General features: G+C 37.3%; 1 protein-coding gene, 2 long non-coding RNA genes and 1 pseudogene across 11 annotated transcripts; 2 read left to right on the top strand and 2 right to left on the bottom strand.

The window, feature by feature from the left end:
- Positions 1–33,986: 33,986 nt before the first annotated feature.
- LOC140620181 (uncharacterized) lies at positions 33,987–90,555 on the bottom strand. 3 transcript variants are annotated; one of them, XR_012019935.1, is made up of 6 exons: positions 86,791–90,555; positions 50,057–50,134; positions 45,382–45,532; positions 40,333–40,406; positions 39,857–39,888; positions 33,987–34,855 (listed from the first exon to the last, which is right to left on the bottom strand). It is a non-coding gene; the product is annotated as an uncharacterized lncRNA (long non-coding RNA). The 3 variants fall into 3 exon arrangements; XR_012019933.1 differs by lacking the exon at positions 86,791–90,555 and adding an exon at positions 83,434–85,292; XR_012019934.1 differs by lacking the exons at positions 39,857–39,888; positions 40,333–40,406; positions 86,791–90,555 and adding an exon at positions 83,434–85,219.
- On the top strand, positions 40,613–45,548 carry LOC140620180 (uncharacterized; annotated as a pseudogene).
- A 2,758-nt stretch (positions 90,556–93,313) lies between the features above and the next one.
- Positions 93,314–105,867, bottom strand: LOC140620182 (uncharacterized). Its single transcript, XR_012019936.1, has 2 exons — positions 104,969–105,867; positions 93,314–99,378 (listed from the first exon to the last, which is right to left on the bottom strand). It is a non-coding gene; the product is annotated as an uncharacterized lncRNA (long non-coding RNA).
- LRRCC1 (leucine rich repeat and coiled-coil centrosomal protein 1) lies at positions 105,328–143,709 on the top strand. Of its 7 annotated transcripts, XM_072804051.1 has the most exons (20): positions 105,600–105,787; positions 108,407–108,612; positions 108,916–108,981; positions 112,763–112,930; positions 114,859–115,034; positions 115,128–115,334; positions 123,623–123,819; positions 124,097–124,244; positions 126,395–126,543; positions 128,722–128,926; positions 130,336–130,475; positions 132,662–132,863; positions 133,255–133,440; positions 134,237–134,411; positions 135,478–135,641; positions 139,179–139,387; positions 139,500–139,637; positions 140,977–141,112; positions 141,896–141,956; positions 142,830–143,029. In XM_072804051.1, exons 1-19 carry the CDS (start codon positions 105,699–105,701, stop codon positions 141,923–141,925), a joined length of 2,991 nt encoding a protein of 996 aa, XP_072660152.1. In that variant the 5' UTR covers positions 105,600–105,698; the 3' UTR covers positions 141,926–141,956; positions 142,830–143,029. The 7 variants fall into 7 exon arrangements, with proteins under 7 accessions (XP_072660155.1, XP_072660154.1, XP_072660156.1 ...); XM_072804053.1 differs by lacking the exon at positions 141,896–141,956 and having other exon boundaries at positions 105,481–105,787; positions 142,830–143,709; XM_072804050.1 differs by lacking the exons at positions 105,600–105,787; positions 141,896–141,956 and adding an exon at positions 105,984–106,810 and having other exon boundaries at positions 142,830–143,709.
- The last annotated feature ends 470 nt before the right edge of the window (positions 143,710–144,179 follow it).

Below are 144,179 nucleotides of genomic sequence, written 5' to 3'. Positions count from 1 at the left end.
CACAATATTTATTCTTCCAATCCATGAGCATGGAATGTTTTCTCATCTCTTTGTGTCTTCCTCAATTCCTTTCATAAATGTTCTGTAGTTATTTGGGTACAGATCCTTTACCTTTTTGGTTAGGTTTATTCCTAGGTATCTTATGGTTTTGGGTGCAATTGTAAATTTGCAATTTCTTAATTTCTCTTTCTTCAGTCTCAGTGTATAGAAATGCAACTGATTTCTGTGTGTTGATTTTGTATCCTGTCACATTGCTGAACTGCTGTATAAGTTCTAACAATTTGGGGTGGAGTCTTTTAGGTTCTCTATATACAGTATCATGTTATCTGTGAAGAGTGAGAGTTTGACTTCTCATTTGCCAAATCAAATGCCCTTTCTTTTTGTTGTCCAGTTGCTGAGGCTAGGACTTCTAGTACCATGTTGAACAACAGTGGTGAGAGTGGGCATCCCTGTCATTCTCAATGGGGGAACACTGGGAGCCTTTCCCCTAAGATCAAGGATCTTAGGGGAAAGATCAGGGATCTTAGGGGAAAGGCTCCCAGTGTTTCCCCATTGAAAATGATATTCACTGTGGGCTTTTCGGATTTGGCTTTTATGATATTGAGGTTTGTTCCCTCTATCCCTACACTTTGAAGAGTTTTAATCAGGAAAGCATGCTATATTTTGTCAAATGCTTTCTCTGCATCTATTGAAAGGATCATATGGTTCTTGTCTTTTCTTTTATTAATGTGATCTATCACATTGATTGATTTATGAATGTTGAACCACCCTTGCATCCTAGGGATAAGTCCAACGTGGTCATGGGGAATAATCATCTTATAATGTACTACTGGATCCTATTGGCTAATATCTTGGTGAGTATTTTGGCATCCATGTTCCTCAGTGATATTGGTCTGTAATTCTCCTTTTTGATGGGGTTTTTGTCTGTTTTTTTGTTTGTTTGTTTGTTTGTTTGTTTTTGTTTTTGGGGTTTCTTTTTTTAGTTTTTTACTTTTAATTTTTAAAATTTTTTATTGGAGTTCAATTTGCCCACATTTAGCATAACACCCAGTGCTCATCCTGCCAAAAGCCCCTGCTCAGTGCCGATCACCCAGTTTTTGTCTGGTTTTGGAATCAAGGTAATGCTGGCCCCATATAAATAGTTTGTACATTTTCTTTCCATTTTTATCTTTTGAAACAACTTCAGTAGAATAGGTATTATTTCTTCCTTAAATTTTTGGTAGAATTCCCCTGGGAAGCCATCTTTCCCTGGACTTCTGTCTTCTATGTCACTTACTCTCTCTTCTGCCTCATTTACCCTAGCTGTGAGAGCATACAGTTTAGACTGCATCTCAGTTAGAGTATTTTTAATTTTGGCCTGATTAGATCTCATTTCTGCAGTGAGAGATTCTCTAGAGTCTTTTATGCTTTTTTTTTCAAGTCCAATTATAACTTTATAATTATAATCCTGAATTCTATCCCCAACATTTTACTTACGTCCATATCCATTAAATCTGTAGCAGAGTATTACCTCTGTTTTTTTCTTTTGGGATGAATTCTTCCTTCTAGTCATTTCATTCCCTGCAGAATGGTTGTGTAACTGAGTGGAATCAAAAAGATCAACCACAACTCAAGCAAAATACACATTAGACAATTCCAAAGAGGTGAGGAACCAAAAAATAAAAGAAAAAAGACAAAGAGAAAGAGAAAGAAAAACAAATTTTAAAAAGAGTGAGGAGAGAATATTATCTCACAGAATGGACCAAGATGGTGATCCACTTGGTTCTGAGTGTATTTTGGTCTGTATGATAGAAGGTACTAAACTCCAAAATTGAAAAAAAAAAAAAGCAAAACTTATATATATACAAAAGTAAAATTGAATACAGTGAAAGGAAGCCAAAAATGACGAATATATTTATAACACGTAATTGTAAAATATGAAAGTCAAAAAAGGAAAAAACTTAAAAATGAAGAGTTGATAAAATATCATAGTTAAGATGGGAAAAAAGAAAGAATATTGGAAAATTTTAACCTGAAAGATAAAGGAATCATAATTTAAAAAAACAAACAAACAAACAAACAAACAAACACCCTCAAGTTCTATATACTATTTTCCTCTAGTCCTGGAGTTTTCCAGTGCTGTTTGGTCAGTAAACTTGCTGTTTCCCTGTTGTTCCAGCTCGTCTTCTGGGGGAGGGCCTGCTGCACTGATTCTCAGGTGCCTGTGCCTGGGTGGAGATGCCCCACCCCTTGCCAGGTGGCCAGGGTCAGTGTAAGCAGTTTGCCATGTGAAGCCTTTGTTCCTGGAAGCTGTGCCTCTCTTGAGAGTGAAAGGTAAAAACAAAAGTGGCCACGCTCAGACCTCCAGCCCTGGAGCCAGGAGATCCTGGCATGTGCCAAACTGCAGACTTCTATAGTGCCCACTCACTCAGATCCTCCTTGGAGGCAGAGGGGAGATGGGGAACATTGATTTGTGCAATGTGGAGGGTGCGAGCAGGGAGAGGCTTTGCCTACCTGTGCATGCACCCACTCTGCCCCTCCCAGAGGAAGGGGTAGAGCTTCTGACTGGCATGGCCCAGGGCCATGGCATGGAGAGCATTCACCCAGTAGAGTGTCTCCCAGAAGAAAGCAGAGGGTTGCTGGGTTCCAGTCCTTTGCAGGGACCCAGCACCGAGAGCAGTCACCCAATCTATCCCCCATTTTCAGTTTATTGCACAACGAGCTGAGCCTTCTCCTGGGCTCACTGACTTAAACTCACTTCCTGCTCTAATGTTTCTCCTCTCTGCACTCCTACTTTGCAAGAAGTGATCACTCTTGAATTTGTAGAGTCCCAGCCATTCTTTCTTTACATCTCAGGTTGAATTCATAGGCATTCAGGATGGTTTAAAAGTTATCTAGCTAAATTTGGGGGACCAGATGAAAGCAGACCCCTACTCTTCTGCCATCATGCATCAATCCGATAATCCATTTCTTCCCCAAACCACAATAGCCTCTCCTCCTACTCTCCTTGATGTGGTCTCTTCTCTCCCTCTAGTTGTGCGGTTTGTTCTTCAGTCGTCAGGTCAACTTATTGGGTATTCAGAATGATTTGATAGCTATCTAGCTTTGCTTGAGGGAAGAGGCAAGCCTAGGGCCCTCTTACTATGCCACCATCTTAGCCCCCGCCCCCTTCTATTTCTTGTCTTTTTGATACTAGAATCACTAGATTCTGACCGGTGTGATCTGGCTCCTGTCTCCTCTCCTCTCAATTGCATTCAATCAACAACATTTGTTAGGTATTAATTATGTGTCAGACATTTTACCAGAGTATTTGAATGCAGCTAAGTCAAAAACACAATAGCCCTTTTCTCCTGAAGCTTACAGATATTAATCAAATTATCACATTAATGCAGAATTAGGCATTCACTGAAACTTTCAGAGGCACAGCCCACTAGGTGCAGGGTCTTTTCCACCAGATGCTTCCAGCTCAGTAAACCTACAGTGATGCAGTTCTCCTTGGACTAATTCAATGATCAGTTGGCCTTTCAAAAATATGAATTATCCTAATCATGTAGAAACATCCATTTCTTTTTTTTTAAGATTTTATTCATTTATTCATGAGAGACAGAGAGAGGAAGACACATAGGCAGAGGGAGAAGCAGGCTGCCCACAGGGAGCCTGATGCAGGATTCAATCCCAGGACCCCAGGATCATGACCTGAGCCAAAGGGAGACATTCAACCACTAAGCCACTCAGGCACCCTGAAACATCCACTTCTAAAGAGATAATTTTTTTTGGTGTTAATAATAATTTTTTAAATTTTATTTTAGAAAAACATTTCTGACTGGGATGCCTGGATGGCTCAGTGGTTGAGCGCCTGACTTTGGCTCAGGTCATGATCCTGGCATCCTATGATCGAGTCCTGCATCAGACTCCCCACGAGGATCCTGCCTCTCCCTCTGCCTATGTCTCTGTCTCTTGCTCTGTGTCTCTCATGAACAAATAAAATAAAATCTTTTATTTGAAAAAAGCATTTCTTACTACACACTCAAGCTTTTGATGAATTACTTAAAACTTTGAGGGGTTTGTAAATAGAGAATAGTATCTTATTAATGCTAGTCTATGAATATACATTTATTATTTGAAAACTGGCAGAGAATTATGACCCTTATCTACCTCAATTGCTTTGAAGCATTCACAGAAATTTAATCTGTTAATAACTGAGCTTGGGAAAATAATAATTTACACTTAGCAAATGCACTATTTCAGTGTCACAGGTGAGACAAAGAGCGACTGAGGAGCTCATTAATCATGGCTTTCCTCTTACTGATTACAGAAAAACAAGAAACTCAGTTCAGTTCTGCTAAAATAGAATTAAAGAAATTCTTTTACAACAACACATAATCCTTGAATTTCCTGAAAGAACATCTTTGAGTCATGACTGAAGTCAAGTATGATTCCCTCCAGGAGTTTTCTTTAAATAATTTTATTAGTAAACTAGGGTAAACAATATTTTAACAAGGAGATTGTACAATGATCTTCACAGGTAATGTTTCTATGAATATACCATTTTGGCTTAGATGAAAGCAAGCAAATAAAAAGATGAATTACTTCATCTAATTCTCTCCCACAAAAGAATTTAAATAACATCACTTAAATTACCAATATGTACTGCTTTCATAAATCCATATACAAAACAAAAGCAGAAAGAATAATAGTTTGAAAGAACTTGTATTTATCTTATTAATACACAGTGGTAAAAATTTTTTACAGTATATGTGTGATATTATAATAAAGTTGTGTGACTCTTTTTTAAGATATTAGAACTTGTATTTCCAAATAAGTGTTAGCCTTTCTCAAACCTTTTGGAAATAAGGTGGAATAAAAATGTACAAATGAAAAGTGAATGACGTTGCCAGCTCACCATACACAATCTTATAACACTTCTATTGTTCAAGCTGTTTCTATTCCCTTTTTAAAATTACTTTCAAAGTCTGTGACATATTCTTTTAAATGAATGTAATGATGACAAATGCTCATTTTTTGTTAGTCTTTTATTTTTTATTTTTGGAACAATAAAAAAGATATTTATTTCCAAGTCTAGTAAGTATTGGGAGTCTATGGAATTATATTTAGAAGTCTATTCATCACAAAGAAATCTTAACTTGAGAGCTAAAAAACCTGCAAGTCTTAAACAGAATGCCAGTCTAGACTTGACAGATATGGGGTTTGGTTTTCTGGGGGGAAGATTTTTTTCAGTGGGCTAAGAGTGGTGCAATGTGAAGGAGTGGGCATGTTAGCAGTACATTCTTTCCATTGTCTTCTATCTAAAGAGATAAAGCAAGAGAAGGGAAGAAGTAAAGATGGTGGAGAAGTAGGATGACCCTAAAATTGCCTTCTACCTTGAAAACAGCTAGATAAATATGAAATTTTTCTGAACAGCTAAGAAATCAGTCAGAAATCTTCAAAACAGAGCTGCATATCTACAAACAGAGAAAACCACCCATGAAGGTTGGAAGAATTCACCCCAAAAGAATGAGCAGAAACAAAGGCCAGAGATTTAAGCAATATGGCTATAAATAAGATGTCTGAACTAGAATTTAAAACAACAATTATAAGAATGCTATTCTGGCTTGAAAAAAGCATAGAAGACACTAGAGAAGCCCTTACTGCAGAGATAAAAGAGCTAAAATTTAGTCAGGCTGAAATTAAAAATGATATAACCAAGATGCAATCCCAAATGGATGCCATAACAATGAGGATGGATGAAACAGAGGAATGAATCTGTGATATACAAGATAAAATTATGGAAAATAATGAAGCTGAAAAGAATAAAACAAAGGTAGACTTATGGAATTAAGCAACTTACTAAAATGGAGTAACATTCATATCATAGGAGTCCCAGGAGATGAAGAGAAAGAAAAAGGGACAGAAAATTTATTTGAGCAAATTATAGCTGAAACCATCCCTAATCTGAGGAAGGACACAGACATCAAATTCCAAGAAATATAGAAAACTCCCATTAAATTCAACAAAAATCAGTCATCACCAAGGCATATCAGTCAAATTCACAAAATACACAGACAAGAAAAGAAGCTGAAAGCAATAAGGGGGGGGGGGGGGCGGGGAATGTCTTTACCTACAAGGGAAGCCAGATCAGGTTGATAGCAGATCTGTTCACAGAAATGTGGCAGGCCAGAAGAGAGGGGCATATTCAATGTGCTGAGTGGGAAAAATATGCAGCCAAGAATACTTTATCCAACAAGGCTGTCATTTAGAATAGAAGGAGAGGTGGGGGGGAAGGGGGACGAGGAATTGAATAGAAGGAGAGATAAAAGTTTCTCAGACAAACAAAAACTAAAGGAGTTCATAAACTAAACTAGCCCTGCAAGAAATATTAATGAAGAGTCTTTGAGTGGGGAAAAGCCTAAAAGCAACAAAAGACAGGAAAGAGAACATCAGCAAAAACACCAATTTTACAGGTAACACAATGGTACTAAATTCACATATTTCAATAAACACTCTGAATGTAAATGGACAAAATGGTCTAATCAAAACACATACTATATCAGAATGGATAAAAACCAAGATTCATCTATATGCTGCCTACCAAGAGACTCATTTTAAACCTAAGAACATCTGCAGATGGAAAGTGAGCAGATGGAGAACCATCTATCATGCTAATGGATGTCAAAAGAAAGCTGAAGTAGCCGTACTTATATCAGACAAACTAGATTTTACTTATTTTTTGAATATTTATTTATTTATTTTAGAGGGAGAACATGGAGGAGAGGGAAAGGATAAGAGAATCTTAAGCAGACACTGGGCTAAGTGGGGAGCCCAATGCAGGGCTTGATCTCATGACCCTGAAATCACAACCTGAGCAGAAACCAATAGTCAGACATTCAGCCAACTATGCCACCCAGGTGCCCCCAGACAAACTAGCTTTTAAAGCAAACACTGTAACAAGAGATGAAGATAGGCATTATATCATCATTAAGGGGACTACCCATCAAGAATATCTAACAGTTGAACATATTTATGCCCCCAACTTGGGAGCATCCAAATATATAAAACAAATTATTAACAAATATAAAGAAACTCATTGATAACAATACAATAATAGTAGGGGACTTTAATACCCCACTTACATCAATGGATCTAAGCAGAAAATCAATATGGAAATAATGGCTTTGAATGATACACTGGACCAGATGGAAGTAACAGATATACTTAGAACATTCTATCCTGGCCAACGGCCTGCAGAGCAACATGCCTAAGTTTTATTATGACTACTGCGACTCTCACTTCACCCATGACTCTCCATCTGTGAGGAAGACACACTGCAGTGGTAGGAAACACAAAGAGAATGTGAAAGACTACTATCAGAAATGGATGGAAAAGCAGGCTCAGAGCCTGATCAACAAACTTCTGCATTTCAACAAGGAAAGATACCTCCTACTCCATTCTCTGCTCTACCTCCTGCAGGGGCAATGATCCCACCTTCCCCCCCGCCCCAGTCTCCCGGGTCTTCCTCACCCTGGTATGATGCCAGCCCCCCTATGGGGGACCCTCCCATGATGCCAATGATGGGCCCTCCTCCTCTTGGGATGATGCCAGTGGGACCTGCTCCTGGAATGAGGCCACCTATGGGAGGCCACATGCCAATGATGCCTGGGCCTGCAATGATGAGACTTCCTGCCCATCCCATGATGGTGCCCACTCGGCCAGGAATGACTCAACCAGACAGATAAGGAGAGACAGGAACCTCTTTATATTCATTTTATATTACTTGTTCTACTTCACCAGGAGATCATGGTGCTGTGACTCTGGGTGTTTTTTAACAGAATGACAAGGAAGACTTGCTTCCCCTTCCTATCAAAGAGAAAATAGTTTTTGCAGGGGAGTAATGGGATCAAAAAAAGGGCAATTTTCATTTGTATTGTAAAATGTGAAAATAAAATTGTCAACTGTTCTGGTTAAAAAAAAAAAAAAGAAGAAGAACATTCTATCCTAAGGCAGCAGAATACACATTCTTTTCTAGAACACATGGGACATTCTCCAGAACAGATCACATACTATGTCACAAATCACCTCCCAACAAGTGCAGAAAGATCAAGATCATACTATGTGTATTTCCAACACAACACTATGAAATTGCAGTCAACCACAAGAAAAAAAATGGAAAGAACACAAATATATGGAGGCTAAAGAACATCCTACCAAAGAATGAATAGGTTAAGCAGGAGATTAAAGACAAAATAAAAAAAAAATGGAAACAAATGAAAATGAAAACTTGTCAGTCCAAAGCCTTTGGGATGCAACAAAAGTGGTCATAAGAGGGAAGTATATAGCAATACAGGCCTACCTCCAGAGGCAAGAAAAGTCTCAAATACACAACCTAACTGTACACCTAAAGGACCTAGAAAAGGAGCAACAAATAAGACCTAAAGTGGGCAGAAGGGAAATAATAAAGATTAGAACAGGAATAAACATATAAAACAAACAAAATAGTAGAACAGATCACAGAAACTAAGAGCTGTTTCTTTGAAAGGATTAATAAAATTGGTAAACCCCTAACCAGATTTACCAAAAATAAAAAAGAAAGAACTCAAATAAATAAAAACATGAACGAAAGTGGAGAGATCACAGAAATACAAATGATTATAAGAACATATTATGAAAAGTTATATGCCAACAAACTGGGCAATCTGGAAGAAATGAACAAATTCCTAGAAACTTACAAACAACCAACACTGAAACAGGAAGAAATAGAAAAATTTGAACAGACTCATACCCAGCAAAGCAATTGAATCGGTAATCAAAAATCTCCCCACAGACAAAAGGCCTGGGTGGGCTGGCTTCCCGGGACAATTCTACCAGACATTCAAAGAAGAGTTAATACCTATTCTTCTCAAACTGTTCCAAAAAGTACGAATGAAGGGAGAACATCCAAGCTCATTCTACAAGGCAATATTACCTTGATTCCAAAACCAAAGACTCCACTGAAAAGGAGAATTACAGGCCAATATTCCTGATGAACATGGATGCAAAAATTCTCAATAAAATACTGGCAAATCAAATTCAACAGTACATTAAAGAATTATTCACCACAATCAAGTGAAATTTATTCCTGGGCTGCCCAGCTGATACAATATTTGCAAGTCAATCAATGTGATAAACCGTGTTAATACAGTAAGAATAAGAACCATATGATCCTGCATTTGACAAAATACTATGGATAAAGACCCTCAACAAAGTAGGAATTGATGGAACCTACCTCAACATCAGAAGAGCCATAGTTGAAAGACCAACAGCTAATATCATCCTCAATCGGGAAAAACTGAGAGCTTTTCCCCTACAGTCAGGAATAAGACAAGGATGTCTACCCCACCATTACTATTTAACATAGTACTGGAAGTCTTAACCTCAGTAATCAGATGACAAAAAGAAATAAAAGGCATCCAAATTAGCAAGGTGAAACCAAACCTTCATTATTTGCAGATGACATGATACTCTATGTAGAAAACCAAAAGACTCTACCAAAAATTGCTGGAACTAATACCTGAATTCAGCAAAGTTGCATGTTATAAAACCAGACACATGAAAAAAATGCTCAGCATCACTCATCATCAGGGAAATACAAATCAAAACCACAATGATATACTTCCTCACACCAGTCAGAATGGCTAAAAATTAACAACTCAGGAAACAATGGATGTCCTTGAATATGCAGAGAAAGGAGAACCCTCTCGCAATATTGGTTGAAAGGCAAAGTTGTCCAGTCACTCTGGAAAACAATATGGAGTTTCCCGAAAATGTTAAGAATAGAATTACCCTACCATCCAGCAATTGCGCTACTAGATATTTACCCATAGGATACAAAAATACAGATTCAAAGGGATGCATGCACCCCAATGTTTGTAGCAATATTATCAACAATAGCCAAAGTATGGACAAAGAAAAGGTGGCATATACATATGACGGAATTTTATTCAGCCATCAAAAAGAATGAAATCTTGCCATTTGCAATGATATGGATGAAGCTAGAATGTATTATGCTAAGCAAGATGTCAGAGAAAGATGAATACCATATGATTTCACTTACATATGGAATTTAATAAAAAAATTTTAAGAAACAAAGCAGATTAACTATGGGAAGGGGGACGGGTAAACAAACCTTAAGAGACTCAAAGATAGAGAACAAACTCGGTGTTCATGGAGGGAAGTGGGAGAAGGGGATGGGCTAGTCATTAAATTCTACTCCTGGAACCGATATTGTGCTTTATGTTAACTAGAATTTGATAAAAAGTTAAAAAGAAAGAAAGAAAGAAAGAAAGAAAGAAAGAAAGAAAGAAAGAAAGAAAGAAAGAAAGAAAGAAAGAAAGAAAGAAAGGAAAGAAGGAAGGAAGGAAGGAAGGAAGGAAGGAAGGAAGGAAGGAAGGAAGGAAGGAAGGAAGGAAGGAAGGAAGGAAGGAAGGAAGGAAGAAAGAAAAGAAAGAAAGAGGAAAGAAAGAAAAGAAAGAACAAAAGCTATTCAAATATAGAGACACATCATATCTTGATTTCTATTGTCAGGATTATAAGTTAAAATGCAAATATTATTCCCATTCCCATTCACAATAATAACTCTGAAATAGAGGAACCAAATAGATTTTCTGAAAGCAGTCAAGGAGTTTCTCAATTGACTTTTTCTAAACTCATACAGCTAATACAATACCACAATTTTGGGGTAAATCTTCCCTAAGACAGTACCTATAATATTTTAAGGTAATTATGGAGAATGCAATAGCCAAGTGGAGAGAAACATAGCATCTTTTTTATAATTTATTTCATTTGCAAGTAAATCATTCATTCATTACAATTAGTAGTAGTTGTATTATACTGCACAGAAGCTGTCCACGTGAAACAGCCTAATGAAAATAGACTTTGCTTTCTTATTTTTTAAAAAATAGTGATATTATTTTGGCTTTTCATTCTATGTGGAATATTTCTGGGACCCAATATAAGATTTTTTTCTCATGTGAAGAATCTTCTTCATTCCTTTAAAAATAAACTATTGCATTAACTGCTCAGCTTCTCTCTGATTGGGTCAGTGCATAATAGCTCTAGAAAATGTTCTTTTCATTCAGTAGCATCAATGAATGGACCAGGATGTCGAATAACTTGAGATATAAATACACAAATTTAAGCAAAATAAAAATTTTAATGGCAAATGATAAAAATAAATGTAAATATATGAAAAAAGCAAGATGTAACTGAACTTCTCTGCCTCTAATATACTTCCACCCACTGAAACTTTTGCTGCCTGATAGTGCTTTAATTCAAATACTTTTTGATAGTGCTTTAATTCAAATACTTCTGTATAGGAGGTTGAATTTTTAGTTCACCCCGAGGTCTTCATAGAACAGAGAGAAGAAAAACAATCACCAAATTATTGTTATTCTATGCCAGCAAAATGACTCTCGTTACTATAGATTATGAAGAGGAAAAAATTAGACATGCTGATCATTTAACATTATCTTAACTAGTGTTGTTTTGTGATAGCACTTTCACCAGCCGCAACAGTAGTAATAACTACATTTCTTCACCATGTGCCAGACTCCATTCAGTGTTCTATACAAACATATGTCACATATATAACATCCTGTGAAGAGGAAACCACTATTATTCTCATTTTACAGATGAAAAAATTAAGGTGCAGAATGGTTGAATTATATTTATCAAACAAAATTTTTCATAAGAAAGATCATCTGTCACGCAAAGACAAAATTGCACTATATATGTATGAATAAAACAGATACACTCAAGGGGTGCCTACATGGCTCAGTCAGTCAAGTTATCAACTCTTGATTTTGGCTCAGGTTGGGATCTTAGGGTTGTGAGACTGAGCCCCATGTTGAGCTCTAAGCTGGGCCTGGAACTTGCTTGAGACTCTCTCTCTCTCCTCTGCCCTTACCCCTCTCTATAAATAAATAAACAAAACAGAAATATTTAATATAAACATCCCACCAGATTAACTCAGATTAACTGGACTACAGGCCCTATGCTCATCTGAAATCTTGCCATAGACAAAGCAATTCACTATTTCCAAGCAAACTTCAATTTACACTGGGAGATTATATACCCACATTGAATAATAATTTGAATGGACAAATACACATTAAGGAAGTATACTGTTTACATGTTAAAAGGATTAAGTACTTAAATAGAATTTTAATTAGGATACTTGAGAAAGAATAATTTTTACTGGCAGGAATTGAATAAATATATTTGTTGAAAACAAGGAAGGGATCACAGCCTGCCTTTTAATTAATTTACAACTCAAAAGACAAATTCTTGTGGGCCTTGATTGTATTATTTGTTGGAAGAATTGTTAGATGGTTCTAATTGATTGCATGTAACTCATTACTTTATAACATTCACCAATTACTGAATTCCTAATATTAAGAATTATTCACTCATTGTGTTTAAAATTGAGTTATGAGGTTAAAGCTGCATTGTTCAAGTGTTAAAAATTAATCCAAGTTGGGAATATTAAATGAGAGGTTGCATTGTAAAACCACAGAGCAGTAATATGTTGAATTTTTCATTTCTCTTGCAATAAATGTTTAGTTTTTTCACAAATGATAATATTGAGGTTATGAATAAATGGTACACAAAATAGACATAAAGCAACTAACTAATAATTTTAAGTGGTAGGTGTTAACTGCTGTTTTTGACAAAAATTTTTACTTTCCACAGGAATTCAAGAAGGAGGAAGATGATTCAAATCTGAAATATTTATAGAAGGATTCCTAGCAGACAGGGAAGGTGAGAGGAACATAATGAGCAATCATTAAGCACTGGTGAGAAGAGAGGAATCTGGATCACAAATCATAATGGAAAAACACAAAAGTTTTTTGCATGCACATACAGCTTAAAAACATTGTTTTTTTTAATGATCAAGCATTATCCCTAATCTATAATTATCACTAACCTATCATTAGTCAAAAATTTTGCTTTTATACTGGACTGATAGGAAAGAGCAATTGTATTGTTGTATTATTAATTGAGGTTTATGTTACACATAGATTTAGTAAAGAGCATGCTGATTATTCCTATTATGTGTTTTGTGGTTACTATGTCTTACCCTAAAGTCTCATTTCATTTCTTTTTTTTTAAGGATTTTATTTATTTATTTTAGAGAGCAGAGAGCCCTACACAGGGCTAGATCCCAGGACCCCAGGATCATGACCTGAGATTAAGGCACGCGCTTAACCAATGGAGCCACCCAGGAGATGCCCCCATTTCTTTTTATAATCATATAATTTTGGATCTTTATGTGTAAAATTCAAAAGTTATATCGGTTTTTGAGAAGAAATGGGAAAAATGTTAAATGCTCTTGTCATTTCTGGATTCTTTATGAAACTACATATATCATCTTTGAGTAAGTAGCTATAATTTTTTAACTTGATTTTTTAGGGTCTTTTTGAGCAGAGTAAGTAATTTTGCAAAAATAGACATGAGTGGGAACAGAACGATTTGCCAAATAAAATTTAATATTTTTGACCATTTACAGAAAGTAATTTTAAATGAAACAGATTTTCATCCCATAAAGCCATTAATCATAGGAAAAGAAGCATAGAAGCAGAACAAGAAAAGGTGTTATAGATTAATTTCTGTATCACAAGAAGCTACAGGGAATTTCAGAGTAAGTGTAAAATCACAATATTTTAAACAAAAGGCCCTTTTACATGTGCCTTAATTTCAAAAATGTCTTTGAAAGCTTTGGAAACTTCATTGTCATTGATTAATTGAATTGCAGAATTAAAGAGGTTATATGTTTTATAGATTTCCTTTTATGTACAATTTAAATCAGAGTTTCATTCATCAAACCTTATAAACAGATACAGCAAATAATTAAAGATCTGCTTCTCTTTTGTCTGAATTCTCATTGTTGCCCTCCATCTCTAAGCCAATGTTTAACTCTCTCCAAGCTCCACACATGATCCTTAGACAAGGGACCAGTCGGTGGGACTCCAGTCAGTGCATGCACTAGAAGGGACTTGTGATGTCCCCAGATGGAATGTCTGCAGGTGAAGGCACAAGTGCCATGGCAAGGATAGCCAAGGTAGCACCATGGGAAAGAATGCAGGGATGAAATCAGGGCTGGGAATAAAGAAACAGGTTGCCCAAGAGTTTCCCCGGTTTCTTAAGTTGTTAGATATGTTAACCATACAACCTGTCAACAAGAACAAAGCAAACATGCTACATTCAAGAAGACAGTGTGTGTGTATCTGTGTCTCTGTGCATCTTCTTAGTACATAATAGTAGAAATATGTGTATCTTGAGATATATAGATACATACACATATACAACTGTGTGCACATATACACACATATATGTATTTATACATACAATTTCTTTCATTGTTCCTAAAATAGAACATGGACTTATTATATCTACAAATTGTTTCTCCCTGGATAACTTTTTGAGATAAGCTGAAGAACTTATACTTGGGCATACCAATTTTCCCAACAAAAAAAGCAACAATCAAAGAAAAAGACTAATAGCAGAGTTCTTTCTCCCCAAATTTTATTTAAACTCAAGTTAGTTAACATATAGTGTAGTACTAGTTTCAGGAGTAGATTTAGTGATTCATCACTTACATATAACATCCACTGCTCATCACAAGTGACCTCCTTAATGCTCATGATCCATTCAGCCTATCCCCCCACCCTCTCCCTCTGGTAACCACCAATTTGTTCTCTAAAGCCAAGAGTCTCTTATGGTTTCCCTCCTTCTCTGTTTCTATCTTACTTTATTTTTCCTTCTCTTTCCCTATGCTAATCTGTTTTGTTTCTTAAATGCCACATAGGAGTGAAATTATATGGAACTTGTCTTTGACTGACTTATTTCACTTAGTATAATCACTCTACTTCCATCCATGTCATTGCAAATGACAAGATTTCATTCTTTTCAATGGCTAAATAATATTCCATTGTATATATGTATACCACCTTTACATTATCCATTTCAGTCAATGTACTTTTGGGCTCTTTCCATATTTGGCTATTGTTGATAATGCTGCTATAAACATTGGAGTGCATATGCCTCTTCAAATCTGTATTTTTGTATCCTTTGGGTAAATACCTAGTAGTGCAATTGCTGGATTGTAGAGTAATTCTATTTTGGGTTTTTTTTTTTAAGATTTTATTTATTTATTTGAGAGATAGTGGGTAAGAGAACACAAATAGGGTGAGGGGCCAAGGGGGAGGGAGAAAGAGAAGCACACTCCCCAATGAGTAGAGAGCCCACTGCAGGACTCAATCCTGGGACTCCAGGATCATGACCTAAACCGAAGGCAGCTTAAACAACTGAGTCACCCAGGTGCCCCTATTTTTAGTTTTTTAAGGAAAAAACAAAAAACAAAAAAGGGGGGGAACAGTCACTGTTTTCTAGAGTGGCTGTACCAGTTTGCATTCCCACCAACAATGCAAGAGGGTTCTCCTTTCTCTGCATCCTTATCAATATCTGTTGTTTATGTTGCTAATCTGGCCATTCTGACAAGTGTGAGGTAATATCTAATGGTAGTTTTGATTTGTATTTCCCTCATGATGAGTGATGCTGAGCATTTTTCATGTCTGTTGGCCATCTGAATGTCTTCTTTGGAAAAGTGTCTATTGATGTCTTCTGCCAATTTCTTAACTGGATTATTTGTTTATTGTATGTTGAGTTTGATAAGTATTTTAGATTTTGTATACTACCCTTTATCAGATATGTCATGTGCAAATATCTTCTTTCATTCTGTCAGAAGCCTTTTTGTTTTGGTGATTGTATCCTTCGCTGTGCAGAACCTTTATCTTGATGGAGACCCAATAGTTCATTTTTGCTTTTGCTTCCCTTGTTTCAGGAGATGTGTCTAGTAAGAGTTGCTATAGCCAAAGTCAAAGAGGCTGCTGCCTGTGTTCTCCTCTAGCAGTTTGATGGTTTCCTTCTCACATGTAGGTCTGTCTTTCATCCACGTTGCATTTATTTTTCTATACAGTGTAAAAAAAGTGATTCAGTTTAATTCTTTCACATGTCACTGTCCAGTTTTCCCAACACCATTTGTGGAAGAGACTCTTTTTTCCATTGGATAGTCTTTCCTGCTTTGTTGAAGATTAGTTGGCCATTATAGTCATACGTCCATTTCTGTGTTCTCTGTTCTGTTCCATTATCTATATGCCTGTCTTTGTGCCGGTACCTTACTGTCTTGATGACTACAGCTTGGTAATACAGCTTGAAGTCCAAAATTGTGATGCCTCTGACTTTGCTTTTGCTTTTTCAACATTACTTTGGCTATTTGGGGTCTTTTTATGGTTCCATACAAATTTCAGATTTGTTTGTTCTAGCTCTGTGACAAATGCTGGTGGTATTTTGATAGGAATTGCACTGAATGTGTAGATTACTTTGGGTAGTATAGACATTTTAACAGTATTTGTTCTTCCAATCCATGAGCATGGGATGTTCTTCTATTGCTTTGTGTCATCTTCAATATCTTTCATACGTATTCTATAGTTTTCATTTTACCTCTTTGGTTACGTTTATTCTAGGTATCGTTTGGGTTTTGGTGCAATTGTAAATGGGATAATTCCTTGATTTCTCTTTCTGCTACTGCATTATTGGTGTATAGAATTGCAACAGATTTCTGTATCTTGATTTTATATCCTGTGACTTTACTGAATTCAATGGTAGAGTTTTAAAAAGAACTTCAGCATAAAATTATCTCCTATAGAAATATAGAATTATTTTTATGTGTGGAAGAATTTATGATATGATTTAAAAACCATCTGGAATTCTAAACTGAATGCATCATGGAAGTATGGTGGTATTCTCATCTCTTTTTTTTTTCAAAAAATATAATATTAATTTTCTGCTATTACTTTGGATCATAAAAAAAGAACACCTGATTTTTTTCAAATGGAATGATGCATGCAAATAATTGGCAATATTTACCTATTTCTTTTTTCTTTGTATTGAACTTTGTTTCAATGTTCTGAAATTTCTGAAACATTAACTCTCAATCAGAAATGCATATGATGTATATGTTTAAAATATTTTGGAAAATGAGAGAGAAGGAAGTGAATAAGCAAAAGAGAATGGCAGGATGTTGATAGCTATTAAGCTGAGGGATGAGTATATGGGAGTTTATTGCGTGATTCTCTCAGCTTTTGTGTGTTTGGAAATCTCCAAAATAATTTTTTTAATCTGGTAAAGATTTTTTCATTAAATGGTTTCCACTTAAAACTACAGATTTCAAAACCTAACAATAACCACAAAACAAATGATCCACAAACATTTTTCCTTCCAATTTTTACACTACACTGTCATCATTTGTCTATTTTATACTATTAAACTTGAATGGTCATTTGAGAGACACATTTCTGAGGTCACTCTTCTGATTTAGCTTACTGGCTAGAGATCTGCAAGATTGTCTCTTACCATCTCCTGCAGCCTTCCTGACAAGACTTTGAAGATACACACAACAACACATACATGAATTTACATGAAAATGTCTCAATATCAGAGCCATTATCTGCTTCCAAGAATTTGAGTCCTCTTTCAGTTTCTTAGCAAGATGGGCATTCTCCCCTTAAGCCAAGTAAACTTGTAAGCAACATGAGAAAAATAAAACCAAATTCAAAGACAGAACCAGCTCTGCTTTGTCCTGGATGGTTCAGGATGGTAACTTATGCAGTGAAGCAAGTCATTGCCATTGGTGGACATTCTTGCTGCCACCAGCCACTTTGCAGACACAGCCTCAGTGGTAAAGCCCATATTGTCTCCTGGTGAACTAACTATGCTTGAGCTGTTATGGTGTTATTTAGCAGACTTCACTATAGTTGACCATTTGATTGGACCAGAGGTAAGCACTATGCTTGATCTTAGAATATTAGTCTCCATGGAGCCCATGGTAATGGCTTATTCTAAATTTAAAGATACTCTGAAAGAATGGATAGTAGATTTTGTAGGTTAGCTAAATTGGTAACATAATGTAATCCAAAATTTATCCCATGAGCAAAAGCATATCAGAACTTGGCTCCAAAATTTTGTCACAATTTGAAAAGAAAGTTGGCATAAAGCATTTTAGTCAGCTTTCTGAAAACAACTGTTGATTCTCTTGACAATCTCCTCATATCTTGTCAGGTTCTAGAATGGCTTGGTGGAATGTATTTGCTAACACCAACAATCAGTGCTGTAAAAAGTATGTAAATCAGAACAATATTCCTTAAAGTGCCAGCTTATAAATGCAACAAAAACAAGGCATCTACAATCAGATTTATCAATATTAATTCACAATGTCCCAAGGTATCAGTGTGACTCACATAGTGTTTGTATGCCTTCAGTTTTCCACAGGGAGATATTAATAGTGATACCACATTCACGGACATTTTCCCAAGACTCAGGCTTTTTCCATCTCAGCAGCCTCCTTCTCAGACTTCTCAACAACCTAGTTCCTGATTCCACTAATTTTCTCTTTTTCCAGTCACAGATCCCTTATATATATTTTTAATGCCCAGAGTTTTTAATGTTTGCATGAAATTATCACATTCAGTTTTTGTATAATTATAACATGGTATATAGATCAAAGAAGATGACAGCACTATTTCATTCTGCAGTTTACTAACAATTCTTTGAGTATTGTCTTTGGTTTGGAGCCACACACTTAAAAATGAACATTTTTTTAAATGAAGGATATACTGTGAAAATCCATTATAATGACAAAGTGACCCAGAATCACATTACATAAGTAGCAACTGGAAAGAAAAAAAAAAGAGGAGAAGGGGGATAAAGGACCAGAAAATGAGAAGATTTGGGCTGTAGTTAAGAAAAGGATAGAAAAGGGAGCAATGGGGTGGAAATAACAGATATAGATTTGGACTCAATTGAAAGAAAGAAGTAACAAGATCTGTTAAAATAAAATGTGATGCCCCAGGAGACAAGCATATTCCATCACTGAAGGTGTTTAAGAAAAAATGAGATAAGCATCTGTCTGGAAAACTTCATACTATTTGTCTGAATGACTTCTAAAGTCTCTTCCAGTTGTAAAAGCCTCTAAGCTTTTCTTCCATTCTGAAATTACTAAATAGAATTCTCTACTGTGAACAGGACTGGCCGTGGGCTTCTTTTATAACAGTAGTGACGAAACATCAGTCCCTCCAAATCTTAATGTTCTCCAAACATTAAAAATGTTGCTAGAACATTTTATGTAGGTTTTACTTATTGTTTGTTAAAATCTCAAAAAAAAGAGACATTTTTAACTCAAAGTAGTTGAATGCTTATTATTTTCCCATGTTAATAAGCTCTTCAATAAAGTATGTTTCTAACATATTAAAACATTTCCATCCTCTGGTATATAGTCTTAACATATTTCATAGGAATGAACTACCAATTGCATATTTAATTCCAAGGAAAGAGGAGGGTTAATTTGTGCCAGTGTTCTTTTAGGCTACTCTTACAGCCTTGATGAAGAGCATGATGGTTAAGAACACCATCTTTAGCACTGAACAGATGTGGGTCCTTTTTCAGGCTGTCCCAATGACTTAACTATGCATACCTCTGCCAGCCAACCTTCCTGTCTGAGTCTCTGTTTCTTCATCTGTGAATATAGATACCATCACTGCCTATCTGTATTATTATTGTAAATTAAGTAACACGTGCAAAGTATCTATCATAGTATGTGACATATAGTGATCATTCAATAAATATGAGCTGCTGTTATTGCTTCTGCTGTCAAGAAAATTCTGTCATTACAGCAACATGGATGGACCTTGAGAGCATTATGCTACATGAAATAAGGCAGATGGAGAAAGACAAATGCTGTATGATCTCACTTATAGATGGACTCTAAAAAAAAAACCAACTCATGGAAACAGAGAACAGATGGGTAGTTGCCCAAGGGGGTGAGGGCAGGGACCAGGGGCAAACGGATGAAGGTTGTCAAAAGTACAAACTTGGGGCAGCTTGGGTGGCTCAGCAGTTTAGCGCTGCCTTCAGCCCAGGGCCTGATCCTGGAGACCAGGGATCGAGTCCCACATCGGGCTCCCTACATGGAGCCTGCTCCTCCCTCTGCCTTTGTCTTTGCCTTTCTCTCTCTCTGTGTCTCTCATGAAAAAATAAATAAAATCTTTAAAAAACAAAACAAACAAAAAAGTACATACTTATAAATAAGTCCTGGGGATATAACTATAGTTAATATTACTGTACAGTATATTTGCTAGTTGCATCTTGTCAGTTCAAATGAAAAAATGAACACTAAAGGTCATATTTCCCCCAGGTGTGGCTGGACCAGCCAAGGAATGTATAGGAATGTAACCCTAGTAGCTTGCAAGTAGTTAATCAGCACTACTCTAAAGATATGATCACCAGATGTACCTAATGAAATCTTTAACATAGCGAATAATTATATTTTTCAGATTTCAAGTTTCTTAAGATGGAGAGGACCTCTGGGGAACCGGACAAAGTGGCACCAGAGCACCTGCTAGCATTAATCATGGGTCTCCAATCAACGGTGTCCACCCTCTCAGGTGAACACTGCCCTAAATTTTTGCCCTTTAAAACCCTCACTTGCAAGCCATTGGGGAGTTCAGGACTTTAAAGGATTAGCTCCCCATTCTCCTGGGTAGTGCCACACCAATAAATAGCTTGTCTCTCTTCATTGCAAAAGCTTGCTATCCATTTTTATTGGCTTGCTGTGAATCAGGTGGACAAACTCTCATTTGGTGAAGCTACACTAAGAGAACCTGTCTTAAGAGTTCTCATCACACACAAAAGAATTGTAAGTCTGAGAGGTGATAAATGTTAATTATACATACTGTAATCATTTTGCAAACATATACCTATGTCAAATCATTATGTTGCATAATACAATGTTATATGTCATTTATATCTCAATAAAACTGGAAAAAATATCATGGCTAATTTTCAGACATTGAAATAACAACTAGAAGGAGGGAGAGGAAGAAGAGGAGAAATAGAAGTAAGAGGGGCAGAAGAAAATTTATCTTATCCCACATAATAAATCAAAAGGAAAATTTACATGATAACCCAATGCTAATGACTTGACTTCATATTTTAATAGCTCCTTCACTCTCCTTGTAACATGAGTATTTTTTACAGAAATAGCTAAAGTTTTTTAAGCTTTTGGTTGAAACAAACCAACAAAAAGACCTAAACTAACTCATTAAGTTTTATGCTGTTAGTATTATTTTTCAATTCAGTAACTATATTTTCCTGTTCATTGAGTCATGGACCAACATATAAAAATATTCATGGAAGACAGTACTCAGACCAAAAACACAGTGTGTAAAAGCTCACGCAAAACATTTGTAAAACTCTAAAATCAATTGTGAATCCTAAAAACTCTTTTAGTTTGTTCAAAGAGAGAGAAAAACTAAGAATATAGCATCATTACTTTCAAGTAAAAACGTAGGATGTATTTAAAAATTACTCTCACAAGTCTCAGGAAGATAGTTCAATAGATCTGTGAAGAAATACAGGGGACTCCGTGGCCATGGATGACAGCACAGCACAGTTAGGGGCCTGGGTCTTGGACATGGAAAGGCCTTGGTCAAATTCCACCTCCACCACTTTCTAGGCTGCATAAAATTGGGCAAGTCGTCAACATTTCTTATTCTTAGATTTATTTTCTATAAAATGAGGGTAACAATAGCCCCTGTCTGCTAGAATTCTGATAATGCATAAGTGCTTAGCAAAGTACCTGTCCATGGCAATTATTCACTAATAAGATTACCAAAATTAAGGTCTCTTAAGCAAGATAGATGGCCACTCTACTGGCTTATTCCAGGATAAGCAAGAAACAATTCCTATTTCAAAAGAGCTTTACTGAGGATTCCTAGGAAGTTTCCATGATCTGACGGTCCATAAAGCAAAGCAGAGGGAAAAGAAACCTCTAGAGAAAAATTGCCTCTAGCACAAAAACGCCTAGTTCCAGCTCTGCATTTTATTAACACATTGGGAGAAATTTGAAGTAATCTGGTAACATAGTTCTTAAAATGGGATTTTTCTCACATCATTTCAATAGTACCTTTCAACACTCAAGTAAACATATCCATTTGGAACCTAGTCTACCACAAAGAGCAAATCAGGAGGGAACATAGTTTTTTCGTGTTGTCAATCCAAGTCATCACATGAGAATATGTCAGTAATAATCAAAAGGTACCATGAATATAAAAATTATCATTTTAGAGACAGTTATTTGAACAGTTTCATGCTATTTGTCAGAATCAGAAATTGATTCTTCCAGAAAACTAGAGAATAAAATAAACGAGCTCCCTTCACAGTTGATGATGTGGAATGGGGAAAGAGAGGTGCAATTTGTTCATTAAACACATTGAAACTTAAAAACTTTGCAAAAATGTTATAAATAAATGTTTCAGAGCATGAAGTGGTTTTTATTAAAAAGTCATTCTTTCAGCCAAGTACTTGATCTTTTAGTTCTACTTTTTTTGTTCTTTCAATCTTTAGGCTTACAAGTCCTAGCCCACAGTAAATACATTTCAGTAAAGAAATGATAACCTTAGACACCAAGTACCACAATTTTTAATTTAGTTATTGTAAAATGGCACAGAAAACTAAGTGGCATATTCAGAACCATACAGGCTTAGAAAAGGAGGGAAAAGAGATAGTCATGCTAGGTTTGAATACTGACACCTTTTACTATCTATAACTCTGACATCCTAAGCTCTCTGAACTTTAGTTTCTTTTTGTCAATGGTGTATAGCAATAAATACTTGCAAAGTTGCTGTAAGATACACCAATACATAATAAGAGCCTAGTACTTTATAGGCTCTATTCATCATGACATCTACAAAGAAATCTCATATTCTCAAGGAGAATTTGCTGCTTAGAGCAAGCTTTGGAATTTTTGTTGTGGACTGCTCCAAGTGTCTTCCCAGTTACCAGGCTAAGGGAATGTTCTGCTTCCAACAGATACAGCTGGACATAACTGAATTTTTAATTCAGCATGGCCTGTCCCTATCAGGAAATTGAACTGCCCATGCAGGACTCCAGATCAGTTAGAATCATGCAGATGCCCACTGGGCAGGCAATACTGCCAATGAGAGCTGAAACCCAAATGCAAGGCTTGAGCAGGCGATGGGCCAGGTACTCAGAAAGAGCTCAGGGCCCCTGGCTCAGAAATGACAGACACTAGAAAAAACAAAATTGGCAAGGGCTCATCATAAGGGAGATGGGAGGAAGAGAAGTTCCATCTTTATCTGAAGCAGTCCTGAAACCTTTTATTCTAAAAATCCTAGGCAGATTTACGTGGATCCACGCTGTTTCTAGTACTGCTTTCCTTTAGTCAATAAACCTAATGCCACCAAATCTTTTAGCCTTTTTCATCAGGTGGAAGAATTTCCTGTAGTATTATCGAGGCTCCAACTGATTGTTTAGTTGCCTAAAAGTCCTGAAAGAGATCTTTCATCTTCTTGGCTAACAATAGTTTATGTTTTTATTACATTCTCTCTCCTAGCTCTGGATCAACTTTTCAGTCACCCCTCAGTCTAGAGGATATATATCATCATCTTTTACTTTCTAAAACTTCATTCTTACATCCCACCCCACTAGCTAATAGATGCTTTCCTTTCCCTGCAGCTGGTTATAATTAATAAATTATAAATTAGACACATCTCAGCTGTTTCCCTTTAGCAATGTCTTAGCGATGGCTCTCTGTAGGAGCTTGGCAAAAGGATTTCTTCAGAAACAGTTCCAAGCAAAAAATTTTGTAGTTATCAAGTAATAGAATCCAAATCTTCAAACTTGTCATTTTGGATAAAAGCTGAGGCTGTGAGGATGTTTGTCTAGGGACTCCTCTCAATTTAAAGAGCCAACACCTGGCATCAGAATCTAGCTCTTTTGAATCTTGGTTAATTTTTGCATTATACCACATGCTTCTCCTCTTAAAAGTTCAGTATAATTTAACGAAATGAAGAAATTTTTAATAGGATTGCATAGAAATTTGGAAAAAGATTATGTTGATTCCATCATCAAGGCTCAGATGAGAGAAATAAAGACAGCTAGACACAGGATTCATAAAGGTCGGTAAGAGGTGGGAAAAAGATAATTTGAGTCAATTCATTAAATCATGAAGCTGCATCTTTGATATACTTCCCCAAGAGAACACTTGTAAATGAGTCACCTAACATCTCCAATCATCGGATCACAAATCTCTATGTCAATAGGGGAAACTATTATCCCATACCTATCTGCAAGTACTAATTGCCTGATAATGACATTTACATAATGAGTCAATGAGACAGTGAAACAACAAAAAAATGTCACTTAAAAATGTGCTTAAGGAGGCACACAGTCCTCACAATGATAGTTTTACTCCCCTCACGACAAACTTTTTCACATCCTTTAAAGAATAATCCCCAGAGGTTTAATGAGCTGAGCTCTGTACAATGGGAATTATAGGAGATATAAGATTAGCATTATGAGACATGAGGCTAAAATTCTTTTTTTTTTTTTTTTTTAGGCTAAAATTCTTATTAGGGCTACAAAGTTTCACACATGTATAATAATTTAGGAACTGCATAAGTACTCTCTAAGTTCTAAAATGTGAGTTCAACAAAAAATTAAAAATAAATAAAAATTAAAATTAAAAAATGTGAGTTCAGATAATAAGTACCTCAATTGTCTGATGATGGAAATGAAATTATTCCATATTAAAAAGATGTCTGTGTCTTGTTATTACTATATTTAGTTATTGTATTAGTCAAGGTTCTCCAGAAAAAAAAAAAAAAAGAAGAATAGATACAATGACACTTATGGGTAGGGTGGGGGAGAAAGATTTATTTTAAGGAATTGGATCATGCACTTATAGGGGCTCATAAGCCTGAAATCCATAAACCAGACCATCAGGAAATTCAGAAAATGTGCTGTGGTTGATGCTGTGGTCCTGAGCTCAAATTCAGCTCAAGAGTCTTTATTCAATCTTTGATCTTTCTGAAAACTACCTTCATGACAACTTCTAAACTGGTGTTTAACTAAGCCAGTGGGAACCACAGCTTAGCCAAATTGACACATAAATTTAGCCATTACTGTTATAGACATCCTTATCATAATCAAGGAAATAAGTACTTGTAGGAAAATCACACTCATCATAGTATTTACCACAACATATGGCATTTTAAAATTCTTTGGCATTCCTCCCACTGAGAGATTGCAGGGAAATCTGTCTCTCTCTGTGGCCTGAGCTTCTCACAATACGATGGCTTCATTCAAAGAGAGAGTATCCCAAGAGGCAACTTCTGAGAAGCATTTCAAGATGCATTCAAGGAGGAAGCTACACGACATTTTATGACCTGAGCTCAGAGGTCTCATGGTGTCACTTTTCCATGTTCTACTGGTTGATGTGGTCACAAGCATTCCCCAACTCAAGAGAAGGGGACATAGACCCCATCCCTTTCTGAGAAGAGTGTTCAAGAATTTGGGGCTCATGTTTAAAAACTGCCACAATTAATTAATATTAATTGAGCTGCTACTATGTCCCAGGCTCTATGATGGGCTTTTATGCTTCACTTAATCCTCCAACTTTCCTGAAATGTGATTATTATACATAAGTAAACTGAAGCTGAGAAATATTAAAACTCTTCCCAAATTCACACAACTAAAATGTAGCAGAACCAAGATTCCAATTTGGCATTCTGACTCTAAATCACCACACATTTTGTATAATGCAATACTGCCTCCTATCTAGAAATACAGAGAAGTACGGGTCAGTGAGTTAAGCATCTGACTCTTGGGTTTTGGTGAGGGTCATAATCTCTAGGATCCCTGGATCAGGCTCTCAGCTCAGTGGGGAGTCTGCTTGGGATTCTTTCTATCTCCTTCTGCCTCTACCCTCCATCCTCTCTCTCTCTCTCCCCTCTCAAATAAATAATCTTAAAAAAAAAAAAAAAAAACAGAAGTAAAGAAAATCAAATTTAACCATAATTTTTTAAAAGATTTTATTTCATTGAGAGAGAGAGTATGTGAGCTGAAGGGAGAAGAGAGAACCTGAAGCAGACTCTGTGCTGGCACAGAGCCCAGTGCAGGTCTCTCTCCCATAACCATGAGATCATAGCCTGAGCTGAAACCAAAAGTCAGACACTCAACTAACTAACTACCCAACACTCCCATAATTTTTTTAAACTGCTACCCTTTTGTTTAGGTCTACTCAGCTTTCATTCATTCTTCTGAATACAGTGTTCTGAGGCAAATTTTAAAAAGTTTCCCATTTAAGCAGATACAGCCCCAATGTATCATGCCCTGGCAAGTGGAGCCCAGGCTAGATTTCAGTCCCTAGTCATCGCCTTGCAGGGCACCATCCTGAAATGCAAAAATATTCATGAAAAACTATGCAAGCTGACCTTGCCCACACCATTCCTCAGAGAGATGAATGAGGCAAACTCCTCCCTTTGCTCCAACTGGAACATGACCCGGGTCTGCCTAATGAGACTCAATTCCAGGGTTCTTACTCAAACTGTTAGAAAAGTAAATTATGTTATTTGCAGAGACACCCACCAATAAATAGCTTAAGACAAGAGTGGCTGGGAAATGCAAAACCTGAAGTAAAGCCACCACAGCAGAAAGCAGAATAAAAAGCTAAAGAATGTAACCCTGGATCCAGCCTTGCCTAAAAGCTAGACTTATCCCTGGACTCTGCAGATACTTGGGCTTAAAAACCACCCTCTTTTCTTTTTAGTTTTAAAGACCAGTTTCTGTTGAGTTTATGAGACAAAGTGTTCCAACTAATACATCTCCTTGGTCATGACTTCTTCATTTTCCTTATCTGTAAAAAAACCAAATAACCTTGAAAATCCTTTCTAGTTTTATATATATATATACCTTAGTTTCCTCGTTTTACAACTACAATGTAGGACAGAAGGGTTTTCAGCTCCCTTCCAAAGCTAATAGCTATGAATCTGTGATTTTGTATGGATTGTGGCAGAAAATGTCCTAGGAAATTATTTCTATCCAGATTACATCAGAGAATGCAGCAGGTTGAGAACAGCTCTGTAGCACTGCCACCTGGTGACTCTTTGGTTCAGCTATGCTTCACCTTTCTAATCAACAAGTAGAAACAAGTACAATTTCAAGATTTTGTGAAATAGTGTTCTAGGACTGAAACATATAAAGTTAAAATATATCATTACATTTCAAGCAACACTGATTATCAACTGGGCACAGGTCACCATAAAGATCATATGAAAATATCTGACACAGTCTCTGCTATCTCAGGATTTTAATTTCATGAGGACAATCATATAGTTCATACCAAAAGAAGGTAACAGAAGAAAGTAATAGAGGTAAATGATCAGAAGGCCACAGATGATGAAGGATTCCAAAGATATTAGAGGAATTTTAATTTTTATCATGAATTTTAAACATGAATGTTGAAAGTCTACAATGGGATACTATCACTATAGATAGAAGCATGGTCAGAAGGCAATACAGTGACTTATCACAGAAGATATTTAAGAAATAACTAGAAGACCACTTGGAAAGGAATACAGATGTGTTCAAGGGATGACTAGGACTAAGGGCTTAAAAAGGTAGTTATAAGTCATATTTCAGAAGCCTGAAAGTCAGTCTAAGGAAGCAGAGCATAGAATGAATTGAGGGTGAAACATGAGAAACAGGAATACAGGCAAGAACATGAGATAAATATGTCATGAGGACCTAACCTAGGGTGATAGTGGCAGGAAGACTGGATTAGAAAAAAAAATGCCAGAGCCATTTCTGAGTCAGACTCTACATGGTTTGACAATTGGTTAAATTTGCACTAGGAGAAAGGAATTCTTTAGGATGGACAAATGGAATCTCAAATTTTTTTTTAGCACAAATGGCCATAAAAACAGACATGCTGGGATACCTATGTGGCTCAATCGGTTAAGCATCCAGCTCTTTTTTTTTTTTTTTTCTATTGAAATTCAGTAGCACCCAGTGCCCATCCCACCAAGTTCCCACCTCAGTGTCTGTCACTCAGTCTTGATTTCAGCTCAGGTCATGGTATCAGGGATGTGAGATCAAGGCCCACATCAGACTCTGAGCTGGGTGTAAAGCTTCCTTATGAGTCTTTCTCTCCCTCTCCCTTTGATCCTCCTCTTATCCCTCTCTTAAAAAACAAAACAAAACAAAAAACCAGACATACTATTGAAAGAAACAGAGGACTCAGGAAGAAGAGCTTTTTCACGTGAAGAAAAAAAATATCCTAATCCTCTATTCAAACATGCTAAAGTTAGAGCTCAGAAGGATTTCTGGTAAAAGATGTCCAAGCTACGTAGAGTTAGGAATAAATGTTTCCGTCTCAAGAAAGGGTCTGGACATAAAAATGCAGGGTTTGGAGCCATCTTCGAAATAATTTAAACACATGATAATAGGTAAAATGCCATGAGTAGTTTGTATACAGAGAAGATTAAACACAATACACTGATGAACACCAACTTTTAGGAGATGGAAAGAAAAAAAAGAAATCAGTAGAGGCAGCAAAAGGAAAGAATCATAGCTAAAGGGAGTTTTAGGGTGGGGCAGTGTAAAGAAGCCAAGATAGAAAAGCATTTCAAGAAAATCAACAAGGGAAAATGCATCGGAGAATCGGAATGAGTAAAAAGATAAAAAATAACAAAGACTCTTTGTTGAACCACTTGGCAGTTAAGAGGATTGTTAAGAGAATCTTAAGAGAATTGTTCCGGTGAAATTCTGAGGACAAAAGCAAGAGAAAAAGTAATGAAGGAATTCAGAGATCCTAGCCTACTCTCAAGTAATCTGCTGTAAGAAGGAAGGAGAGAGACAAAAATGATAGCTAAGACGAAAAAGGCCAAGGGAAGTCTTTATGGATGGAGGGCAGAAACTTGGTGAAATGGAAACATTTAAAAAGATGAAAAGGAGGGATGCCTGGGTAGCTTAGTGTTTGAGCATCTGCCTTTGGCCCAGGGCATGATCCCATGGTCCCAAGATCGAGTGCCACATCAGGCTCCCTGCATGGAGCCTGCTTCTCCCTCTGCCTGTGTCTCTGCCTCTTTCTCTGTGTGTCTCATGAATAAATAAATGAATAAAAATAAAATAAAATAAAATAAAATGACAAAAAGGAGATGTCAGTTGGAAAGGCAAGATTCCAAAATGAAAGGCCAATAAATCAGGACACGGCTGTAGGTATCATATTTGTAAAGAAGGGAAAATAATTTTTCCTCATGTGGGAGTAAATTATCAGCAGATGGGAAAAACAAAAAATTATTTTATGGCAGAGAGAAGGTAAAGTCCCATAAGCTGTCCCTTAGGTTGTTATTCTTGATAAATAAGACAGGAATACGTAGGGCAACCAACTCATCTCAGTTTAGCCAGGACTCTTCCATTTTAACCCTGAAATGCTCCATTCCTCAGGAAATCCCTTGGTCCAGGGCACACCAGAATGGTTGATAACCATAATCAGGGGTCAATTGCTGATGTCATGTGGGTGTGGGTTCTTATCTCAGTGAGATTAAGGAAGAAATTTTAGAATAAGTTTATGAGGAAACCTGATAGTTCATCAAAGATGGATAAATAGCTGAATAAGAGTGATGGGCTATTTTATATCTTATTAGATGGCTGGAATTTGTAATGTCACTCAGTACAGTGTCATCTGCACAGGTTTGTGCTCAGCAGTAAGACAGGGAAACTGAAGGATTCCATAGAAACCTGCTTTCTGTTCCTTTTCCTGCTTCTATTTTTGCTAGGACCTGCACCTCTACTTTACGCATGCCTCAAAATCCAAATAGTGTAATCTTCCTTGTAAGGATCAAGGAGTTAGTGACTTCTTTAGAAGAGATAATATCTAAGGAAGGACCATGTGAGAATGACTGGATCATATTCATCATATTTCACACCACCAGAACTAGACATCTCTATGCCCAGACCTCCTGGCTCCAAGGAATAACACTTGGGCCCTTGTTTTTGTTCTAATCGGTTCCTTGATGCCTTACCAGGATCCTCAGTAAAAAACCCCAGACCCCAAACAAAGACAAGACCCCGGCCTTTCCTTCTTGAGTCTCCCAAGAGACTCCCAACACTCTATCTGGACCTGAACTCTCTCTATACCTTCAATAAACTCTGCTTTCACCTTTTGCCAGCTTGCATTTGATTTCTATCCTGCATGCAGTCAGGGACCCTGTTGGCAGGTCCTGTGGGAGCCCCTCTGGGTCCTGGGACCTGGCCTGCCAGCATCAGCAGCACAGGACTATGAATTCAGAAAGGAAGGAAAAAAGGAAAATGCAGTTTATGGAGTTTGTTTCAGCTAGTAGGAAACGTATGTAGATTGTTTTCAAATGTGGGGAAATGACAGTTTCTTTTGTATATAAGCTGGAAGATTTTATGAATTTTGCTAAGATTAATTTCTGGCTCTGATGATTTCTCATGTGATCCTCCTTACTACCTTCCTGCTGGTGTTGGGCACCAAAGGACACACTCACATGACAATATGACCTCCTAGCCCTACATCTTCATGTCTCGATGCTCAGTGAGTTGGTACAATGGATTGTATGTAGCATTCCCGGACGTTATTCAGAAACAGCTAGCAAAAATTTAACTATACAGAGAAGTGACTGTGAATCACATAATGCCACTAAAGTCAAATAAAAGAATCCCTAGCCATCTTCCCTGATACTTGATCAAAAACCTCCTGCAACCATCCCTACCACTCAACATGAGAAGTGTGATAAAAGTGAGTCAAAATGAAAAGAAACCATGTTCTAACCAATTGCAGTTAAAATATCTTCCTTTTACAAATTTTACAGAACCATATAACCTTCTAAATACATTGATAAGGGATCCCTGGGTGGCTCAGCGGTTTAGCGCCTGCCTTTGGCCCAGGGCGCGATCCTGGAGTCCCGCATCAGGCTCCTGGCATGGAGCCTGCTTCTCCCTCTGCCTGTATCTCTGTCTCTGTCTCTGTCTCTCTCTCTCTCTCTCTGTGTGTCTATCATGAATACATAAATAATATCTTTAAAAATAAATAAATATATACATTGATAAGTCCTCCTTCAGGTCCTCGAAAGGAGTTCATGCAACTGAGGGATGCTGAAACTTCATTAGCTTATCCACAAATCTACACCAGGTTTGCAGCCAATACTTGGATCGATGCTGCCCTACACACAAATATAGAACTTAAGTTAGGCCATATTAAAAGCACCATACTATGTCTTTACACATATTGTTGCCTCTGTCTCTGGAGACTTTTCCAGTGAAGAGCTTTCCAGGTGGAAGGAATAGCAAGTACAAAGGTCCTGAGGTAGAAATATGCTTGATAAATATGTGTCCAGTAGATTTTGTGTTCAAGGAATAGCAAAAAAGCCAACAGTGCTTGAGAAGAAGGAGAGGGGAGTAGAGTAGGACAACATGAAGCCAGAAGGCTGACCAGGCAGGTCTTGCAGCTCAGTAATAATACAAAGACCCTAACTTACTCTAAGTGAGTTTGGTTGCCAGGCACATTTTTCCCCAGAGGGCTTAAGTGAACCGACACAATTTTAAGGTTTCACTCTATTGAGAAGGACCTGTTGAATTCACAGTGGAGAATTAGCAAATATTGTAGCTTGTTTATCTTTGAGTTAAGGGTGATGATGGAATGTTATTTTAAAGCTGGCAGTGGAAAGATTTGTTTAGAAAAATAAAGCCCTCAGGACAATGGCCAAAATGGAGGAAGACAGGCATAGAACTGAATTGCTCCACATAATAGAGTTGGAGAAACATTGAGCCCTGGGGTCTGTGTGAGAAGGAGATTAATGGGTAGTGAGCCTTTTGGAAAGCCTGGAGCAGCCCGAGGCAAAAGGATGGAAGATTTAGGAACAAAATTTCCTGTAGTGGGGGAAGAAAAATACGAAATACTCAGTTTTGGATGTCCAACAGACTATTCCAAGATACAGGAAATCCTTGAGAAAATAAAAGATCTAATACATACAAATGCCTCCATGAGTAGTGTTTTGAGGAAAAGAAAGAAAAGAATGGTGACATGTTGGGGTTGACTTGAGTGGAGAGAAAAGATCAGTAAGAAAGGACAAGATATGAGGACCCAACAACTCAAGGAGTATAAATAGAAGCAAGAGAGGGCCCGAGAAAAACGTTCATGGGAAAGATGTTGGGTACCTCATCACAGCTGGAAGGATTCAAGACGTATTTTTAAAAATATTTTATTCGTTTATTTGAGAGAGAGTGAGCATGGGTGGGGGAAGGAGCAGAGGGAGGGGGAGAAGGAGACTCCCTGGTGAGCAGGGAGCCTGACTTGAGACACAGATCTCAATCCTACCAGAGAAGACAGAGACACTCAACCAACTGAGCCACCCAGGTGCCCCAAGGCATTACTATTTAAATAGTAAAAGAAGGGACACTTGGGTGGCTCAGTGGCTGAGTGTCTGCCTTTGGCTCAGGGTGTGATCCTGGAGTCCCGGATCGAGTCCCACCCTGGCTCCTTGCATGGAGCCTGTGTCTCCTCCCTCATCCTCTCTCTCTCTGCCTTTCTCTGTGTCTCTCATGAATAAATAAATAAAACTTTAAAAAATAAAAATAAAAAAATAATAAATAGTAAAAGAAGAGTAACTCTAACACTAGACTGGATAGAGGCAGGCAATAATCACATGTAAACCAGTGGGGTTACATTTGTATTCACAGTGTGCTGTGCATAATAATAAAGTATGGGAATGAATCAATCATTGTCAAAGAATAAAATTCACTTAAAAAATGAATTTTGGGGATCCCTGGGTGGCGCAGCGGTTTAGCTCCTGCCTTTGGCCCAGGGCTGATCCTGGAGACCCGGGATCGAATCCCACGTCGGGCTCCCGGTGCATGGAGCCTGCTTCTCCCTCTGCCTGTGTCTCTGCCTCTCTCTCTCTCTCTCTCTCTCACTGTGTGCCTATCATAAATAAAAAATAAAAAATTAAAAATTAAAAAAAAAAGAAATGAATTTTGAAATAGCTAACCATGATTTCTCACTGGGTAGTACTATTTATATTTTATATGTATGTATATGAGCTTTGGAGTTCCATTATGTTTTTGCTTTTCAAGCCAACATTTATTTTTAGCTCACTGTGTTCCAAATCCTGTGCTGTTTTATAAGAGCTCCATGACCTAGGTTTCATTACCATCCCACTTTATTTTTTTTTAATTTATTTTTTATTGGTGTTCAATTTACTAACATACAGAATAACCCCCAGTGCCCGTCACCCATTCACTCCCACCCCCCGCCCTCCTCCCCTTCTACCACCCCTAGTTCGTTTCCCAGAGTTAGCAGTCTTTACGTTCTGTCTCCCTTTCTGATATTTCCCACACATTTCTTCTCCCTTCCCTTCTATTCCCTTTCACTATTATTTATATTCCCCACATGAATGAGAACATATAATGTTTGTCCTTCTCCGACTGACTTACTTCACTCAGCATAATACCCTCCAGTTCCATCCACATTGAAGCAAATGGTGGGTATTTGTCATTTCTAACAGCTGAGTAATATTCCATTGTATACATAAACCACATCTTCTTTATCCATTCATCTTTCGTTGGACACCGAGGCTCCTTCCACAGTTTGGCTATTGTGGCCATTGCTGCTATAAACATCGGGGTGCAGGTGTCCCGGCGTTTCATTGCATTTGTATCTTTGGGGCAAATCCCCAACAGTGCAATTGCTGGGTCGTAGGGCAGGTCTATTTTTAACTCTTTGAGGAACCTCCACACAGTTTTCCAGAGTGGCTGCACCAGTTCACATTCCCACCAACAGTGTAAGAGGGTTCCCTTTTCTACACATCCTCTCCAAAATTTGTGGTTTCCTGCCTTGGCTTGTAGATGGGTGTTAATTTTTGTTAATTTTCCCCATTCTCACTGGTGTGAGGTGGGATCTCATGGTGGTTTTGATTTGTATTTCCCTGATGGCAAGTGATGCAGAGCATTTTCTCATATGCATGTTGGCCATGTCTATGTCTTCCTCTGTGAGATTTCTGTTCATGTCTTTTGCCCATTTCATGATTGGATTGTTTGTTTCTTTGGTGTTGAGTTTAAGAAGTTCTTTATAGATCTTGGAAACTAGCCCTTTATCTGATATGTCATTTGCAAATATCTTCTCCCATTCTGTAGGTTGTCTTTGAGTTTTGTTGACTGTATCCTTTGCTGTGCAAAAGCTTCTTATCTTGATGAAGTCCCAATAGTTCATTTTTGCTTTTGTTTCTTTTGCCTTCGTGGATGTATCTTGCAAGAAGTTACTATGGCCGAGTTCAAAAAGGGTGTTGCCTGTGTTCTTCTCTAGGATTTTGATGGAATCTTGTCTCACATTTAGATCTTTCATCCATTTTGAGTTTATCTTTGTGTATGGTGCAAGAGAGTGGTCTAGTTTCATTCTTCTGCATGTGGATGTCCAATTTTCCCAGCACCATTTATTGAAGAGACTGTCTTTCTTCCAATGGATAGTCTTTCCTCCTTTATCGAATATTAGTTGCCCATAAAGTTCAGGGTCCACTTCTGGATTCTCTATTCTGTTCCATTGATCTATGTGTCTGTTTTTGTGCCAGGACCACACTGTCTTGATGACCACAGCTTTGTAGTACAACCTGAAGTCTGGCATTGTGATGCCCCCCAGATATGGTTTTCTTTTTTAAAATTCCCCTGGCTATTCGGGGACCACCCCACTTTAAATATCAGAATACCAAGTCTCAGGTAAAGTAATTTGCTCAAGTTTGTACAACCAGTTGGAGGAGAGGGTAAGGGCAAAGCCAGGATTTAAATTCAGGATGAGGATTCCAGAGCCCATACCTTTAATTATGTTCCTGTCTTCTTTTGTTTCACATGTCATATATCTGTCATCGTGTTTCAGCTCATAAACATGCCATTAATTCAAAAAGTGGAGGAACTGAATCTATTTGGAGAAAAATCCATAAGAGATACTAAAATGCACAAGTGGAAGATATTCAAATCCAATGAAAAATTCACCAGTGTTTACATTAGAGAAAAACTAAATATTGTAATACAGAAGAGAAATGGACAAAGTAACCTCATTTCACAGAATTAAAAACAAGATGAAAGAAATCACACGGAATCATTACAGTTTGAATAAACGCATTTTCTAAACATTTGTTTGGAGCTCCATGTGTTCAATATAGCTATTTTACCAGTCTGACCCAGGCACCAATGCTATAGTTAGGATACTCTAGTGACAAAGAGAACTGGATATTGTACAATTCATGGTACAAATAAGAGGAGTTTTAACCAACATGTCTTGACCAAGGTTTTTTCTGTTTTTTGTTTTTTTTTTTTTTAAACTCTTACAGCTGCTTCCAAGATAAATTCAAAACGATGAGTCAGCCATCCTGTGCTTGTGGAAGACTCACAATCAAAGTATAACATGATTAGATAATAAGGAAAAGGACAGAAATCTCTTTCTGTCAGGAAGAGATTAAGCAAGAAGAGCCTTGAGATGCTGATAAGACTTAAACTTACATTACTTTTTTTTTTTTTTACTATAACTAGAAAACTCCATAGCTTATAAAGTGAGTGTGAAGAAGTAATGAGGGTTTTGCCCTTGAAATGCTTTCTTTTGGACAAAAAAAAATAAAATGAAAGTCGTTCCAGTTTTATGATATAATTGACTCTAGAAAGAAGGAATAAAAGATTATTGGAAATTAATGAGTGCCCAGTATCTTAGGTACTTTTGTAACTGCTTGCCCTCAGGGTTGTCAGCTTTCTTCTAAAAGCAAAGCTGTTCAAGCATCGTTTTCCTTTCATTACAAGCTCGTGCAACATAGCTACACTCACTGAGCACATGAGCCTGTCAAACACCAAGGAGACACTGGAAATTATTTGTCCGTTCATCTAACAAATATTGATTAGGCATCTACTATGAGGCAAGCATTGCCTTAGGATGTGGAATCCAAAATTATAAAGACACAGTTCCTGCCATTGCCTCACTCATGGTCCGGAAGGAGAGACAGACATGCAAGCAGTCAGAGCTGATACTTGACTAGTGTGCACCAAATGACCTTCCCACCTGTTTATAGCTAGGTTCCTTCTATTATGTAAGTACCTATGCCAAAGTGGCCATTAAATACTTTAAACAGCACCCCTGTAAGCAATTACAGTGTAATGTGGTATGTCCTATATTAAAAGCACATATAAAATGCCAAAGAAACGGAGAGAGAAGATATTTGTCACATCCGAGATCGAAATGGAAATGATAGTTAATAACTTCATATCCTCTGTGACACTCTCTCCAAACATACCAGCTCACAGTGATATTTACGAAGAAACATAGACCTTTAAGGTTGGAAGAGACCATAGAAATTAGCTTGATCAACCTCCTCATGAGAGAGAGAGAGAGAGAGAGAGAGAGAGAGAGAGAGAGTTGGAATTCCAAAATAGCTTCACTGACTTCCTGCCATCACCCAGTTAAGGTCACAGGTAGGATAAGAATTCAAGGCCCAAAACTCTCTGATCACTATCCCACAACTAGTCAATAACACACACTATTGTACTTACCTGAGCCCTGTTTGTTTTATGCTCATTGTCCTACCTTCAATGCCTTCCATCCACTTTCTTACCTAAAAACCAGTAACTTCTCCAGAAGAATGGCAACAAAGACAACACCAAAGCAGCTAGGCTAAGAGGCGTGAGGCCAAATCCCATTTCCGTGAGATTTAAAATAGACCATGGGTATAAAACTCCTTGAGACTCCTTGCCTTCAGACTCTCTGACTTCAGCCCATTCTCAAAGTGATCTTTCTATTATAGATTTAATCAAGTTATTCTTCTGCCTTAAAGGGGAAAAATAAACATCTAAACATACAGAATTCTTGCAACCTTAACTCAGTCTTCATCGTAATCTCATCTCCAAACGCTCCCCACAGTATTCTGCTCCACTGACATTGAACTACGTATTCTTATTTCCCAAATCTGCCATGGTCTCCTACAGCTCCACTTTGTGAATTTCTACTCCCTGGCGTGTCCTCTTCCCTCTAGACTCACCTCCTACTCATGGATTCATCTATCTCCCTAATTCATCCTTAAAGACCTTGCTTCAATGTTTGGCATTTTAAAACCTCGAAAGTATTCATATACTACTTTTATAATTAAAAGACTAAATAATATTGTACTCCAGAGAAAAAGTATGACCACATTAAATGTTAACTTTTCTGTTATAATTTCCTAACTCACCCTTGCTCATGTAATGGCATTTCTATGCTAACCAGGTAGCTGTACCCTCCTCTGTTATTAATATCATAGTAAGTTTATGTGTCTGCTTATGTGTCTGCCTCTACTCTGGGTCACTGAAACAGGAAAAGTGTCCTATATATCTCCACCATAAGCGTGCCGAAGAACTTAACTTACAAAGAATGAACAAAATGTGAGAGGCTACACGTTGAATTAGAGTTGCATCAGTTATTCACAGGCAACCCAGACCAGAGCACATGTTAGAGCTTTTCTCTTTCAGGTCAGGAAACAGACAAATGTCAGGAAACCCAGTTTAGGTTTCTATACAATACCCTCACAGTGATCCTCCTGTTCTGAAAACTGCCATGTGTCATGTTGTCTGACATACTGGAGAAAATCACTAGACTAGATTTGCTCCTAGAAACTGTTTTCTCAATTCCTTAAACCTCTTAACACGACATGCGCTTTTTTCATCTTTTTTTTTAAATATTTATTTATTTAGTTATTATAGACAGAGAGAGAGAGAGAGGCAGAGACACAGGAGGAGGGAGAAGCAGGCTCCATGCTGGGAGCCTGATGTGGGACTCGATCCCGGGACTCCAGGATCGAGCCCTGGGCCAAAGGCAGGCGCTAAACTGCTGAGCCACCCAGGGATCCCCTCATCTTCTTTAAAAAAATAAAAAAAATTAAGTCCACTTAGCCAATATATAGTACATCATTAGTTTTAAATGTAGAGTTCTATTATTCATTGGTTGCATATAATATCCAGTGCTCATCACATCATGTGCCCTCCTTAATGCCCATCACCCAGTTACCCCATCCCCAATCCCACCTCTTCTCCAGCAACCTTCAGTTTGTGTCCTATAGTTAGAGTCTCTCATGATTTGTCTCCCTCTCTGATTTCTTCCCAGATTTCTTTCCCTTTCCTTATAATCCTCTGCACTGTTTCTCATATTCCACATGAGTGAAACCATACAATTGTCTTTCTCTGATCAACTTATTTCACTCAGCATAATACCTCCAGTTCCATCCACATCGATGTAAATGGTATGATTTCATCCTTTTTGATGGTTGAGTAATATCTATCCATTCATCTGTTGTTAGATGTGCTTTTTAAAAGGAACCTCTAGGGTGGTTAATTTCACCCAGGCACTATGCACACTCTTTGAATGCATGATCCTTTGGAAAAATAATATTAGAGAAACTAATGACTTGATTCTTCTCCTTTTCAGGGAGGATAAATAAGATGTGGGTAGTATACTGCCCACTGAAAATTTTTAAAGAATATAATTATGATTGTCATATAAATATTAAATGAAGATGTCTCAAAGATATTGTTTGACTCATTAATTCTTGGGGAAAAAAAGGGCAGGGAGAGGAGATGGTAGATATATAGATGATAAACAGATAGATAGTAGATTGATATGGACAGAAATGTTGAAATAATAGATTTTTCTTAAAACATGAAAAATTGGTCAATACCAATAGGACAATAACTAACTACATCTGCATAGGACACAATTTGTCTTTCTATGGAAAATAATCATTCATTTAATCATTATCAATATTCTATACTTACAAAGTTGTAAAATAGCTTTCACTCTATAATATATAACCTGGAAGTGTGTGTTAGACAATGCTAATTTTCCATCGAAGACATCCAACAATCTTTTTGTCCATTTCCAAGTCTTTCACAATTTTTTCCTATACCTTTCTAATGCATTGATATATTATAGCACTAAAGTTTAGGAGCTAGTATTTTTTCTGCTTATCCTACTAAATATTCTGATTACTCTTCAACATTAACTTAAAACAATACAATCTACAAAGTAGAACGGTGTCTTCCAAATTATTTATTCATAAGATTTAATTGAGGGTACTTTTTAACATTCACATTTCCAGGTCGTCCCCTGGACAACCATTGAGTATATATGGAAAGGGACCTGAAATTAAGCATTTTTTAAAAGATTTTATTTATTTATTCATGAGAGAGAGAGGCAGAGACACAAGCGGAGGGAGAAGCAGGCTCCATGCAGGGAGCCCGACGTGGGACTCGATCCTAGATCTCCAGGATCAGGCCCTGGGTTGAAGACAGCACTAGGCTGCTGAGCCACCCGGGCTGCCCAAGCATTATTTAATATGCACCCTACATGATTTTTATGATCAGGTAAGTTGGGAAGTGTTTCATTAAAGCAAGGCTAAAACTAATCCTGTAACTAAATATAGTTTTGAGTACCCTTAAATTAATTAAACAATCATTAATTAAAGTTTTATTTAACTCAGGAGGTTTATCAAATCTTTTTTTAGATATGCCTAAATTTATGACCACTTACTATCTCCTAAATCACTTAAGTATTTTATGGAAATATAAATATTAATTGCATCTGAATTAATTGCATTAATTGCATCTTTTAACTTTCAAAGGTCCCTGTGCTCTCTCTATATTCTCCTCATTTTATATTGAATAGTGTAATACCATACTTTGAACTGCCAAAATTATAGCAAACTAATCAACAATCAATAAACTGAGGTTAGACCTAACTCTGGGTAATGAACAGGGGTAGTGGAAGGGAAGGTGGGTGGGGGGTTGGGGTGACTGGGTGATGGGCACTGAGGGGGGCACTTGGCAGGATGAGCACTGGGTGTTACGCTATTTGTTGGCAAATTGAACTTCAATAAAAAATTAAAAAAAAAAATAAACTGAGGTTAGTTACCTGGAATGCAGAGACAGTTGATCCACCAAATCCTAAAATATCATTAGATGTGAGGAGATGCAAAAATGAGATCATGAGTCAGAGTGATACCTGAATCTGAAGGGCAAAACCAGAAATTCACAAATGGCTAAGTGAAGAGGTTTTAAGAAACAAATATGGTAGGTCCACATATATTTCCAGCACAGTGGTTTTAAAAGAAACTATTCCCATAACGGGGGCTATATCTCATCCAGAGCACATCAGTATATTGAAATATTTTTATTCTATTAGTAAATGGTTATTATCCTAAATTCCTCATCCATTCCTCCTAGTCAACCCTGTATCCAAAACTGAAGGATAATATCCAACATGGCAGGGGAATCCCCCAAACCTTGCTCATATAAATATTAATGAAGCCCAATTGCCAACAAACTTTCTGATTGTTTTAAGCCCGCATCCCACCGTGGTTAAATACTGAGATTATTATTTCTACTCACAGGATGTCTCCACTGATATTTCATGGTGCTCTTAACCAGACTCTTAAAACTACCAAAAAGAAGTCCATTTTCTTCTAGAAAAAAAAAAAAAAAAAGAGTATTTGTCCTGTTATTCCAGCATTTGAATCTTTATGTCTTACTAACCTGAAAAGGGCAGTGAGGTCCTTATATACACATTGTGACTTTGAAATAATCCAGTGCACTAATTGGGGGCTTTTGTCAATTTTGTCAATTCTTAACTGAGAAATATTTTGCTACTTCTTCTTTACTAATTTCTGTGCAGCTTCCTTCTAAATACTTCTAAAAAGAACCAGAAAAAAATTAATGGACATCCATTTACCTGTAAGGGGTGATGGTAAGTGCTATTATACCTAATCATAGACCTAAATAAAACAGTATAATTTAAGAAAGAAAACTACTCTAGCACTCACTAGTACAACGTTTTTGTTGTTGTTGTTGTTTTCTTTTTTTCGCCCACTGTATAACTCTTAATTCCAATCTTCTCTGGGAACTCTATTATTAAAATAGCTGGGTTTTCTCTTTAAAACAATTCAAACAAAAATAAAACAATTCAAACAAATCCATTTACATACCAGCATATTTGTGTGGGGAATAAACTTAGTTTCTGGTACTAGATGTCTAGGAGCAAGTCTTGTTTCTTTCATTAGGACCTGGAAAAATCCATTTACAATCTTTGTCCTCAGTGTCCTCCCACGAAAATGAGTATTTGGACAATAACAGATCTTTCCAGTAGCAAAAAGCTCTCTTCAAAGAAAACATTGCACAAAAGTTCAACAGATAAGCACAACTTCTTCAGTTAAAGGGGAAGGATGGGCAGAGCGTTGCCATCTTGAACCTTCATCTACTTCCTAGGCAATCCTGAGATACTCTGAAGGAACTGCTTAAGATTCCACAAAACAGTGTGAAATCCACAAAAATATGATCACTAATATTCTTTCCAACTCTAAAAATTCGATGAAAATTCCTATAAGGTGTTCCTAATGCTTGGGGTTGTTCAATCAGACCACATGGAGGCTCAAAGGATAAAGGCTAAACTAATACAAACACACAGCAGAGGACAATATTATGTTACTTATAAAAGAAATGACCATTTCTGTAAAAAAAAAAAAAAAGAAAGAAAAGAAAAGACCAAAAGTAGGCAAACTTATGCCATTGTAACTCAGTATCAGTCCCTTCCCACCTCATGATATAATCCAAACCAAATATCAATTGAAGATAAAGTAAGAGCAGAAAAAATAAAATCATGATAATTAATATAGGTCATGTTGACTGTGACCATTTATCCAAGGTTCTCTCTCTCTCTTCGTGTGTGTATGTATATATATATATATATATATATATATATATATATATATATATCACATTATATATTCATACATTCATGCATACACATGCATACAATAAATACTAATACATTCCTACATATTTCTCTTCTAAAGTTTCCTTCGATTGTTTCATTTTGGGGACTTTTATGTCTTCTAGGTTAGATCCTCAAAGCCACTGCTTCTATACACTGATTTCAGTTATTTTGGGTGACCATTATCAACCCAGTGATTTGAACAACTTGAGAAAAGTTGGAAACTTTACAAGATGGAATCCATATTATACTGCACAAGGTAACAAAAGCTCTCTGTTAAAAATGTAAATTCAATCACATAATTAGTGTGCATAGAACACTTCACAGCTTCTCAACTCTCCTAGACTCATTATGAAATCCCAGACCTTTCATAATTTTCTTCTGTGGACCTTCCCAGCTTTACTTTGTCCTATTCTCCCCCTGCCCACTTCTGTACCTGAAGTGGCAGCTTGGTCATGCTCTGTGTTCTCCCCTGCTGTCACTGGGGCCTGAATTATGCCATTCCTCTACCTGGAAAACACATCTTTTCAGCCAACTGCTTAACAGTCTATTTATCCTTCAAAACAGCTTGAGCCTCATGTTCTCAGCAAAGCATTCCCTGACCCAGTCTAAGTTAGGAAACCTGATATATATTCCAAATAGCGTTTTATAGCTTTTCACAAAACTCTGAATACTTGAAATTGTTTAACATATCATTTGTGATTATTTATTTCATATCTGAATTTTTACTGCCAGTAAATTCCCTATAGATAAGGCCATGTCAATCTTACTTACCCCTATAGCCCCATTATTTCTCATAGTACTTGGCATTTGGCAAATATTTGACAAATATTTATTGATAACAAATAGCACTTAGAAAATTTACAAATTTCTGAATTCACTCCTTAATAACTAGCAGTGATTTTAAACACATTTTCTGGGCCACCTGGGTGGTTTAGTCAGTTAAGCATCTGCCTTCAGCTCAGGTCATGATCCCAGAGTCCCAGGAACCAGCCCTGCATCAAGCTCCCTGCTCAGTGGGGAGTCTGCTTCTCCCTCTGCCCCTCAACCTGCTCTTGCACTCTCTCTCTCTGTCCCAGTTTCTATCTCAAAAAAATAAATAAGATCTTTAAAAAAACCTCATTTTTTATAACTAAAAAATTTATTTTCTTTTGTTATCAAAGATTTTTATGATGCCTTCAAATTCTTGAACTACATGGAATGTTCTGAATATATATGCTTTTACAGAGCCATCTAGTGTCCATTTTATTTAGTGATGCTTAAAATGAAATAAGGCCAAAAGAAAAAAGAAAAAGCCCATAATATACTTAACAGTGAGAAATATATAATCTCCATCTGGCAGTAGCAATTTAATGCATCAACTGCACTTGAATAACTTTTTTTCTTCAGCTTCCTCTGTCTTTCACCTTATAGACATTATATTAGTCATTCTAGAATTTTGATAACTAAAACTGTGATGAGAGATCTCTGTTTCATGTGGTATATTGAAGAAATATGCTGCCACCTACCCCCTCCTAAAACCCCACTACAATAACAGGAGAAGAATAAGATATGCACAGACATTTAAGGATAAATAAAATAGGATAAGAAATTTCAGCAGATAAGAGACATAACAAAATTTTGGAAGTTAGAACAGAGAAGAATCAATAGTAACTCACACTGCCATTAGAGAAAGCTAAAAAAGCAAAGGAAAGGGATGCCTGGGTGGCTCATCCCTCCCAGGATGGTCAAAAAGGGAAATTTCAGGATTCCATTTGTGAAGAAAGCAACCAGTGTAAATTGGAGTGGAAGGACAGGGTCTCTAAGAAATATCAAAAAGAGGAAAAAAAGAAAAAGACACAAAGAAACAAAAAAAAAATGCTATTTAGGGGATCCCTGGGTGGCTCAGCAGTTTGGCACCTGCCTTCGGCATGATCCTGGAGACCCAGGATCGAGTCCCATGTCGGGCTCCCTGCATGGAGCCTGCTTCTCCCTCTGCATGTGTCTCTGCCTCTCTCTGTGTGTCTTTCATGAATAAATAAATAAAATCTTTTTAAAATGCTATTTAAATATATGGAGAAGATGAAATCGAATCTCTGCTAGAATATTTGGGGATGAATGTCATAGGTACACAAAAAATTTAGAGAAATTTTTAAAAGGCCAGAAAAAAAATATGAGCACAATAAATGGTCCAGCTGAGAATCATATTTAAAAGGTAATAATAGGGCCCCTGGGTGGCTCAGTGGTTGAGCATCTGCCTTCATTCAGCTCTGGGTGTGATCCCAGGGTCCTGTGATCAAGTGCTGCATCGGGCTCCCCGCAGAGACCCTGCTTCTTCCTCTACCTGTGTCTCTGCCTCTCTCTGTGTGTCTCTCATGAATAAATAAATAAAATCTTTTTTTAAAGGTAATAGTAATGTAAAAAAAAAAACTAAATATTGATTTAATCAGTTGTGACAGCTACACTCAGAAGATGGGAAGAGACATACATGGGAAAGAAGAAGTGGGTGCATATAAAGGAGCTAACTTCTTTCGCTAAATAGTTGGATATCTAAATTAAAATTTTCTAAAGGAACAATAAAATTATATCGTTTTAAATATAGAGACAAAGTCTGAGAAGAACAGAATGTGGTTTTCTCTGGGAGAAGGAATCAGGAGTGAATGGGACTGTGACTAAGGACAGATTTCTCTTAATTATGTCTTAACTTGTAATTTATGAGTGTATAGACAAAATTTTAATTAGTTCAATAAAAATAGGTATCTTATATATTTTTCTTTCTTTTCTTTTTTTCCCATTGTGCATTCCCTCGCTGAGCTGCATGAGACAATACATTTTCAAGTTCTATCTAAGATGCACCAGCATTGCGTGGAACCAGAGGGCCCCATGAGGGGTGACTGGGCTTCTGCAAGCGGGAGGAGGTGCAGGCCTGCCCCAGGCCCCTCAAGTCTGTGTGTCTGTCCCCAATACTCTGCAAGGCTAGAAAAGGAAGAAGAACCTGTCCAGAATCCCCGCAGGGCAAGGAAAAGAAGGGAAAATCTCAACATGGAAAAACTCTACAATGAAAATGAGGGAAAGCTGGAAATTGAGAGACAGCCAGAAGATGAAGGAGAGCCTGAAGAGGAAGGAAATCAGGGGAGGAAGAAAAGCTGGAAGTGGAGGGGAAGTCAGGGCATGAGGGAAAGCTCCAGAATAAGGGACAGCCAGATGACGAGGGGCAACCAGAAGATGAGGGAAAGCAGGAAAAGCAGGGCAAGTCTGAGAATGAGGGAAAAACCAGATGGTGAGGACAAGCCAGAATCATTGGCAAAGCCCGGGGGTGAGCGACCAGCTGCTGGAAAGTGCCCAGCTGAAGATTACATGCCCAGGAAAGAAAAGAAAACCGGATGGGGGGATGGACAATCTCCCCAAGGACCATCAGGAGGACTTACAGGAAAGGCACTTGAGCAGTGAGGAGATAATGAGAGAATATGGAGATATGTCAAAGGCTCAGGAAGAGCTAGGAAAAATAAAAAGAAAAGGGATGGTTTTCACTGGATGCAAAGAGATGTACAAGATCCGTTTGCCCCAAGGAGGCAATGGAGTGTCGGAGGAATGAGGGGCCAAGGTAGGGGCCAAACGGGTTTACATGATATCCCATATCCTTAATGCCTTTGGCCTTCAATTCTAACTTCTCTAATGAGAGTATTGCTGACCCTGCTTTCCGTGGCTGGCATTGGGCAGGCTGATCCTTCGCTTTAGGTGTCACTCTTGTTACCAGCAGCCTTTTGATCCAATTACAAGTGTTTTTGGTCTTTCAGGAGGGGATCTTTCACTCATGTGCATGGAAGAGATGTTCATGGTACACTGTAAAATAACAATAAAGAAAAAAGTTTTCAGAGCCACAAAAACAATAAATACAATACAATAAAATAAAATGTACCAGTGTTAATAGCCTCACTTGGTTTCATCCAGAACTCTTGATTACATGATACTGACAAGATTTTTTAATATTTTAAGACAAGCACAAAAGACCTTTCACCAGTTCTATAATTGTTTCCCATCAATGGTTACTTGAGGGTACTGGCCACTGCATTCCCTCTGTGGGGATGTTTTTGCAATAAGTGTGATAAGTTCTGCCGTGAGGGCTGATTTTACCTCTGAAAAGAGGTCATATTCTAGGCAAAAACAGTTGAACATATTGCCTGCACATCTCCTACCTTGTGTCTCCTCAACCAAAATATTGGGCTGCCTACCATTATAACCTGAGAAATATGCATTTCCAAGATTGGAGAGATCTTTCCTAGGACTAGACTCTTGTGGGCAAAATAAGACAAGCATAGGAACAGTTTTCATAAGGTTTTTGATAAGTGACAAACACAAGCAACCATGCCATTCTAAGGAGAAATCTGAACTCCCCAGGTCCTAGGACTGACTTGAAGAACAGATCTCATATTTCACATATGGTCACATAATCAAATGATTCTTAAAAGAGATCTAATTTCCGAGGAGGCAAAATTAATTTAGCATTTGAGAGCACAAACAAAGAGCAAATCATAGGTCAGACCCAAGGTGAATTTCATGCCACTACTGTGATCACAGATGCCCCCAAGCAGGAGATGCAGAAGCTCCATGGAGCATACTGTTTTTGAGTTGAGAGTCTTGGGCTATAGCAACGAAGGTTTCTTACACAGACCTTGGTAGAAATTCCACATCGTTGAGTTCCTAAAATACCACCAAAGCTTAATCAAGCAAAGTTAATTTATTACAATGTACTGCAGCACAATAGAATTTCACTTCATTTTTTATCAATCAAGCATACAAGGGGATCTCTAATTTGCTTCAAAGATCTCTAATTTGCTAATTTCTGATGCTAGCACCTCTCTCTCTCTCTCTTTCAAAAAACATACCGTGGGGAAAAATACTCTGGCCATATATTTGAATCTTTCTTAAATACATAGTTGACTAGGAAAAAGGGTCCTTTTTTATAGACTAGATATGCATACTGGTCACATAAAATTGGGGCAGACTGGGCAACCTTCTATGCTATATGAAATGCCAGGTAAGGTTCAGGAGCCCACACCGGACACATATTCTAGTCATCTCCTGCCAGCCAGTAAATGGTGAAATAACACCAATAGATACATAACATACCAGCAAAAATAATATCTTACAGTTTTTGAATTTTCCTCCTTCTTAAATACTTCTGCTTTTCTGGCTTTATATGTATTTTTAGGAAGATATGCAGAGGAGACATATCATTTAAAGTTAATTTTGAAACAAATTTCTCATCACTCTCAAACTCCTACATCAGTTTAGAAAGATAACTTGGTATTAATAGCAAATTGTTAAATATAAGTTTTCAGTTTGTCAAATGTAGCCAGTAAACTTGTGGGAATAAGAAAAAAATAGATGAGAGAGAAAGAATACAGAGATTCCAAACTTCCATCATTTCTTTTCACAGAGAATTCACTGAGACAATGCATAAATAAAGGTAAATTTCATTTCAAACAAAAATTATTATGTATTTTGTCCTTTAATGTGATAATTGATCCAAATATTTTCTCTCTAATCTTTCCAAAACAAGTTACTAAGTTAATTTGCTCGAATATTTATCAAAAGATAGAGATTTTTAGATTGTGTTCAATTAAATAGAGTTTAGAGAAAATTGGATATTTGGACCAATATCACTCAATGATTAGCTAAATATCAAGCCCTACAATGTAAATATAGATGTCAAAGGCAGATTAAATACCTTTAATAAACAAATGAACAAAATACCTTTTGGAAGGTGTGGGTGTGTGTGATATTTTTATTTTTATGAAGTTCACACAAAAAAGTTACAAGCATACTAAAACGTAATTCCCATATAGCCTTCAATCAGACTCACCAATTGTTAACACTGTATCACCTTTGTTTCATCATTCCTCTCAAAATATAATCATTTAAGAGCCTACTCATAGATAACTTGTCTCTTTACCTCTAAAGACTTGAAGTACAATTCCAAAGAATAAGGGCATTCCATAAACTGGTACAATTCACTTAACAAAATTAGGGAATCTAACATTGATACAATGCTGTTATATAATATGCAGCCACATTCAAATAACACTAATTGTCCCAGTAATATTCTTATGCCATTTTTTCCCAATCCAGGATCACACATTGCTTTGTCATGTGTCATTAGTGTGCTTAAATCTAAAAATTACCTCAAACTTTTTTTCATGGCATTGACATTTTTGAAAAGTGTGGTCACTTTTATACAATGTCCTTTAGTTTAGGTTTCTTAGAAGCTTCTTTGTGGTTAGAGTCAGGTCATGCCTTTTGGCAGGAATGACCAATAGCTATCAGTTATTGCAGTACTAGTTAGGTTAGTTTTGAAAACTTGGCTAAGATGGGATCCTTCTCCAATGTGGTCATTATTTTTCCTTTGAAACTAGTAAATAATTTCTAGGGAGAAATTTTGGAACTGTTTAAATACTGTTATAAAACTTTCACCCAAATTTTAGAAGCCATTGATTATTCTTTTTTTTTAATTGGAATTCAATTTGCCAACATATAGCATAACACCCAGTGCTCATCCCATCAAGTGCCCCCCTCAGTGCCTGTCACCCATTCACCACCACCACCCCCCTGCCCACCTCCCTTTCCACCACCCCTTGTTTGAGAGGATGTGGAGAAAGGGGAACCTTCTTGCACTGTTGACCATTGATTATTCTTATCTGAATCAATTACCATCATGGTGGCAAAATGATTTTTAATTTTATTATTTCTTCTGATTTTATTGACTAGCATTTTATTGTGTAGGATATTTAAGACTCTGGCGTAAGCCTAGATCCCTGTAATCAATTTCTCTCTCCAATGTGAAATAAAACAAAGAGATTTACCACTATTTGGGTTTAAATTTGATTTTATAGTAATTTTTTAATATTTTAAAAGCTCTTCCAAGATAAAGGTGAAGTCCACCAGGCATAATATTAGAAATGTATGAATCCAATATTTATTTAATGTTAAACATTAAATGCCAGCACTGTCCCTTTTTAACTTAGTTGCATTTCTTGTGTTAACTGAGTAACATGACTTGCTTTTTAAATATATATTAACCATAGTATTTCTGAAAAAACAAGAAAACTGAGTAAAATTATGTTTCATAGAATGAGCAATTATTAAAACTCAGAAGGGCTTAGGGGTACCAAATTCCCACATTTTACAGATGAGGAAACAAAGTTTTCAAATGGACAAGGTAATCACCAAAGGTCCCATCAATAAATAATAACAATACGGGCTGAGAGTAGAGATCCCCAGTCTTCTACATGCTTAATTATTTATAAGGTATGTTAATTAAGAAAAATAAAACTTCCTAACACAAAATAGTTATAAAATAAGCTTCCGTATTTCCCTTCAGATAGTTAATGGAAGGTCTTTTCAGAGCCAAATAAGAAAAAATTATAACTAATGACATTTAAAATTATTTTAAATTACAAAACGCAGAGCACTAAGCTCCCAAAAGCAATAGGATTTTTCTCCAGGAAGCAGGGCTTTTATTCAGTAACAGATGCTAGGATCTTTTTGTTTCCGAAAGAAGTATTGAAATACTTCTCAGTCAGTAAGAAAATCACGCCAAAAGGGCAGCCCAGGTGGCTCAGTGGTTTAGCCCACCTTCAGCCCAGGGCCTGATCCTGGAGACCCGGGATCAAGTCCCACATCCGGCTCCCTGCATGGAGCCTGCTTCTCCCTCTGCCTGTGTCTCTGTCTCTCTCTCTCTCTGTGTCTCTCATAAATAAATAAAATCTTAAAAAAAAAAAAAAAAGAAATAAAATCATGCCAACAGTTAGGGCTGTGCGCTTAGTGGTATCCAGGCTGTCTGCTTTCAATCATGCAGAGGACAGCTTTCTTAGCAGTGGAGCACACTGCTCCATTACCAGTCGGTCCTGAGGTTCTCTATCTTTAGATTCCCCCTACTGTCCTCTCAGCATGTGGTGCCTAAACAACTTTGTTGCCACCTGAGTTTATTACCCAGCTTTTCCATCCCTGGTATTCTAAGGTAAACCTTCTAAGACAGGATTTTGTTTGGTGATTTTGCAGGGATTTTGATTGAGACTTCAAGACACGGTTTCAATCTGTACGGGGATCGATGTCATCACTTTATTTTCTTAACTGGAATTGTGCTCAGTTACAGGAAGAAAGGAGTTTGGAGCAGGCTTGTGAATGTTCTCTGTGATGAGCTTTCTGATGCCTCTAAGAGTATGGAAGCTTCTGGCCAAGGACTCCTTGAATATGAACCTCTGAAGGTCTGGATTCATACAACAGGGAAATATATTTCCCCAAAATATAGTTTCCTTTCTTCGTTCCTACATTTTTTCAAAATATATATATTAAATGCTTACTTACCTGCCAGGTCCTCTTCTAGAAGTTGGAGATACATTAGAAAACAATCAGAAATGCCCTTGCCTTTATAGACCTTGTATTCTAATAGAATCATAGAAAAAGACAGAAAACAAATAAGTAAATATAGAATGTATCAGAGGATGATACTTACTATATATACAAACTGAGCAAGTTAAGGAAACAGTAACTGAACTAAGCATACCTAGTTAAGATGCTCCTCATGAATTTCCACTTGGATAAGTTGTGATTCTCTGTATCTGCCCACATGCCTCTCCTATGTAGGGGGCAATAGTGTTCCCTGTGATTTCAGTTCTCTGACAGCTAAAGACAGGGGTTGATTTTAAAGTTTGTTCAACTGTAAAAGCTGCTGTTAGGACAGAGTGAAGACTTCTAAGCTTTTTACATGCCACACCAGAAATCAAAAGTTTGGTGCAATACTTTAATTACCTTCTTCAGTTCCCTGGTTTGGGTATTAATTCATAATCCACAGTCTCTAACTGTTCCATTGAGCTGATTAAGTGACCCCAAAATGATCACCCTCTCCATCCTGCTATCAGTGCTATTTTACAGAGATTTTCTGTTTAGGTCTTTTCTCTGACAGGATGAAGGCACACAGGAACCTTAAGCCCAAGCTCACTGCTTCTACATCTCCCCAAAAGTTTCCAATCCCTGAGACCAGAACAGATACCATATGGATCCAAGTAAACTACATATTATCTTTCCTGGTTCCCCTTCCAACCCTACACATACCCCTGTCCTGACTTCTCTACTCCCTGTTTTTCTCATCACCATGTCTGGATTTGGCATCAGCAAGACAGAGAAATTTTGAAAAGGAACCACAATTCTTCCTGCATGCTGATCTCCAGCCATAGGTGTTTCCACTTTTGCAACTTTTATTGTCCAAACAAGATCATTCAGAGATGCCAGAGTTACAATGGTGAAAAAGATCCAGACTATGTCTCAATCATCTCTGTGACATGCATTGATTAACATAGCATAGTATCTAGCAAAAGGCAGATGTTCAAAAGACTGTGCCCTAATCAATAAGAAGCTGTAAATATAGGAAAAATAAATAATGTTGAAAAGATGAATCATGCCTCTGTAAGAGTACTGATAGGGGAAATGTAAAGCCCTAAACATGTATACTAAGTGACGCATTTGTCAAAATTGAATCTAGTTTGCAATGAACTACAAAGTGCTTTTAAAACACCTTAAGAGATGCTGATGCAGTCTCTCTATAATGCAGGTCATGATAATTAATATTACCAGATTACAAAACTAATATTTATGGATCCCTAATGTACACTAGTTACACTATTAGGTGCTTTTTAATAGTATTTGCCTTCTTATCTCATTTAATCTTATTGAAGAAAAAATAAGGTAGGGAATAAAATAGGGATTATCAGTTCCATTTTCAAAACAAAATCAATAAGTTAAGTCACATAGATTTGCTAGTAAGCGGCAGATGTGTATGTTCTTCTAACCAAGATCTGCAAAGAAGCGGCAAATATGTGATTCAGATCTTTGCACTTTTTATCATTCTATACAAACTTTCTTTTTTTAAAAGATTTATTTATTTATTTATTTATTTATTTATTTATTTATTTATTCATGACAGACATAGAGGGGGAGGAGGGCAAAGACACAGGCAGAGGGAGAAGCGGGTTCCATGCCGGGAGCCTGATGCGGGACTTGATTCCGGGATTCCAGGATCACAGCCTAGGCCAAAGGCAGGCCCTAAACCGCTGAGCCACCCAAGTATCCCCCTATACAAACTTTCTTAAATAATTATTTGGTTAGGAGTCAAAATTAATGAGGGTACATACCCATAGAAATAACCTGGTTTGGAATTTTTTTTTTTTAATCTCATTCTCAATTAGCTATGTCTAACTTGTTTAAGTGTGCATAGCTTTTTAAATACTTAACATGTAAAACACTTTAACTCTAGTATTAAGACCTCAGAAACTTTAGTTCAGTTAACTCAGTTAATTTTAGTTCAGTTAACTCAGTTAATTTTTTTATATTAGGTGCTGTAACAAAATATATTCGAGTACTAGAGAAGGAGAAAAGCAAAGTTTTTTTCTATAAGAAGATTGGCTGAAGCCTTTCAGAAACACAACAGATGAAAAATTGTGAATTCATGTTAGCCTTTAAAATTAAGTTTCAGATTTAAGAAAATGAAAATGAGAGGAAGTCCTCTGCTCCAAAGGGTAGTAGGATGTTTCCATGGAACAAATTTTTATTCAGTATCATCCGAGGTGCGGGAATATTAATTTCTCCTAGAGGGGTATTAAAGTGCTCCTCACTCAATGTGGGGGGTCTTCCTGTCTGGGCTCTCTGTGCCATAGTGTCTATGATGGCTGCTTTAGTCATGCAGAGCTCGGGACCAGTTTCCCTACAACTGGAGCACAGTACTATTTCCTCAAGAGATCTCTTAAATCCTTTACGACTTTCTTCTATCTGTGGATCCATCTGTTTAGTACCCCAGCAGGAAGTGCTGCACGTGGCTTGTTACTAGCAGGATACATTATACAGCCTTTCCATCCTGGATGTTTTATGAAATGTTCAGAAATTTTATGAAATGTTTAGAAATGTTTAGTTTGGGAAGTCTGAAAGCTTGAAGAGTGAAAGAGGTGACTTGGTTTCAGACTGTCAGTACAACTGTGAAAATGACAGTTATCTGCTTCATATCTCTAACTGGAATTGTGTTGTTGAGAAAAAGAAAAGAGAACTTAGCCAAGTTTGAAAAAGCTTTTGATGCTGAAGTTCCAGATTCCTCACAGATTGCAGAAGCCTTCTTACAAGGATTATATGCATATTCAGGCTTGGGAGTCCTTGTTGGAATAGCAGGAAAAATTAATTTTTAAATTATAAAAGCCAACACTCTACTATAAACATATAACACTCAAGCACCATAATCTAAGAAAGAAATACTACATTGTTTTCATATGATGTGTGTCTCTCTAGTACTTTATCAAATGAGTAGAAACACATTAAACCCTCTATGAATGTGGCCGTCATACTTCAGAAAACAGTATTTTCCAGATATTTACAATTAAAACAAGTAAACACGAAACCAGCCACTTAATGACCTCAGGACAATTGCACTGTTCTCATTGAACAAATATTTTAATAGTCTATATATTTCCTAATGATAACAGACTTTCATCAGGAGAAAATTTTTTAAAAGATTTATTTATCTGAGAGAGAGAGAGAGAAAGAGCACTCAAGGGGGCAGGGGCAAGGGTAGAGGGAGAGGGAGAGAGAAAACCAAGCAGACTCCACACTAGCTCTGAGTCAGATTCAGACTCATCATGGGGCTTGATCTCAAGACCCTGAGATCACAACCAGAGCCAAAACCAAGAGCTGGGCGCTTAACCAACAACCACCCAGGAGACCCCATCAGGGGAAAATTTTTAAATGCAGAAAATGTAAATTAAAGATGGCCTGTAACCATCTTGTATGTATGTACACACATAACGATCACACTACACAGGCACTCTAATAACTTTGTTTTATTTGAAGTGTTTAGTGAGAATTTACAAGCATTAACAAGTATAAATGGCTTTTAATGAATACACATTATTCCACCATAGGAAATTTGACCATTATTCAAACATTTTCCCATTGTTGGATCCCAGAGTTGTTTCCAGTTTTTCACTTTTAAATTTTAAACTTATTGTTGCAATAAGCATCCTACTATGTAAATCTTTGTGGATTTTCATGTTGCTTTATTAGAAATAAATATTTTTTGTATATTTTTTATTGGAGTTCCATTTGCCAACATATAGTATAACACCCAGTGCTCATCCCGTCAAGTGCCCCCCACAGTGCCTGTCACCCAGTCACCCCATCCCCCCCCCCGCCCACCTCCCCTTCCACTACCCCTTGTTCGTTTCCTATAGTTAGGAGTCTCTTATGTTAGAAAGAAATCTTGAAGTAGAATTACTAAGTGAAACATATAAATATTCAGAAATGAGTTAAGAAGTTGCCTTCCAGAAAGGCTCTATAAATCTATTAGTGTCAGTTACAATGACTACACTTGGCATCATCATGCTTTTTTCATTCTTTTGTCCCTTAGTCTGTAGAAATCAAAGCTCAGGATTATAATTCACTTTTTCCTTGACTACTAATGGGAAGGACGAATTTTTCAAATGTTCACGATGATTTATATTATTTCCTTTTAAGAAGACAGGAAAATATTTTTCCCAATCTGTTCTTTGTTTTCTTTTTTAAAAAAGATTTATTTATTTGACAGAGAGTAGGTATGCACATGAGCTGAGGGAGAGGCAGAAAGAATCTCCAGGAGACTCCCCACTAAGCAAAGTCTGAGGCAGAGCACAATCCCATGACCCTGAGATCAGGACCTGCGCCAAAATCAAGAGCCAGACACTCAAGTGAACTGAGCCACCCAGGTGCCCCTGTTTTGCTTTTTAATTTTGTTCATTAGACTTTTTTAAATCATAATTTTAATACTTATGGTATCACCCTACTGATCTTTTACTTTTTCATTGTTTTCATACTTGAAAAGTCTTTCTCCACTTCAAGATTTAGATTAATATATATCTTTGCTTCTTTTTCTAAATCTTTATGGTCTTATTTTTTACACTTTACTCTTCACTACATATGAATTACTTTGAGGGCATTATGTAGTATAAGTTAACAATATAACTTAGTATTTTCCAAATACTTAAACACCCGTGTCAGTTTTGGTGTTGGGAATATACACTCAGATTTAACCCAAGTTTTAACTAACCTACAGACTTATTCCAAGGAATAAAAAGAACAGGAGTGCCTCCACTCACATCTTAGACTAACGGATTCACTATTCCAGCCCTTCATTAACAGGCAGTTATAATTCTACCTGTTGACCATAGATAGGAAAAAGGTTCACTCCAGTTCTTCTGGCCTAGAGTTCAGGGTTTCTGAACTATTCTGTTCTCATCCAAGAGGCTCATGTTGAGTATCTCAGGGATACCCCACTGACACCCCAGAATTTAACACACACTATTGCTACTAGAATCAATAAATTACCCAGGACGTGGTAAATGAACATTCAACAAAAATGAGCTCTTTTGCAGAATCATTTCCTTTTCTTACTGTATGTCATATTGAAACCACTTTCAAACATTATATAATTATGTTTCATGACTGGTCTTCTTTTTTCTTTTTCAGGAGAACTAAAAAATCCTAGTGACAATATCTCCAAATGTGTAAATACTGACTGAACTCACCCTTGTGGCACCGATCTACATATTGGTTACTAGTTGCTACTTAGTAGTTCTGACTCCAAAGGAAATCATTTCTTCAGATATAGTGACATAGAACCAGAGGGAAGACATTTTGTCCCATTCTCCTGACTAATGGGAGTTTCTAATATACAGTGGCTCTTTTTGCGTACCTTCAGAGAATTATGATAAATTAGCTCATGTCTGGGTCAGTTATTTATTTACCTACTCAAAGATAAAAAGTTTAAAAGGTCAAACAATCTTTAATTTTGAACATATACTAAACGTAAAGTCTAGCAGCAGAAATATGGAAAGCATAAAGAATTAGAAAAGAAAAAAAGCAGAACAGAATAGATTAAGTTGATTAGAAAAGAATAGAAATTATGGGAATATTTTTCAAACTTCATTAGAATATACTCCTTAAGGACACAGTGGGTATTCTGGGTTAACATTTGGTCCTAGAAAATATAAGTCATATGCTTTGTTCCTAAGCATATCCTCAAAACCTACTGGGGACACAGAGCTTAACTATTTAACTTTTCTTATTACTGAATGTATAAAACCTTCTGCAATATATCTCCAAGCATATAATTTTAGTTTACTGTAAAAATCATTCAGATTTTCAAAATTTGTTTTAATTACTACCTCAAAGATAAAGAAACTGTATTTTTTTTGCCCTAAAGATAGGTAAATTGAAGAGCTTCGATCTCAATTAAACTTAACATACACACAGACACATTAATAAAGTATATACTTTTAAACTTTATATTTCCAGTTATCATCAGGCACTAAAAATAAAGGATAATTGGTAAAAGGCTCTCATTAAAAAGAAAAATAAGGTTTTACACTGTATGCAAGCTTGTTGCTCTCCCTTTGCAACTTTTCAATAACTAAGAATGTATTATTCACCCACCTCACACATTAGTGGTGATAATCAAGTGTGAAAATATATGTGAAGGTACTTTGGAACTCCTACAGCACACAAATATTCTGCTATGAAAAGAGCAATGGCTTAATGAAAACAGACATATATCTGAAATAAAATGACCAAATACCAAAAATTGCTTTCACACATTGCAACTTTATGAATTTCATGAGGATTTCTATTTTAATGTCAGCAGAATGGGGAGGAAAATTGTTGTTTTCATATTGCATAGGAAAATTAAGTAAAAGTATGAAAAAATGACGTTATAGTATTTATAAAATCAAGTTACATTAGTTATAGTTTTCAAAACATAAGGAACAAATATACTCTGTAGTGATCCTAAATCTCCAAAAGAGAGTAATATTTTTCACCAACAATAGCCCTTTAATGTTAAGAAATCAGACCTGTTAGTTCTCAGGATTTATAGTATAGAAAGATAGTAAATAGCTTCATACATTAAAATTTTAGACATGTTAATATTAGTAGACTTGATTTAGGCAGAAGGTGAAGACCCACAAAAATGCCTGCCTGATGTAGTAAATTAAATAGGAAACATAAAGATAAATCCCACATCTTTGTTAGCCTGAATTTGTGGTCCAATTTGGAGTTTATCATCAAACCAGTCAGTTTTCAATAAAAGTAGGACCTAGATTAATTCTTTACACATCTCTGAATGACTGAGGAACTGTACACATTTGCAGGGGACGACCATGAAAGTCAAGCAGTAAATAAAATCCAAGGTGACTTAAAAATTGGCTGAAGTTGAGGATCCCTGGGTTGCTCAGTGGTTTAGTGCCTGCCTTCCGCCCAGGGCGTGATCCTGGAGTCCTGGGATCGAGTCCCATATCCAGCTCCCTGTATGGAGCCTGCTTTCTCCCTCTGCCTGTGTCTCCGCCTCTCTATCTATGTGTGTCTCTCATGGATAAATAAATAAAATATTTTTAAAAAATAAAATAAATAAAAAATTGGCTGAAGTTTTGGGGCATCTGGGTGGCTCAGTTTGTTAAGCATCCAACTCTTGATTTCTGCTCAAGCCATGATCTCAGGATCATGAAATTGAGCCCCACGTCAGGCTCCACACTGGGCATGGAACCTACCTAAGATTCTCCCACCTTCTCCCTCCATTCCTCTCCACCGTCTCCCTCTCCCTCTCACTAAAACAAAACAAAAAGGCTTAAGTTTTAATTTGCTTTTCAACACACACAGATTGTGTGAGGATGGAAGTCTTAGGTGCTTGAGCTGTTTGAGCATAACATCTGTTCAAATTATTAACTTACAACTTATATATGCAGTAATATACAACAGTAATCTCTAGGAATCCAAATGTAAAAATTAAAATTAAGAATTAAAATGTGGGCAGCCCCAGTGGCTCAGTGGTTCAGCGCCGCCTTTGGCCCAGGGTGCGATCCTGGAGACCCGGGATCGAGTCCCGGATTGGGCTTCCCTGTATGGGGCCGGCTTCTCCCTCTGCCTGTGTCTCTGCCTCTCTCTCTCTGTCTCTCATGAATAAATAAATAAATAAATCTTTTAAAAAAAAAGAATTAAAATTAAGGGGCACCTAGGTGGCTTAGTGGTTGAGTGTCTGCCTTTGGTGTGGGTCATGATCCTAGAGGTCCTGGGATCAAGCCCTACATCAGGGTCCCAGAGGGAGCCTGCTTCTCCCTCTGCCAATGTCTCTGTCTCTCCTCTCTTTCTGTGTCTCTAATGAATACGTAAATAAAATCTTTTAAGAAATAATAAATAAATAAATAAATAAATAAATAAATAAATAAAATTTGAGCAGACACATCAGTAGATTTACATCATGAGGGAAATGGGATTATGTCATTTAAGTCAAGGCAAGTTAAAAACAGAAGAAAGGAAAACTTGAGAAAATATATGGAGAAGTAATGGCTTGTAAATGCCAGAAATTTATGAAAAAAATCAATAAATGGGGCCAAGAAATTCAGTGAACCCACAATGAACACAAAGAGAATCAAATCTAGATGTAGCAAAGCAAACTGTGTTAGGGGATCCCTGGGTGGCTCAATGGTTTGGCAAAGCAAACTGTGAAAACCAAAGCAAAAAGAAAGCGAAAGCATCAAGAGAGCAACTGTGCATTTTGCACAGGAAAACAATCATTGACAATTGACATATTAAAAAATGGAAACCAAAAGGCAATGGAATAACACAGTTAAAGTGCTGAAAGGGGAAGAAAAAAAAAACCTGTCAAGCAAGAATTTGATATCCAGTGAAAACACCCCTCAGAAATGAAGTAAAAATAAAAACATTACAAGAAAAACTAAACAATTTTATTGCTACCATACCTGCCCTATAAGAAGTACTGATGGAAATTCTTCTAGCTGAAAGAAGCTAACGTAAATCAAGAGGAAGGAAGAAAGAGCACCAAAAAACAGCAAATATATGGGTAAGTACACAGGTCTCTGAGTACACACTTGTATATATATTTCTCTTTTCTGTGAATTAAAAAGAAAACCTTGAGATTATATAAGGCAGTAAGTTTAAAATGAAGGCATAGGCTTTATAAAATATGCAGATGTAGTACATAACAATAATAGTACAAAGAAAAAAATGAGGAAATGAGCTAGAGAGGAGCAAAGCTACTATATTTTACTGGTATTTAGTAAGAATTAACTTGAAACTTATTTTGATGAATTTAAAGGTGCATATTGTAATTACCAGACCAACCACTAAGAAAGTAACTAAAAAAACGTAGATTAAAAAAATCAATAGAGGAATTAAAATGGCACATTAAAAAAATTTGCTTAACAGTAAAGGAGGCAGGGGCACCTAGGTGGCTCAGTGGTTGCACGTCTACCTTTAGCTCAGAGTGTGAGCCTGGAGTCCCGGGATCGAGTCCCACATCGGGCTCCTTGCGGGGCACCTGCTTCTTCCTCTGCCTATGTCTCTACCTCTCTCTGTGTCTCTCATGAATAAATAAATAAAATCTTAAAAAAAAAAAACAGTAAAGGAGGCAGTAAAAGAATAGAGGGACAAAAAAGACTGACATCAAAAACAAACAGCAAAATTGCAGATGTAAATACAATAATATCAATAATTATATTAAATGAGAATATGCTAAACAATCTAGTTAAAAGGCAGAGATTGGCTGAATGGATAAAATAATCCATCCAATTATAGCTGTCTAAATGAGACACATATAGATTCAAACCCACAATTAAGTTGAAAGTAAAAGGATGGAAAAAGATATACATGCAAACAGTAACCATAACAGAGCTAGAATAGTGATATTAACAAGAGACTGATTAAATTTAAGACAAAAAAATTACTAGAGACAAAGAAAGGTATTTCATAATGATAAAATGGTCAATGTATGAAGATGATATAACAATTATAAATGGGATACCTGGGTGGCTCAGCAGTTGAGCATCTGCCTTCAGCTCAGGGTGTGATCAGGCAGTCCCAGGATCAAGTCGTGCATCAGGCTCCCTGCATGGAGCCTGCTTCTCCCTCTGCCTGTGTCTCTGCCTCTCTCTCTCTATCTATCTCTCACGAATAAATAAATAAAATATTTTTTAAAAAAATTATAAATGCATATCTACCTAATAACAGAGTCCCAAAATATGTGAAGCCATACTAATGTAACTAAAAGGAGAAACAGGCAATTCAACAACTGTAGTTGGAGATGTCAGCATATGACTCAATAATTAGATAAAAAATTAATAATGATATAGATCTGAACAGCAGTATCAATCAAATTGATCTAGTTGACATATAGAGAATACTCCACCAAACAGAAGCAGAAAACACATTTATTTCAAGTACATATGGATCATTTTTTAGGACGGACCAAGTGCTAGGATATAAAACAAGTCTCAAAAAATTTAAAAAGATTTAGGTGCACCTGGGGGCCTTGGGATTTAGGGGCATCCAGGTGCCTCAGTTGATTAAGCGTCTGTCTTCAGCTCAGGTCATGATCCTAGAGTCCTGGACTGAGCCCAAGGGCAGGCTCCCTGCTCAGCAGGGAGTCTGTGTCTTCCTCTCCCTCTGCCCTTCCCCTTGCTCCTGCTCTCTCTCTCTCACTCTCAAATACATAGTCTTTTTTTTTTTTTTTTGAAAAGATTTATATCATACAAAATATTTCTTCAACCATGATACAATCAAAATAGAAATCAACAATGTCATTTGGGAAATCACAAATATTAGAAATTAAACATCTAGGGGTGCATGGGTTGCTCAGTTGGTTGAGCATCCAACTCCTGATTTTGGCTCAGGTCATGATCTCTCAGTTGTGAGATTGAGCCTCATGTTGGGCTCTATGCTCAGCAGGGAGTCTGCTGGAGATTCTCTTCTCCTTCTCCCTTTCCCCCTCCCCCCTCTAAAAAAAAACAGAAAGAAATTGTTTTTCTTTTCTTTTCTTTTTTTAATTTATTTATGATAGTCATACAGAGAGAGAGAGAGAGGCAGAGACATAGGCAGAGGGAGAAGCAGACTCCATGCACCGGGAGCCTGACGTGGGATTCGATCCCGGGTCTCCAGGATCGCACCCTGGGCCAAAGGCAGGCGCCAAACCGCTGCGCCACCCAGGGATCCCGAAATTCTGTTTTTCTAAACAACTCTCTTCTAAATAACTAATGGGTCAAAGAAGAAAGGCTCTCAAGAACTGTGATGCATCTACAATATAACCCTACTTGGAAGGTCACACATTAGCCTAGCACAATTTCATGAATGCCAGCACTGGAGACAAAAACAATTTATTATTCATAGCAATACCAGTAGCAAAAATACCATTTTTATGTTGGTTCCCCACACCTCAATTCCTACAAGACAAAGTAAAGAAGGCCAAATAAGACTTGCACATGACAAAAGAGGAACCCAAAGCTTAGGGAATCCAATTGTTTTTTAATGGACAGTAAGTCTCCTTTACCTTTATCCCAAAGTAAGTCACTGTCTTTATTATATAGTAAACAAATTTGCCTTTTTTTTCTAGATAGAAACACTATCTCTATGTCCGTGACAGTTCACTACACAAACATCCTTGAGAATATAGTCTAAGTGTGGTACTGGCACAAAAACAGACACATAGATCAGTGGAACAGAATAGAGAACCCAGAAGTGGACCCTGAACTTTATGGTCAACTAATATTCGATAAAGGAGGAAAGACTATCCATTGGAAGAAAGACAGTCTCTTCAATAAATGGTGCTGGGAAAATTGGACATCCACATGCAGAAGAATGAAACTAGACCACTCTCTTGCACCATACACAAAGATAAACTCAAAATGGATGAAAGATCTAAATGTCAGACAAGATTCCATCAAAATCCTAGAGGAGAACACAGGCAACACCCTTTTTGAACTCGGCCACAGTAACTTCTTGCAAGATACATCCACGAAGGCAAAAGAAACAAAAGCAAAAATGAACTATTGGGACTTCATCAAGATAAGAAGCTTTTGCACAGCAAAGGATACAGTCAACAAAACTCAAAGACAACCTACAGAATGGGAGAAGATATTTGCAAATGACGCATCAGATAAAGGGCTAGTTTCCAAGATCTATAAAGAACTTATTAAACTCAACACCAAAGAAACAAACAATCCAATCATGAAATGGGCAAAAGACATGAAGAGAAATCTCACAGAGGAAGACATAGACATGGCCAACAAGCACATGAGAAAATGCTCCGCATCACTTGCCATCAGGGAAATACAAATCAAAACCACAATGAGATCCCACCTCACACCAGTGAGAATGGGGCAAATTAACAAGGCAGGAAACAACAAATGTTGGAGAGGATGCGGAGAAAAGGGAACCCTCTTACACTGTTGGTGGGAATGTGAACTGGTGCAGCCACTCTGGAAAACTGTGTGGAGGTTCCTCAAAGAGTTAAAACTAGACCTGCCCTACGACCCAGGAATTGCACTGTTGGGGATTTACCCCAAAGATTCAGATGCAATGAAACGCCGGGACACCTGCACCCCCATGTTTATAGCAGCAATGGCCACGATAGCCAAACTGTGGAAGGAGCCTCGGTGTCCAACGAAAGATGAATGGATAAAGAAGATGTGGTTTATGTATACAATGGAATATTACTCAGCTATTAGAAATGACAAATACCCACCATTTGCTTCAACGTGGATGGAACTGGAGGGTATTATGCTGAGTGAAGTAAGTCAGTCGGAGAAGGACAAACATTATATGTTCTCATTCATTTGGGGAATATAAATAATAGTGAAAGGGAATAGAAGGGAAGGGAGAAGAAATGTGTGGGAAATATCAGAAAGGGAGACAGAACGTGAAGACTGCTAACTCTGGGAAACGAACTAGGGGTGGTAGAAGGGGAGGAGGGCGGGGGGTGGGAGTGAATGGGTGACGGGCACTGGGGGTTATTCTGTATGTTAGTAAATTGAACACCAATAAAAAATAAATTAAAAATAAATAAATAAATAAAACCTAGACTATAAAGGCAAAAAAAAAAAAAAGAGAATATAGTCTAGGACAAAGGCAGTCATTGTCTCTGCCCACTAGATGTTACATAAATGCAAGAAACTTATAGACAATTGCCTCCCAGTAATACCCACCATTTGTTTCTACATTTGGCTTCTAGTGAACTGTCCCATGAGCTTATCAAACCATCAAGTATTCTGATAAATCTAACTAACAGAGGTTGGGACCACATGCATTCAGTCTGTCTCACAGAGCATTTAATTAAGGCTGCTGTTTACAAGATCCCAAACAAGATGAAGTAGTACTGACCTCAACCTTGCCCCCCCTTCCTTCATAGGGTTCTGGACCTAACCAGATGAAAAAAAATCCCAACAGAATGGCTGAGTAACTATTATAGAGATGGAGACAGAGAAGATATCTGTAGATATTAAAAGTTGTTTTGTATAGGAGGTACTGAAGTTGAGGCCACCACCTCCTGTTTCAGAGAGACTTCTTGGTAATGTTAAGGGAGATAGCAATCAGATCATAGCCATTTGGCTTGGAACTGTTTCAAAGAGAAGCACCAGGGTATTTTCCTCCAAGAGGAAGGTCCTGGGAATGGCTCTGAAGACAAAAAGTTATTATTGTCCATCCAACCATATTTTCCAGAATCTAAAATATTCTTTCCTGGAGACCTACAGTGACCACTGTGAGAAGACTCAGCAAACTGTGTACTTAACCATGTGGTCATTATCTTTATAGTCTAAGACCATGCCAATCCAACAAGGGGATCCAGGTAAATGAACCAGGATTAATTTTGAATTCCCTAGGCTTTCTTTTGGCAAGTCTGATACTCAGAGGTTATACCACCCAAGTGAGCTTGAGGTTGCTGTGTAAGGGAAGGAAGGAGCATAATAACCAGCAATGATCAAGAAAGCCTCCTAAATTTACAGAATAGGTCTATATAACTCCCTATCCCATTCTTCCTGATTATTACCCAGGAAGCAGCCAAGAATGGTTTCACTTTCTAACAAAGGTTATATTCAATGTCTAAACTACCTAAGGCATGTGGACTACAAGAATGTGGGGGAGGTAGAGTCAGAAATATTTTTGTGCTGATTTTTGACAATGTCATCCAAACATCAAACTTTTCTGTTGAGAAACTGCTGACAGTCTTATGAGAGTTCTGTTATATGTAATATTTCTCTTTTCTTTTTTTTTTTTTGCTCTTAAAATTCTTTCCTTGTCTTTGACTTTTGACAATTTAATTATAATGTACCTTGATGTATTCATATTCATGTTCAACCTATTTGGGATCTTTTGAGCCTCATTGACTGGACGTCCATTTCTCCAGATTCAGGAAGTTTTTAAACTATTATTGTTTTAAATATACTTTGTCTCTTTCTCTTTTTCTTCTCCGTCTAGACTCCCATATTGTGAATATTTGGGGTTTTTTTCTGCATGCCCTCTAATTCCCACAGGCTTTCTTCACTCTTTTTCATTCTTTTCTCTGTCTAATCCTCTGACTGGGTAGTTTCTAAAGTCCTATAGTCCAGGTTGCTGATTCTTTCTTCTGCATGATCAAGTCTACTTTTGAAACTCTCTATATATTTTCACAGTTATTGTATTTTTCAACTAGGATTTCTGTTTTATCATTTCTATTTCCTTTTTGAACTCTTTTTTGTTCATACATTGTTTTCCTGATTTTGTTTACTTGACTACATTTTCTTATAGTTCACTAAATTTCCTTAAAAGGATTATTCTGAATTCTTGTCAGTTCATAGATCTCTATTTATTTAGGTCATATTTACCTGACTTTTTTGTGATCTGTTATTCCTCACATTAGTAGCTGTGCATTTGAGTAAGCAGGCTCTTCTTCCAGACTTTACAGGTTTACTCTGACAGTTTTTCACCGGTTAGCTCAGTTTGGGTTTCTGGGTGTGTCTGTTGGTGATGACACTGGGGAGATGGGGCCTGCTATTAAGGTCAATTTTGGAGTGAGCCAACTGTTTGGGCTCTGAAGACAGAGATAGAGATTGTGCCTCTGGCTGAGAAGTGGATAGGACTGTTTTCTTGGTTCCCTACCCAATAGAAGCTGAAGGATGGGCTCTGTGGTGCCTGAATTCTCTAGTCAGGCTTACTAGATGGTCAGGACTGGGTCCCATCTATATTCAGTAATATATGGGACTATGAGTTAGCCTCCCTACTCTGGGAGGGCAGCCAGATGTGACCTGTACAACTTATTGTTTAGAGGCTTGAATCAATCATGTGCAATGAATTCCTTGGTCAGGTGATGCCACTGGTTTTGCTTGCAGATGAGGGAAGTCACAGGCTGTACTCTCTGTGAAAGCACTACTGTCCATAGGGCTGTTGAATGGGCTACGCAGCTGCCCATGCATTCTGCTTACGCTTCCTGGCCAGATAGGCTAAAGGCTGTATTCATCAATGTGCAGGGCTACAAACTAGATTCTCTGGCCAGGCTCAGAAGAGAAGTGACTTTAGGGGCACCTGGGTGCCTCAGTTGATTAACCATCTGCCTTAGGCCCAGGTCATGATCTTGGGATCCTGGGATTGAACCTGCATCAGGCTCCTTGCTCAGCAGGGAATCTACCCTCCCCCCTCTCTCTGCCCCTCCTCCCCTTCTTGTCTGCTGTCTCTCTCAAATAAATAAATAAAATATTTTTTAAAAATTTTAATTAAAAAAGGAAGTAACTCTAAAGCTGGTAAAGCTTTTGTTGTCTTAACTCAAGCCAACCTACATCCCAAGTTTCCTGGCCAAATAGGGCCACTGGCTTTGCTCTGCAAACTATCAGATCCACCTTCATCTTAGCTCAAGTACTCCTGGGCTGCACAGCTTACAGAAGTTGTTACTTGCCCTCCTGGTTAGATGAAGCCAGAAGGAACATTCCATAGTGGGTGGACCTATGTCTCAGCCCCTTGTTTGGGTAGGAAGAAAAGGAGACATTCCAGGCTATTCTCAATTTCCCAAACAGGATCTCTCCACCTCAGTCGGGGATATGAATTAATTCCCCTGCCTGGGAAGCCTCCATGCCCAGTGCCAGCTTTTTTCTGGGGGTGATCAGCTCTGCCCACCTGCCTCTTAGCTTGAGTATCATTGGGTCATCAGCCTCTCTAATCAGATGCTGGAAGTGGTGGAAGATACTCTCCACAGCAGGTGGAGCTGTGACTCACACCCCACCTTGACATAGGCAAACCAGCACCCAGGGCTGGCAAAACTCCTCATCTGAAGATCTGAAACAGGTAGATCTACACTCGCAAAGAGTTTCCTGATAAGAATGTGCTACAGACTTGATCTTGCAGGTGAGCAAACCACTGGTTGGGACTACTACCTTGGGTATGGCAGTTATGAATTTAGTTTGCCAAAATCCATTGCTGGTTGTTGCAAGCCCCTCGTCCACTTCTTCATCACACTCAGATTGCCAATGATTGAACCCCACAGATGCCTCTGAAATCTCTGTGGTGCAGCATCAGAGTAAAAGTTCTCAGAAAGTGACCCACAATACCGGAGGATTCCTGACTGTCCCCCTGGGTTCTCTTTTCCCACTAGAGGAACTAGAGGTTCAGGAGAGACCTCTCTGCATGGTGATTCACTGGACTAGGGGAGCAATGCAGTGAACATGTAGCCACATCTCTTATCCTTCTAATGTAGTTTCTCTTCATCTGGAGAAGGTGGAGGAGGATGCTTCAGCCTCACCCCTATATTCTAGGATTCTCTCAGTGGTGTCTTGCTGTCAAATAGATGCTAATTGTATACCAACTAGCATCAATCTATACAATGGTTTTCATTACAGTCTCAAGGCCTGGAACAACCAACCAGAGCTATAGGAACAACTGAATTCAGTTGGCAATACATCTACTGTAAACCTGCAGCTCCCAGTAGCTTTTGTCACTGGCCATATAGTAACAGTTGTATTGAGATGTGCATCTTTTATTACTCCAGCTGCCTTTAAGTCTTCAATCAAGTTTATGATATTTCTTCTACTCAGATTCTACATTGTTTTGGGCTATTTGAACTACATAATGAGGGAGAAAGAGATGAATTTGGGAGGAACTTGTATGTCCCACTAGTACTCCCTTATCTTTACCTGAACAGGAGAATCACCTCTGGACTTTTTGATCATTCATACTACAAGCATATAAAATACCAATACCAATAATACATTCAACAGAGGAGGTCACAAAAATATGGTACATTGAACTGACCAAAAGGCTTTATCAACAAAGAAACCTCTGCAGATGGAGGGCTTCCCTTCCACACTGAATTCCACCCAAATTCCTTTAGCTGCATGTAGCTCACAGGACTAAGTTTGTTAATAACTTTGGAACCTGTATCTAAAAGCCTTCACAAAGTTTCCCAGAATATTTGGGTGGGTATAGCCAGGGAGACCTCAGTTACATCCCTAATTGTCCTTCCCCTCAAGATACCTGCAGTTGAGGAAAAGGGAGAGAATGGCCATGGAGAAAGAAAGAATGGTTTTGTGCCACTAAATAAGATATATTTTTTAAACCTCAAATTAATAAAACTGCCTCCAAAAGAAACATAATATCTAAATATATCCATATTAGGGAAACAGATTACTAATTCAAAATCTTCCCATAAATTAAATCCCAGGACAGTGGCTTCACTGATGAATTGTATCAAGCATTTAAGAAAGAAATAATACTACTCCTACACAAAGTCTTTCAGAAAATAGAAGAGGAGGGAACACTCTCAACTTATTTTATGGAACCCGTATTACTCTGATACCAAAGTCAGAATAATTCTTTACATGAAGAAAGAAAATTACATACAAATGCCACATATAACATATATTGTTGTATGAACTGCAATGAAACACTTCTTAAAGACATTAGCAAATTGAATCCAGCAACATATTTTTAAAAATGACAAACAATGACCAAAGGAGATTTATCATCAAGGTTGGTTTATCATCCAAAAATCAACTAAGGTTTTACTCTACTAACATACTAAAGCACAAAAATCGCATTATAATATTGGAGATTCATAAAAAGCATTTGACAAAAATCCAACACTCATTGATTATTTTCTAAAACCTTTCAAAAAAAAAAACAGCGATAGAAGGGAGCTTCCTTATTTTAATAAAGGGCAGCTACTACCTATTGATATGTGTCTGGCAAAGAAACTCATAAATAGCAGGTATCTTGCAGGGCAGATAGCATATATTCTGTTTGAAAGTTGATTCAAATACTCTAGAATCAAAGCCTTGGAGTTAAAATTTGGTATTTATAGTGATAAGTAGGAAGCCTCGTTTTAAAACACAGGTCAAAAGAAAACACCATATCTGACACTTGTGGCAGACTCAAACCAACTTATAGGTACAAAACTGGCAGATTACAGGTAATCTTATAGATTCTGTACAGCCCAGGAAGGTGTGTTTGGCTGTGCATGGGGCAGCTGGGGCTGGATGCACCAAGTGGCTGAGTGCCACTTTCAGACAGGAACTGATCACCTGCCACTTCACATTTTTTATAGAGAGGTTGTGAAAGGGTGGGGATTACTCAGCTGTATAGAAAGATTCTGAACTTGGCAGTTAAGATGTCGATCCAGCAGGCATGAGCAAATAAATTAGTTTATTGCTCCATGGTTCACCGTTGGCCCCAGATTTCATAGCTTACCAAAAAGAAAAGGGTATCTCAGGTGGCCACGATACTGCCAAAAGGCCACTTCACCAGGAAAATGGACCCACACATAAATATTTCAAGGTTCACAGGTCAAAGCCAATAATAACAGAAGATAAAGATGCAGTGCAGGGTCAAAGAAGTTTATAGATACAGTGCTATGGGATACCTGAGGCTCCCCCGACTCCTGACATTTTTATGAATAGGTGTGATTACCCCTAGATGGTACAAAGGTTTTACTCCAGAAAAGGCCCCAATATTCGGAAGATTCATACATTTATAGAGAAAAAGTTGGGAACAGATACTCTCTAAACAAGTCCAAAGCCTCTGAGTTTGGTAATGAGGATTCTAGTATTCCCTTTAAATTCATCCTCATGAAAAAAAATAATAATAAAATAAATTCATCCTCAATGAAGCAAATATAAAATTGGTTCAGCAAAAATTTAAAGTCAGTCCCTTTATCTCTACCACCAGCCAATAATCAAGGCACAAATGAACAAAAAGAATAGGTACTTCTGCTTTTAGCACTAAATCACCTAAAATGATTATGCTGTGTAATTATTATGCCATATATATGCTATAGACCAGAGACCATCAAACCAGGCATCTAAAAAATCTATAGAAAACTTAATAGAAGCATTATAAATATGAACAGTCAGCAGATTAACTGTTCTGAGGTACTGAAAAAAGATCAAGAGAAAAAAATTTCTCTATACAGAAGAGATCACTAAAAAATTATTCATCTGGCTTCAGCTAAGGTCGTTATGATAATTTGACCCATATTTCTAACACATAGTGAGAAAAGAAACTGATCTAATAATTTGAACAGAATAGAAATCATTTTGCAAAAGTTCATGTGTAGACAAATAATTTTAAAGTCTGAAAGAAAAGCAGGTCAAGTGACATATATTAACTTTCCATCTTGCCACTTACTGGGAAAGAGTTTTTGACCACAATAGAGATACAGTATAGAGCAACAGTTTAGAGTATGAAATTTAGAATCAAAAGACCTAGGTTTAAAACTTGGCTTCGACTTGATATGTGGACATCTGACAAATTACAGAAGTTCTCTGAGCCTATTTACTATCTCTAAAATAAGAGTAAGTCAATTGGAATACAGATTAAATGAAATAATTCCTAGCAACTCTTAGCATAAATAGGTGTGAAATATCAGTATATGCCTTTATCTCTTTTTGGAGCATCCACGGAATAAGAAAAAATGCAAACATTTGACTTCTGGAGATTAATACTATATTGATTCCATAACCTCAAGTGAACACAAATACCAGAGCTGGACAAAACTAATTCACTTCAGCATGGCCAACTACTCCCCTGGGTAAGTTCCAAGTCTAGTCATCTTAAGTGGGAAGATGCTTGACAGGAGTCACTAACTGCTGAGAATAACATTTTTATGGCCAGCCAAGTTCTTGAAGCAGTAGAAACAAAAATAGGAATGTATTCACAATCTTCAATTCACAAGCAAGGAAGATATAAAATAAATCCTACTGTTAATTGAATGCAGAGATACTTCCTGGGTACCTCATAAGGTAGCTCTAATTTATGGCTTCCAATTCCCACTACTATATCACACTCACCATATCCCATCCCCTTTGCATTAGCTTTAGTTCCTACTGTAGCAATGCTGGATATATTATTTATTTATTATTGTGTAACAAACCACCCTCAAAACTTAATGATTTGAAACAACAAACATTTATTACCCCATATTTTCTGTCAGGAATTGGAAGACCATTAGCTGGGTGGGTCTGAATAGAGTATTTCAAGATTGCAATCATGAGGGCTAGGACTACAACCCTGAAGGCTTGACTGTAGCTAGAAGATCTTCCAAGATGGTTCATTCACATTCTCCTGACAAGAGGCTTCAGTTTCTCACCAGCTGAATCTCCCCATAAAATGTCCTCATGACATGACCAACGTATCCCCCTCCACTGCAGGGAAAGGGAAAAAGAGAGAAAAAGGGAAGAGGATGGGACAGGAGAGGAAGGGGAACAGAAGCTTCACTGCCTTTTATAACATAATCTTGTAAAAAAAAAAACATAATCTTGTAATTGACATACCATCTCTTTTTTTGTATTCTTTTGTCACACAGAACAACACTGGTACTAGCACAATATGAGAGAAAACGACACAAGAATAGTGAATACCAGGAGACAAGGATTATTATGGACCACTTTGGAGGTTGATGACCCCAATCAGGACCTACCTGAGCTTACTGTACAAATATAATACCCATTATTATATAATTTTGTAAGCTATAAACTAAAGGACCCTACTTGATTATTCCTCTGTCACTTGCCCCTTCACTCTCTACAGTCCAGCCACAACACCTTTCAGTACATGAGCACACCAAGTTGTTTTTCATCTAAGAAGGTTTGCATATGCTCTTCCTCCTGCCTAGAATTCTCCTCCCTCTCATTCTCTGCCACTTAAATTCTCAGTTTAAATATCACTTCCTCGACAAACATTATATGGTCTCATTCATTTGGGGAATATAAAAACTAGTGAAAGGGAATAAAGGGGAAAGGAGAGAAAATGAGTGGGAAATACCAGAGAGGGAGACAGAACATGAGAGACTCCTAACTCTGGGAAACGAACAAGGGGTGGTGGAAGGGGAGGTGGGTGGGGGGTGGGGGTGACTGGGTGACGGGCACCAAGGGGGACACTTGATGGGATGAGCACTGGGTGTTATGCTATATGTTGGCAAATTGAACTCCAATAAAAAGAAATTTTAAAAAAATATATCACTTCCTCTGAAATGTCCTTCATGATTGAATTATGTCATCAGTGTTATTTGTAATAACAATGCTAACTGTTTATATATTTACTAAGTTTATCCTATATGCCAGGTACTGTTCCAAGAACTTTTTATATTCTAATACATTTAATCCTCACCACAACCCAATGAGATAGGTACTTTTATTATCCACATTTTACGTATGAGCAAATAGACATAAAGAAGTAACTTGCTTAAGGCATGAAAGCTAAGAATTGGTGGAAGATGTGAGGAATAAAGTGATTGAAGTGTCTGAACAAGAAGAGAGGAAAATGAGAGGATACTGGAGAAATAGGAAACTCATCGACCTTGTTATGTTGATATTATTCTAGTGGCAATAGAAGCATTTGGAGAGTTGGAAGCAGGGGATATAAGTGATGATTAAAGTAATAGTTCATTTTTAAAATATAAACAATAATATAATAAATACCATGAATACTCAAGAAATTAAACACTACAAATATTGTTGAAGAATCTGATGCACAATCTCTCCCTTCCCATTTCCCCATGTATCCCTAGAGGTAATCCTTATGTTGAATATCATGATATTTTTATTACATATGTACATATTTATACATAATATAACATTCATTTTTAACATTTTAACATTATATGGTTATGTGCTATATATATATTATGCAAGTTGTCTTTTTTGTTCAATTTTATGTTTTTTAAATATACACATGCTAACATTAATCTCACCTTCATTCATATAGACTACTTTGATATACTGCATCATGTGAATGTAGCAAAATTCATATTTTCATTTTCCTACTGATGGACATTTACATGGCTTTAAATTTTTTACAGTGACAAACAACACTGCTATAACCATTCTTTTACACTGATCTCTGTAAGATAGATCTAGGTATAAAAGGATTTAAAAACAATAGAAAGGAAAAGAAAAAAGACATCAAAACTCACTATCTATGAACTAAATCATTATCAATATATTGTATCATTAGGTAAATAATTATTAAGCAATAAAGCTGGGTTTAAGATCACTTATTAGTTATACACCAACATCAAATAGTAAGGATATGCTTAAACTTACAAGCGAATTTTTAGAATTTACAAGTTTAGACTTTAAAAGCAAAATGGGGATGCCTGGGTGGCTCAGTGGTTGAGCGTCTGCCTTTGGCTCAGGGCGCATGATCCCAGTCTCCGGATCGAGTCCCACATCGGGTTCCCTGTGAGGAGCCTGCCTCTCTCTCTCCCTCTGTCTGTGTCTCTGCCTCTCTCTCTGTGTCTCTCATGAATAAATTAAATAAATTTAAAAAAAATAAAAGCAAAATGAACATGATGCTAAGCCTAAATTTAACAACAACAATAAAAAGGCATTAAAACATTTACTCTTAGAATATTCTATCCTTTCCTGAAGAATGGATCAGGAAAAGACAGGGGCTAAAAGCAGGAAGATAAGAGTTTTTGCCATTACCTAAAAGAAAATGATAGTGGCTCAGACCAAGATACTTGTCAGAGAATCAGACATATAATCAGAAATAGATAGGATTTGGAAATAGAATCAAGAGTTGGTGAAGGATTGGATATAAAGAGTAAAGGAAAAGTATCAAAGCTATTTGGACATAGTTTAATCAATTGGGCATGATAATGAAATTTACTGAGGCTTGAGATAAAGAGACTTCTGCTTCCAACTGAGTGAACTAGCTTTTATCAAAACAAACCTCCCACCAAAAACAATAAAAAGCTGTATTCAATATAAAAATGTCTCTTTGAAACCATTCGAAATAAATCAAAGCAGCAAGGGCTTAAAGAGTCAGAGTCCCAGAGAAAAAGGAAACCTAGAAAGGTGAACCTGACATTTAACATCACTTTTCCCCTAGAAGCATTTGACAACATGTAATTGGTGAACTAGAAGAACATCAAGTAAAATACCTAGACAGAAGCATGAAAAGAAAAAAGATGGAAAATACAGAAAATAGAATAAAAATGTATAATATGTGCAAAGACTAATATACTTTTGAAATATAATTTCACATCCATCAGATCAACAGAAACTTTTAAGTCTGACAATATTGTGTTGTCAGAGGTGAAATTTGAAAGCATCTAATAAAACAACAGTACCATGTCACCTAGCAATTCCACTCCTTTATGAATATCCGAGAGAAACTCAAACATGTATCTAAGAATAAACTGTAAAGCATGTTCACTGCTGCTTTGAATTTAATAGTGCAAAAATGTTCTCCAAAAGGCAAATAGATGTATTTGTGCAATAGATAACTATAAAGACAAATCCATTCTTCCAATTGCCAGGCCCACACACTTTGGTCAGTCCTCTTGTCCATCTCTCACAACCCCACATCCAATCCATCAGCAATTGTGCGGTGTCTACTTTAAAAATATATGAATATTCAATCATTTCAAACCTCCGATGCCAATATTCTTGCCCATAAGCTTAAATACTTCATAGTTCTATATACCTGGACTGGCCCAAGTCTAGCTCCCTTTCTTTCATGAGTGAAGCTCTAATTCAAAAATTACAAGTTATACAAGAAATAACCCAGACTGCCAGCTACAGCATGCTTAAGAACATCCTTCAATCAGAAATCAGCAAATAGAAACATCAGCAAAACACTCATTTATCTCCAATTGCAATAAGTTCAATTAAGCATGAAACTTTTCTCAAGTATCCCTGTGCTTAGGAAAATATTATCTATTAACTGCTAACCTTTCCATTCCACACAAACACCACCATTACTACCACCCCTATCATCTTTCATCAGTCATCATCATCTGACATATTATACACATGTGTTTCTTGTGTGTTTACTTCTCTTTCCCCTAAGATATAAAAGTATTTATGTCTGTCCTGACTAGAATACAAAAAGTCTTTGCCTGCTATGAGCTTTGCATATAGTCGAGTGCTCAATAACTTTTTGTTGAAAACAAAAAATCTACTAAAAGAAAAATTAAAAGAAAATAAACAATTTACCAAAACAAAAACAAAACATAAATTAACTTCTCTATAGTTTATTCTTCTACAAACAAATAATGGGTGAATGAATGTATAAGTTAATAAAAAACATGTGTTGGATGTATTAACATTTATATTGCGACACAAGCTACACATGTGATTTAGACATTAGTGGCCTAAATACATTCAAATTGTACTCCTCTTAAAAGTGAGAAGTCATTTGTCTTGTAGCTTTCAAATTTTTTTCCTTATCTCTGGTGTTTAGAAGTTTGATTATGACTTTATTTGGGGATGGATTTCTTTGGATTTATTATGTTTAGGACTCACTCAGTGTATTATATATGTAACTTTATATCTTTTAACAAAGTTGGGAAATTTTCAGATGTCATTTCTTTCAATATTTTTAAGGCCTACCATCTTTCTCCTCTCCTCTGGAACTCCAGTGACATATGTGTTAGATATTGTGTTATATTCCCACAATAATCACTGAGATTCTATTCCTTTTTTTAATCCATTTTCTTTCTATTGTCAAACTGGGTATTTCTACTGTTCTATTTTCAAGTTCACTAATTCTTTCCTTGTGTTCTCCATTCTGCTGTTGAACCCATCCATGGAGTTTTTAATTTATTATATTTTTCCATTCTAAAATTTCCATTTAGTTTCCCTTTATATATTTATGTCATCTGGCTCCTTCTATTTTGTCATTATTTTCAGGCATATTTGCACAAGCTTACTGAAGAATTTTTATGATGGCTACTTTAAAATCCTTGCCACATGATTCCAAACTCTGTGTCATCTCAATATTGGTGTCTGTTGTCTTTCTTCATTCAAGTTGAGATTTCCCAGGTTCTTGGTATAATGAATGATTTTCTATTGTATCCTGCATATTTTGGATATTACATAATTAAATATGAGATCTTACACTGGACCTGGGAGCTCCTAAATATATTTATTAATAGACAGGTTTATATCTACCGGGATGATACTGATATCTAATCTAATTATAATAAAAGAATGAGTACTTCTACAATATATTTTTATTATATACAACCTAATCTATACTGCTAAGATGGCCGAAATGGCCTCTGCCTCCTGGTATCAATGGCCTAAAGTAATCCCCTAGCCTTGAGTGTGGGCAGGACTTGTGAATTTTTATTTCCAATTAATGGAATACAGCAAAAGTGAAGGGATGTCACTTCTAAAACTTCTGTCTTGTTATCATTCTCTGTCCCTGATGGAACAAACAAGATGGCACACTATGATCGGCCCTATGAGGAGGCCCACACAGAAAGAATGAAGGAAGGCCCCCAGCAGATAGCTTGAGACTGAGGCCCTTAGTCCAAAAGGCTGCAGTAAACTGAATCACAACCATATGAATGAACTTGGAAGTGGATTTTTCCCCAGAGAAGCCTTGAGATGACTGCAGTTCCAGCCAGCTTTAAGAGACACGTAAAGCCAAGCGTCCGAGGTACCAGCATCCAAGTTTCTGCCCACAGAAACTGTAAGAGAATGTTTTTCAGGTCACTAACTTTTGGGATAATTTAGTAGGCAGCAGTACACCCAAGTGCAATTATTAAGCCATGACAGGTCAGTACTTCAATGAGTGTTTCACAGAGGTCACTTATTCAGTTCCATGGAAATGACTCTCCAATAAAATGAAATTATTATCCTCATTTTACAGATGAGGAAATATTAATTCAAAGAAATAAGACAACTTATTAAAAAATCATGCAGCAGCTACTAAGTGTCAGACGTGGGATTCAAACCTTGGCCTACTTAAAGTTTACATGTTTTATATTAAACTCAGTTCCTCTCTTTAGAATACACTTTCAAAAGTATTAGCTCAAAGTTATATAATATCAATGTTATACCTCCAAAGAAAAAAACCTCTGCCCAAAACTTAAATCTTTCTTAATTAGCTGTGACTAACTTGTTTAGTGGCATATGTGATTTTTTAAGACAGATTTGTTGAGATTCCTATACTATTGAAATTCCTGTACCCATACAATTCATCCCTTTAAATTGTACACTTGGATGGAGTTTTTGGTATATTACATTAATAACTTTTTAAACTTACAGTAAAATATACATAACCTAAAATTTTCCATTTTGACCATTTTTAAGTGTACAGTTCAGTGGCATTAATTATATTCACAATGTTGTGCAATCCTCACGAGGTATATTTGAATTTTTAAATAATTAACGTGAAACGTTTTAACTCTGGAACTCTTTAAAAGAGTTCACAAAACCCTAGAACAATTCACAAGTTAATCATTTCTAAAACAAAGTGCAAAAAAATGCTTATGTAAGGATGATAGCTAAGTCAACAAAGTGTGTTGCAGAAGAATCATGTGGGAAATGTATAAAAGTAATCAATCCACATGAAATTTTTAGAGCATTTTTTAGGATTAAAAAAAAAAAGGGAAAAGGAAAAAACATGCAACTCCTGAGGGAAATAGGATTTTTCCATGGAAATATTTTATTATTTTGTGTCACAACAGGTGCAGGAATCTTTGTGTCTCCTAAAGGGGTATTAAAATATTCCTCACTGAATATAGCTGTCTCCCTGAGTATTTGGGCTGCTTGTGCTGTTCTGACTTTGATCACCGCTCTCAGTCTTGCAGAGCTGGGGACAACCTTCCCTAGAAGTGGAGCACCTTACTATTTCCTCAAAAGATCTCTTGGCTCCTCTGTCGCTTTCCTCAGTCTTTGGATCAAACTTTTTATTTACCCCTTAGGAATAGCTACTCAAAGCTTAATAATAACCTATATAATTCAGCCTTTCTATACCAGGTGCCCAGCGCCAGAGCAACCAAAGAAATGTCTAGCTTTGGCCATTCTGTGGTCATTGGGACTTCTGAATACTCGAGGGGTGCTAACTGTGGCTTGGTTTCAAACTATCAGTATTTTGGTGAAAATGGCTGTCCTCTGTTTCATTTCTCTTACTGCGATTGTGCAGTTAGGGACTGGGAAAAAGGAGAATGTGGCCAGGTTTGAGAACGCTTTGGACGCTGAATTTCCGGGTGCCTTACAGATTGCAGAAGCCTTACTTCAAGGATTGTTTGCATATGCTGGCACATCAATCCTGATCAACATAGCAGGTAAATCCATCTCTGAAATACTTTTGTAGAAAGCATAAAGTATTGCCTATAATCCTATAGAGAAATATATAGCTGATTTGTTTGTATTTTGGAATCAGATTTACTCTTCTCTGCACCAGTTGGATGTATCACAGTTTAGTCATCATTAAGGCTCAGTATATAGCTATTTATATAAAAAATGTGGAAATTGGGCACCCTGGGTGGCTCAGCGGCTTAGTGCCGCCTTCGGTTCAGAGCGTGATCCTGGAGACACAAGATCGAGTCCCACGTCAGGCTCCCTGCATGGAGCCTGCTTCTCCCTCTGCCTGTGTCTCTGCCTCTGTGTGTGTGTGTGTCTCTCACAAATAAATTAATAAAATCTTTTTTTTTTAAATGTGGAAATTAGTATTCTTCAGGTCATGTCCCTTATTCAAAACTTGGGAATTCTATAAAGTTTTAAAAAGAAAATTAAGACCAGTCTCAGACTTTACTGCTTTTTTTTCTAACATTTTTTCTTCCCATGGTGGCTGTGATTTATATATTGGTGAATACATCCTACCTGGCAGTTTTGACCCCTCAGGAAATCATCTCTGCAGGTATGAATGTGTCTAGACAAAGGGTAACTAGTCACTACTAGTACCTACCCTCAATAAACATGGACTTCTTTGTACTGTAGATATGCTTGATACACCCATTAAGAATATAAACATGATGTGTTCATGCTTTGGTTTTTATAAGGAGAGGAAAAACAATCCTCTAAACAAACTATAAAGAAGGGGCACGGGAATCCCTGGGTGGCTCAGTGGTTTAGTGCCTGCCTTCGGCCAAGGGGCATGATCCTGGAGTCCCAGAATCGAGTCCCACATCAGGCTCCCTGCATGGAGCCTGCTTCTCCCTCTGCCTGTGTCTCTGCCTCTCTCTCTCCTCTGTGTCTTTCATTTCATTATTTCAATTTATTTATTAATAAATAAAATCTTTAAAAAAATAAAATAAAATAAAATAAAGAAGAGGCACATGCTAAGGACAAAGGTCTAAGGGTAGTAGAATGTGAAACACCAAGAATTAGAAAGAGGAAGAAGAGGAGGAGAGGGCCATGGAAGAGAAAGGGGAAAGAGATGAGGGAAACGGGAGCAAGCACAGCAAGAAAGCAAAGCAAAGATAGGAGATATTTTGTTAGAAGTACCTATAGGACATCTGGATGGCTCAGCGGTTGTGTCTGCCTTGGGCTCAGGGTGGGATCCCGGGGTCCTGGGATTGAGTCCTGCATCCGGCTCCCTGCAGGGAGCCTGCTTCCCCCTCTGCCTCTCTCTGTGTGTCTCTCATGAATAAATAAATAAAATCTTAAAAAAAAAAAAAAGATCTATGACAAAGGCTAATAGTAAATGGTGTCATCTGAATAGTAAGATTACAGTTTTTAATTTTATTTCTTTTTGTATATTGTTCATACTTTCCATGATTTGCATGTTGTACTTAGGATCAGAAAAATGTCAATTTTCTAATGCCAAGTAATAATACTTCTACAGACTCAAATGATAAATTTTTATGAAGACACCAAGTCTTTAAGAAAATGTTAAATGGGGGTGCCTGGGTGGCTTAGTCAGTTAAACATCTGCCATTGGCTCAGGTCATGATCCCAGGGTTCTGGGATGGAGCCCCAGTCTGGCTCCCTACTCAGTGGGGAGCCTGCTTCTTCCTATCCTCCCTACTCATGCTCTCTCTTGCTTATCTCTCTCTCAAACAAATATTTTTTAAAAAAAGAAAGAAAATGCTAAATTATATTCAGTTTACTTTATTTTATTTTTTTAAGATTTTATTTATTCATGAGAAACACCAAGAGACACAGGCAGAGGGAGAAGCTGGCTCCATACAGGGACCCTGACACGGGACTCGATCCCGGGTCTCCAGGATCAGGCCCTGGGCTGAAAACAGTGCTAAACCACTGAGCCACTGGGCTGCCCAATATTCAGTTTACTTTAAAAAAGGCAGAGTAGTATTTGAAATAGATTCAAAAAGTTCCAACAAATCCTAATTTTAAAAAAGTTATTCCTGAAAGAAAAGAAGCTATCTAGAAAGTTCATTTACTGAGAGCAACTCATTCTTTAAATATTCTAGATAAAGTCCAAGTAATACACCAACAAAAACATAAACTACAAAAATATTGTATAGACAGATATGCACAGAAGTATATGACCATGTAGAAACACTTCTCTTCCCTCTGCCCATGTCTCTCTGCCTCTCTCTCTCATTGTGTTTCTCATGAATAAATAAATAAAATATTTTTTTAAAAAATGTTTGAAATGCAGTTTAAAATCATGAAATGGAGTATAATGAATAAATAGAATAAAATTTCAATTATCCTGCCATGAATTTTAGGATTGTTAACATTATTAATAACAAGTTCTCTAAAACTTAGAACAGAAATTACCTATAGAAACAAAGCTTTTAATTTTGCAAATAAATAAAGGCAGAACCGTAGGTGTCCAAGCACTTATGATTGGAAAAAGAAGGAAAAGAACTGAACTATGAATTTATCAAATTATCAATGAAAAATACCAGCATATCATAGGTAGTAAAATAATGAAATCATATCACCCAATTTTGAACTCCTCTTAATTATAATCCAAAGCCAATAATTTTGGAGAAATTTTGCAGCACATTTGATACCCTTATAACAGAACTTATGTTTCTAGTATCAGTTATTTTTCTTAAACATATGATACTTACCCCCATTGAATTTTCCTTTTTTATTTTTGATCCTAGTATTTATGGCTGTATCATTTATTTATTGTTGCAAAACAAGCCTCCTCAAAATGTACTGGCTCCCAACCACCACTTAGTTGGTTCACAGTTCTGCAAGTAGACAATTTATGCTGAGTCCAGTGAGGCAGTTCTGGCTGTCTGCTGAAGTCATACATGTGTCGATACCCTGCAGTTTCGGTAAACAGCTGTATTGAGGTTAGCCATGCTTTCCTATTTATTTGGGGCCTTGGTTGGTAGGATAGTTGGAATCCTTTGAAAAACAAATGCCAGAGGCACTTGGCTGGCTCAGTCAGTAAAGCATGCTCTTGATCTTGGGTTTGTGAATTCAAGACCCACATTGGGTATAGAGAGTATTTAAAATCATAAAGGGGTGCCTGGGTGGCTCAGTCAGTTAAGTACTTGCCTTAGATCAGGTCATGATCCCAGAGTCCTGGGATGGAGCCCCATAACCCATGTCCAACTCCCTGCAGAGGGGGGAGTCTGCTTCTCCCTCTCCCTCGGACCCTCTCCCTGCTCATGCTCTCTCTCTTGCTCATTCTCCTCTCTCTCTCCCTCTCTCTCTCTCTCTCATATATAAGTAAATAAATCTTTAAAAAAATAAGTAAAATCTTAAAAAGGAAAGAAAGGTCAATAAAGCTAAAAGAGAGGGAAGCAAATGCCAAGAAATAATTAAATGTGTAAGGATTTTATTAAGAGAAATGCTTGCGTTAGAGAAACCAAGAAGGAAACCAGGTAAGGCTAGGAGAGCAAATTTGACTCAAAGTGAAGGAGAAAAAGAGGTAAGGATAGGTAAAAAACACCCTAAGTTGATATGCAGTATAGAGAAGGTCTGGCACATCTCTCAGAGAGCCCATTAGCCAAAGTCAGCCATCAGATACAGGAGTACTTCTTGGTATCTCTACCTCACTCATTAGCTGGGAACAATCTAGGAGCATGGCTTTGGTAGAAATGCCACAGTGGATTTCATTGTGCAGTAGCTGGGGCCCTAGATCAATTATGCTCCCTATATTTGGAAGTCTGTAAGGTGCATTTTCATGGCTCCAGAGTTACTACGGCTTGTCTCTGACAGACTAGATTGAGTTTGTTCATATTGTAGCTAAGCAGTGTCCCAAAAGAACAAACAAAAGTCCATGATACCTCTCAAGGCATAGGCTCATAGTTGGCAAAACACTACATTCAATGCATTCTACTGGGCAAAATAGACAAGGCCAGTTCATATTCAGGAATTGATAGAGAAGCTCTCCCTCTTGGAAGGAGGACCAAAGTTATATCACAAAGAGTACAGATGCAAGAAGAAATAAGAATTATTCCCATATTTGCAATCCAGCAAAAGTGACTAACTTTTTTGAAAAAATTTTTTAGAAGCTGTTGCTGTCACCTGGATGAACAAAGTATTCCCTTCCATGGAATGGGTCATCTCTTTTGGGATTTCAACTTCAATAGTTAGCAACATGTGTTGTACAGTACTTTCAGCCTCAAGGCTGTTCTACACAGCAAGCCAAGAAGGACAACTGCCTTTGATCAATAAGTACTTCAGTCCAACTGTTGCTACCACCCAGATAATCATATTAGCTTCTTTTCTTATTATATACTCAGATTTAATCAATTTAATAAAATATTCAGGATTAGCAACCTGGGTAAAAAGAGGGCTATGTATGACAGGTCTACTTAAACTAAGGTACCAGGACCCCAATCTACCCAGACCTTATAATCAAGATAAAAATGTTAATATTAAATCTCTACTTTCTTTCTAGGAATATAATTTTTTTAATCTATAGGAGAAGCTTCTAAGTCCAGAGCAGAGGTTCATAAATGAAACTGGACTTGCATGTCCAGTTTACTGATGTATAATTGGCTGTATGAGCTACTTTTGGCTTGATTTTTAAGGAGTAAACGGTTCTTGATTCTCCACAAGGACAATAGATGTTACCATTTTTGCTATCTTTCAGAAACTAGATAATAATGCTTTTGAGGGGGAAATATTGGCCCAACTCAAAATCATCCCTTCAGTGCACAACCCAACATAGGTGATGTGGCATTCCATTCTTGATTATGTCCTTGATAGAGTCTTCATTTTCTATAAGATGTTTAGGTGATTATAAAATTGTGAACCTGAACTTAAAATAAAATCACTATCTTCTAGGTAATGTCAGTAGGGCCATTGTAGGCACCTAGAGTATCTTTGTGTAAAATATAAAAAAGCACCCCTTCCTCTAGGTGGACATACCTCCGTGCCCTGGCAAAGAGCCTAGTGAGCAGAGCACAAGCTAGCTATCAGTCCCCTCACATGGAAGCACTTGTGTATGGAGTGACTACCTAAGCAATCAAATGCATAAGAAATAAAATCAGACTCATTTGAAAAGACCATTCTGACAATAGTGTAGAGAATAAATTAGAAGGAGGCATGACTAGATTCAGGCCAAACAGCCTGCAGAGGTTCACCTCGTCACCCTGTTTAACCCAAGAGAATTCCAATACTCGGAGATTAAGTAATTATCCTAGCTAAAAGGAGCAGGGTTGGAATTTAAACCAGACATTCTGATTCCAGAGCCCATATTTTTGTTATATGTACTAAAAGAAAACTGGTGAATATTTTATTCCATAAGGACTTACTAAGAAAATTTTTCTGATCTTAGCATCAGGAATATTGGGCCTCCCCTAAATAACTGATTTGCTTATACATTATAGATGGTCTGCTCTCAGAATCTATATGGGGCTTTGTGGCATGCATTTTGTGAACCAAATCCATTCTTTATCTATTTGCCTCTTTCTCTTTCTTATTTTCACTTATTTTGTCTTGGTATAATGTAAGCTATACCTTACTATAATGTAAATCCTAGTAAGTTTCAAATAGCCTGTTTTATTCTTTAATCATAACTATGGTATGATTTTTAAAGATATTTTTTAAGATACTTTCTGGCTGCAGGGATTGTGTGCAAAGTAAAACGAGAGTCCCATATTTCATGCCAGTGACCATAAAAACCACTTGAGTGTGCATTTTAAAATCTGAATTTTCAGATTTGCCCTTGGAGATTCTAAATCAGTAGGTGTCAGTTGGGCTCCAGGAATTTATGCTTATCAATTATCTTGGGGGTTTTTATGCCGAGAGTCCACTGACCATATTTTAACAAACACTAGTCTAGGTAATCCTGACTTTCTTCTCACAATAGCTCCTTCTTTGGCCATGCCTCCTATTAAAAACAGTGAATGATAATATCTTGGATTTGAGTCATCCATTTATTCAAGAAATATGTGGTAACTATCCGTTGTGTTTCAAGCACTCTACTAGGCAGTTCAGAGAAATACAAATGAATCTTTCAGTCAAGAGTCTTATAAGCCTCATAGAAGTGTAGAAAGTGTAAAAAATCACCGTTACAAATTTAATTAAGAAATGGCATTTTGTTGAACACATTCTACTGAAATACCCTGTATACAATTCTCAAGAAGATTTCAAAAGATCAGCATTAAATAAAACCTCATTTTGCATATGGGTCTGAGAGGACCCATTTTCCCCCAAACATCCAGACTTAATGTTTAAGTGGCAACAACACAGGTATATCATGAATATTTTGTTAAAAATCTATGAACACAATTATCTTGTAGCACTCACCAACCCACCACGTAGCTTTCCTCAGTTGAGACAGAGCACAGGGACCCAGAAGTCTCGCTGTGCAGTGACAGTGACCTGGGCACTGGTGGTAGAGGACCCACAAGACTGGCAGTTGGGAGTCTTCTCTTGGCTCCTTCCTGCAAATGGTTCTGAGGACCAGATTAATTAAATAGCCCAAAGTTATACAGCTGGACAGTGGCACTAAGCTCCTGAAGATGAACCTTCTTTATCTCATAGTATGGCAAATGGCACATAGGAATAAGTGAATATTTCTTGAAGGAATGAACAATATAGATAGCAGAGTTTGTTGGACACCTGGGTGGCTCAGTTGGTAAAGCATCTGACTTTAGCTCAGGTCAAGATCTCAAGGTCCTAGCACCCAGCTCTGCTCTCAGCAGAGTCTGCTTCTCCCTCTCCTTCTCCTTCTGCCCCTCCCCCTACTCATGCTCTCCCTCTCTCTCTCTCTCTCTCTCTCTCATAAATAAATAACATCTTTTAAAAAAAGGTATCAGAGCTTGCATTTCCAATCAGACTTTTCTGATTCCAACGTTTCTGTTATTTTTATTACTTAATAGTGCCACTCTAAGAAAAATTGGCACGTGCCCGAGTAAAGAAGCCTTATAACCAAATACAGTTATGCCAACATGGCTGGTTTCCAAATTCCCAAAACTAAACAAGCTTCAATAACTAAAACTAGAATGACATAGCTAATGTTTAACTTTTGACAAAGATTTGTTATAATGTATCTTTTTTCCTATGCCAGAAAATAAAGTACTGATTTTAGTAAATAAATGACAATATCTGATGAATGGAGTAGGCATTCATAAAAACTATGGAATAAATATAAATAAATAAATACAGTTCCACTTTTTTTTTACAATCATTAAGTCTGCCACTGATTTACTTTCTATAATATAATACTGAGACTGTCTCTTTAAATATTATGTGAAAATATATTCGCAATTTTCTCCCTGGTGTTTGAAAACATTTGTTCCAAATACAAAGGGAATGTTCTTATGTTGTTTACAGAAACTTTTGAGGAAAAGGTCATCACTAATCTTAATCTTTTTTTTTTTTTAACTTTCAGGTGCGTTTGCCATTTGTATTTGGATCCATAGCTGTATCTTTGTTTCTAATCATGACACCAATGATTCAGTCTCCTAAAGTAGAGTATATCTATGGGTTTATCTTCATTTTTAGTGGACTTCTGTGTTACTGGCTTCATGTTCACCTTAACTGACATTATGCTTGTTTTGACAAAATCATTTGTTATCTACAATTACTATTTAATGTTTCACCACCTGAAAACCAGGATGATGGTATTTTAACAGGAAAAAAAATTCTTGAAGAAATATTTTTGTAAATAAGAAATTCTAAATGGCTAATAAGTATAGTTTTAAAGATAATATTTGCTTTACCCCAACTACATATATCAAATCCACCTCCAGCTACATATTCAAATTCTCTACAATTCAAATTCTTTTGCTTGTAATTGAAGCCTAAGTTCCTAATGCACAACATATTTTTCACCACTTTCCTTCAGGTCAAAAATTTTAAGCAAACACACACACATGTACACACAACAGATAAAAGGGCATAATATGCCTACTTCTGTGTGTAGAAAATATTTTAATGCTGTACACCTGAAATCAATATACTGTCATATATCAATTATATCTCAAATAAATAAACAAATAAACAAAATCAAAGAGTCATTGTCAGGAAGACAAGTTCATGGATGAACAATGCCTAACAGATAACAGTTTTTTTTTTTTAAGATAAGTTATTTTAATCAACATTTATTAAATCAATGTAAGATGCACCTGCAAAAAAAAAGCATAATTCTAAGTCCAAAATTTATATTAATAAAAACTATATATTGCTTCTTACTCACTTTGTCTAAATTCTTTATAGTGATACCAATTAAAGAATATGTTTTATTTCCAAATCCTTGCGTTCACCTCTATAAAGTGTAATAGGCTAAATCATGACCTTCAAAAATATGTCCAGATCTAGATGGTGACTTATCATGGTGAGCATAGTGCACAAAATTTTCAAACCATTATATTATATACCTGAAATTAATATAATATTTTATATAAAACTACATTTTAATTCTTTAAAATGTCCAGGTCCTTTTCCTGGAAACTCTGTATCTTACTTTATATGCAAAAAGAGTCTTTACAGATGTGATTAAAGATCTTGAGATGGGCACCTGGGTAACTCAGTTGGTTAAGCATCTGCCTTCAGCTCAGGTCATGATCCCAGGGTCCTGGGATGGAGTCCTGCATCAGCAGGCATTGGCAGGCATCAGCATCAGGGATCGGACTCCCTGCTCAGCAGGCAGTCTGCTTCTCCTTCTCCCTGTGCCCCTCTCTGCTGCTTGTGTGCTCTCTCTTTCTCTCAAATAAATAAATAAAATCTTTTTTAAAAAATAAAAAATAAAGATCTTGTGATGAGAGACATCTTACTAGATTATCTGGATAGGCCCTAAGATAGATATATAGATATATATCTTTTATAAAAGGTATATATCTTTTATAAAATATATATAGATATATTTATATATTATTAATATATATCTTTATAAAAGGGACGTAGAGAGATATTAGTCAAGACAGAAGAGAAAGGCAGCCCAGGTGGCTCAGTGGTTTAGTGCCACCTTCAGTCCATGGCGTGATCCTGGAGACCTGGGATCAAGTCCCACATCAGGCTCCCTATATGGAGCCTGCTCCTCCCTCTGCCTGTGCCTCTGCCTCTCTCTCTCTCTCTGTGTCTCTCATGAATAAATAAATAAAATCTTTTAAAAAATAAGTTTCCTTAAAACTGCTATTTTGAACTCTGTATCAGGTAAATCACAGATCTCTACTCTTTGGATTCCTAGAACATTATTATATTCCTTTGGTGGTGTCATATATCCTCATTTTCCGTGTTCTTTGAAGTCTTGAATTATTGTCTTTGCATTTAAAGAAGTAGTCATCTCCTCAGTCTTTATTGACTGGCTTTGGGAAAGAAATACCTTCTCAGCTCTACTAGAGATTCTGAGGTTTTTCTCAGACCTTTTCTACGGGTACACCCGCCCCACACTTCTTACTCCCTCTTGTGACGGAATTCTCAAGCATGTACGCATTTTCTTGATCCTGAAAAGCCAGGCTTGCAGTCTCCCCTTTGCTTTCCCTAGCATGATGCTGAGTGCTCAAGTTTGTGGTTTCTCCTAGGCCCTCCTGCTTGAGCCAGCTTTCTGCACATAATCACTAGCTGTCTGAAAAAGCTCTCTGCACCCTTGGGAGCATGGCCAGGGAGCCAGCCAAGGAGTGGGATTGTGTATAGGTGAGGTGCACAGAGCACACACAGTACCTGTTAGTGAGTTGGGGGGATTCCCAGCAGCTCATGGCAGGCTTCCTGATGGAGACTGTGATGTGGTTAGTAGGATCCACATCCCTTTGATATGTTACATTCTGGACCTTTGCTCCTATTCTCTCAGCCACTGAACTCTCCCCATCATCCTCCCCACAACTCAGTACCTGGATGAGGCAAGAGACAAGTGGGCCTCTTTGGCAGTATCTTGAAGCTAGACACTCACTCACACTCTCACTTTCTTCTGTGGGAAAAATCACAGGTCAAGAAGTCCTGAGCTGTGCTGTACTGGCAGAGGGATGACATGGGTAGAGTCAAGCTATTTATTTCACCTTCTTGAATGTGTCAAATCTTGAAATTTCTTGTTCCAACAGTGTGCTAGAACTTCACTACTGGAATCTTGGACTTCCACAAAGGTTCTGTCATCCATGGATGACTGCGACATCAGTGTTCTTTGAGGGGTAGATGGGAGAAAACTCCTGTTCCACCATTTTCATGACAACACTCTCCTTTCAGTTAGTTACAATTCTAACGTGTTAGCCACAGTTCAGAATTTAGCTCCATCTCCCACTTCTCTCAGATGGCCCGGCATTTCTAAGCTGTTGGATTCTCATCTAAGAGGCTCATATTTGGATCAGGGAAATAGCACTGAGACTCCAGAACAAAACATGATTCCATTGCTTCTTGAAAAAATAATTTACTCAGGACAAGATAAGTGTTAAAAAAAAAAAAAAAAGTTCAAATGAGCTCATAAGGTTTGCCAGATCACCTTCTTTTTTTATTTTTTGTTATAGTTAAGCCACTTTCAAAGATTATGTAAGAAGTTATTTTTTATAAATGGCCTTTATTTTTGTATAAGAGAGCTGAAATACTCAGTGAAAATATCCCTACATATAAGATTACTGCACTTACCCTTATGGCTAATTTACTTTACTGATTTACTTACTGGTTAACATTTCCTACCTAGCAGTCCTGACTCCAGAGGAAATCATGTCCTTATGTATGGCTGCACAGAACCAGAGCGAAAACACTGCCCCATTCTCCTGAAGAAAGTGGGCTTCTAATACACAGTACGTCTCTTTGCATACGTTAAGAAAAATATGCTGCATTGATTCATACCTGGGTCATCCGTTTATTTAAAAATAAACACTTAAAAGTTCTAAGCAATCTTTAATTTTGGTTATCTCCTAAAGGGCAAGATCTAGCAGCAGAAATATGGAGATCATCAAGAATATTATAGAAAAAAAAGCAGAATACAATAAATTAAGTTGAATAGCTGATCCTGCTACAAAATTAATGAATGAATAAATGTTTAAATTAATGAATACATATTAGGTGGACTAATACCTGCAGATTGAGATAAATTAGGGGAAGAGTACTAGCCTACATACATTTAATACTAGACAAGGTTATATTTCCATGGCCAGTGTAGATATATAAATTAATCCTAATATGTGAGGTAATCCAATAGATGTTTCACATATAGGATCTCATTCAATACTATGCCACTCATCCCACAATATGAAATTATTATCCTCATTTTATAAATGAAGAAATGTGGATTCCAAAAAAATAACATAACTTGCTAAAAACCATGCTACCGGTAAGTGACAAAGTGGGATTCAAATCTTTCCCACTTGAATGCAAAGTTCACATTTTTTCCATTAAACTACAATTTCTTCTCTTGGTACTCATCTACAAAGTATTCCTTCAGAGTTAAATAATATCAGTGTTACACCCCCAGTGGAGACTTCTCTTTCCAGAACTTTAAAAATCTTCCTTTCTTAATTAGCCATGACTAACTTGTTCACTGGCATATGTGATTTAAAAAATAATAATAATAATTAACATGAGAAACACTTTATGGCCTTAAAAGAAGTCACAAAATCATAGAACAATTCACAAGTTAATCAATCATTTATAGAACCAAATTAGATTCAATAATAAAATGCTTGTGGAAAGATGAGATGGCTAAATTAAGGAAACATCAATGTTTGAAGAGCCTTTCAGAAACACAGAAAGAAAGTGTAAAAAAAATTGCAATCCATGTTGTTTCAAAATTACTTCTCAGAATTTAAAAAATGGAAAAAGGCAAAAATATGCAACTCCATAGAGCAATAGAACTCTTCCATGGAAATATTTTAATATTTAGTGGCTCAACAAGACAGGAATCTTTGCATGTCTTATAAAGAGTATTAAAATATTCTTCACTGAACTTAGCTGTCTCCCTGAGTATTTTGGCTGTTTGTGCCATACTGATTATCATCACCATGCTTAGACGTGCAGGGCTGGGAACAACCTTCCCTAAAAGAAGAGCACCAAGGTATTTTTTCATAAGATCTCTTGGATCCTCTGTTTCTTTCCTCAGTCTTTGGATCAAACTTTTTGTTCATCCTTAAAGAATGGCTGCTCAACCTTATTACTCTCTGGCTGCATGGATGTACCATAGCTCTTCTATGCAAGGTTCTAGATGTCCATGGAGCACAGCTGGGCAAGTAGAGAGGCTAGAATAGAGCTGGAGGAGGTACACAACAGAGGACTGTGAAACAAGTAATTTTGTGAATTTATTGTTTACTTGTGTAAGCAAAGTTTCTCGTTGATGGTGATCATCAAGAACTTGAAGACACCATCATCAAAAACGATTAAATCAAAATCATAGTCAAGGGACGCCTGGGTGGCTCAGCAGTTGGGCATCTGCCTCTGGCTCAGGGCGTGATCCTGGAGTCCTGGGATCGAGTCCCACATCAGGCTTCCTGATTGGAGCCTGCTTCTCCCTCTGCCTCTCTCTCTTTCTTTCTCTCTCTCTCTCTCTCTGTGTCTCTCATGAATAAATAAAATCTTTAAAAAAAAAAAGCATTGTCATTTCAAATATAAAATCTCTTTTCACCTCCAAAATTAATTTTTGAAATCATATACATTTTAGAATAATTTTGTTAAGTTCCATAAAAGATTAAGTTGGGATTTTTATTGCGATGGAATTTTATTTGAAGTATATTTGGGGAGAACTGACATCTTTACAATAATGATTATAGCTTTCTCTAGATTAAATCTTTTTTGGGGGGGAAGGGGTCCTTTTATAAGCTTTAGGTTTTTCCATAAAATTTTACACATCTCCTGTTATATTTACTCCATAAATATTTATAATTTTTGTTACTATGTCAATTGAGAAAATCCAGGAGAATATATGTAGAAAATCATATTGTCTGCAAATAGAAGCAGTTTATTTTTTTAAATTCTTAAAATTGAATAAAAAATTATTTTTCTTACAGCATTGGTTCAAGTTCATTTTAATAGAGCAGGAATCCTTATCTTGCCCATGACTCTAATGAGAATACTTGCAATGTTTTAGGATGATGTTTGCTGTAGGTGGTGGGGAAATGCCCTTTATTTAATTAAACATCATCACCTATTCTCAACTTACCAAGATTTTGTTTAATTATGACAGAATATTGATCCTACCAAATGACCTTTGGTTCTTTCAGGATAATTACAATTTCTTCTTTAATCTACTAAATTAAGGTATATTTTGATCTTTTCTAGCTTAATGAATTTTCTTTTTTTTCTGCTAATCTAGATAACAGTTTATCAATTTTATTTAACTTTTCAAAATACCAACTCTTTGTTTTGTTGGTTTTTTCTATTGCTTTTCTATTTTATCTATTGCTAGCCTTTATGTCTTTTTTTTTGTAAATTTATTTTTTATTGTTCAATTTGCCAACATATAGAATAACACCCAGTGCTCATCCCATCAAGTGTCCCCCTCAGTTCATGTCACCCAATCACCCCCACCCCCCGCCACCTCCCCTCCCCCCACCCCTCGTTTGTTTCCCAGAGTTAGGAGTCTCTCGTGTTCTGTCTCCCTTTCTGATATTTCCCACTCATTTTTCTCCTTTTCCCTTTATTCCCTTTCACTATTTTTTATATGAACAAAATGAATTCATTCCCCAAATGAATGAGACCATATAATGTTTGTCCTTCTCCGATTGACTTATTTCACTCAGCATAATACCCTCCAGTTCCATCCACATCGAAGCAAATGGTGGGTATTTGTCGTTTAGAATGGCTGAGGAATATTCCATCGTATACATACACCACATCTTCTTTATCCATTCATCTTTCGATGGACACCGAGGCTCCTTCCACAGTTTAGCTATTGTGGACATTGCTGCTATAAACGTCGGGGTGCAGGTGTCCTGGCGTTTCATTGCATCTGTATTTTTGGGGTAAATCCCCAGGAATCCAGAAGTGGACCTTCAACTTTATGGTCAACTAATATTCGATAAAGGAGGAAAGACTATCCATTGGAAGAAAGACAGTCTCTTCAATAAATGATGCTAGGAAAATTGGACATCCACATGCAGAAGAATGAAACTAGACCACTCTCTTGCACCATACACAAAGATAAACTCAAAATGGATGAAAGATCTAAATGTGAGACAAGATTCCATCAAAATCCTACAGAACACAGGCAACATCCTTTTTGAACTTGGCCACAGTAACTTCTTGCAAGATATATCCATGAAGGCAAGAGAAACAAAAGCAAAAATGAACTATTGGGACTTCATCAAGATAAGAAGCTTTTGCACAGCAAAAGAAACAGTCAACAAAACTAAAAGACAACCTACAGAATGGGAGAAGATATTTGCAAATGACGTATCAGATAAAGGGCTAGTTTCCAAGATCTATAAAGAACTTATTAAACTCGACAGCAAAGAAACAAACAATCCAATCATGAAATGGGCAAAAGACATGAACAGAAATCTCACAGAGGAAGACATAGACATAGCCAACATGCACATGAGAAAATGCTCTGCATCACTTGCCATCAGGGAAATACAAATCAAAACCACAATGAGATACCACCTCACACCAGTGAGAATGGGGAAAATTAACAAGGCAGGAAACCACAGATGTTGGAGAGGATGCGGAGAAAAGGGAACCCTCTTACACTGTTAGTGGGAATGAGAACTGGTGCAGCCACTCTGGAAAACTGTGTGGAGGTTCCTCAAAGAGTTAAAAATAGATCTCCCCTTCGACCCAGCCTTTATGTCTTTTTCTTGAGGAGCCTATAATCTTTCTCCCTCTGGTGTCTGACTGCCTTCCCAAGGGCCAGGCCATGGAAAGATGCTCCATCGTTCTTCCTGTGAAGCCCAAATTCTGCAACTTCTTCCTATTTAGCAGAGCTGTGCTGGGCATGCAGCAAGCCATTCTTCCCATTTCCTTTGTTCTTAGCTGCCTTCATGAACTATGGCAGGTCCATTGGTGCTATGGAGAAACCAACCCCTCCAACAGCTCCCAGATAGGCTAAGACCTTTGTGGCATGCTCTACCCTTTCCTCTGAAAGAGGCCAACGTGATTTCTTTGTACTGTGCTGGCTTAGGGAGAGACTGAAGTAGATAAAGTGGATTGTTCTAAGCCTTTTCAACACGGTGGCTCTTAGTTTGTACTACTCTGAAGCATTGAGATTTTTTTTTAATATTATTTATTCCAGAGAGACACAGAGAGAGGCAGAGACACAGGCAGAGGGAGAAGCAGGATCCATGCAGGGAGCCCGATGCGGGACTCGATCCCAGGACTCCAGGATCACACCCTGGGCCGAAGGTGGCACTAAACCGCTAAGCCACCCAGGCTGCCCGCATTGCAAAATCTTAACTGCATTCTGGACTCTTTACTTAAAGGTATTTTGGGCACATTATCATTGTTAAATCGGTGTCTCTGAGGGGAAATGAGAGCTGGAACTTCCTTTTCCACTATCGTGCTAATGCCACTCCTCTCTCTACCGTGAATTAAAAGTTTGTTCATTAATTTTCAGTCTTTTTTTTAAGATTTTATTTTTTATTCATGAGAGATACAGAAAGAGAGAGGCAGAGACATATGCAGAGAGAGAAGCAGGCTCCACGCAGGGAGCCCAATGTGAGACACAATCCCAGGACTCCAGCATTACGCCCTGGGCAGAAGGCAGACGCTAAAACTGCTGAGCCACCCAGGCATCCCTACTATTTTATTGTTATGTAATAAACTCATTCAAAGTTCTGGTTTTCTCCTGAGAAATTTTTGGCCAAATGCCACTGATCTTTTTTTTAAGATTTATTTATTTGAGAGAGAGAGAGAGAGAGAACACACACCCAAGAGCAGAGGGAGAGGCAGTGGGAGAGAGAAAATCCTCAGACTCCCCACTGAGCAGGGAGCCCAAAGCAGGACCTGATCCCGGGACCCTGATATCATGACTTGAGCCAAAACCAAGAGCCAGTTGCTTAACCAACTGAACCACCCAAGTGCCCCCAAATGCCACAGACGTTGAAATGGATTGCTTTAATTATCATAAAGGTATAAACTGTGATTTACATTTATTCAGGAGTATGGTTTTTAAACATCAAGTTACACAGACTTTTTTTCGATGAACATGTCTTTATTTTGTTCAGGTATATTATTGTGGCCAGTGAATGTATCCTGTTGGGAGAAAAATTTAATCCACACTTAAAGGTTCTTCCACTGGTGTAAGAATTAAACTAACATGAGACAGTTTAACAAAAGAAAATCAAATTTAATTTTGTATATATGGGAACCCCACAGCCATGAAAGGTTCAAAGACAGAAAGGTAAAATGAGGTATACATACCATCATGAGCTAAGGAATGAAACAGGAGTCTATAGCATCAAAGGCAAGGAGGTCAGTGCATGAGGCAATAAGAACAGGTGTTTGGTAACTAGATGTTTCCCCTGCCATACAGATAGGCCATTCAGATAAAATGTATCTCTGGTTAGGACGCCTGGGTGGCTCAGCGGTTGAGCCTCTGCCTTTGGCTCAGGGTGTGATCCCAGAGTTCCGGGATTGGGTCCCCCAGTGGGCTTCCTGCAGGGAGCCTGCTTTTCCCTCTGCCTATGTCTCTTCCCCTCTCTCTGTCTCTCATGAATAAATAAATAAATAAATTTTAAAAAAATGTATCTCTGGTTATAACTCCTATTCAGGGAAAGAATCCCCCAATTTAGATTCTTCTAGGTAGTTAAGGAAGGGGCAACAGTTTCTCTTGAGTCTGCAGAGTCTCAATTGCCTTCCACTCAAAACAGTACATCTGCCAAAGCAGTGCATTTGGGGGAAACTTGTTCTATATTCCTTTAGCCCCACCTTTGAAACTTGGAAGAAAGTTTCATAATCCAGAAGCTAAACTGATAGATTAGTCCATATCTCAATAAATCAGCCTCAGTCTTGAGAATAAATAAGTCAGTTGAGTTAAATAATTGTGTCTCATTTCAGGAAGCAGTCTTATAGGTGGGCTCCCAAAGTTAGGCCTATATTGTGCAAGCAATCAGGTAACAAAAGAAAAACAAACGTTAATGACTGGAGCAAATTATAAACCCAGGATCTGAGTCTTGAGTGCTGCCAGTGAGATTTCTAGATGTCAGACGAGAGGCATCTTCAGAGAGAGCAATGGCAGACAGTGGCAATCTGAAAGATTTTCCTGATTTGAAGTTTGAATGTCTCTGGTGATCTGAGTGGCCCATTCAGTAACAGGCACAAAGATCATCTAAACATGGGCTGTTGGGATGATTTCTCTGACATTGGTATCATGTCATATAGCTTGAGTTTGCCGGACTTCAGGAAAAAAAAAGGGCAGCTTTAGTTCTCAATGATTCCAAGTCAAAAAGAAGGGAGAGGGCAGCCCCAGTGGCTGTGGTTTAGTGTTGCCGTTGGCCCGGGGTGTGATCCTGGAGACACGGAATCGAGTCCCACATCGGGCTCCCTGCATGGAGCCTGCTTCTCCCTCTGCCTGTGTCTCTGCCTCTCTTACTCTCTGTGTCTCTCATGAATAAATAAAATCTTTTTAAAAAAGGAGAAATTGTAAATTTTAGTTTGGAGAGTCTTAGCCAGATATTTTAGGAAATCAGAATTCATGATCCAGTCAAGTTTATAGGCAAAAACAAACCCTCAAAGATCTAATACCCACAAAGGTGTGTTACTGAAACACAGTTTTTCTCTCTAAAATCACCCTCATATCCACCAAAGATAGCCAAATTAGATGAATTTATTTGCAAAGTAAGTCTGGTTTCAAAAAACTTGGCCTGATTATTTACATAATTGCAGCAAGAAGAGTGAGTGACCATATAGGCTCTTTTTAAATCTACGTTGCTAGAACTTTTTACAAAGAATCTTCAGATTGAACTTTTAACAGCCTCTGAGGCCTAACTCAAATACTTCCCATCAGACTTGCCAGCAATATCTACATATTTGGGTAAGTTCCTTCTTCTCAAGGTCCCCAAAATATCTTGAGGTGCCTGTCAAGCACCTGTGACAATACAGGCAAGTCTTGACAATATAACCAATGTTTCCAATTATATCCTATTACAAAACACAATTTTATTGAACTTATGCAAATAACTATATTGCCATGAAAATAAGAAAAACCTCTGAGAATGTCCAAATTCTGGAGGGATCGAGTAGGAAGAAAAAGATAAATGTTTTGTATTTGTTTACAAAGGTATATTTTACCAAATTGCTAGAAGTCACAGATAGCTTAAAAGAAAGTTTCTTTAGATCTGAAAAAGTAAACGCTAGAGAACCACCAATGTTTCAAATAAGTCACAGAAATTATAATCCTCTTCTTCAGTTCATTCAGTCCTGTGTTATTTAATTCTTGTTGTGTTCGAATCCAGTTTTCCCACCAGTTCTGGAAATTCTTACCCAGTTCAGTAGTAAGGTTAAGAAAAACCTGTATTTGTCAAAAGTTCTTTCCATGAATCTCCTTGAGGATGAAGCACTTTTGTAAGGAAGCTTTTGGAAAAGTATCAGAATAAAACAACAGCTGTCTGTATATGACAAAAGACTTTTTAAAAAATTGTAATCATTAGAGAACTGATGAGAACTCGTTATAATGGACTTGACAAGGAAATGTGGTTATCTCTGTGACATATGACACTTCAGAAATTAGAAGTACAAGTGCATGTACTTGTACTTGAATGTAGTAGTACATTCATTATACTACGACATATTAAAATTTTAAAAATTTCATACATGTTATAAATAGTTATATTAGGGATTCCTGGGTGGCTCAGTGGTTGAGCATCTGCCTTCTGCTCAGGGCATGATCATGGGTCTGAGGATCCAGTCCCACATCCAGTCCCACATAGAGTCTCACATCAGGCTCCCTGTGGGGTGCCTGCTTCCCCGTCTGCTTATGTCTCTGCGTCTCTCTGTGTCTCTCATGAATAAATAAATAAATCTTAAAAAAAATAGATTATATTAGTATTCACTCATATAATATAACCTAAGACAGTTTATCATTATTTATTTGACAATGCTTCCCATATAATTTAACATACCAAATAAGCTTACCTAGTTTAATCTCTCTCTTTATAAGGTCAAAGAACAAATCTTTTGAGATGTTTCAGGGACTCTCGGGAATATCTCATATCTCAATAGTAAGCTGCTTCTTTTTTTTAAATATTTTATTTATTTATTTATTTATTTATTCATGAGAGACACAGAGAGAGAGAGAGAGAGAGAGAGAGAGAGGCAGAGACACAGGCAGAGGGAGAAGCAGGCTCCATGCAGGGAGCCCGACATGGGACTTGATCCTGGGTCTCCAGGATCGGCCCTGGGCTGAAGGCGGCGCTAAACCGCTGAGCCACCCGGGATGTCCCTCAATAGTAAGCTTCTACATGAAAAAGAATTTAGTCAAAACTTGATTTCTGGGAGTTTGTAAAAAAAAAAAATATTTATTTTTATTTATTTATTTCAGAGAGAAAGAGCACACAAGCAGGGGGGAGTGGCAGAGGGAGAGGGAGAAGCAGGTTCTTCTTGGAGGAGCACAGCAGGAAGCCTGACACAGGGCTCCACAGAGCCAAGGACTCTGGCATCATGACCTAAGCAAAAGGCAGACGTTTAACCAACTGAGCCACGCAGAAAATGCTGTCAAAAATATTTTTTTAAAAAAAGGTTTTAAAGTTCTTGCCTAAATAAGATCAGAGGCCATTACAAAACTTAAAACTTAATTATCTATTCAACCAATGTGGCAATAAAAGATTTTAAAGGCAAACACAGAAGGTTACATAGGTTACATACATAGGTTACAGAAGGTTACATACATAACCTTGCTAACATAAAAGGTTAGCAAAACTTATTTCTTTTATTTACTTTTTTAAAAAAGATTTGATTTATTTATTCATGAGAGACACAGAGAGAAGTAGAGACATAGGCAGAAGGAGAAGCAGGCTCCCTGCAGGGAGTCTAAGGCAGGCACTCAACCACTGAGCCACCCAGGTGCCCCAAAAACTTAGTTCTTTTAAGATAAGATATTCAGTTTTCCTAAATAATCAAAAACTTGATAAATATAAAACATAGAATCTTTGTTTTGAAACATATTATGCTAAAGATAAAGAAAAACCTTTGTTTACAATCTTATTAGGAATAGACCAATAATCTGAGAAAATTGTCATTCTAACAAAGAGAAAAACAAAATTCTAAACTTACAGCAGTATACTTTTGATAGTAAAGCTCATTTACATAATTAAATTCTTTCTATCTTAGCCAGTCCTGACTGATACAGCTTTGAATGTAGTAAAGCCTGGAGATGACAGCCAAGAATTCTTGAGACGTCTTTGGTATAAAAAAGGTGGTTTTATTAAAGCATAAGGACTGGACCCCTGGGCAGAAAAAGCTGCACTGGGGTCATGAAGAGAGTGGCCCACTATACATTTTCAAGTTGGGAGGGGATTAGGGAATAGCATTAAGTCTCTAAGGAATTTTGGAAGCAAGGTTTCCAAGACGTTGAGGGGCTAGATATTGTTGGGGAAAGGTCATTTATTATTGTCTAATAAAACCTGAGTCATCAATGTATATTTATGGGTCATATGCTTGGGAAGATGATCGCCAACATATACCTTGGGAGGTAAAGATAAAGGAAGTTTCCAAAGGAATTTTTATAAAGTAGACTTAAAAGGATCCTGGGGGTCCAGCTAAGATAGCCTTTGCTATTAGCAAAGTATTAACAACGAGGCAGCTTAGTTCTTAGAGGAATGTCTGTTTCAAGAACTTGTCAATGGGCTATAGGTAGTACAGAAATTTAATAGTTTTTCTTCTGCTTTTGTTTCTTACCTCACTGACCATGCATAAAATTCCTTTCTGAAGATCCCTTTCCTTGAAACCTCCTACAATTTTCTTTTTTATAGTCAGATTTTTTCTTATGTTTTCCCTTTTTAAATAGAGACAAATTTCGTCCTAAAGTCAACCTCACTTTAGGACAAAATTATTTTCTTTTTCTTTAACCAAAAAAAAGCATTTCTACTCCTTATATCCTTTCTTACTAAAAACACACATATTCTCTTTGCACACAGAGATGTTTCCATGATTATTTCTAGTAGCTTTAATTACATTAGAATCCTTAACTCTTAGAAACCTAATTTCTAATGAAAACTATGAAGTAAACAACTGTGTACCGTTATACCGGCAAATTTTTTAATTGGCAAATTTTTTAATACTTTTCATAATTTCTAGAACCATTACTATGTGCTTCTTCATAGTATAATCTTTCAATAAAGCACAAAACAGGGATCCCTGGGTGGCCCAGTGGTTTGGCGCCTGCCTTTGGCCCAGGGCGCGATCCTGGAGACCCGGAATCGAATCCCACGTCGGGCTCCCGGTGCATGGAGCCTGCTTCTCCCTCTGCCTGTGTCTCTGCCTCTCTCTCTCTCTCTCTCTGTGTGTGTGTGTGTGTGTGTGTGACTATCATAAATAAATAAAAATTTTAAAAAAGCACAAAACATGTTTACCAATAGACCCAAATTTATCCTTAATTTCTCTGTAATAAGGAATTCAAAAGTAAATAAATTTATATTCAGTAATTAAAGTTTCAATATTTTACCTTATCTGGAAGTGATCTAGATATTCAATGAATTTAACTTAACTCATCACTTAACTTAGCAACTTTAAAGTTTTAAGTTACCAAAGCACTTTGGTAAAACTATTTTAAAAGTTTACTTAAAAACTTTTTATCTTATTTGCATCTATTCAATTTAATTGCTCCTAATAATTACGTTCAGATTACTCACTCACATGAGACATCAGACAAAGCCAACCATTCTCCCAAAATGTTTTTTTTTTGTTTTTGTTGTTTTTGCTGTTTAAATTTTTTTAAGAGTTATAATATAAACTTATTTGGTTAGTAAACCCAAGTACCATAAAAGTGTTATATTTAATATTGATAACTCTAAAGGCATGTCTATTTTAATTAAACCAACATACTTCAATTAGCTTTTATTCATTAAAGATTTATCCTAGATCACATGAACTAAAAAGTGTTTGGGTTAGTTTTTATATTTCTGAGGGCTTTAGAATAGCCAATCCTTACAAGTGCTTGCCTTCAAATCAACTATATAGAGCTACTGTACAAATATTGGCAATACTATCTGTAGAAAAATATCACATATATACAATATATAACATATATATACAAACATATATATACACACACACAGAGACATAGAGATCTGTAGTTATTAATATTTGTAGAGAGAATTTTTCATTTGCCCAATTTCCAAATACGTCCTCTTTCCTCCTTTTTTTTTCCTTTTCCTTCAGTTGAGAAACCTCTCCCTAAAGAAGAAAATCGAATTTAATTTTGTATGTATGGGAATCCCACAAACATGAAAAGTTAAAAGATAGAAAGGTTAAATAAGACATATATACCATCCTGAACTAAGGAATGGAAGAGGGGGGGAGGTGGTTAAAGCACAGGGCAATAAGAACAGATGATGGTAATTAGATGTCTACCCTGCCATACACATGGGTGGGTTCAGATAAAATTTCCCTCTGTTCAACTCTTATTCGGGGAAAGACTCTTCCAATTTAGATTCTTCTAGGTAGTTAAGGGAGGGCAAAATGTTCTTTTGAGCCTATTGGGTCTCAAATGCCTCAGCTCAAAACAGTCTGCATTCCAAAGTGGCACATTTTGAGGAGATTGTCTCTGAACCCTGTTAGTCCCATAAATTTTAAACTTGCTACAATTTCTTTGTAGTGCAGTGAATGTCTAATTTTACTACAATGAATTTTATAAATACTCATGTTGACGTATATGTACATGCATAGACATGACTAAATAGAGATAACAAAAGATTAACAGCATTACATTTTGATCCTACGGGAATGAGTAAAACACTAACGGTCACTCAAACACTATGAAGAAAAGGAAGGAGAAACAACTATGGTTGCCTTATACCTTACGTTCAAATCAGTAAACAAAGCTTATAAAATCTAACTTATTAAGTTCTCCTTAGGTATTGTCTCATCACTCTGACTCTTAGGGACTTTGTCCAGCCATTCATTTTTCTCCCTTGGTTTACTGCAACAATCTCCTTAATTTATAGCTCTAATCTGCCTCCAATTCAGCCTCCCCACTCAGTTTCTAGACATAATGTCATAAAACACAACTTTAATCCTGTCATACACACACACACACACCCCAACTTACTCTCCTGTCTTGTGGTCTTCCATCTCCTTCCTACCTCACTCACAACTGCCTGCAACCATCACACTATTACCCCATCACCACCTTCCTTCACCAAATACCAACTTCTAACTGACCACTGCAGGTTCTCCAAGATTGGAGTCAAGCCTAACTTTCTATTCTCAGCTCTTGCTTCCTTATGTGCACACACACCCTCAGCACACATCAGCCTTTCTAAACAACTTACCATTTCTAGAATAGACCCTATTATCTCTGCCTCCCCCACAATGCTACCTTGCTGCCCCTTCTGACTGCCTATCTCATCCCTGATCTCACACTAGTAAGACAGATTTCAAACATATTGCCCATTTTGTACCCCACAAACACTTTATAGATAGCGTGAAAAGCAAGTCCAAGACAAACTTAAGTGATGTTTAAAAATATAAACCACGGCGGCACCTGGGTGACTCAGTCTGTTAAGTGTCTGCCCTAAGCTCAGGTTATGATTCCAGGGTTCTGGGATTGAGTCCCTGCTCTGCAGGGAGCCTGCTTCTCCCTCTCTCTCCTGTGCTCTCTCAAATAAGCAAAAATAAATAAATAAATAAATAAATAAATAAATAAATAAATAAATAAATAAATATAAAAAAATAAATAAATAAATAAATAAAGCTAAAAAATAAAATATAAAGCACATAGTAAAGTTGTTTACATATTACTTAGAATATTAATGATAGGCTCTTTGAATTTGAGAACTGAAGTCTCCTATAGAAACTTATTGGGAAGTCGGGTGGCTCAGCGGTTTAGCACCGCCTTCAGCCTAGGGTGTGATCCTGGAGACCCGGGATTGAGTCCCATGTCGGTCTCCCTGCATGGAGCCTGCTTCTCCCTCTGCCTGTGTCTCTGCCTTTCTCTCTCTCTCTCTAATGAATAAATAAATAAAATCTTTTTTTTAAAAAAAAAGGAAACATTTAACAAATTCTGTTTTGCAAATAAAGAATTTTGAAGCAACACCAGTTTCCAAACATTTGTGCTAAAAAAAAAAATAAACAGGCAAACAATAGTGATATTAGTTTATCAAACTCTGATTTTAAAAAGTCAATTCTAAAGTGCTAAGGCAATTCAGACACAACCTGGATTTTTTAACTCCACTAACAATAATCAATATTTTAATTAATCAATTAATAATGATGCCCATGATTTTGGAGGAAAGATCCAATACATTTAACATCATCACAACATGATTTGTTTTTTATATCAGTTATTTGTTTTAGGTAAGGCTATAAGACTTATCCCCACTGAAAATCTCTATTTTAATGGATCGTCCTAGATCAGTGACTATTACCAATCATCTAATCCCATGTAACACATTCCCTCCAGAATTGACTGGCTTAACACAAAACACTTTATTTAGCTCACATTTCTGTTAACTTGCAGTTTGGGGGTGGGTTCAGCTAAGCAGTTCTGGGCTCACGCATGTTATCTGTATGTCCTTAGCTAAAGTGACTTGTTCCTGCTTCCCATAGTCACTCCTCCTCCAGCAGGCTAGCCTGGGTTTGTTTGAATGGCAAGTCAGCCAGACTTCCAAGACAGGGAGCAAAAGCATGCAAGGTGTTTTGAGGTCCAGCACTAGAATTAAATGAATTCTATTGGGGGGGGATTAAAAAAAAAAAAAAAGCAGGGATCCCTGGGTGGCGCAGCGGTTTGGCGCCTGCATTTGGCCCAGGGCGCGATCCTGGAGACCCGGGATCGAATCCCACATCGGGCTCCCGGTGCATGGAGCCTGCTTCTCCCTCTGCCTGTGTCTCTGCCTCTCTCTCTCTCTGTGACTATCATAAATAAATAAAAAAAATTAAAAAAAAAAAAAAAAAAGCAGAAACAAGGACTCCAGAATCAAGGAGCCACTGAGAAAATTCCACCTTCACTTCCTGTTGGAAGGAGCTGCAGACCTATGGCAAAGCACACGATTATAGGAAACAGTAGATTGTGGCTACAACTTTTAGAATGTGACAGGTATAGCCAAACAATCGGAGACCGACGACATTTATGTATGAAAATACCTTCGGTATTAGATTAGAAACATTAGGTTAGGCTTTTATTTGCGTGCTAATAGGGACCACCAAAGATTTTAGTTCAAGATAGTGACGGGGTCAGAGCTGACATTTTTTTTTCCTTTTTCATTTTTCTAAGAGATTTTATTTATTTATTCGTGAGAGACAGAGAGGCAGATACACAGGCAGAGGGAGAAGCAGGCTCCTCGCCCGGAGCCGGATGCGGGTCTCGATCCTGGGTCTCTGGATCTCGACCCTGGGGTCTCTCAGTCTCCATCCTGGGTCTCCGGGTCTCGATCCCGGGTCTCTGTCTGGATCCTGGGTCTCAGGGTCTCGATCCCTGGTCTCTGGGTCTTGATCCCAGGTCTCCATCACGGGTCTCTGGGTCTCAATCCTGGGTCTCGATCCCTGGGTCTCCATCCCTAGGTCTCAATCCTGGGTCTCTGGGTCTCGATCCCAGGTCTCTATCATGAGTCTCTGGGTCTCGATCCTGGGTCTCAATCCTGGGTCTTTGGGTCTCGATCCTGGGGCTCAATCCTGGGTCTCGGGGTCTCGATCCTGGGTCTCAATCCTAGGTCTCTGGGTCTTGATCCTGGGTCTCGATCCCTGGGTCTCGATCCCTAGGTCTCGATCTCTGGTCTCTGGGTCTTGATCCCGGGTCTCCATCCTGAGTCTCTGGGTCTTGATCCTAGGTCTCCATCCTGAGTCTCTGGGTCTTGATCCTGGGTCTCAATCCCTGGTTTCTGGGTCTCGATCCCTGGTCTCGATCCCTAGGTCTCAATCCTGGGTCTCTGGGTCTCGATCCTGGGGCTCAATCCTGGGTCTCTGGGTCTCGATTCTGGGTCTCCATCCTGAGTCTCTGGGTCTCGATCCCTAGGTCTCAATCCTGGGTCTCTGGGTCTCAATCCCGGGTCTTTTTTTTTTTTTTTTTAATTTTTTTATTTATTTATGATAGTCACAGAGAGAGAAAGAGAGGCAGAGACACAGGCAGAGAGAAGCAGGTTCCATGCACCGGGAGCCCGACGCGGGAACCGATCCCGGGTCTCCAGGATCGCACCCTAGGCCAAAGGCAGGCGCCAAACCGCTGTGCCACCCAGGGATCCCTCAATCCCGGGTCTTGATCCTGGGTCTCTGGGTCTCAATCCCAGTCTCCATCGTGGGTCTCCATCCCGGGTCTCAATCCTGGGTCTCTGGGTCTCGATCCCTGGGTCTCGATCCCTAGGTCTCGATCTCTGGTCTCTGGGTCTTGATCCCGGGTCTCCATCCTGAGTCTCTGGGTCTTGATCCTAGGTCTCCATCCTGAGTCTCTGGGTCTTGATCCTGGGTCTCGATCCCTGGTTTCTGGGTCTCGATCCCTGGTCTCGATCCCTAGGTCTCAATCCTGGGTCTCTGGGTCTCGATCCTGGGTCTCTGGGTCTCGATTCCGGGTCTCCATCCTGAGTCTCTGAGTCTCGATCCCTAGGTCTTGATCCTGGGTCTCTGGGTCTCAATCCCGGTCTCCATCGTGGGTCTCCATCCTGGGTCTCTGGGTCTCCATCCCGGGTCTCAATCCTGGGTCTCTGGGTCTTGATCCTGGGTCTCGATCCCTAGGTCTCGATCCCTGGTCTCTGGGTCTCGATCCCAGGTCTCCATCCTGAGTCTCTGGGTCTCGATCCCAGGTCTCCATCCTGAGTCTCTGGGTCTTGATCCTGGGTCTCGATCCCTGGTTTCTGGGTCTCGATCCCTGGTCTCGATCCCTAGGTCTCAATCCTGGGTCTCTGGGTCTCAATCCTGGGTCTCTGGGTCTCGATCCTGGGGCTCAATCCTGGGTCTCTGGGTCTCGATTCCAGGTCTCCATCCTGAGTCTCTGGGTCTTGATCCTGGGTCTCGATCCTGGATCTCTGGGTCTCAATCCCAGGTCTTGATCCTGGGTCTCTGGGTCTCGATCCCGGTCTCCATCGTGGGTCTCCATCCTGGGCCTCTGGGTCTCCATCCTGGGTCTCGATCCTGGGGTTCAATCCTGGGTCTCTGGGTCTCGATCCCAGGTCTCAATCCGGGGTCCCTGGGTCTCGATCCCTAGGTCTCTATCCCTGGTCTCTGGGTCTCGATCCTAGGTCTCGATCCCTGGTCTCTGGGTCTCAATCCCTGGGTCTCGATTCCTGGTCTCTGGGTCTCAATCCTGGGTCTCTGGGTCTCGATCCCAGGTCTCAATCCCGGGTCCCTGGGTCTCGATCCCTAGGTCTCTATCCCTGGTCTCTGGGTCTCGATCCCGGGTCTCCATCCTGGGTCTCTGGGTCTCGACCCTGGGTCTCCATCCGGGTCTCTGGGTCTCGATCCTGGGTGTCTGAGTCTCGATCCCGGGTCTCCATCCTGGGTCTCTGGGTCTCGACCCTGGGTCTCCATCCGGGTCTCTGGGTCTCGATCCTGGGTGTCTGAGTCTCGATCCCGGGTCTCCATCCTGAGTCTCCAGGATCACGCCCTGGGCTGAAGGCAGCCGCTAAGCCGTGGGGCCCCTGGGGCTGCCCTTTCGTCCCTTTGTCTGTCTGAAGTAGGCACCATGCCCAAGGCGGGGCTTGCACTCCCCTAAGATCGAGTCAGATGCTCCACCCTCTGAGCCAGTCGGGCGCCCCTCCTCCATCTTTTAAATATCCCCACGACCTAGAGAGCAACCCGACCAGGTCTCTTCCACCTCCCTACCACACTCTTTTCCTACCTGGCATGCCCCTCGCTTCCAGAACGTCCCTTCACCTAGCAAGGCTCTGCTCAGTCCCTGGGAACTTCTTTCGAAAGCCTCCCCGCAACCCACGCCGCTACTCAGGTGGCTCAAACGCTGCTGGGCTACTTCCAGCGCTCACCCCGCTGCACGGCGATGCTTCGTCTCCTCCCCTGACCTGCGAGTGCCTCCGGGAACGAGAACGGCCTTCCACGGATTCCGCCCGGCACACGCGGGACACCCCGTGAGTGTTTACTAAATCCGAAGTACGTGCAACGGCCGGCGGGGTACGGGGGGCGGGTAACAGGCGTGTACGACCATAGTTCCGCAAAGACACGCTGCTGTTCAATCGCCTTCAGGAGTCGGCCGCCTCCGAAGCAGAAATCATCGAAGGGTTTCGCAGGCAAGACGCAGCCTTCTTCAGCCCACACGCGCGCGCGCGCGACGGCCTTCCCCTTTACGGCAAAAAAAAAAAGTCCCAAGAGTCGCGCCGTAGATGCCGTAAAAGGGAGGGAAGCTCTTGGGGAAGGAAAGCAGGCTGCCCGCTTTGCGGCACTTGTCAAGGCGGGAGAGTGCCCGGCTGTCGGTTGGAGCTGCAGGGAGGGCGGGGCCGGGGGAGCCGTCGCCCCGCCCCCTCGGACAGGACTTCCGCCCACTCAAGAGGCGTGTTCCGGGCTCTCCCACCCAGCTCTGGGCGCCGGTTAAGACCACGCTCCCCGTCGCCGGTGCCATGGAGGCGCCGATGGAGGCGGAAGTCGAAAATGAGGACGGCGACAGCAGCTGCGGGGATCTGTGCTTCATGGACAAAGGCCTACGGAGGTAAGAGTGTGCCCCGCAGCGTGGAGGGACCCGCGCCCGCCCCGGGCGCCGCGGAGGCGGGCGGCGCCGCTTAGCGCAGACCCGCCCCAGCGCCGCTGGCTTCCGGCCGCCGGGCTGCGCCGGAAGTGCCCTGAGCCCTCCTCCCTGCTCCGGGGCCCTGCAGCCCGGAAGCTGCGCCCCGACCTCCTCCTCCATCACTCGAGGCCGGTCCTCCCCATTCCCTGGCTCTCCTCTCTTTCCTGACGAGCCTTCCTCTGCTTGCTCTCTACTTGTCGGTTTTCTGGGTTCTCTCTTGTCTCTCCTGCTCTTTCAACCTTCACGAGAGAGTGGCGCTCCTGCATCTCTCTGGCAACCGTGGAGCGAAGGTTTACCGCTCTTCCTTGGTTTTGACCCAATTCTCTTTGCCTGCCCCCCCCCCCCCCATTCTGATTTCTCCTTTGCAGAGCGCTGGGATGCATACGTCCTTCTACTTTGTGAGAGCGCTAAACCATACGTGGCTAAGGATTTCCCTCTTTGATGCAGCCCAAATCTCTGCGGTTCTTGCTCTACTGGCTGGCCCCTACCTTATCGTTTCGGTCTTAGGATACGGCTCTTACCATTTCTCCATTTAACGTCTGTGATGAGCCGGTACTGAGCTACAGGCAGTTCCGTAAATAGGGTTCTCCTTGGCCTTGCACTTAACTGTTCCTTTGTGGCACGCCCTGCTCCATGCAGAACCTTGCTGCCCATAATTAAACCATCTTGCCCCGGATCATGGTCTAAAAATGGGCCAGAAGACCCCAGGGAGATGTTTTCTAAAGGAATATTTAAATTAGGATTAAGTATTTAATCCTAATTAAATAATAGAGGAATATTATTAAATATACTTGATAATAAATGTCACCTGCCGAACGCCATCCACGTGTACATATTATTATGTATGTTATCACGGACCCTCACGATGGTTCTGCAGCGTCGTAATTTCACAAGTGACAGATCTGAGACTCAGAGGATCTAAGTCGTGTTCTCAACTTCTTGCAGCTGGTGAGCAGTTAAGTTCAAATCCAAACCTGAGCCTGTCTAATTTTCACCGTCTTCCTTTTTTTTTTTTGCTGTACCGCATTAATTTTCCCAGTACTGATTTCCAGAAACTGCAATGTGTCGGAAAATACGTGGCTGTCATCGAGAGCGTGTGTTAATAAGAGAAGGATAGCTCGGTTAAGTGACAGTAGCTAGGTAATTGGGAAATATTTCAGTCACATGTAGGGATTTTTTTTTTTAATTTTTATTTATTTATGATAGCCACAGAGAGAGAGGGAGAGAGGCAGAGACACAGGCAGAGGGAGAAGCAGGCTCCATGCACCGGGAGCCCAACGTGGGATTCGATCCCGGGTCTCCAGGATCACGCCCTGGGCCAAAGGCAGGGGCCAAACCGCTGTGCCACCCAGGGTTCCCTGTAGGGATTGTTAGTTTCAAAGTGACAAATGCTTTATCTTTTTCTGCCCCAGGTTATTAGGTGCTTCAGTCTGAAGCCTAAGGGAGGAGGTAAAAGACCTACCTGATGGCATATTTAAAGTGTTTATGATTTTTTAATTTTGAATTTGAGATTCTCCGTGCTAATTTGGAAGCAAGCACACCAGAATTCCTTGTTTCCCTTTTACTCCCTGGCTACTGAACTTCTCACTTCTCTGCTGCCAGAGTTAAGCTTCCGCTACAGTAGCTGCTACGGAACATGGAACAAATGCCCATGCATTGTGTGTGCCTATTCCTGACAGTCCTCCCTCCAGCATATCTGAACTATATGCACTGTAGGTTTTATTCCTGGAACTACCATCTTGAGGAGAGGTTCAGATTATAAATGGCAGTACTTAAAAAAAAAAAAAAATGGCAGTACTTGGGAGAATGGAGAAATGAGTTGTGTTTAGGGGAGGTACATTCCAGATTTATAGAAAGGAGGGAAAAAAAAGAAATGAGGATAAATTTTTTTCACTAGAAATAGCAAGAACTAGTGGTTTCTTTTGAAATCAACTACATTCTGGGTTAAAGAGGTGTTGGAGTCCGTAAAGAAAGTAAGATTATAAACCACAGTGCCAGATCTGGATTTATACTGCCTCAGGTAACAACGACAAGAACGTGGACAATTTATTTAATTTCTGCTGCAGACTACAGTATCCTTATGATACCTGTTGCTTAGAATTGTGGGGATTAAATGAAATGAGGAAACGGAGGCTTAGACAAATTAACTCCTTTATTCAAGTAATTTAACAAAGGAAAAATAGTGATAGAATGCAGATTTGAACTGGGGTATTAGGGTTCCAGGGCCTTGACCGGCACCGAATCACAGCTTTCATTATATGTTGATGACTTGGTTGCTAATAGAAGGTAGAAATGCCCAGGGTCTCTTATCCCTTTTGAGTGAGTTTCTTGTTTATCTTTATGGTCTAAAATACCAATTAGTGGTAAGAAGCACTGTACCCTACGAGATATTAAAAGGCTACCAAGAGGAGGAAGGATTTCATTATAGAATGAGTAGAATACGTACTTAACCATCTACATGCTGTTTGGTTAATTTTAATTATTTGGTCATAATTTTTAAATCTGTTTCTTACTTGTTTTGGTAATATATATTTTCTTTTATAGCATGTCAGAGTTATCTTTAGATTCATCCCTTCATGCCATCAATCTTCATTGCAATAACATCTCAAAAATCGAAGCCATTGATCATGTTTGGAATTTACGACACTTAGACCTGTCATCTAATCAAATAAGTCGAATTGAAGGGCTAAGCACACTGACAAAGCTATGCACTTTAAATTTGTCCTGCAATTTGATCACAAGAGTAGAAGGTTTGTAAGTGATTTTCCTGTGATACTTTTCTTAAGGAAGATGATTTAAGTCCACTTTTCTTCTTCCCGAAAGAATGGAACAAATATCATAAACTTTTGAAAACTGGCCTTAAAATTTACTACGTAAAAAATTTTCTTCTAGAAAAGTTAACAATTAAGTATTTTGCAAAATACTAAGAAAATTGATTTCACTGTTACCAGAGTATAAATTTGCTTCAAAACTGTCTGAAATAGTATTGTAATACTGTATAGCTTTAAGTAATTATTTGAATTCTGTAAAGGCTTTATTTTATTTTATTTTAGGACTTGAAGCACTAACTAATCTGACTAAACTGAATTTATCCTATAACCACATAAATGATCTTAGCGGTAAGTAGTTAATCGTATGTTTTCTATAGTGCTGAATGTTTGCTATGTGATGAATTAGGCTAAACTCAGCCTGCTGAAAACTGGATAATCCTGTTTTTGACCAAAAATACCCCTAGAGAATGTGCTTCGGTCATAATTCTTTCTTGCTGGTGCCAAAGCTAATGCTGAATAACAAATAGGAATGCAAACTAGAGTGATCAGTAACAGAAAAAACTTGGACTTACTTCAAGAGAATACTGTTTTAATCTTATATAATCGATCAGTAATATGTTATTTAAAAAATCGTTCCAGGGCAGCCTGGGTGGCTTAGTGGTTTAACGCCACCTTCGGCCCAGGGCCTGATCCTGGAGACCTGGGATCAAGTCCCACGTCGGGCTCCCTGCATGGAGACTGCTGCTCCCTCTGCTTGTGTCTCTGCCTCTCTTTCTCTCTCTCTCTCTCTCAAATAAATAAATAAAATCTTTTAAAAAAAAAGATCTTTAACATTTTAAGTAAATAAACTAAATTAAATTAAAAATAGTTCCAAAAGAACTTTTACGATGATGACAGTGTTACATATCTGTGTCGTCTGACATGGCAGCAAGTAGCCAGATGTGTCCTTAGAGCACGGGAAATACAACTTACGCAGTGAGGAACTGGATTTGTAATTAAATTTTAACTTGAATTTACGAAGCGGCTTGTGACTAATTCTGTCCTACTGGATTGTGTAACTTATTGGACCATACTGCGCTCCAAAAGCCGTGTTGTACGTTGAACATCAAATGACTTTCTGTTTGACCTTCAGCAGATCTGAGGAGGTTAAACATTGTTACCTATTTTTTAATTGATTAAAGTGATACACTGATAAATCGAACACAGTTTCGTGATGTGTCAAAATTGGTGGAATTCTTCTACTTACCTTCATCACCCTGTCAGCAATGGAAGCAGTCTTATCCATGTGTTTATTTTTCTCTCATGCTTGGAAAAAACTAGCCTATGCCAGGTATTTCATATACAAAAAATTAAAGCAGTCTGTTCCCTACCAGTAAGCTGGAATAGCAAGAATATTTTAATTTTTAAAAATTTTCCCCAAAAGATCTGAAAGTATTAGAATTGAAATTTGTTTAAAGATCTTATTTATTTATTCATGAGAGACAGAGAGAGGCAGAGACACAGGCAGAGGGAGAAGCAGGCTCCATGCAGGGAACCTAACATGGGACTTGATCCCACGTCTCCAGGATCAGGCCCTGGGCCGAAGGCAGATGCTCAACTGCTGAGCCACCCGGGCGTCCCTAGAATTGAATATTAACCTTACCTTTGTCACTGCTATATGATGTTGAGCAAAGAATATTACTGTTTGGATACAGTTTCTTTATCTGAAAAATGTGAATCTTGGATAAGACTGCTCATTCATTTACTCAGCAAATGTTTATTGAAGATCACTGTATCAAATAATGTTCTGTAAAGATTTAAAAAAAATATATAGTTCTTGTCCTAGAGCTTACATTGTAGTAGGGAAGAAAAACAAAAAATGAGATCATGTCAGCCCCTCAAAAATAAGCAAAACATTTGAGCAGACCCTTCCCCAGAAGGATATCCAAATGGCAGATTGGCACATCTGAAGATGAGAAGAGGGACACATGAATTAAAAGTGATAGAATGGTCTGTATCTCAGTTATAGTAGTGGTTACACAGTTGTATGTGCTTGTTGACATACATAGAGTTGTACATGTAAAAAGTGTATTTTAGTGACTTTATATAAGATTGTGATAAATATGAAGAAAATACAACAGGTAACGCTGTAAATTCTAATCGATAATTCTTAAAATGATATTTTATATGTTCAATATTTATTATTTATTTGTTTGTTAAGTGCTGCAAAGACACTAAGGTACTTCCAACCTCAACCTGATAAAGGGACAGAAAGGGCAGTATGGCCAGAGCATAGCAAATGAGGGATTAGTATGCTAAGAAAAAAGAAGAGAAAGTAGGCAAAGGCCAGATCCCAGCTTCACACTCATGGTAAAGAAAGGTTTGCATATGATTCTAGGTAAAATAGGAAGTTTTAGGAAGGATTTAAACAAGTGACATATATGTGTTTTTAAAGGATCACTTTGGTTGCTGCATGGGTCAAGAATGGATTTTAGGAGACTAGGAGTGGAAGTCAGGTGACCAGTTAGGAAGCTATTCCAGAGGTCTAGGTGAGATGATGGAAACTTGGAGTAGAAATAGGGTAGAAGAGCAAATGGTTATATTTGCAGGTAGAGTTCATAGAACTTGCTGACAGATTGAGATAAGGAAATGAAGAAAAGAGGAATCAAGGATAATTGAGTTTTTCCTGTAGCAATAGGTAGATGATGAGACTGGTTCCTGACATAGGAAAAATTGGGTGAGAAACAGATTTAGAGATAAGAGGATGAGAAATAAGGATTCTATCTTAAACTTGAGAACCTTGTTAGACATTATGTATGTATGTATATATGTATATGTGTAATGCACAGTTTGGGGTGGGTTATGGTTGGAGTTGTAGATTTGGCGCATCAGTGGTATTTGTAACCTGAAACTATAAGGGGTTCTGGACAGTATGTGACTAGAGAAGGGCAACCAGGAATGAGCCTTTAAAATTGAATAGTAAGAAGAACATAAAACAGAAAAAACCAGTAACATGAAACAAGAACATAGAGATACGGTGGTAAATTAAGAATTGCTAGTGCTTATAAGAACTCATGATAGGAAATCTGATCTTGTAGACAGTTGTCAGAGAAGACTTTTCTGAGGACATGAGGGATGAATAGAAGTTAATGATGAGGACTATAAACAAAAGAAAAGAGGCAACCCTGTAGAAGAGAAGTAAAAGTTAACCCAAGAAAGATGGAGGAGAGAAGAGTATTCCCATCAGGTTGAAGAAACTGGGGGTAAAAGGGGGGAAGGTGGGTAAAGTTAAATTTATGTATGGAGTACTAAAGGAAGCAAAATTGTAAAATAAGATCTTAAGAGGAACAGTGTAGAGTGCATCTCAGAGCGGTCCTTCCAGAAGAAGGGAGACCAAGGCTTCATTCACTGACTCACTGACACTGACAGTTCCCCTTTTGTTGAGGATAGCCCCTGAGGGTGTTGGCTCCCTTACATTTCTCGATTGTACCTTTGCTCAAAAGCTCCATTTTGAAGAGAGTTCTGAGGCAAAAAAAGAGAAACATGAAGTGCTGCAGTGGGGCAGACTGGCAGCATGCATGGCCCCATCCACCGCAGCTGCAGCTGAAGTCAGAGGCTGGTCAAGGAGATGTGGTACCAGGCACCAGTAACCTCTGCTGGAAACCTAGTTCCTAACATTACCATGCTCTAGTTAAACTCATGTAAGAACTGAATCAAATTGTATTTTATGCTCAAACCAATAAAATTGAAGGGTACTGCAGTGTTTGCTTATTTCTGCTAATTAAGAATAACGTGTTGATTGAGAGCCTGAAGCCATTGCTTTATGCTTCTCATAGAAGTACGTACATTGGCCTTGGGAGATCCATATGTTCTGTTTGAAGAGAACCAGAGACAAGGAATCTGTGGGCTAGGGCCTCAAAAGTGATGCTGAACCCGTGTTTCTTCAAAAGAACAACCGAACCCGTGTTTCTTCAAAAGAACAATCGTCTTTACTCGTACTCAGTTTATTACATGTAGCTGTTTGCAGAAACTTAATGCTACTTCTTTGCATCAAAATCTAATCTATATAAAAATTATTTTTAATTAGCTATTGGAAAAATGACTTCAGTGGCATCAAAAGAGTTTTTTTTTTTTTTTTTTCTTACTGCAGGTTTGATTCCCCTTCATGGAATTAAACATAAACTTAGATACATTGACCTACATAGTAATTGTATAGATAGTATCCATCACTTACTTCAGTGTGTGGTAGGATTAAACTTCTTGACTAATCTTATTTTGGAAAAAAATGAAGAAGATAACCCTGTCTGTCGTGTACCAGGTATGAGCAATTAATTTAATGCTTTTTGTAACAGTTAATATCCAAAACTCCTTTGTTTCCTGCAACTGGTGTTTATGATCTCCTTTTATTTGTCTTAAGCTTTGTGACTTTTTATTATACATTTGGAAAATTATAATTGCAAATAAACTTATTAATATAAATTATGGTTAAAGAACACAGGATAAACAGATAAGTAATTTTAGGCACTTTTATATTTGATAAGTGAAGACCTCATGATTAAATTATGTTATTATAACATAGTCTTATAATACTATGCAGCCATAAAAAAAGAAGTAGAATATTTAGCTACTGATAGGCAATTATCTCCCAAGGTATATTTATGTTAAGAGAAAGAAAAGCAAGCAAGTTACAAAACATTGCATATAATAGGTTACCATTTGTGTGCAAAGAGCAAGGGATTTGCAGAATATATATATAAAATACCTAGAAGGCTACACACACACAAAAAGAAAAACTGATAACAATGGCTAATTCCAGTATTAAGTAGCTAAGGATCAGGAAATGGAGAAAGGATGGAAAGGGAGCTGAGAATCAGGAAATGTCAGGAAAATTTTTTCCTGTGTACCTTTTTAATTTTATTTGTGAATGTGTTAAATTATTAATGATTTTTGTAAGGAAGGAAACTTAATATGCTATGTAGAAGATGCTGCTGAAATGCCATTTGATCTAATTCAGAATCACTGAAGTTGGCAAGTACAAAGCAGACCAGACTGCAATTTCTAGAACTCCCTTATTTCAATGGCTTAACCTAGCAATAAGAAACAAATGTGGAATATGAATATATATTCTAAAGATCTGCTTGGGTAGTTGGCTACAAAGTTGGCTCCATTCTATCCTTAATATGCAACTATATGAAGGCTTTTCCGAGAGTGGAAACCTGTTTTGATAATTTTATTTCACAGAAGAATATAATAGATTTGAGATGAACTCTTTTCTTAAGGCCGTATAATACAAGTCACCCTAAGAATGAGGATAGACTTCAGTTTTCTGGGGGAACCCTGTTTTTGAAAAAAGTCTTATTTCTAGAGCAACTTTATTTTTCTTTACCCACCCAAGTTGGATTTTTTTTCTAACAATTTATCTTAAGAATCTCTGGCTCCTACAGTTTGAACCTTTGTTTTTCACGTTATTTAATAAGATATTTCAACACAGTTGCCTTCCCTCCTAGAATCGAAGGGATACTTACTACTAAAATTACTTTTCTCCCTTCAAAATCTCTAATATTAACTTGCCAGACTTTTTTTATTTCTTTTGGAATTCTTCCAATCACATCATTGGCCTTTGTTAGACATACTTGCTTTTAAAATTAGTCAGGCAAGTGAAAGTGTTTCTTTTAGCCTGAACACCAAATCAATGTTAATTTGTCAGATTTCTTATACTTAACTGTATTTAGGGAAAATAAACATATTCTTGAATAGTTGATAGATTATTTTAAACTTAGTTATATGTAAAAGGGAGAAAGATAGGGGCATTTAATTTTACTAAAGGCCTCATTAGTAAAATTCTGGGTTTCTAGTTGTTACCCACATTGTCTTGATTTATATTTGTGCTAATCATATTACAAATAAAAGACATGTTTGGCTTTCCGTTCAGAATAAACTGTTACTGGTATCATGCATTTATAACTTTAAGCAATTTTAGAAAGATAAATCCAGCAATGATTTCTAACTTTCTGATCTTCACCAGGAAGATTATGTGAGAGGGATAATGGGGAGTATTTTGTTTGTTTTATGTTTAATGATTACATACTGAGGGACTAAGTACCTTTTATTACAAGTTTACTAGTTGCATTCCAGGACTAATTTAATCATTCAAGTGATATATCTGGTTGGTGATATATTTAGTGTATTTGAGAAATAACTAACTTTTGAATGCCTGACTTTTCATTTTGAATGATTTGTTTCCAGGGTACAGAGCAATTATGCTCCAGACATTGCCACAGCTTAGAATCCTAGATTGCAAGAACATATTTGGTGAGCCAGTAAATCTATCAGAAGTAAATTCATCACGCCTACAGTGCTTAGAAGGTCTTTTGGATAACTTAGTTTCTTCTGATTCTCCCCTAAATATAAGTGAAGATGAGGTATGGTATTGTTTTTTTCTAATATAAAAGATACCTTCAAATTTTAAGTAATAATATAAATTTTAAAGGTTTTGGTTTGTTTCTGTATCATAGATAATTGATAGTATGCCAGTGGTAACACCACCCATCGATGAGATAGTTCCCTTGGATCAGTTCGCAACACCAGCAGATACTGGTTTGACATCCTTTATATCTATATGTCCATCTTCTGAGCCGGAGAAAGTTAATCATGAAAACAATTTTCATAATGACATGAAACTTCAGAAATTAGATGATCAAATTTTACAGCTTCTCACTGAAGTAACTATTTTTCCTTTATTTCTAAGCAGTGTATTTGTTGAAAATAAAAAAGTCGTTAAGAAAATGTAAAATAAAAATAGCATAAAAGCTAACCAACCTGAAACAATTTATAGTTAACATACTGTCATATATGTATATTTTCCTTTATAGAAATGGGATTATGTTTTATAAAATAGTAGTAGTAGAAAAATGTACTTTCCTTATTGTCCTTCAAATGTTGATTATGTAATTCTTTTGTTCTGCTGTACTTCACATTATTTCTGTGCACCCACTTTTTGACCTTGAGTAAACACAGAACTCTTCTGACTCAATGTTTATTAACATAGAGGATATGTGAGTTACTTTGGGCCTCTACTATTTTCAGTTGTTTAATGATCAAAACTGCTTCTAGAACTTATAGCTGAGTGACAGGTTAACTTATATAGTTCCTGCTTCAATTTCTGTTTACATCAAACCTCATGAAATTACTCTCTACTTTCTTTAGATAATTCTTTTTTACCCCTGCTACTGGTCCACTAGCTATTAGAATCTTTGAATTATGTGGATGTACTACAGTGCCTAGATTTTATTGCTATTTGGGTCTCCAACCCTTGCTCTAGCATTCTTGACTGTGATGTACAGTAACAGCTGTTTTCTTAAACACCACACCTCTCAGAATGCAGTGGATTATTACTTAGCCCCTACCTGGATATAGGATAGAGATACTGTGGTACAGGCCAAGAAGCTATTAATCAAATGTCAGTTTGACCTACATATTTGTAATTAAATTTTAATATTCAGAATTTTTTTGTCCAAATCAGGTGGGGGTGGGAAGTGAAAACACTAATGGTGGAATTATGGTTCAGAGGCTTTTTAATAATTCTGAATTATTATCATAGTTATAACAGTAACATAACAATGCTGGATAAACAAAAAGTCTACCCTGGGTCAGTAAATGAATAAAGCTGTAAGGACTTTGTGTGCTGTAAATCCCTAGATGCTTCATTTGGGCCACAGATGTAGGTAGGAATAGAACTGGGATAAGAATGCTAGTCTAAACATTCTTTGACATCATTGATAATGTGTCACTGAGTTCTTAGACTTCTCCATTTCCTCAGATTTCATCGTTCATCTTTTCTAATGGCTGACTCTTCTACCAATGTCAGAATTTAGATTTAAATTTAGTAACTTAAATTTGAAGTGAACTTTTGTGCCACCTTTTATGCTATCCTTATTTCATTGTCACAATACCCCAGTCAAGTAGCTAGGGATTAATATATTGTTCTTGTTTGTATAAAAGAAACCCAGGAGTCTGTGTCCTTTATTAGCAAGACAGAGTTAGGCTTCAGACCCAAATCTCTGATCCCCATTCTGGTATTTTTTCTACCATCATGCTTCTCACTCAGTTATGGTGATAATTCTTCCTACTTTGTAACCAAAAATACGAGTCTAGCTATCTGGGGGGAGAAACATGATTCATTGCTTTGCATATTAAAAAATTAGGTGAATGACTTCTTGTTTGCTAACTTGTGTGAAGGATAAACATGCAGTTTTAATTTCAGTTGATGTATACCCTCAGTGTTATATCAAAAGTAGCAATTTATAAGCAAAAATCGTAAAATTACTGAAAATGTGCTATACTACAATATTTTTCTTAACTATGGGATTTATAATTATTTTACGATTTTGAGAATTGTCTGTGAAGACTCTTGTCTTTTAGTTTTTTCATACCATTTTACTATGAAATTTTCAAATATAGAACAAATTTGAAAGAATTTCTTAGTGAATACCAATATCACCAACTAGATTCCACAGTGAACATTTTACTTTGCTTATTTTGTTGTATATCTATCCATTTAGTCAGTTACCCGTCTTATGACACATTCAAAGTAAATTACATCAGTATACCTCCCCCCCAAAATTCTTAAGAATATGTATCATTAACTATAGATTCAGTATGTTTTTAGTCATTTCTTTTAATATAAAATACAGATGTGTGTTTTCCCTGAATTGATAAAAAAAAAATATACCTGTCACCCAAATTTCTTTGACAGTAAATATAGCCATCATCGACATTACCCCTTTCCCAGTCAGTCTTCTCCCCCAAGGCAATCCCTTTTCTTCCTTTTTCACTATAGATTATTGAATGCTTCTATCAGAATCTAGTATAAATGTAGTCATACAGTAAATATATTCTTATGTATAAAGTCTCTCTTATTCAGCATCACTTTGAAATCATTCCGTGTTGTATATCTTTTCTTTAGATATTTTTTTTATTACTCTAAGCAGTTGTTTTAGTGTACAAGTTTTACATACCTTTTATTAGATACATTCCTAAGTATTTTATGTCTTATAAATTGTAATTTGAAGAGTTTTTGTGGTTTCATGTCCCATGATTGCTACTTCTTTGTGAAATACCATTTTTATATATATAGCTTGGATCCTGTGACCTTGCTAATAAATTTACTTATTAGTTCCAGTCCTTATTTTGTGTATACCTGGTGATTTTCTTCATAAACAGTCATGTGGAGACGCTTTTCCCCCTTATTCCCTGACATTTATGCTGTTCCTTTTTGTTTTATTGCAATAGCTAGGGTCTGCAGTGCAATTGATAGTGAGACTGGGCGCCTTTGTCTTATTCCTGATCTTAGGAGAGCTTTCTATATTTCACAAGTGTAATGTTAGTCTTATGTTTTTCATAGATGTCCTTTATCAAATGAAGGAGTTTACTTCTGTTCCCAGTTGGCTGAGTTATCTGATGTTAATTTTTTTTGTTAAATGCTTTTTCTGCATGTATTGAGATAATCATATGGTTTTCTTTTTTACTCACATAATAGTATGAATTACATTGATTAATTTCCAGATGTTGAACGAATATTGCAATTTTGGGATAAACCTCATTTAATCATAGTAAATTATTTCTTTAGTGTATTCTTGGATTTAGTTTGCTAATATTTTATAAGGGTTTTTATATATATTTCCTCATGAGGGGTATTTGTTTTTCTTTTATAGTAACATATTTGATACTGATGTTAGGTTAATGTCTACCTAAATGAGTTTAAAGTTGTCCCTTCCTATATTTTCTAAAAAATTTTTGTAAGATTGGAATTATCCTTTCTTAAATGTTTGATAGAGTCCAGCAGTAAAATTATCTGGGCCTGGAAGTTTCATGATCATGAATTCATTCTTTTTAAAAATTTAAATAAGGCAGCTCATTTTCTATCTCATTGTGTGTTGCTTTAGATGAGTTGTGGTTTTTATTTTTTATTTTATTTTTTTAAGATTTTTAAATTTATTTATTCATTGAGAGGCAGAGACAGAGTTAGAGGGAGAAGCAGGCTCCATGCAGGGAGCCTGATGTGGGACTTGATCCCGGGCTCCAGGAACATGCCCTGAGCTGAAGGCAGAATCTCAACCACTAAGCCACCCAGGCATCCCAAGTTGTGTTTTTTAATTTGTCTATTCATCTGATGTGTCAACATAAAATTGTTACTACAATATTATCTTATTGTCCTTTTAACATGTATAGGATCTGTAGTGATAGCCTTTCTTTTATTTCTGATAATGAAGATTTCTGTCTTCACTCTTTCTCATTTTGTTTATTGTTTTTGTCCTGGTCAGTTTAGTCAAGCATTTTGTTTCTCTCTACAAGGATTAATCTTATCTGCTTTCTATTTTCTGTTATTGATTTTGACATTTTATTATTTATCCTTCCTTTAAATTTACCCTTTTTTTTTTTTTTTTACCTTTTTTTTGTTTTGTTTTTAAGATTTTATTTATTCATGAGAGACACAGAGAGAGAGAGAGAGAGAGAGAGGCAGAGACACAAGCAGGCTCCATGCAGGGAGCCTGATGTAGGACTCAATCCCGGGACTCCAGGATCATGCCCTGGACCAAAGGCAGGCGCTAAACCGCTGAGTCACCCAAGGATCCCCCTTTTTTTTTTTACCTTCTTAATGTAAGTGTTTAGATTATTGATTTTAGACCTGTCTTCTAATTTAAATTAACTATTTAAAGCAGTAAATATTGGGATGCTTGGGTGGCTCAGTGGTTAAACTTCTCTGCCTTCAGTTCATGGCATGATCCTGGAGTCCCGAGATCGAGTTCCACATCGGGCCCCCTGCATGGAGCCTGCTTCTCCCTCTGCCTAGGTCTCTGCCTCTCTTTCTGTGTCTCTCATGAATAAATAAATAAGATATTTAAAAATACAGAGAGAGAGCATTAAATATTTTTAAATACTGCATTAGCTACATTTCGCAAAATTTTATTCGTTTTCAGCATTATTTAGAAATATTTTTCTGATTTCTCTTGTGATTTCTTCTTTCAAAAATTACTTATATTTTGTCAGAGAACATTCTGGATAATTTTAGTCTTTTTAAATTTATTGAGATCTATTTTATAGCCCAGCATGTGGTCTAACTTGGTGGATGTTCTTTGTACACTTGTTAAGTCAGGATGGCTGGTAGTATTTTCAGATGACTCCTGTCATTATTGATTTTTTTTTTTTTTTGTCTTCTGTCAGTTGCTGATACTGATTTTTTAAAATTTTACTTGTCTGATTTTATCATTTGCATGCAAAATGTTAAAATCTCCATCTAAGAATGTGGATTGGTCTGTTTCTCCCCTAATTCTCTTAACATTTGCTTATATTTGGATCTCTGTTAATAAGCACATACATGTGTATAGCTGCTTTGTCTTTCTCATGAAATGTCCTTCTTTGTCTTGAAGTCTGTTTTAGCTGATATTAATATAACCGTTTCAGCCTTATGCTTATAGTTTATATGATAAATCTTCATCATTCAGTATTTTTGGAATAACAACTTTATTGAGCTATAATTCACTTACCATACAGTTCAGTGGTTTATACCCACTAGCAGTCACTACCATTTTCCCCTAGCCTAGGCAGCCACTAGTGAATTTTATTTTATTTTATTTTAGTTTTTTAAAGACTTATTTATTTGTTTATTCATGAGAGAGACAGAGACACAGACAGAGTGAGAAGCAGTGTCCATGCAGGGAGCCTGATGTGGGACTCAATCCCGGGACTCCAGGATCATGCCCTGGGCCAAAGGCAGGCATTAAACTGCTGAGCCACCCAGGGATCCCCATTGAATTTTATTTTTATATAGATTTGCCTTTTTTGGAAATTTCATGTAGATAGAATCAATGATATGTTGCCCTTTATGACTATTCTTTCACTTCGCATGTTTTCAGGTTTTATCAAAAAAAATTTTTTTAAGGTTTTATCAATTTTGTAGCATATATTAGTAATTCAGTTTTTTTAAATGTAATCTGTTGTATGGATATACCACATTTTATCCATTCTTCATTTGATTGGTTAATTTGGGTAATTTTCTACTTTTTGAACATTAGGAGTAATGTTGCTGTGAACATTTATGTATAAGCTTTTGTGTGAACATATGTTTTCATTTTTCTTTGCTGTATATCTAATAGTAGAATTGCTAGGGCTGTGTGTTTAACCTTTTACGGGATGATCAGACTGTTTCCAAAGCAGCTGTACCATTTTACATTCCTACAATCAGTATATTCTAATTTCTCCACATCCTCACCAACTAGTTATTACCTGTGGTTTTGATTATAGCCATCCTACTGGATATGAAGTGGTAACTCACTGAGGCATCCATTTACTTTTAACTTTCTATATCTTTATATCGAAGTGAGTCTTATATATAGGTGGGTCTTGTTTTTTAATTCACCCTGGCCCATCACTCCCTTTGAAGAATCTATAGTCCACTGAAATTTACTCTAATCGTTGATGAAGTTGGATTTAGGTATACCACTTCATGTTTGCTTTTTGTTCACTTTTTTATTCATTTTCTCCACCCTTTCTACCTTCTTTTGTGTATTTTTAATAGTCAAATCTTAATTTGTATTTGGTTCTTTAGTCATACATTTTTTTCTGTGTGTGGTAGCTCTAAAAATAGACATATCAGTACTATGTTATTTCATATAAAATGTAGAATTCTTGCATATACTACACTTTGTCATAGTTGCCATATGTATTTCATTTGGATGCATTGTAAACTCCAGAAGACAGGTGTTTTAGATTTTGCTTTAAAGGAATTAAGAGTAGGGACGCCTTGGTAGCTCAGCAGTTGAGCGCCTGCCTTCAGCCCAGGGCGTGATCCTAGGGGCCTGGGATCGAGTTCCGTATCAGGCTCCCTGCATGGAGCCTGCTTCTCCCTCTGCCTGTGTCTCTGCCTCTCTCTCTGTGTGTTTCTCATGAATAAATAAAATCTTAAAAAAAAAAAAAAAAAGGAATTAAGAGTAAAAAAATATTTAAAAATTATTTGTATTTACCTAGATGTAAATCATATATGATACCCTTTATTTCTTCCTGAAGATTAAATTTCCTTATAATATTACTTTCCTTCAGCCAGGACTTTCAGCCTGAACTTCTGTGGCAAATCTTGTAGTGGACCCATCTGAGAACAACAAATTCTCTTTGTTTTGTCTTTTTGAAGGGTATTTTTTGCTGAATATAGAATTCTGTATTGACAGCTTTTTTTTTTCTTTTAGTACTGTCTTCTAGCCTCCATAGTTTTGAATTCAAAGTCAGTATTAATGAGAATCCTTGATTTCCTATATGTAATGTGTAATTTTTATTTGCCTGCTTTCAAGAATTTATCTTTACTTTTATTTTTTAGCAGTTTGGCTACTTTATCCTACTTAAAGTTTCTCTGAGTATTTTAAATCTATAAATTGGCCTTTTAGCTAATTAAATTTTTGGACATCACTTCAAATAATTTTCTGTTCTATATTCCCTTTTCTCACATTCCACTTAGACCTTTTACTCTTCCATAGTTCCCTGAGAGGCCATACATATCAACTTTTTTTCTTCTGTACTCATATTAAATAATTTTGATAAACTGATCTTCAAGGTCACTTATTCTTTTATCACCTCATTCTCTTCTTAAGCTTAGTCAATTTTTACTTCAGATGTTAATATTTTTCAGTTGTAAATTTTCATTTTTTATGATTTATCTGCTGAATTTTCTTTTCGTTCATGACAAGCATATTTTCTTTTATATTATTAAATATAGTTATAATCACTGTTTTAAAGGCCTTATCTTTTTTATTGAAGTAAATTGATACACAGTGTTAACATAGTTTTAGGTGTACAACATGATGGTTTGAGAACTCTATGTATTACACTCATCACAGTTGTAGCTACCATCTGTTACTATACAATGTTATTGTAATACCATTGACTATATTCCCTGTTCTCACTTATTCATTCCATAACTGTAAACCTCTGCCTGCCAATCCTTTTCACTCATTTTATCCACCCCACCATCCTCTCCCATTGGCAAACACCAGTTCTCTTATATTTAAGGGTCTGTTTATGTTTTTTTTTTTGTATGTTTGTTCTATGTTTTGTTTTTTAGATTCCACTTCTATGTGAAAACAAGATGTTTGTCTTTCTCTAACTTATTTCACAAGCAAAATACCCTGAATCCATCCATGTTGTCACAGATGGCAATATCATTCTTTTTTATAACTGAGTAATACTCCATTGTTCTTTTCTGCTTATTTGAACATTTGGGCCTTCTCAGATTAGGTAGGTCTCCATTGATTGTGTTTTCCCTTGAGAATAGGTCGTATTTTGTTGGTTCTTCTATGATGAGTAATTTTGGATTTTATCCTGGACATTGGGAATGTTACGTTGTGGAGGTTTTAGATGCTATTATAGCCTCCAAAAAATGCTGATCCTTTTGTCGTAGCAGGCATTTAACTTGCTTTCACTTAAACTATAAATTTGTCTCTTAGGCAGCAGGGTTTTTTGGGGGTTATTTTGCTGCTGTTGTTGTTGTTGTTTTTAATCATCCTGTACTGGGCTTCTTACAGTCTGTACTGTTCTATGATTCTTCAGGCCCAAAAGTCTGTGGTTTGTCTACCTGACTTTTAAGACTCTCTGTGTACCACTGATTGTGATAAGCTCTCAAGTGAAAAACCATAAAAGCAGAAGCACCTTGTTCTGATCATTTTTCCAAGTGTCAACTCCTCTCCAGAATAAGTCTGCTTTTGTTCACTGTCCAGGGCCTCCAAATACTTTTGCTCGTTGTTTGTTTATATTTTTCCTAGAGTTATAATTGTTACCTTGAGAGTCAATCTCTAGGAACTTATTTGTCCATACCAGAAGCTGAATTCCTTGTCTTTAATTCTGAACATACCTAGATTATGAACCTTTAATCTTGTGAAAGTTCTAATACTTTAGGAAATTTCACATTTAAATCTTTTACACTTAATTGAACTTTTAACAAACTTTGTTGGCTTTTTTATTCTAGACCTCCGATTCTTTCATAGATAATGTTCCTGAGAAAGATCTCAGACCAAAAAGAGATACAGATATAACATCTGAAAGCGACTATGGCAACAGAAAAGAATGTAATAGAAGAATTTCTCGACGATCAAAAGTCCCATATTATTCCAAAACTATTCAGGCTATTAAGCACCACACTAAAAACAACAACCCTTTTATGAGGTAACTGTTTTAGTTTCAGAAATCCAATAAGGCACACAGGCATAAGTTAATACTGTTAACTTGTTCCTTTAAGCTTTTTCAGAGTGGTATTTCTTAATCTTCTAATATCAGAGATTTGACTTCTCAGCCTTGCTGATTCAGATTTGTTCACTCTATTTATTTAAAATTATACAAAAGGATCCTTTTCTTTGATAGACTGCCATTTATCCAACTTGTGAAAAGTTGTATAAGTACTGTATATTTCTTTCGGTCATTACCTATGTTTTATTCTTTGCAGTTGTAATCGTAAAATGAAACAACCTTTCTTTAAAGAATTATATGTAAGATCATCTTTAGCAAACTGTAATATGTTAGAAGAATCAGAAGAACAGAAGACTGAAATCATTAAAGTAGACAAGAGTAGTTCAGAAGATACCACTTACCGGGTATGTATGATATGAAAGGTCAAGGGGGCATCTGGTTGGCTCAGTCGGTTAAGTTTCTGACTTGTGATCTCTCTCCGCTCGGGGCTTGATTTCAGAGTCATTGGGCTGCATGCTGGGAGTGGAACCTACTTTAAAAAAAAGAGGGAGGGGGGGTGCCTGGTGGCTCAGCAGGTTAAATGTCAGCCATTGGCTCAGATCAGGATCTTGGTGTTCCTAGGATAGAACTCTTCACCCGGCTTCCTGCTCAGTCAGGAACCTCCTCCGTCTCCTCCCTGCTTGTGCTCTCTCTCACTATCTCCATCTCTATCAAATAAATAAAATATTTTAAGAAAAAAAAATAAACGTGAATAATCTTAGTTTTTTTTTTTTTTTTAATAATCTTAGTTTTAAATATGAAATTAGTCCCAGTAAAATAATGCATGTTTTTATGAGCAAAAGATATTGCATATAACTTACTGGGGTGAGGGGCACCTGGGTGATTCAGTGGTTGAGCATCTATCTGTGGCTCAGGTCGGGGTCCTGGGGTCCTGGAATAGAGTCCCTTATCAGGCTCCCTGTGGAGTGCCTGCTTCTCCCTCTCCTTGTGTCTCTACATCTCGCATGAATAAATAGTCTTTAGAAAAACTTTTTTTTTTTTTTACTAGGGTGATAGATTGGGTTATTTTTCCCTTCCTGATTTCCAGATTTTGTATATTTTTTTGAGTTGTAAAGGAATGGAAATTATACATTTAAGGTCAGATTATATTTTATTTATTTATTTTTAAAGATTTTATTCATTCATGAGAGACACAGAGAGAGAGAGAGAAAGAGGCAGAGACACAGGCAGAGGGAGAAGCAGGCTCCATGCAGGGAGCCCGACTCAGGACTCGATCCCGGGCCCCCAAGATCAGGCCCTGGGCCGAAGGCGGCACTAAACCACTGAGCCACCCGGGCTGCCCTTAAGGTCAAATTTTAGTGAAATCATTTGTTATTTGCTTGTGGAGGAAAAAAAAAAATCAAAATTTTCAAATTCTTCTTAAAGCAGTAGTTCCAAACTTTTGGGTCTCAGACCCTTTTTTAAATAAGGAGTTTACGGGTCTTCTCAGAGAAACTTTATTTTTTTCCTTTTATAAAGATTTTATTTATTTATTCATGAGAGACACAGAGAGGCAGAGACATAGGCAGAGAGAGAAGCATGCTCCCTGCAGGGAGCCCAGTGCGGGACTCCATCCTGGGATTCAGGGATCACAACCTGAGCCAAAGGCAGAGGCTCAACCACTGAGCCACCCAGGCATCCCTTCTCAGAGAAACTTTCAAACACTCAAAATGTGTATAATTTCAAGGTTTTTCATGGACTCTGCTGAAATCTAGTTTTGGGTGCATGGATCCCAGATTAAGAGGCCTTCAAGAAGCGTACCCTGCTGACTCAGTCGTTAGAGCACAAGACTCTTGGTCTTAGGGTTGTCAGTTCAAGCACCATGTTAGGTAGTAGAACTAAAAAAAAAAAAATGAAGAGGCCTTCAGGAATTTAAATATTCTTCAGTATTTGCCTTAATAATCCTCATGTTAAGATTTTTTTTTTTTAAGATTTTATTTATTCATGAGAGACACAAGAGAGAGGCAGAAACACAGGCAGAGGGAGAAGCAGGCTCCATGCAGGGAGCCTGACATGGGACTCGATCCCAGGTCTCCAGGACCACGCCCTGGGCTGAAGGCAGCACCAAACCGCTGAGCCACCCGGGCTGCCCCTCATGTTAAGAATTTTTAGTACACATTGATTTGTATTTTTCTAACATTAACTTGCCCTTGTTTTACTTGTGAAGTGCAAATTACACTTTCAACTGTACTGTGCACTGTTCTTCCAATAGTATGATTGCTTTTTTAACAGTTTCAAACCTTTCATGCCATTGGTTTCTTCCCCCTGTTCTCCAGTATAGAGACTTTGTTGTTTGAAAAATATTTATCATTGGGACAACAATAACCACTAACATTTATTGAGTGCCTATTATGCACCTCACACTGTTCTGCACTGTTCTTTATACTTCTATTAATTCTTACCACAGCCCTTTGAATTAGATAACTGTTATTCCTATATTATAAATGAGAAAATTGAGGCAGTGAAAAGTTAGGTAATATTTCCAAGTTCATATAACACTTTAGTTTTCTTCCAGTCACTTGTTGAACAACTAGACCAAGAGAGAGAGAAGAGATGGAAGGCTGAACAAGCTGAGAAGAAACTTCTGGATTATATTGACGAACTGCACAAACATGCAAGTGGAAAAAAAGATCTTCATAGCCTGGCTCTACTTACCACAGATAGGTAAGGGAAAGTCTATAAACCTAAAGGTTTCCTAATGCAAAGAATACATTGGAATTGGAACTGGAATACCTTAGTTTACACTAGGTATAGTAAGATCAAAAGCAATGTCTGTGTTGTCCATATTTACCATATTACATATTCATTATTTTCTTGAAAATTCAGCTTCAGTCTTTTCTGGTTCTACTTTTATTTATACTTCAAATGTTTGTTTGGCATTAGATCCTCACATGTTTTCATATTCCCTTATGTGACTTGGTAGGGATTTTGCATTCCTCATCCCTATACAGAGTATATCATCTAGGTGCCATGGAGTATATATTATTTCAAAAACTGAATCTTTTCTATTATGCTTTTAAAACCTAATCTATAAGCTTCCAAATCTTTATCATCTAGACTTCCTTAATGAAGAGATATGATCAGCTAATTATCTACTAGAAGTACCTTGTGTACATTGCTCATAAGTCTCTTAAATCAGCATATCCATAACTATACTTATCCCACTCCTTATTCTGTGTTCTCTGTCCTAATAAATGGTGTCTCATCTAGTCAGCCACTAAAGCAGGAATCTTTTGTTTGTTTCCTTTCTTGTTCTCATATCCCATAACCAGTTGGTATTGATGTCTTCTTTATTCTACTTATTAAAAGAGGTCGAACTGTGTTTTCTTTATCCCAAACTTCTGCCTTAATTAAGGCCCTTATCTCTTGCTTAAATGATTGCTCTAATTCTACTGCTCTGTAGCTACTCTGTCACCATCCACCATATAGTCTACAGAATAAAGTCCAGTACTCTATAGTATACCAAACTGAAGTTGAGAGAGTGAACAAAGGAAGACCAGTTCAGAGACTAATCTTAAAGAAGATGAGAGATAGTAAGGATAAGAATTGGAGAAATGACTAGTACAGAAGCTGATGGATATATAGACTTTTTCAATTTTGGCTTGGAAATTACAGTAGATGCATATAGGAGTGGGTACCTAGCTCAGTAATTTCTTCGTGGGGCTGTCTTTGCTATTTGTTGTCTCATTTTCGAAAGTTAGACTTGTATTCTATCATCATTCGCCTCCCTGCATGTAATACTGGTCTAGAGATGAACACCTGACCCAGGCTGGGTAAATATGTCTTAGTCCATGGCCAGAGTGATTGGTGTATCTAGTGGTCATAGGATCCAAATTGGACTAATCAGAGCCTTTCCTAGAATTCTCCTAAGCTGAACTAGAGAAAGATAATCTTTTCTATTTGGTCCTCAGAACTGTTAGAATGTGAGTCCAGGGATGTTTGTAGCTTTTTCCTTCTCTCCTTCATACTTTACAAGGAAGCCTACAGGAGGAGAAATGGAAACCAGCCTATAGAAAAGTAGTGTCCTTATGGTCTTCACGTCCTTGATTTTGGTGGTCCCTCAGAATAATGCACCCCATCCTCTGAATAGGTTATGTAAGTCAGTAAGTTCTCCCCCCCTTTTTTTTTTTAGATTTTATATATTTATTCATGAGAGAGAGCGAGAGAGGCAGAGACACAGGCCGAGGGAGAAGCAGGCTCCATGCAGGAAGCCCTATGCGGGACCCGATCCCGGGACTCCAGGATTACGCCCTGGGCCGAAGGCAGGCGTTAAACCACTGGCCACCCAGGGATCCCCAAGTTCTCCCTTTTAACTTAAAGTAGTTAAGAGTTTTCAATTGTAATCAAAGGGCTCTGATAGAAAGCTAGGATCAATACTTTTTGTCTGGGGAAGATACAAGGAAGTCAAAGTTAACTTTTAGTCATCTTTTTATGTATCACTTTTCTCTTACAGCTTTATAACTGTATTCTAGTCTGATTCTTCTCCTAGATGTTGAACTCCTTGAAGGCACAGGCTTTATCTTAATCCGTCTTACTTGCTTTGAAGCCCATACTTAGCACAATGTCTGACACAAATTAGGTATTTAGTGAAGTTTTGCTGTTGGATAGTAAAGTTCATATAAGATAAGGTTTCATTAATTTATATACAATTTCCCTTTTGGCACAGTGTTAATTTCAGGGACTGGAGAGAGGCATATTATACTGTTTTTCAACCATTTTTACTAAAGAGTTTCTGAAACATATTTCAAAACTTCCTCTTTACTGTAATCTTTAATTTTACCTACAATTTTTATCTTTTTGTATGCATAATGTACTTACAGCTACATTTGATTTCTGCTTTAGGCTAAAGGAAATTATTTTTAAAGAGAGAAATTCCAAAGTACAACTCGAAGTTATGGTTCACAGACTTCAAAATGAAATAAAAAAACTAACTATTGAATTAATTAAAGCAAGGGATCAACAAGAGGATCACATTAGACACTTAAGAACCCTGGAAAAAGCATTAGAAAAAATGGAGAGGCAGAAAGGGCAACAGCAAGCAGCACAGGTATTTCTCTTCTTTAATCTCTGAGTCCTATGAATAAACACAAATTATAACTTTCATCTTGAAACATTATATTGTTACAGAGTAAACTTAAAAGTTATTAGGCTATATGCAAAAAATAATTTAAACATAACAATTCCTATGGAATCCTTTCTTTTTTTTTTTTTTTTTTTTAAGATTTTATTTAAGTAGGGGATCCCTGGGTGGCGCAGTGGTTTAGCGCCTGCCTTTGGCCCAGGGTGCGATCCTGGAGACCCGGGATCGAATCCCACGTCGGGCTCCCTGCGTGGAGCCTGCTTCTCCCTCTGCCTGTGTCTCTGCCTCTCTCTCTCTCTCTGTGTGACTATCATGAATAAATAAATAAAATCTTTTAAAAAAAAAAAAAAAAGATTTTATTTAAGTAGTTTCTTTACTCAACATGGGCCTCAAACGTATAACCCCAGGATCAGGAGTCGCATGGTCTACCAACTGAGCCAGACAGGAGCCTCCCTCTTGTCCCCACTGTGGAGGTATTACAGGGTGTTAGGCTTGTGTTCTGAGAGCCAGGTTTTTTTTTGTTTTTGTTTTGTTTTGTTTTATTTATGATAGTCACACACAGAGAGAGAGAGAGGCAGAGACACAGGCAGAGGGAGAAGCAGGCTCCATGCACCGGGAGCCCGACGTGGGATTCCATCCCGGGTCTCCAGGATCGGCACCCTGGGCCAAAGGCAGGCACCAAACCACTGCACCACCTAGGGATCCCCTGAGAGCCAGGTTTTAAAAGTCTCTTTGGGGAGCTTGAAGATAGATACTTCATTTTCATACCTTTTTTTTTTTTAAGATTTTATTTATTCATAGAGACACACAGAAAGAGGCAGAGACACAGGCAGAGGGAGAAGCAGGCTCCATGCAGGGAGCCCGACGAGGGAGTCAATCCCAGGTCTCCAGGATCACGCCCTGGGCCGCAGGTGGCGCTAAACCACTGCGCCACCGGGACTGCCCCCCCCCCCTTTTTTTTAAGATTTTTTATTTATTTATTCATGAGAGACAGAGAGAGAAGCAGAGACATGGGCAGAGGGAGAAGCAGACTCCCTTCAGGGAACCCGATTCAGAACTTGATCCCAGGACCTTGGGATCATACCCTGAGCCAAAGGCAGATGCTCAACTGCTGAGCCACCCAGGCCTCCCTCATTTTCATGCTTTCTGAGTGGAAATTATTGAGACGTATGATGTAATTAAGCAATATAGTTAATGTTAGTATGTTTGATGCTTCTAAGCCTATTCTTTATGTGATCATAGTATCATTAACTTAGTAAATTTTGAAAATCAACTTAGTCACCAGGTCCTATTATTTAGAAGGTACTTTTCTTTGGCATTCAAATAGAAGCAGGGAGAATATTATCTAAATACAGTAATTGTGTATATTTACTCAGATGCGACTTATCCAAGAGGTGGAGCTCAAAGCTGCCGCTGCTGATAGAGAAATAAACTTACTTAGAACTTCTCTTCATCAAGAAAAGGAACAAGTGCAGCAACTTCATGAACTTCTTGCTTTGAAAGAACAAGAACACAGGTAAATGAAACCAAACTGCTTAGTTCTTCCTTAACCCTGCTCTCTCTTACCTAAAACTAGACTGATTGATCAGTGGTAAAATCCTAACAGAACTAGTTCATGGTAAATAACGTGTTTGTGTATGGATTAAAATCAGTCTTACAGGGCAGCCTGGGTGGCTCAGCAGTTTAGCGCCGCCTTCAGCCCAGGGTACGATCCTAGAGACCCGGGATCAAGTCCCACATCAGGGTCTCTGCGCGGAGCCTGCTTCTCCCCCTGCCTGTGTCTCTGCCTCCCTCCCTCCCTCCCTCTCTCTCTCTCTCTCTCTCTCGAATAAGTAAATAAAATCTTTAATTAATTAATTAATTAATTAATTGATTAATTAAAATCAGTCTTACAGTAAGAACTAGCTTAAAAACAAATAGGTGGCAGGACACCTGGGTGGCTCAATGGTTGAGGGTCTGCCTTTGGCTCAGGGTATGACCCAGGGTGCCGGGACCAAGTCTCGCATCAGGCTTCCCGGAGGGAGCTTGCTTCTCCCTCTGTCTGTGTCTCTGCCTCTCTGTCTGTGGCTCTCATGAATAAATAAATAAAATCTTAAAAAAGAAAAAAAAATAGGTGGCTTTACTGAGGTAAGAGCTTGTAACAGGCTTATTTTGCATATTTCCAAGCTCAACCAAAAGTTGGTCATTGTAATACAGAGAAAACTGTTTTAATTGACCTCTGAGTAACTACCTATTAAATTAATCAATAATCTATTCCTCTGAATTGCAGATGTCAATGGACTTTTTCTGTGAAGGGCCAGAGAGAAAACTTTCAGGCTTTGCAGACCCTAACTCACTATATTTTTATAGTTAAAAAAAAGTAGCCATAGGTAACAAATGGGCATGGCTTTGTTCCAGTAAGTTTATTTCCCCCCCAAAAAACAGTTGTCAGGGCAGATTTGGTCCATCAGTGTAGTTTACTGGCCCTGTTCTATGGACTCCATGATAATTTAAACACTTGCAGCTAGTTATCTACTTACTGCCCTACCAGTTGAATTGTATATTTGCCATGGGTTAAGTGATCCCAAGCCTGTTGTGTTTTTGCTCTTACATAAATGAAATTTTTAAAGTATAAATTAAATTTTGATGCGCTGGGGAAAATTGTCATCATATGCAGGGTAGAACAACTATAAAAAAAAGTTGGGGAAATAATTGTAAAAATCTAAAATTTTGCAATTAGTTTCCTTTAGGAATGTCTTTTAACTTCTTGTTCTAGTTCAAAAGAAACAAAAACTAGGGATGCCTAGGTGGCTCAGCAGTTGAGCATCTGCCTTTGGTCCAGGGCGTGATCCCGGGATGCCGGGATCGAGTTCCACATTGGGCTCCCTGCGAGGAGCTTGCTTCTCCCTCTGTGTCCCTGCCTCTCTCAGGAATAAATAAATAAAATCTTAAAAAAGAAAAGAAAAGAAATGAAAACTAGAAATAGTGAATTTTGTATTATGGGTTTGACTTATTTGTGAAAAATAATGGAGAACTCTAAAGAATGAACTCACATTTAAATTTTTAAAAAGTTTATATATGGGATCCCTGGGTGGCGCAGCGGTTTGGCGCCTGCCTTTGGCCCAGGGCGCGATCTTGGAGACCCAGGATCGAATCCCACGTCGGGCTCTCAGTGCATGGAGCCTGCTTCTCCCTCTGCTTATGTTTCTGCCTCTCTTTCTCTCTCTCTCTCTCTCTCTCTCTCTCTCTGTGACTATCATAAATAAATTTTAAAAAATTTAAAAAAAAAAGTTTATATATTGAAAGATTGGTAAATAATTGCCCACTTTAACTGATTTTTTTCTATTAACCAACCACCAGTACCAGACAGACTATATTAGTTGTATGTCAAAGGTTCAGCCAAAGTAGAAGATACAGTGAAGTAGAACTTGATTTCTACAAATGCACCTAAAGAATTTTAGAAGCTATACAACAATTCTGAACTATTTCAGTTAAGATATGGCATAGTCCTTTTATCCACATCCCCACTAAATATACAATCAAATAAAACTTGTCTTCTTCCTCTAACTACTTTCCTGTGCCAGTTTCAGTGCTTGAAAGTGAGGAGCTGATTTTAAATTAACAATAGAGAATGTAGAATATTTAGTAACTATTTAAAAGCCTTGAATGTTTTTCTTTCCAAGTGAATAGAATGCTATGATTTTTATTTGTTTTTCATTCCAGGAAAGAACTTGAAACAAGGGAGTTTTTCAGTGATGCCGAGTTCCAGGAAGCCTTAGCTAAAGAAGTAGCTAAAGAAGAGAGAAAGCATGAACAAGATATAAAAGAATACCAAGAAAAAATTGATACGTTAAACCAACAATATATGGATTTAGAAAATGAATTCCGTATTGCTTTAACTGTTGAAGCCAGAAGATTTAAAGATGTAAGAATTGGCATCTAGCTTTTTATTGAAAACAGAAGCAGCAAGATATAGTTGGATGAGAGGACTACATTTTAGAATTCTAGCTCTATTTACACGTTGGCTATATGATTTTAAGCAAATTAAATTCTTGGAGCCTTAGTTTTTTTACATAAATATAGCCACTCTTCAGTGCTGTTGCAAAAACTAAGTGAAATTGTAAATGGTCAAGTAAATGAGTGCTAGAATAGAAATGGGGCAGCCTGAATTCTTCTATTCCTATAAGCAGGGATTAGCAAAATAAAGCCCCTGGGCCAATTTTTATAAATACAGTTTTATTAGAACACAGCCACAGAAACAAATAGTTTCTCAGTATTTGGAGAACTGCTATTTATAATGCAATTTTGAAATATAGGTTAAAGATGGTTTTGAAAATGTTGCAACTGAGTTAGCAAAGAGCAAGCATGCTCTTGTTTGGGCTCAACGAAAAGAAAATGAATCTTCCTCTTTAATTAAAGATCTGACCTGTATGGTGAAGGAGCAAAAAACAAAACTTGCAGAAGTTTCGAAATTGAAACAGGAAACAGCAGCAAATTTACAGGTAAAACATTACAACATTATATTTCTTTTTAGATTTTTTTACATCATTGTCTCAAGTATATTGTGATGATTTTAGAAAGTAACAAAATTATAAACTTTTAAATAATGCTAATTATGTATTTGATGTGTATGAGAAAAGTAATACAGGATATTAAACTATAAGTAAAAAAAATAGTATAAGTATTTAGTATAAGTAATAGTATTTAAGTAAAATAAGTGTATTTAAGAAATGTGTACTAAGTAATAGATGCCATTTGTACAGTGATAACAGCAAAAATTGTGATGGTGATGCTCAGATGGTTGAAGTTTGGGAAATACCACACAAATTGCAGATAATTTTTTGGTGTTGATGGTTGGTTTTAGATATATCTAGCTGTAATAATTTTTAAATTAACTTTTTTAGTGTTCTTGTCTCAATTTTAAACATTAGTGGTATTTTGCCTAAGAGAACTTAATTCCTAAAAGTGACCTTTATATTATTAATATAAATGCTTGGTGAGAAAATTTGAGTATTACATGTATAGTTGCTCTTTTTAAGATACTGATATTAGAATAAAATTAATAAAATTAAGAGTTCTTAAAGGAATAGTCTCTTAAAATTTGACTTTTTATTTTATGACCTATGTCTATCTTTAATAAAATCAAAACTTTTTCTGATGTAAAATTTAGGAGCATTTACTTTGTATTTGTTCAAATAACATTTTTCCTAATAAAACACAAAAAAAATGAAAAATAAAGTAATTAAATGTAGTAATTATTTTGCTTTTCTTTTCTCCAATGTTTTTGCGGATATACAGAATCAAATCAACACCCTTGAAATCTTGATTGAAGATGACAAGCAGAAGAGTATTCAAATAGAACTTCTCAAGCATGAAAAAGTCCAGCTTATTTCTGAGCTAGCCGCCAAGGAATCACTAATTTATGGTTTAAGGACAGAAAGAAAAGTATGGGGACATGAGCTGGCACAACAGGGTAAAATTTTCAAATTTTCAAAGGGAAACTAGCCCATCCTTCTAGACCAACAAATCTGGGTATTGAGGGATGCCTGGGTGGCGGTTGAGCGTCTGCCTTTGGCTCAGGGCATAATCCCGGAGTCTCAGGATCGAGTTCCACATCAGGCTCCCTGCATGGAACCTGCTTCTCTCTCGGCCTGTGTGTCTGCTTCTCTGTGTCTCTCATGAATAAATGAATAAAATCTTAAAAAAAGAAAAAAATCTGGGTATTGATGAGAAGAGGGCTTATTAACTCTGCCCTAATACACATGAAAAATAAGGTGACTATATGGAAAGATAAGTAGGCATTTGCCAGCCAAACAGCCAAATTATATGCCTCCTAAGGTGTGAATATATTACACTAGTTATGAAGTTAGAGCTCTGATGTGGTGGTGGTGGTGGTGGTGGTTTTCTTCCCAATATAACTTGGTTCCTTTTCTGAACAGGTATACCTTTACAGTGCTATAACTAAGTCATTGGAATAACTCTTTCTAATATAGTGATTTTAAATTATACAGTATTCTAAAAAAAACTTTCTAAAATGTAACATTTATCTTGTGTGGAGAAATGTGCGATAGTGTATGAACGAAAACCAATTTAGGTTTAGGTAAATTTACTTAGTCTCCTTTCTTTTCCTGTCACTATAAAGCAAGAGATAGACACTGTTTTATGGCATTCGTAGAAACTTTACAAATTATGAATGGCTAAATGTTAGTTTTAATGGAGAATTTGCTCATTTGTCCTTTCGATATGAGAATCTTGAATATGATATTTTTGTTTGAATGCCATAATTTGACCAATTAAGTATTACCTGTCTCAGTTCCTTGTTTTTGATTCGTAGTTGTAGGTTTTCCAAATAGCAGCAGGTGTTTAAAAGGCCTTTGGGTTCTCTTCCCCTTCCCTTTCTATTCTGCTTTATATATTTTGAGTTTTTATTCAGATTTTCTTTTTATTTACTGTATTACACATTGTTAAAATAGATGTTCATAAAATACAAATCCTCCAAGGTCTTTTACAGTTTGGTACTGATGATGTTTATTTCTCAGGTACATCTCTCATCTCAAATCGTGAGAAATTAGAGGCTCAAATTGAAAGTTTATGTAGAGAGAATGAGTCTTTAAGAAAGACAAATGAATGTGATAATGATGCATTAAGAATTAAGTGCAAAATCATAGAAGACCAAACTGAAACCATTGGAAAATTAAAAAGTGTAAGTTTGATATTTTATTTTGGGAAAAGAGCATGTGGCAGATTGTAAATCTGTGGATCAAATTATCCAATAAATATCTGTCTCAAAGGATCCAGACTGTTGGAGAATTTGGGACAGATTATCATGTGTATATGATATCTGGTATAATATATGCCCTTTGCCTGTTAGAAAGACTGTAAGGGGGGATCCCTGGGTGGCACAGTGGTTTAGCGCCTGCCTTTGGCCCAGGGCGTGATCCTGGAGACCCGGGATCGAATCCCACATCGGGCTCCCGGTGCATGGAGCCTGCTTCTCCCTCTGCCTATGTCTCTGCCTCTCTCTCTCTCTCTCTCTCTGTGTGACTATCATAAATAAATAAAAATTAAAAAAAAAATAATATAACTGAAAAAAAAGAAAGACTGTAAGGCTTTTATTTATTAATTTTTAATTGCTTTTACCTCAAAATTTTATGGGGTAATATTGCAGCCTGTGAAATAACTGGAAATAGTGTCAATAAAGGGTTAGGAATCTTAAGAAAATTCATGTTTTACCTATTTCAAACCCCCTTTTAGAGCATTGTTTAGGATATTCCAGTGTTGCTAAATCACTTCTCAAAAACTATTCTATATTTAAAAACATAGTTTGTGAAAGATTCATGCTTGTTCCCAGGGAAAAACATTTTTACTCTCTCCTTCAATATGGCCTATCTTAAGAGAGATAACTAAAAGGATTGGTTGCTTCAAAGTATGTTACATGGGTGCCTGGGTGGCTCAGTTGGTTAAGTGTCTGTCTTCAACTCAGGGCATGATTTCAGGGTCCTGGGCTAGAGCCCTGTGTTAGGCTCCCTGCACAGTGGAGAGTCTGCCTCTCTCCCCCGCCCCTCCCCCATGTTTACAAGTGTGTGTGCACACATGGGCACACACTCTCAAATAATAAAAATCTTTTAAAAAGAAAAAAAAAGCATGTGACATGAAAATTTTCCAGGGAAATTTTTTGAAAGTTACGTTGAGCACTGAATCAAATTGATCTCCAGAATTTTCTTCAAGAGATTCTCTCTTAAAGTATAAAAACTGAGAAGAGTTTTTAAGAAACTTCTAAATGAGATTAACACCCATTGAAGTTAATTCATTTTCTTCAAAGTAGCAATGATTACCTAAGATTTACTTTTCTTTTTCTAAGTCCTTTCTAATCTCCTTGAGAACTTTATCAAGTACAGAAAATAAACATTTATCACCGTGTTGCTATATCCATAGTTAGATTTAGGCTGTGTATGCCTGAACTGTATCACCCTAAATAATTACATCAGTATTCTCTCAGCTGAATTTGGCTTCAGTATATCCATAATTTCAAATATATCTGTCATACATGCCAAACTGCAGTGAAAATTATTGAAGTGCAGTAAGCCTTTTTCTTGTTTTAGAAGCCTAGCCAAACATGTTTTCCTTTGAGTTAAGCTAAATATGAAACACAAAGACTTGTGATTTGCTTTTAAATTTCACAAGGCAAAGCAGATGATATGCTGGGCATAATACATTGTTTTTGACAAAGCTACTGGAAGACTACTGTCTTGTCAATCTCTAAGCGGGAAGGAAATGACTAGTAATGAATGATACAGTTGATCTGAGACACAGATGAGTTTTAGTTTTAGATTTGGAGTTGTTTTTTTTTTTTAAACTTCAGCCCTTTTTTTTTTCCCACAATGTACTACATTTACTCTAAAGAACATTGCATCAGCCTCAAAGATAAAAGGATCAATGGTGCTTTCCCACTAATCATATAACAGATAGTTTGGCATAATTTCTTTCAGCAGTAAATTCATCATCACTAATAACTAAAACGGGTAATGACCCTTAACCATTGTTAAATTAGATGTTCATAAAATAGAAATCCTCCTGGTCTTTCCAAGTTTGTTACTGATGTTTCTCAGGTTTGTCTCTAGCCCAAAATAATGGGAAAGTAGGGGCTCAGACGGAAAGTTTATGTAGAAAAACAAGTCTTCAAAAGGCAAATGAATATGATAATGATATTTGACATTTTCAGTTTGGAGTTTGTTATTTTCAGTTAAATAGATTCTATAATTAGCTTCTGACTATGGAAATCAGAAGCTGAAATTTTTTTTTATTGTTTCCTCCCCATATGTTATTTTCATATTTTTTTGTATATGTGCCTCACAGTACTCTCCGGTGATGCAATGCTTGTTATTTTTTTTTATTATTATTAATAGGGTTATTTCATAAGACTCTTTTATAACTCTTTTGGACTCTTGTAATATGTGTCAAGACTGCTCATTCTTAAGTGCTTCAGAGAGTCATGGGGAGAAAATAAACAATTCATGACTTCTGTGCAATTGTTGGTCAGACTACAAGACTACCCAACATCTTTGCTTTAGAATTTTTAGATATGTAACACACCGAGGAGTTGAACCACATTCCTTATAATACTTATGAATACATACTTAAGTTAGCCTTTTCCCGTATTTGATTGCCTCTGTCTTCTTCCCAGAAGGATGGGGGGGCGGGGGGGGGGCAGAGAAAACAGGTTATAAAAATCAGAGCCACCAATTTCATCTTTTCTCACTCGCAGAGACTGATACCAGTAGTTGGTATATTGACAGGGCTATTTCAGACATCCAGTCATGCCCTCATAAAGCAAACAAATGTTCACTGGAATAAATAACCTATATGAAGCCTAGTACCTGCAAATATTTAACTGTACTTACGGTGGTTTTGATCGTTCATTATCCTTTGATTTGTATCCTGTATGTAAATGCAGGCTAAAATCTGGCTCACAGTATAGAAGATAGAAAAAAAAATGTTTTGGGAGTTATAAGACCTGTTTTTATGTGACATTTTATGTTTTAATTTTTTTTTTTTAAGATTTTACTTATTTATTTGACAGAGCACAAGTAGGGGGAGCTGCAGAGGGAGAGGAAAGAGCAGGGAGTCTGATGTGTGGGGCTCTCTGGTATGTGGGGCTTGATACCAGGATCCTGGGATCATGACCTGAGCTAAAGGCAGATGCTTAACCAACTGAGCCACCAGGCGCCCTTTATGACATTTTAATAGTGATAAAATCGTATTTTATTTTGAAGAAAAGTATTTGTTCATCCTGATGCAGAAAGCACTTCTGTTTAATACAGTTGAAATAGCAGTATAATTTGTGCCGTACATAACTGTGAATATCAGTCTTTGCTGTATCAGTCACTCACCCAGAATTTTCTGTTTCTGTATGAAAGCATCTTTTCTAATGCAGAAGTGGTAATTGTGCTGCTTTCTTTTCCTTTCCTCTCCCTCTATGATTGATAATTGCTACTTATTGAAATAAAAAATGTGAAGGGGATAAAAATTTATTTTCTTAATAGCATTAAAGTAGTAGTGATGTTTCTTATTGATTGTGATTTTAAAATGTCCTATAAATCTCTTTGAAAACATTCGATAAAAATTCATTTTAATTTTTTAATCTGAGATTTTTAGAACAGTGTTAAACCATATCTAAACAATTAGAAAATGAGACATTTAGGGTTAATATAAGTAAAGTGCTGATTTTTTTTTCTTGAAGTGTTTACAAGAACGAGAAGAACAAATCAAAATATTACAAGAGAAGATGACTGAAATACAGAAATGTACTCAAGAACAGCTTGATGAAAAATCTTCACAACTGGATGACATAATTGAAAAACTAGAAAGACACAATGAAAGAAAAGAAAAACTAAAACAACAGTTGAAAATAAAGGAATTAGAACTTGAGGAAATTAGAAAAGCTTACAGGTATTATACAGCGTAATACTGTATTATACAGTATTTCCTGTTGAGAAATAAAATGTGGCTAAATAATTTCATATAACCGGTTTTATTTCTAAATTGTTTCTTTTTGTATTAGTACACTTAATCAGAAATGGCATGATAAAGGAGAGCTTCTAAGTCATCTTGAAATGCAAGTAAAAGAAGTGAAAGAAAAATTTGAAAACAAGGAAAGGAAACTTAAAGCAGAAAGAGACAAAAGTATTGAACTACAAAAGTAAGCACTAAGTCCTAAAGTATGTGGGAGATCTTTAAATATAATATACACTGAATTGGGATGGGTGAGATATGTAAAAAGAAGGAAAGAGAAAAGGGCTAAACACATGTTGGACTATGTGTTTTGCCAAGTACTTTATTTCCATTCTATCTATAAAATGAAGATAATTACAATTCCTACCTCAAATGTTTGATGTGAGGTTTTAATTTTGTGTATATGTTTCTTTATGTATATAGATATAGATATAGATATATATAGCTTTTATGAGTTTTTTAGCCACCCCGGCGCCCCATTAGTTGAAAAACTTTAATGCAGAGCTTGTAACTTACCCTTAAGTCAAATGGCTACTAAGTGTTGCAACTGGGATTAAAAAAAGACTTGATTCGGGATGCCTGGGTGGCTCAGTGGTAGAGCATCTGCTTTTGGCTCAGGGTGTGGTCCCAGGGTCCAGAGATCGAGTTCCACATCAAGCTCCTTGTGGGGAGCCTGCTTCTCCCTCTGCCTGTCTCTCTCTCTCTCTCTCTCTCTCTCTCTCGTCTCTCATGAATAAATAAATAAAATCTTTAAAAAAAAAAGACTTGATTCATGAACGTAATGTCAATCCACTATTACTATGAGCTATTCCAAAAGCAGAAAATGTATTCGTTACAGATTTTTTATAATAAAATTATTCATATTTAATGTAAAGGAATTGGTTTTTTGCCTCTAAGAAACTTAGCACTAAAATTTAGTGAATACTTTTTTTTTTTAAGATTTTATTTATTCATAATAGAGAGAGAGAGAGAGAGGCAGAGACACAGGCAGAGGGAGAAGCAGGCTCCATGCAGGGAGCCTGATATGGGACTCATCCCAGGTCTCCAGGATCACACTCCGGGCTGCAGGCGGCGCTAAACCGCTGCGCCACCAGGGCTGCCCTAGTGAATACTACTTAATGTATTTACTAACATAGGGTGTTAACTGTTAATCCTTAGCATAGAGAAGTCAGACACACATAATTCATAAATTTAAACCTGCCTATAATACATATCTCTCAAATTATCATACTACAAACACATGGAAAAAGATTGATAATAGTCCTCTGTGAATGTTTTTATAAAACATATCCTTAGGCTCCAAATAAATGAGAAGCAAAGTACTCTTAACTTTTAGAGAAAGTGTAACAAATTTTCGTAGATGGTACGATGGACGATGAACTACTTATATCTTTAGTTACCCAAGATAGCCCTTTGCTGCTTAATGGAGTTATAATTCCATTAAAATTTGAATATAAGAGTTGCCATTTAAGAAGAAAAAAATCCTAATTTTATGCACAAAGATAAATGAGTTTTTTGTTTTTAAGGGATGCCGTGGAAAAGCTTCATAGTATGGATGATGCCTTTAAAAAACAAGTTGATGCAATTGTTGAAGCTCATCACGCTGAAATAATACAACTGGCAAGTGAAAAGCAGAAATACATCGATTCTGCAAATTTAAAGGTACTATAAACAAAAAGTACAATCCATCACTATTTTAGAAAAAGTTTCCAAACAGTATTTTATTAATTATGGTTTAAGACTATCACTGATCGGGCAGCCCCGGTGGCACAGTGGTTTAGCGCCGCCTGCAGCCCAGGATGTGATCCTGGAGACCGGGGATCAAGTCCCACGTCGGGCTCCTTGTATGGAGCCTGCTTCTCCCTCTGCCTGTCTCTGCCTCTGTGTGTGTGTGTTTCTCATGAATAAATAAATAAATAAATCTTTAAAAAAAAAAAGAAAAGACTATCACTGATCATCTTGAATGATATCATTTAATATCAGGATATCATTTGACAGAGGGATTTAGGGTGATGTTATAAATCAGAGGTAAACATCTATATAGAGTTTTTTAATATTATACATTCATGAGCTTCCCCTGAGAGACTTTAATTTCTTAAGTCTCTGTTTAGATTCAGGTATTTTTAAAACTCAACAGTTTGGTTTGATATGACCCCTTTGTTGATATCCACTAGATGAGTGGACAGTTTTAAATTTCCCTTGATTTTGAAGCAGCACTAATAGCACTAGAAACTGAGCTGTGAGACAGAGATTCAGAAATCAATTAACTGGGAAAGAGTTCATGAACAAATTGTAACTCCATATAATTGTAATGGCAGTGGTGTGATTAGGTGACATTACCCTCAGGAGTCTGTGAGAAAAAAAAAAGAAGCAACAAGATCTTTGGAAATAATGACAATAAGGAAGTATAACTTGTTCAAAATGTAGTTCTTTATTTTATTTCAGGTCAACAGATGTTTCAGAAGTTTTCTTTAAAATCTACCAAGTGTTAACAAGGGTGCATCAGGTAATACCAAATAAAGATAAGATTAGGCCCTTAGTTGAAAGGAAAATACTGAATTTAATTTTGGACCTCTGATGCCATTATGATGTGTAATATCAAACGGATGTATCTGTTAGTTGCAGAAATGGCACCAGAGCTTAAATGTGATAATCGTGAAAACAATTATAAATTATTACATAAAGATGATAATTTAAACATTAGTTTTCTAAGAGAAAAGAATTAGGAAATCTGTATTAGAGATTAGGAAACAGAACAGAAAGGAATGGTCATATTGATAGCACTATCAGAATGTTGTCATAGGAGAAAGTTTTAAGCAGAAATTAATAGTATCTAATACAGAGAATCCTAGAAGAATACAGAGGAAGAAATGATAAAATTAACTCTCAAAAAGATGGTAATTTATAACCAACAGTGATTTTAGAAATGCAATAGGCTAGATTAAAGTATTTCTTTGGGAAGGGAGGTAATTTTGGTTTTACAAGTCTATAAGGAACTGATGTTTTAGTTGAACTCATGACTCATTCATATGTAGCACAGGACAGTGGAAAGATTAAGTCAGAAAACTGAGTTTCTGTTCATATGTGCTGAGAAACTGCACATCCTTGAACAAATTTTCTAAGCTCTAAAATACAGTTAAAGTAAATTACCATGTGCTCATCACAAGAACCTGTGAGATCTAGACAATATAAATGTAAGTACTTTGTATAGAATATTAGTATTTGAACAAGTTATGTTATACTTACCTCTTTGCCTTAAATGAATACTACAAGTTACAAAATTCATGAGAGTAAAGTTTGACTTTTTTTTTTCCAGAATGCATTTTTAAAATAGATTTTCTTTAAAAAATTTAAATGTAAAATTTACATGTTGATTTAGGTTCATCGAGTTGAAGAAGAAATGCGTGAACTTCTGCAAGAAACATGCAAGAACAAAAAAGCAATGGAAGAAAAAATTAAGCAACTTGCTCTTGCTCTGACTGAAATTCAGCAAGAAATGTGATAGTTCTGAGAAGGAATTTAATTGAAATGGAACAGCAGACCTATTGTAAAAATTATTAAATATTGTAATAGTAGTAACTGCTATGACTTTGAAATGCCTCTTTCTACACATTTCATTCTGATTATATTTTAAAAGACTTTTGATGAAGTATTTTTTAATTGTATATGTAGGTTTTTATAATAAATTGTTAATTATGTGTTTTAGAAAAACCTATCAAAATAACTAGACTTACAACACTTTCTTGTTTCTGTGCTATACATTGTTTGGTAATTACACATTTGCGTTCAAATATGTAAATGGAAATTAACATTAGTATTTGGACTATATGAGGGAAAGTACTTTCATCGTTGTTACTTTGTTGTGTTGAAGAACTAATTATATTTATTGGTCATCCTTTAGTTGATGTAGCTCCATTTTTTTTAAATGCTCGTAAGTGTAGCTGAAAAGTATTTGAAGTCTATATGATAAAAGATGTGGGATTCTTAACAAAACATTTCCACATCACTCATAATGGCCTCTTTTTTATAAATGCATATGACTTCTTCATGAGAGATAACATTTAAGGTTTTGTAAACATTGTACGTTCCTCAAAAGGAACGCTACTGTTGCACCTTTATTTTCCCTTCTAATCACACTGTATAGAAAGCTGATTTTCATTTTGCCATCTCTTATGTTGCTATGTATGCAGAACAAAAACCTAAGTACTATTTCTAAAAGAATGAATATAATATCACATTTTTAACTAATAGCCACTGAACTAATTTGTTTGAGGTTTTTTGGGTTTGTTTTGTTTTGTTTTGTTTATCGTAGGGCTGTAATCAAGACCTGAACCGAGATCAAGAGTTGGATACTTAACCAGCTGAGTCACCCAGTCACCCCTGAGCTAAGTTTTAAAAATTAAATGCAATCAGAAAAAAATGTAAAGGCCTCTAAAAGAGAGGGCTCCATTTCGTTAGAACAAACTTATTGAAATCTGTGGGATGACATCAAGCATACCAACATGCACAGTGGGAGTGGGAGGGCAGGGCATAAAAAAAACAATTGGAAAAATAATAGCTAAAAAATTCCTAAATTTGATGAAAAGATTAACCCAGAAATCCAAGAACTTCAATAATATCCAGGATAAACAGTTTATTGTCAAACTCCTGGAAATTCTTGAAAGCAGCAAGAAAATATGATTTATGTAAAGGAACAATGTAATTAACTGTTGACTTCTTATCAGAAAGT

This window comes from Canis lupus, chromosome 28, assembly GCF_048164855.1.
Source record: "Canis lupus baileyi chromosome 28, mCanLup2.hap1, whole genome shotgun sequence".
Taxonomy (NCBI): Eukaryota; Metazoa; Chordata; class Mammalia; order Carnivora; family Canidae; genus Canis; species Canis lupus.
The sequence above is the reverse complement of the archived record's forward strand: the minus strand, read 5'-3'. Positions and strand labels throughout refer to the sequence as shown.

What these genes read in the sequence shown, in the direction of transcription:
- LRRCC1 (XM_072804053.1), top strand. Translation starts at nt 105,699, where the DNA reads ATGGAGGCGCCGATGGAGGCGGAAGTCGAAAATGAGGACGGCGACAGC. An exon ending in CAGAAGATACCACTTACCGG is followed by an intron (nt 124,245 to 126,394) that starts GTATGTATGATA and finishes GTTTTCTTCCAG; the next exon opens with TCACTTGTTGAACAACTAGA. An exon ending in GAAATTAGAAAAGCTTACAG is followed by an intron (nt 139,388 to 139,499) that starts GTATTATACAGC and finishes TTTTTGTATTAG; the next exon opens with TACACTTAATCAGAAATGGC.